Source organism: Gossypium raimondii, chromosome 11, assembly GCF_025698545.1.
Source record: "Gossypium raimondii isolate GPD5lz chromosome 11, ASM2569854v1, whole genome shotgun sequence".
NCBI classification, from domain to species: domain Eukaryota; kingdom Viridiplantae; phylum Streptophyta; class Magnoliopsida; order Malvales; family Malvaceae; genus Gossypium; species Gossypium raimondii.
Genome location: NC_068575.1, coordinates 21,516,875 through 21,661,053, shown reverse-complemented (window position 1 = coordinate 21,661,053; position 144,179 = coordinate 21,516,875). Strand labels below are relative to the sequence as shown.

The following is a 144,179-nucleotide window of genomic DNA, read 5'->3' as shown; positions in this document are numbered from 1 at the left end:
ATGTGATAAATGATGTGTACATGAAAATCTACTTATGATATGGTTGAACTCATATGTATCATGTATGAACTTACTAACTTGTGAGTTTGATGGTGATTATATAGGATTTTATTAAGGCTTTGGTCTTGGTAATGATGTTATGCTTATTCTAATAACTATGCTTAAGAATGGTAAGTTATGTTCAAGTTTATACGAGCTTACAAAGCACTAGTTGCTTATGTAGTTATTTTTCCTTTGTTTCGTAGATTATTGAAAACTCGATCGGTTGGAAGTCTGTCGAAGATCTATTAAACTATCCTAGTTTTTGAGTTATTTTGGCCAAGGTTATAAATGACATGTATAGGACTTTGTGTAAAGGTAGTTCATGAATTCGTTAATGATCATTTTGGTACAAATATGCTTATGGAGTTTAAGTCTTGTTTGATGAACTTTTAATGCTTGACAGGTTTAAGTCATTTGGAAACTTTTAGGTACTTGGAATATATGGTTCTTTTTGGTATGTTTGAGGTGAAATGTGAATGGTTAGATTGATGTTATTTGGAAGTTAAAGGAACTAGGTTTTGTGCTTGAAATGCGGTTATGTTGCTTTGCTTTGGTTAATGATGTTTTGGTATAAATGTGGTATCTTTGAATGTTAGATGAAATAAAGTGTTTGCAATGGTATGTTTATAAGTGTTTGAAAGGTGTTTAGGTATTTTTGAATGTATGTACAAATGGGATGGTTGATTATGTGTGTTTTAGCCTTGGAATGACTTATTTTTAGGGTCAAATTATGGTGCACATGGCCTATGACACAAGCTGTCACATGGTTGTGTGACAGATATGGCCTGGCTACATGACCATGCATCACTTGTTAATTTTTGTGTATCAAGTCAGTGTGTTACACGACCTAGCACAGGGCCTATGACACGGCCCTATGTCACAAGTCAGAGAGTTACACGGTCTGACACATGGCCAGGGACATGGTCGTGTGACCCAACTCAGTGAGTTACATGGTTTGTGACATAGGCTGAGACACGACTGTGTGTCGCTTTGTTCGATTGTTACACGGTCTGGGCTATGTCACATGGCCTGGCCACATGGCATTGTGACCCCTATTTTCAAAATTTTTTACTTTTTCCCAAATCTTCTGATTTGTTCAAAATTAGTCCCGAATTGCTTCTAAACTATTTTTTAAAGCCTTGAAGGCCCAATATATGGTCCAAATGTGTTTGTTTGGTTTGTTTATAATGAGTTTTAATTTAATTAACATTTAAATTATTATTGTTCGGATTTGCATGGTAATACTTTGTAACCTTAATCCGATGACGGTGACGAGTTAGGTGTGTTACAATATCTCAATACTTTTTACATTTATTTGAAATGTTCAACATGCCCTCAATAATCACATACTTTCAGTAAATGGAAATAGTGTTCCAACTTTCAAATTACCATTAAGATGATATCATTCAATATTACACAATTTTACATTTATGATTTTCCATTGTGCATGTATAGCAACCTTTCCAATATAACATGGCAAACTATCCATGAAATTATATCATTCATAAAATCATATCTCAACAAATCATGCTATATACATAATCAATCTCATACCAAATAACACAATCATGCATTACAATACCATTCACACACTCACACTATCAAACTAGCAACTTTGCTAAAATATCAATATATTAGGGCTCGAAACGTACCTGGTTCGACAACTTACAAAATTAATTATTTGGCTATTAAGTCAGTCCAACAAGCAAGCTAAATCATCAATTATATATAAAAAAAACTATCATTTTTAATTAAGTTTTTGAGTTTAGGACACACTTTATTTTATACTCTTTCGCAACACACTAGCGAATCTTCCAATTTTCCTTAAAAAATCTTAAATGAACCTAAGTCAAAAATAAGTATAAATTCCATCAATTCATCTCTTAACCATCCCTTAAACACCCACTTATGGGTTCCAATCAATCATCAAAATAACTACTATTTTACAAATCTAAACTAGCTAGATTTCTTACAATATTTTGTTGCGAATCGTGAGCGCGAAATCTTTTGGCTTTACGGTTGATTTGGGGTGTTCCAGTCACTACCTAGCACAATTACATACTGGAAAATCAGTATTTAATATTGATTGAAATCCATCATTTAATCAATCCATAACCTTTTCCCAACAATTTTGTCGAAACAACAAACTAGTTTGCAATTAATTGCACTTGCACTTTTCGAATTGTGAGATCTGGATGGCTAATTGATCAAGAACGTCTTTCCCCAATTAACATATAATTAAATGCTTATTAGGAGGGTTCAAGAACTCAAATTAATTCTAGGAAAATATGGGCAAGAACCAAGAAACAAAACAACCCCTTTCTTGTACATAGGCATACGCACCACCACCCGCGGTGGCCAAATTCGGGGCTAATTTAAAAATGATTTAAAGATCCATTAAAAATATGGAAAAAAACCTTTAAATCATTTAAAATTCCCATAAATTACAGATCAATAAAATTAGGTTTTTAATTGACAAGATTAATCAACAAATTGAAGAAAGAAGAGATCTTACACAAGCTAGTTGAGAGAAATAGCAATGGCACTTTCTTGGCAATGTTCGGGATCAATCTTGGAGTTAAAGATTTTGAATTTGGGGCTGATTTTAATGATTAAAAATACCAGCAAGATGGTGGAGAATATTTTAACAAATCTTGAGACAAAGAGAAAAAAGAAATAGATGGTAAAACTAGGTGTAGGCGATGGCAACAATGGAGGAAGAAAGAAAAAAATGGAGATCAAGGAGAAGAGGAGAGAGGAGGAATGACTAGGGTGAGTAAAAATAGAATAAAGGCTGATTATTTTGTGTAAAATTAACATTTATACCTAGGGTTACAAGGGTGTGGATGGCAGACACATTATAAACAAGGAATTTTGTAAAAAAAAACTAGTTATTTTGCATGGGAAAGGATTTGAACTTAGGACCTTAATTTAATTTTCATGCTTTTGTCTTTATCAATTAACCACCATGCTATTTTCTTATTTTTGAAATAATTTTTTAATATTTATTTTAAAAACAAGAAGTGTCACATACTAGGGTTTGAGGAAAAATTAGCAAAATAATAAAAATGGTGCAATAGAAGGGATTTGAACTTGGGTTTCAAGGAACGTTTTACTAACACTTATCCAGCAAACCAATATCTCATTTATTCCTAAAATTACATAGATAAATCTAAAAAAATTAGGGCATGACCACTCACTCTCGATTCACAAACCCGATTCTACTAACTCTCAATTTTTGGGATGTTACATTATCATTATTGTTAGAGTATGCCCAAAGATCAATCATGAGATGGTTGTAATAACATACTTGATTTATCATATTTATTAATATAAGGCGTTACCATTATTATTTCAGTTTCTTTTCTGTGTGCATAAATAAACTGTTTTATAGTAATGTCCTGAGAATAATATGATTATTCTTAAAAGATCCTTAGTCAAGTATTATTGTTGGGCAGGACAACAATAATGCATTAAGACTAACATGTAGTTGATTGATGATAAAGAGTTGTCATTGATATGGAATGTCAAGATCGATGCATGAATATGTGTGTTAGAGAACAACATATTGGACCGACTCGTTATGAGTATGTTTCTTGGATTATTATGTAATTGTCACAACATTACTCATAATGATTAATATGTATATGATCCTCAGACTTGAGATCATCATAATCCCAACATCGTGAGTTGTGTATTTTGATACAGTCAAACGTACACCGTAACTAGTTGTTATATAAAGGCTGATGTTGGATATACCATAATATGTGTAGAGGGATATGGTTGATCGATATAGGATAAGTCCCTCCTAAATAATGGGAGTAATATCTTAGGCCACTTGATTGAGTGAGATTAGAAATGCATGGCCATGCTCAAATAAGCTGATATGAGATGTCATACTTATTTGTATATCATAGTCTACTTAAGATACCAAAGAACATGGAATGAACTATGCAAGTGTGACTATTCTATGACTTGTGTCCAATCCAGAGATAAAGGACTTAAGGATTATTGCATGAAAGGTTAATCATAAAAGGTTATGTCGAATCATGATTTCTTGTGACTTAGGTAGCAATGATGCATTGCTAGGTGCCACTCATTGTTTGTAACATTGGAATCGTTATAGTATTACAGCTAACGTTACAAGAACCTACAGGGTCACACCCTATAGTTGAAATGAACGGAATAAAACATAGTTGGTATTGTGCTTGGTTATCACTTGAATTAAATTAATTATAGAATTAATTTAATTGGGTAATCAAATATCGAACACATTATATGTACAAGGTTGTTGTACCCATAATAAACATGAATTTGGTTAGTATATAAATTCAAATAAATATATAGTTTATCAAATCATTATTATAATTAATGTAATTATAATTTTCGGTTTAAAAAACGTTGATATATTTATTTAATTTTAAGAAACCCTAAAAAGGGATATAAAATCCCATTTTTCTTTGCTTGGTGGGTCTAGTAACCGTCAAAGAAAAATCTTCTCAAAAACAGTTTTTGGGATTCTTTCCGTTTATTGTCAACAGGGTAGATTACGTAGAGGTCGGGGTCATGATAGATTGCGGCTAGATTCGATAGCAGATCAGATTAATCGTTGTCGAGGCATCGCTGTCTACTCAGAATCACATTCGGTAATTTCAAAACCCTTTTTCACCCCGATTCGTTCTTCACACATGGATCCATGGTTAGGATCGCCGGATGTTTTATTTTTCCACTGCGCCGTAGGGGTGCCGGCGTTCCAACAACTCTGCCATTAAGCTTCGTTACCTCCCTAACGACAGTCCTACATGGCAATCTGAATGGGTTTTAAATGCCAAATTGGATGTCTAGCTGGGATGAAAATAGGTTTTTAATTAAATAAATTTAATTAATTAATATTGTTAAATTAATTACACCTTGAACTGGAAAAGAAAAACTATTCCTCTCATTTTTCTTTTAGAACTATTGTCATCTTTTTTGAATCTGAGCATTTAGAGGATATACAGTTTCATAGATGTTAATTACTGCTCATTTTCCATCAATTGCTTCCCCAGAAATCATAACTTGGCTGGAAACAAGCTCAATGTTAGTCCCACAAATTTTGTGATCTTTTTTTATCATCTGAGAAGGCTTCTTTCTGATTTGCTCCATTCGAACTATGTATCACATTCGAAGCCTCTTGCAATAACTCATTTGTCTATTGTAACTTGAGCTTTTTTTCAGTACTAGAAGAGGCTGGATGATCTCATGATCCATTTGCGTCTTGTGATAATCTATCACTAGTAAACTATGATGCAAAGCAAATCATGTACTGCCACCATCTAGAGACCATTTTAGAAGTTCCTCATACTCCTTCCTTACTATGGAGATAGATGGGCCTTTTGTTACAATCTGAAACTAAAGATGCAAACTTCTCAACCTGTTCCATTGAAGGTGCAGTTCCAACCTCCACTAGAAATCTTATAAGTTCAACTTTCCCAGATGAAATAGCATCATTCATGACTGCTTGATAAAATTTATCCTTAATAGTCTCAAATATTAGATCAATAATGGTTTTAAATCCTCTGTCACTTGGCCACCCATCCAAAAGGCTATCTAACAATCTTTAGACTCTCTTTCTTCTTTGGAGATGGACAAACAAACAGACTATCTAACAATCTTTAGACTCTCTTTCTTCTTTGGAGATGGACAAACAAACAAACTGTCAATTTCCAAACAATGTATCGCATGGATGGTCATCCTTGCGAGGAAAACCTAAATTGTAACAAGCATTTTTGAACCTTTGCAACCTTCTTCAGACATGCAGGCTTCGAGAATCGTTAGGTGTCGAACAATAGCTTTTTCAATCAAAATGGAAAAGAAAACTAAAAGAAAAATGAGATGAACAGTTTTTCTTTTCCAGTTCAAGATGTAATTAATTTAACAATTTCAATTAATTAAATTTATTTAATTAAATACTTATTCTCCTTCTAGCTGTACATCCAACTTGGCATTTAAAATACATTTGGACTGCCACGTAGGATTGTCGTAAGGGAGGTAACGGAGCTTAACGACAGAGTGACCAGTTCATAACAAAATGATAATGTAAGTGACTAAAACGTAACATTTCAAACATAAGTGACTAAAATGTAATCTAAGTCAAACAAAAGTGACTATTTTTGTAGGTTACCCATAACACATAAAAACTAAAAATAAGGCAATTTTACATTCCACTGGTAGTTAATTTTAATCTCAAATCACATGAACGAATGGCCACAAAAACTTATTCATGGAGGCGAATGTTTGTAAACAAAGATTCCAACACAAAAACTCAAAAAAAAATTAATAGGGTTAATTGAGGTCATTTCAATGGAATTGCTCTTGGGATATTATTATGATGAGATAAAATTATTAGGGTTAATTGTAGGAATTGAATGAGAAACAGTGTAGTTAAATGCTAAAAAAATAATATTAGATGCCACAAATTAGAAAAATATAATAATTAAGGTTGTTTGAATTGAATCGGATTGATTGATCGGATCGAAATCGGTCAGGATATCGGTTCGAAGAGGGATTTTGAATCAATTGACTCGGGTACCAATATGGATTGGTTGAATCGAATAAAAAAATTGGTTCAATAAGATTTTTAATGGTTTTTTATTTTTATAAATTTTATGATTTTTTAATCAAATAGAACAGATCGGTCGAATTGATTGGACCGAAAAACTAGTGACCTGACCGGTTTAACCATTGATTTGATTCTTAAAACCTTTATAATAGTTGATACCATGAAATAATTTAGTGATAAAAGTGAAAAAAGTAATAAGGAAAATAATGTTTTATAATATTATAATATGAATATTGTAAAACTAGTAGCATTGGTGCGGTAAATATGTTAAGTGATGTATTTGGAAATTGCTAAATGTTGGGTAAGAGAAAGTGCGCAATTAATATTTGCATATTGATAAAGGAAATTACAACATGATCACCTTGAAATCAATTGAAAATGTGAATAAGTATAAAAGCAATAATGTGTGTGTGTGTGTGTGTGTGTGTGTGTGTGTGTGTGTGTGTGTGTGTGTGTGTGTGTGTGAATGCGCGTGCATACGTGTGTTTATGAGATAACATTGCGATATTCAAAATGCTTAATTGTCTTCACAAGTTATCTTGAGAAAATTTCATAAAGTGATAGTGGAATAGCTCAGTGAGCATTTAAAAATGTATGAATGATTATAGTTGACATGCAATATGGATTAGTGTGCAAGCTTTTTTTTTAGAAAATGTTGTTTAGTGTGAAGACAACACAATATATGCCTTATGGCATAGCACATAAGTGCATAGTGAAGGTCTTGAGTGTTTTGGTTGTGTTGGTTGGATGCACTTTTAGTGCAAAAATCAATGTACGAGGTTCGATTAAAATCTTCTGTATCCAAGTTGTATTGCTAAGGGGTGTGAGGAACAAGATCACAAGTTTGTCCAAGTCACAGATTTGGCCTAGGGCTTTAGACGAACAATGAAACTTGGATTTTGACTCAAACTTGAAACACAAAAAATATAGTTAGATCTAATTGAATAAAGGAACAACAAGTAAAACAGATCGAATAACTAATAAAGAATAAGTAAACCAAATTCGAAAATTAGGGATCTCGAGAGTCCAAGTTTCCAATTAGGAGAAAACTTGTTCTTGATGAATTTGGGATAATTTCAAATTTCCAATTAAGAGAAAACAATTGATTAGAACATATATGAAAGATTAATGATTAAAACTTAATGAAATCAAAAGGAGATTCGGCTTGCCAAGAACAATGAAAACCCAGGTGTTTGGATTGATTTGGGTTGTTCTTGACGATGAAGAAGTTGTCGAAATGAGATCTAAACAAAAGAAACAAAACATACTAGTAATTGAGCAAATTGAATGAACAAGAAACCTAAATCAAAAGAAATAGAGGGGAGATTGGGAAAGAATCCAAGAATTATCAGAATTAGGGTTTCTTGAGTGAGAAGAAACAGTTCTTGAACTTTAAAGAAGCCCCCAACTAGACCTGAAAACAAGGAAACAAAACACTTTATTAGAATGAAGAATTAAAAAAAATAAAAAATTGTTTTGGAACAAAAATAATTAAAATAGCAAGAAAAGAAAAAGAACTCCTATTTTTTATTAATTCTTGATGTTTTAAAGTGGGAGAACGTCTTTTCTTGATGAACTATGACCTGAAATTAAATAAATCAAAGATTAAAAATAATTAAACAGGAACAGAACATAATAACAAAGAAAAGAAAGAAGATAGATGGAAAAAATGGAAAGTGGCATGTAGAAGTCTTAAGGAGCCTCGGAAACCAGATGAATCCATAAACCCCTTCAAACGGCTTTAGTTTCCACTTCAAAAAAAAAAACTTGACAAGAAAAAACTTGAAGGTGATCCCTACAATTTGAAAAATTGTTAACAAAAGAAATCAAATCAACAAAAAAGAAAAGAACTCCTATTTTTGGAAGATTCTTAATGAGAGAATATAGGAGAACACCCTTCCTAATTGAAACATGACTTGGAATTAAGTAAAATCAAATATTAGATTCAAACAACAAGAACAAAATAGAAAAATAAAGAAAAGAAACGAGATAGATGGAAAAGATTTTTTTTTTTAAAAAAAGTGGTGTGTAGAAGTACTAAGGAGACTTAAAAACTAGATTAACCCATAACCCCTTTCAAACGGATCTAATTTCCCCTCCAAGAAAGAAATTTTGGCAAGAAAAAAACTTAAAAATGATCCCACCATCAGAAAAGATTGTTAAAACTCTTCTAAAAGAAAACTCAAGAAAAATTCTTGAAGAGAAAAATTCAAAAAGAATTTTATTAACTCAAAAGAGAAAAGTTTTTGAATGAACTATGAAATATGTATCTAAAGAAAATGAAGAGGCATTTATATAGATTAGCTAAGTACATCCAAATAAAACTCTCAAGTAAACTAAAACTCTAATTAACCTAAAGAAGAAGTAGTTTTAAACTAAACTTTCTTGTTGACATAAAACTACTAAATGACTTAAAATACTTAAAATATATCTAAAATTCAAATAAATAACTAAAGAAATGATAAGTGATCTATCGTAATTTGACATGTCAAATTAGGCTTTCTATTACACTTAACGAGCTTGTTTCTGAGTAATTTATATGTGTTTGTCATATTTTTAAATTTCTATCCATATTTTTAATAAGTGAATTAGTGTATTTTACGCTACTTTTGAGACTCAAAAAGACCAAATGCGCCATCGAGAACTTAATGGTTGCTTAAGTGTTGTAGGGAGTCAACGGAGGCCCGAACGTGAACAAAAACATCACCTAGAAAGGGGTTATTGCGATATTAAAGACTGGAATTTGTGATACCTCGAACAATGCCATGAAGAGGATCGAGGCCCTTCATAGTGATATTGCGATTTCCAAGCATGGGTATTGCGATATCCAACTCCCGAAGGAACCCCCATTTCAAGACTGTCATGGGTATCATGATACCCAGTCATAGGTATCGCGATACCACTACCTGATGTGGAGAAAAAATGATTGCAGGGATAGTTTTTCTCCAACACCAGCCCCAATCAGAATACCTCTAAGGACATTTTGGTCACTAAAAATTGGGTTGTAATCCACTTAAAAGCCATTTTTGGCTAAAAAGAAAGAGGAGAGATATATTTTAGGTTAGAAAGCTTATTAGTTTTAAGGTGTTTCTTTCATCTTTTAGTTTAGGTTAGCCATAGGATTTAGCTTTCTGCAACTTCTTTATTTTTCTTGTATTTTCTTAGTAAGTTAGTTATTTTACTGTAGGTAAGTGTTGTTTACCTTTAAATCCTTAACTTTACATTGTATTTTCATTTCCATCCATAACTTTGAATATTGTTTAGTTTCATTTTCAGTTTCTTAGATAAAAATCGATCTTTTATATTTTCTTCCTCACCATTTCTACCATTTATGTTATCTTCAAGTTTTACAAGAAAATTCACATTTTATCATCTTCCATTTGAGTTTACTTTCATGCATATGTTGTTTGAATATTTGGTTTTTGTTGGTTCAGATATGAATATTAGTAGCTAAATCTTAGGGTGATTGGTTGATGGAAGTGTTGTTTAGTTAGTCTTTGATACAAGGACTAAATCATAAAAATTGGACCAAATCAAATAAACTTTAAAACTTAAGATTGATACCCCTAAGGGAATATCAAGATAAGTGAGACCGAGAGGTAATCTTATGGGGCACCAATTCATTTGTCTCGGGTTAGTAGAGTGAGGTCGAAAGATAAGCTGAATGAATTTATCTTATTTGGTAAATTTGAGGCCGAGAGGTAAAATGGAACCAATTTAGGAGTGTTAGTGTTTTAGATCCATAATTTAAAGGTTAATGAAAAAATGGGAATCAACCAATCGCTCCTTGTTATCATATTCAGTATTTTTATATTTTGAGTCATTTAAAATTTATTCTTTTACTATTTTAGGTAGTTAATTAGTTTTATTCAATATCATTTATGGCCTACCATAATATAGTGCTTAGCAAGTAGCTAGCTAGACTCCTTTCTTGCATTTATTTTTTAATAGAAATCAGTAAACAATTGTGTCATTTGGGTTTGATCCTTGGAATACTCCGGTGTTCCATTATAACACTAAAAATATTACAACTAACCTGTCACACTTGCATACATCGCACTTAGTATTTGATTGATTGTTGTTTTAGTGTTGATTTCTCTCCCCCGTTCGCGAGAGTAAGGGAGAGCCGGTCAAGTTGTTGGTGCCGTTGTCAGGGTGTCGATGTTAAATTTAGCGATTTTTAGTGATTGATGCATGTATTTAAGGAGATAATTAGCCAAATCTAGGTCTATAGATACAAAAAATTATTTTTCTTTGATTTTTTATTTTTTTTTGCCTTGTTGATAATTTATTGATAGTCATGTTTAATGATGACTATAGGTAGCCCGGAGGTCCGTTCGTGTCTGATGCGAATGGTATTTCATCACCTAGCTAGGAGCAAGAGGGCTACCATAGAAGGCAAGGAAATGATTCTTATAGTTATACATGTGGGGTGGATAGTGACAACCAAGGATGGGAAGGTATTCACCCAACATATGATCCATACAACCCGTATTCTTCATATTCTTACAAGGATGAAGGTGCGTATTGGGAAGAGCCTAATGAAGATCACTACCTAACCACTCGGGATAACACATTTGAGGATGACATGTCTAAATTCCAAGAAAGTTTGAAAGCCATATGGAATCAGTTGGACCTAGTGTTAGAATTCGTCAAATGTCGAGCTATAGAGAATGTTCTAGTGGATGAGTGTGTGAAGCCGATCAATGTTGAAGTTAAGGAGGAGGCCCCCTATACTATTTTTGAAACAAAAGGCTTGAAGTTTAATTTTCAACAATATATAGAGATCAGAGAATCAAATAAAGTATTGGGAAATATCGAGGAAATCTCCAACTCTAGTGAGGTAAGTGTAGAGGAGTCGCCACACTTTTTGGGCATCGTAAAAGAAATCTCACGCCACGAACCAATCGAGGATGTGCCCCGACAGAGGAATATTCAAATGGAGGTAGAGAATTCAGAAGTTGAGTTTGTGATCTCGATATTGATACGAACCGCCTCGGTGTTGAGTCGAGCCGTATTTGAGTTGCCCGATCATAAATTGAGTGGGATAGATTCGTTTCGGTTTAAAGTTAACAAAATAAAGATAATGGCTTCAAACAAAGGCAGTAGACAAAATAGATAAGAAACAATAACAAATTAATTGGCTAAGACCGAGAATGAACCAACAATAATGGATTGTTGACCAAAATCTCAAAATGGTTCTTAGGTGTTTATCGGTTTAAAGAAACAATAAGAAACCTTGACCCTCTATCAACTATGGTAGGAACCTTGGTATAAGATGAACCTCAACCCACTATCAAGGATGATAGGAACCTTGGTATGATGAACACCACACTATGAAAGTGATAAGTTCAGAAACAAGAAATGGATAGACGCCACAAGCTAAGCTTGATAAGTCAAATCAATTTCGTAAGAACAAAAAGAATTGGATAAATCACAATTTCAAAGATTTAATGTATATTCAGCAATAGTCTCTTCTCTAAGGCTGATTACATCTATTTATAATGCTAGAACAAGGTAACCGAATGGTCAAAAACATCCAACTTAATGTGCCATAAAAGCTCATGTCTTTTCTTATGCTTGAACCAAATAACTCCTTCCAAAAAATCAATTCAATTCAGCTGATTTGAATGTCTTTAATGGCTTAAAAATGACTATTGAGTTGTCTTTGGCCAGCTAAATAGACACCATCTTTTAACCAGCTCCTTAATGACATTTAAAAGGCTTGATTAAATTCTCTTGAAAGCTCCAAAAAATGGCTGGAAGAAGAAGGGTTGCTACCGAATTTTAAAAGGCACAAAATGCTATTTAAAAACTCCTTTAATGATTTTTAAGCTTCCTTTATAACAACCCCTTTAATTGTAACTGAAAATAACTTGAACAGCCACTTAATTCAATGTATAACAGCCTTAAATTGTAACAATTATGAGCTGAAAAGTCACTGAAATTAAAAACTTCATTTTGCACTTGGGCCCCTCGAGTTTGGGCCAATCTCGGTAGCATCGAGTTGTGTTGTAACATGATGCGGCCGGGATCACATCAATATAGATGATCCCTCAGAAGGTGCGATTGAGTGAATTTGATTTTGGCAAGAAATGACTCTAAATGTACATATTGAAATGGCCTAAGTCAAGGCGAGATCAATATCTTCATTTGTTGAAGGATGCCTTGATCAACCTAATGATGAACAAGCGAAAAGGGCAAAGTTTCTCAGACTTTGCAGAAGTTCCACTTTGGGGGCATGGCGTATCGCCTGAGAGAGATTTTGAATTCATATTTTTTTTTTGTAAATAATTAACTTATTGAGCTGAAACTCCATTTAATTTTCTTGTTTAGTTTAGTTTTTAATTTATTGCATGAGTAGATGTAGGATTTATAAGATTTAATTCTGTGTAGTTAGAATGAAAATTTTAGAAATTTTTGGGTACCATAAAATGGTATTGTGATACCCAAGATAGTTTCAAAATTGGGGAACCAAAAATTTTAGGGATATCACGATACCCAACCCTTGGTATTGCGATACCCCTGTCGAGTTTTGCAAAATACCCATTTTGGGTATCGTGACTCACGTGCTTCTAAGTTTAAAATCCCCAACCCCTCAAGAATTCCCAAATTTCCCTCATTTTCAAATCTTAATTGTTAGATTTGTTTTACGTTTCCTTTGTTATTTGTGTTTGCTCTTCTTGGTGTGTTTCCGAATTTTTTATGTAGGCCACCCACTCGAAGATTACATTTCCTTTTCAGACGCTAATGCGAATGTGGGAAACCCAACCATACCAAGATGAGTAATCACGCTGCTAAGAATGTCTGGTAACCTTCTTTCTTTGTCTTGGGCTACACATTGAGGACAATGTGTAATTTAAGTGTCGGGGGTTGCATATTATTTTATTTTTCTTTGTTTATATGTGTGTTTTGCAGGTTTTGGGCTTTTATTCCATTTATCAGAAAAAAAATTGAAAATATTTGTCTTTATTTTATTTGTTTTTCTTTTGCATGGTGCTTGAACGTGATTGGATTGATAATTAATAATTTGTGGTATTTTTTTGGTGCAATAAATTCCTTGAATGTATAAATTTTAATTGATGATTGATGAATTATATTCTTTGTGAGTAAATTATTTAGTTCAATTAGTTACATTGATTAATAAGGTAGAGGTAGTAAAAAAATGTATGAAAATGTTTTCCAAATGATTAATAATTATATGGATAAATATGTAGATGCATGCATTAGGATTTAACATTATTCATGAAAATAAGTATAAGCATGTTTTAGTTTTGTAATTGTTAAGATGTTAAGGGATGACCTAAGGCATTGTTTGTGTAGCCTAGAGCTTAAAAGACCAACCGTTATGCTACATGATCTGCCATAATTTGATATGGCAAGTTAGGCTTTCTTGGTATACTTAAGGAGCTTATTCTCGAGCAAAATAGTGTCTTTTGCATAGTTTTTTTTTTAATTTTTATATTTTAAGTTAATAAGTAAAAATGTCTCATTTTTTCTCATTTTGTGACCCAATTTGTCCAGTAGTGCCATTAGGAGGCCTAACGTGTGATTGAGTGGTGTAGGGATGTGTTAGAGGGTGAAAACAAGCAAGAATGGCACCAAAGGAAAGGGTATCACGATATCCACTTTGGGTATTGTGATATCCACCCTTAAAAGAAGACCCCTAAGCTCGACACTGTCCGAGGTATCGCAATATCCCTTTTTAGGTATTGCAACATCGACATCGTCAGGGGGACAAAATTGGACAAAAAGGGTAGTCTTTGTCCACTTGGTCCACCAATCACCCAAGGCCCGGTAGGGGCATTTTTGGCAATGAAAATCCACCAGCATTGAACCTAAAATAGTCTTAGTTTTAACCTTAGTTTTTTCTAGGTTTTTCTTAGGTTTTTCTGCAACTTTTCTAGGGTTTTCATTTACTCTTCTTATTTCTTAGTCTCAGAGCTTATTTTTCTACATTTACTTCTTGTTATTAATGTTCTTAGTGTTAGTTAAGTTAATTATCATTGTAGCTTAAGTTTATTTACACTTTCAATCCTTGTACCTTGGTTGTAAGACATTTTTAGCTTTAGTTTAATGTTTTTCAATTTCTTCTACTTTAAATCTGTTAAATTTAGTTCCTTTTATGTTTATTGCTTTAGATTTTCTTGTTGAATGCTTTTAGTTTCATGTTTTTTAAGTTTCCTTGCATAAAAATCTCAACTTTTGTACTTTCCTTAAGCTTTACTTTAATGGTTACTTTTCTTTTAATTTCCATGTTCATTCGTTTTATTTTCAGCATGAGTAGCTAAACCTAAAAGGGGTTGGTTGATGAAGATATGGGTAAGCTGATTTTTGGACAAAGGACTAAATCATAATAAATTGGACTAAATCGAATAGACCTAAAAAATTAGGAAGTGGCGCCCCTAAGGGAATATCTACGCAAATGAGAATGAAAGATAATCTTGTTGCACACTCATTCATTAGTCCCGGATTAACCGGTGAGATCGAGAGATAAATCAGACTAATTCGTCTAAGCCGGTAAAATTGTGATCGAAAGATAAAATGGAGTCACTTAGTAATTTAAGCGATTTAAGTCCCTTATTTAAGAATCGATGAAGCGCATTGAAATCAACCAACCACTGTTAATTATTATTTGGTTAATTTCTTAGTTTTGTACACTTTACAATTTAGTCCCTAGATTAACATATTTAATTTTATTGTGAAATTTGTTTGTTATGAGTTGTCATACTATAAAATCGTATCAGCTGTTTAGAATCTTTCATGTATGCTATTTACCACTCAATCGCTATCTCTTTTGGGTTCGATCCTTAGAATACTGTCATATTCTATTGTAACACTACAAATATTACAACTGACCTGTATGCTTGCAATAAAGTTGGGCTTATAAATTTTTTATAAAATCATTTGTTTTATGCACATGTGCGAACGCGGTGACTACATTATCCTTAGTTCCCATATTTTTAGCCTTTAATCATCTTTTTTTTATGAACTGACTTCTTTTAAGACCTTTAGCCTAAATTGATTTAAAAACTCAACCTTTCACAACCCCTAGTCTTGAAAAGCACTATAAATGGACATTAGGCCACAGACGTTGAAGGTTAGGTAAAAATATTGCGGAGGTGTTAAAAAGGACTTAACTAAATAGTGAAGAGATTTGTTCGATATGGTCAATATAGACTCTTACAAAATGGGCATAAGATGAAAAATATGAGTGAATAAAAGCATGGTGAGGGTTAAAAAGCATTATGAAAGTTAAAAACATTGTGAGTGAAAAGAGTAAAAAAATTTGAAAAATATGCTCAAAATGAGAAATCAATTAAAGAGAAAAAAAGAATTCACTATCATAGTGCACTGGTACTCGCTAAGCTGTGTATACTAGCCAATATTGAGTCGTTTCTTCCATATTATTGGAAAGGAAATGAAGTTGAGAGAGGAGAAATAATGTGGTGAGCTTGACGACCACATATCGGGGGGAATTGGGAGCAATGTCATGTGCTATATTGTTAATAGTGCTTGAACCGTTTTAAGCTGATCTTTTCCTTGAAAGCATACCAACCTAAGCCTTAGAATGTTCTAAGCCAAAAAGCCCTATGTAACCTTAACATCAACTATTATAAAAATGAAACTTGTGAAACTTAATAAGAAATAAATAAATTTAATTCTTTCATATACATATCCATTATATCCACATATCTTATTATGATGGAATAACAAAAAAAGATTATTGTTTTTATAGAATACTTTTATTCCTGTTTACCTTGTAACTTTATAATCTAAAAATAATTTGCTTGGAAAGTTGTCAGTTCACAATGCATCATTCTTAAGTTGTATATAGAAGAATTTCTTACACTGGACATATATGTTCATTGATTTTCAAATCCATTCATTGTTCAAGAGTCGTCTTCATGTGCATGTTTTGCCTGTTTGATCTATAATGATTTGACGTGTCAAATTAGGCTTCCCATTGCACTTAACGAGCTTGTTTCTAAGCAATTTATATGTTTTGTCATGTTTTTACTTAAATTATTTATCATAGTTTTAATAAGTGAATTAGTGTATTTTACGCTACTTTTGATACTCAAAATAGCCAAATGCATCATCGGGAACTTAACAGTTGATTGAGTGCTGTGAGTCAATGGAGGCTCGAACATGAATGAAAACATCACCAAGAAGGGGGGTAGCACGATATTGAAGCCTGGAAGTCATGATACCCTAAAAAGTGCTAAATTGAAGAGGATCGAGGCCTTTCACAGTGGTATCGCGATATCCAAGCATGGGTGTAACGATATCCATGTCCCAAAGGAAAAGATGGCTTTTCCCGGATGAAATGAAAATTGGATTCATGTAAGAGGAGAAAGGTTTCCCATTACTTAACCAGAAATATATGTGGTTATGAAATAGGGATTAAGTGGAACGGAATTGAATGGGTGGTAGAGTTGTGGAAACACATGTTTCTTCCATATTTTGGACCTTAGCTCCAAGAAACAATATGCTACTACTGAAACATGGAAGAATTGAAATCTTAGATCAAAACACTATGTATGGATGGTATGAACTGCCTAAACAAGAATTCTTGAACAGCAAACAACTAGAGCTATTACTCATTACATCAAAAAATTTCCATTAATGAATGATGTAAATCAATTAGAAAATAAAAAATACGCATGCCAGATGAAATGGTTGTTGTTATCTGCTCCAATAATGAATCATTGGTTTAACTGAATAACTAAATAAAATAGATAGACATTTTTGTTGATCTCAGGTTGATGGATCTTCTCAACTGAAGGATCCCCTATATGGATAATATACAGATAATACACATACCAGTTGACTGAGCCTAATTCTATTCTAATTGTTTTGTTCCGAAGTAAAGATATCCATGGGGAGTTTCGCCCTATTCATATATTCATGGCCAAGAAGTACTGGATTCTCTTTTGGATAGGTCCTAAAAGAAGAAGGAAAGCTGGAATGCCACCAGGCGTCTATTATTGAATTCACCTGACCCGATAGTACCCATTTTTAGAATGTCTAGTGCCAAAGTCACGGAATGGGTAAGTCGCCAATCCTTAAAATAGACTATGTAATGTACTTTATCCGCTGGATATCGCGATACCGCTGCTTGACATGGAAAAATGATAGTTACAGGGGTAGTGTAACATCCTTTGCCTAGTCCGGTTGCCAGACCTGAGCTACAAGAGGTTACCACGTGAAACTCACATAACATTCACATACTTTAAACATACATGGCGGAACATGCCATGAACTAATAGGTGGTAGATCAATACAGTATGTTGATTATCCAAGCATTTAATTTTAGATAGCTAAACCGTGAATTATTCCATGGTCATAATTATTGTGGAAAGTAAGGAAATCATCTAATTTGGAATATTTCATGTGGATACCAAAAATGGTGGACTATTCCGTGGATACCCCACACTGCGATATGTCCTGTGAAATTTAACATTTTTTTATTCTCATACATCATGAAATTCCAAAGTAATCACCTTCGAAATTTATCATTTTCGTTTACAAATAATAAAATGACTATATACATGCCACTTAGCTCGAACCTAACTAAAATTAGGAGTCTACAACAACTTGGCGGATAGTGTGAACTTCTTACAGATCTGATTGTCACGCTCTGAACGTTTAAAATCTACAAGATAAAAGTAATCTAGGCGTAAGTATTTAGAATACTTAGTAAACTCATACAAATTTTATAGTTCACTTACCTCACATAATAATTATTTGATAATTTAATACACAAACACAATTTACCTATCAGCCAACACAATTCGCCAACAAGATAAGTGAGTATACTTCTTCAAACATAGTACATCGAGTATGAAAAATGATATCAAATTCATTCTCATACCTTGCAATGGTGTGGACTCCAATTTTTAATAGGCAAATCGTCCTTTATCCCTCATTCCTTAATTCACCAATTTCACATCTCGCATGTTTTATTTTACCTGATGAACATCGTAAAAAAACTCAAAATATAGGTACGTTTTACATCAGAGGCTTGTCCTAGCTAATCACATACAATGGTGTCAGGTTACCCATATTGGCTAAACCTTTATCAACACAGTAAAAGTTTGGTCAATGCTATATATACATGTAAGGCTATCAATCCAGGCTAAACCTTTAAAATGGCATCAGATTACCATTCTAGGCTATATCTGTGCCACATGCATCTTCAAGTACGCAACAAATGTTGGATCTCGGAATCATCTGAAAATAACATGTAACCATTTGTAAGTGTATTTTACTAAGTTCATCGGGGTGCTTTTGTTTTGTAATTTTATTTACATTCCATTGTATTATAATACAATATTTCTGCTCTATATATTTAACAAACAAAATCTAACTTACTCAATTTTCAATTATACAAGTTAAGAACAAAAGAAAAGAAAGTTAATTAATGTTCATATTGTATGAACTTACCTGGCAGAATGATAACACGCCACGGTAGAGTCTACTCAACAACTTTTCCTTTCCCGCGATCTTCTCTTGGCGAATTCAAATCTTGATCTATAACATAATTTTAATTCATTTTTTTATTAATCGTTATCATTCATCAACTTATGAAACATATAATTTATTTCATTTATATCACTCTAGCTTCCCTTAAATCTAACACTTAAATAGTCCAGCCCTTTATATCAATATTTATAGAAATCTTAAGCCGGTTTTTAAATGTCTACACTTTAGTCTTGTTATTCGAAACTGAAAAATTCTAATTTTACCAATTAATCCTTTTTAATAACTTTTCATCTAATCTAAACGTTTAACACCCCAATTTCAAGCATTCAATAATGGTAATCTCATAAATTCTTTAACAGCTTTGTAAATGAACACCACTGTTAACTAGATTGAAGCACAACAATCTCAAGAACATCAAATTCAAGCAAAATGGACTTGAATTAGCTTAACATGGAAGAGCACAAAGTTTGGCTGAGTTTTCCTAGCTTAACAAAGAAGAAAGATGGTGATGAAGAGCATGGAAGAAAGAAAAAATGAATTTTGCCTTCCCTTTATCCACCATGCTACGATATATATATGTCTAATCTAATTATTATTTAAAATTAACATCATTACAGGTAAGGTAAAGCCAACACCTATCTGGTCATTAACTACAAAATGGTCGAATCATCATTTCAGTCCCTAATTGATTAACATATTATCATTAGCAAAAGAAATTCATAATGGTCAAATTTTACCACCTTTGTAATTTCATCCCTATACTAAAATAGATTATCGAATCAATTAGATTAATAAAGTAGGGTTTCATATAACACTACAATAGACTAATAGATATTAAAACTTACCTACTCAATCATCAATAAATGGGGTTTCAAAACCACCATTTTCAGTACACCTTAAAATGAGTTGTTACAGGTAGTTTTTATCCAACAACAATCAAAATACAATGTCCAAGGACATTTTGGTCACTAAAAATTGGGTTGTAATTAGCTTTAAATCCATTTTTGGCTGAGAAGAAAGATGAGAGATGTAGTTTTGGTTAGAAAGCTTATTAGTTTTAGGGTTTTTCTTTCATCTTTTAGTTTAGGTTACCTATAGGATTTAGCTTTCTGCAACTTATTTATTTTCATTGTATTTTCTTAGTTAGTTAAGTTAGTTCATACTATAGGTAAGTGTCGTTTATCTTTAAATCCTTTTAAATTTAAATTGTTTTTTCATTTCCATTCAAAGCTTTTAATATAGTTTAGTTTCTGTTTTAGTTTCTTAGATAAAAATCTAATCTTTTATGTCTTTCTTCGTTACCATTTCTGCCATTTGTGTTTTCTTCAAGTTTTTACAAGAAATTTCACGTTTTTAACATCTTTCCTTTGAGTTTACATTTGGTTTTTGTTGGTTCAGATATAAATATTAGTAGCTAAATCTTAGGGTGGTTGGTTAATGGAAGTGTTGTTTAGTTAGTCTTTGATACAGGGACTAAAGCGTAAAAAATAGACTAAATCGAATAAACTTCAAAACTTAAGATTGACGCCCCTAAGGGAATATCAAAATAAGTGAGACCGAGAGGTAATCTTATTAGGCACCAATTAATTAGCCCTGGGTTAGTCGAGGGAGCTCGAGAGATAAACTGGACTAATTTGCCTTATTTGGTAAAGTTGATACTGGGAGGTAAAATGAAACCAATTTAGGAGTGTTAGTGATTTAGATCCCCAATTCAAAGTTTAACTAACAACATGGAAATCAATCAACCACTTCATGTTATCATATTTGGTAGTTTTTATATTTTCCATTATTTACACTTTAGTCCTTTCCCATTTTAGGTACTTAATCAATTTTAATTAATCTCATTTATGACCTACCGTGATATAGTGCTTAGCGAGTAGCTAGCTAGACTTCTTTCTTATATGCATTCTTGAATAGAAATTAGTAAATCACTAACTCCTTTGGGTTCGATCCTTGGAATACTCCATTATTCCATTGTAACACTACAAATATTACAATTGACCTTTCACACTTGTAGACACCGCACTTAGTATTTGATTGCTTGTTGTTTTAATGTTGATTTCTCTCCCCCGTTCGCGAGAGTAGGGAAGAGGCGGTCAATAAGACCTAAGAGATACAATATTGAGCTTATATATAATTAAAATTAAGCTGAAAAATCAGGCCTAATATGATTTAAATTAGACTTAAAAGTCCAAAACTCGTAATTTTTGTAATAATCTCGTCCAAGAATTCTGCTCGCTTAGTCTTCACTAAAACGATTATAACTTGAGCTCCCAAACTCAAAATCGGGTGATTCGATGTGCGTTTAGAAGCGAAGAGAAAGATTTTCAAAGACTATTAAGACATCTCAACCCAAAACTGTTTAGATCCTATCTAAAAAATCATTGCAAGTTGATTGATTTTCTAAACTTGAAAATTGGCGGCTTTGATGAATGAAATTTGATAAATTTCTTACGTATTTAACTAATTTTTACTAGGGGAAAAGTGTGTAAAATTGAAACAATAAGATATGTTAATGAATTTAGTTTATCCTAAATGTGGTTTAAAATTATATACTGTAAATGATGATAAGTGTTAAAGTGATTTATTTACAAAGTGAAATAAATTATTAAATGGGTAATAAGTGAAGACATATTTGAATAAAAGATAATAATAAGTTAGTATTATAATTTTTTCTGGTGAAAAAACAAAATTAAACTAGCTCCTCCAAAAGAGAGTCTTCAAATAATCTTAATCATGTTCTTTTGTCTCGCACCATCCTGACAAGGCTATTCACAATTAAATTCTCGTCTCAAGGGATATGTTAAATCTTCCAATGTTTTATCATTTTCAAGAGTTGATGAATTCTTCTGACCAATGCAGAATTAGAATCTTCAAAGGAACCCTCCTAAATAGTGTTAACGACTTCGAGGCAATCTATTTGTATTAAAACTCTTTCAAAGCTTTGATCAATAATAAACTTTAGACCATCTAATATACCCAATAGTTCAGGCTCTCGAACTCTATTGTTTCCTAAATATCTACCAAAACCAATTATCCACCTTCCATTATGGTCCCTCGCTAATCCTTCAGCAGTAGCAAAACCTTCCTCGATTCTAACCAATCCATTTGTGTTCAAGCACACCCAGTTACTAGAAAGCTGAGGACTACTGCCAGAAATATGATTTTTGTAAGGAGGAATCCTTGAAGCTGATGCACACTTCTTGCCCAGCTAAAAGAAACTTTGAGTATTTCATCCAAGTTCCAAGAGATACCTTGAAACGTGAACATGTTGCGATTTTTCCAAATGCGCCAATAAATGGTTCCAAATAGACACAGCCAATCTGCCCCACCCAAACTGTGATACTAATTGCCTTGAAGATTTTCCATCATCCATTCGAATAATGAGTTGGAGTAGAATCTAGACAAACTTCCAGTTGGGATAAGCTTGTTCCAAATATCTCAAGCCACGGGGTAGTCTCTTAGAACATGTAGAAGCTCTTCAAAATCATGTTCACGTAGACCACATGCACTACCATTACTAACTCCTCTCCTTAACCTTTTCGTATTTGTATGTAACTGTTCTTTAAGGGTGAGCCAGATGAAGAATTGAACGCATTGCGAACCTTGTAATTTCCATGGAAGCTACCAAACTGACTCTTTTAAACTCAAAGTAGCTTCCTGTAGTTTACCATAGGCACTCTTGAGAAAAGGAACCAGATGTAGTACATTGCAAATGATATTTTCAGGACCAGAAGATGGATGAGGCGGTAGGACACCTACAATCCTATTAATGACCTCTTCAAAAACCCATAGACGAAACAACTCCAAATTCCACGAACCATCATCTATGATCATGTCACTAAGAGGGCAGTCCATGTTAAGATTAGAAATGGAAGATACATGTTTAACCAACAGACTATCATTAAAAATCCAAGGGTCTCGCCAGTAGTGAATTATTAAAGAGAGCCAAACTTGGGTTTTTGGAGCCTTAGCGAAAAAACAATAAATGAATGGTTCTAACCCCTTGTAAATGAGTGGCATAAAGTGTCTTGATTTAAAAATTTTAAAGAATGAATAATTGGCTGTAGATGGTTTTAAATGCGTTTAATCTGATTAATGGAACTAATGACTTGATGTTTAAGTGAATACTCAATAAGTGAAAAGAACTAACAAATGGTAATCACCTTAATTGTATAAAGTGATTAATTTTTTGAAATCATGTTTGAGAATATGTTATGGAAACATCGTTAATTATACACTTTGAACATAGATCACAATAAGATAAAATGAATGCATTTATTACAATTTGGTCCTCAAATTCTTAATGTCCTAACACTCATAACTCAAGATTTACCTAATTGAATCTAAACTCAAGTTAATACATATAATATAGGGACTTCCTACTTGTATTATTTATTAATAAACCCTATGTTTTCACCTTCTACAAATAAGTTCTTAATAAAACATCATTTATCAATAATCTAAGCTTGATTAAACTTATTCATTATCATTTACCACAATTCTATCATGTTCACACCTAATTTAACTAACTTCATTCATGCATGAACTTAATCTCTTAACTTCAAATTTTCTCAAGTTTTCCAACAATGGAAATTTAAACTAAAACTTTATTAATTCATAAATCTAACATATAGGTCTTCACTATCTACCACTTTCATCTAAAAATCCAACCAAAATTTATAAAGAAAAATACCACTCCGTTTAATAATGTACGACAATAAAGGAAGATGAAAATGAATTGTTCCTTTATTTTCAATAGTGAATCGATGGAGAAGAAGAAAGTGAGGCTTTACCACTTTCCCTCTTCCACTAAATTCAAGTATATATGGGTAATTAACATGATAATTAGCTTAAGTTATTAACTAATCTACTAGTTTATTATATTATAATTCTAGTTAATAGAAAGTGTTGGCATAATAAATGCTTAAGTAATAATCATGACTTAAAATGGCTTAATTGCTAACATACCCTTAGATTAATTACTATCTAAGGCACTTGTTAACCTAAAAGTAAAATTCCACTCAATTTGGTCACTAGTCAATTTCGTCTTTGTACTATAATTACTAATTAATTTAATTTAATTTCACTTTAACATTCAACCCTATAATCTTGTATTCGACACATAAATATTCGATCCAAATTTTTATCTAACTCAATTTGGTAAATTCGACTCTCAAACCAAATTTTTCGATGTCGTTGACAATCGATCGTTACACAGAATGAGAGTATCATGAGTCAACTCTAAATCAACTCAATTAGTGGAATTACTTAAAACATTTTTTAAAAAGTAATGAATATTAATTTAAATTTTTTTATCTTTTACTATTTAATAATATACGAAATGAAATAACTAAAAATAAAATTGTTTGAGCATTGAACCTGAAATTAATAAAAGTTTAATTATAAATAATTTACCTATAATTCAATTTTGAATTTTTTATATAAATATATTTTAGATATCAAATTTTTCTTTCACCGCATAATAAACATGTCATAATCTAGTAAAATATAAACTTATTTCTAGTCAAATATAAGCTTATTGTGATTAGTGTTAATTACCATACTCTCAACTATTTGGATGCCACAATTTTACTAAAGGGTCGAGGAGAGTCAAGCTACATCAAAAAAATTTCTAGTCTTTTGGTTGGAGGCTGTTTCATAATATATTCCTACTAGATGTAATTTGAACATATGTAATATTGATCTTCTTCTTTTTTGTTTTTGGTAATAAGGCAATAACAAATAAAGAATATACTAAAATAGTTAAGATAAACTAGTGTTACGAGGTTAGATATTTAGTTTGACAAACTGGTGGCCTTAGGCGATTTCTTTTGTTCAAATCATGCCTGCGTTAGCCTACTTTTGGAAAATGAGAATTCTTGTGAAAATTATCTAACGCATCGAAGCAAAGAAAAAGTAAATTAAAAGACAAAAGAAGCTACAAATGGAACAAAAAGCCAAAGAAAAATAGCGCACACCAAGTGTTTGCGTAAATGCTCTCGATAGTGCTCAATTACTATAAAGGGTTACAACTGAGTGAATACAAATGAGGGGCAAAACCTCTTTTTATAGTTGAGCTCCCTCAAAACCAACGATACAGATTGAGTTACATCATTAGCTGAGATTATTGTCTATCTACAATTGAGAGTCCTAAAGAATTTAAACTCTGTACAATGTGTCTCTATTCACCGGCACAACGCATTATAGTTGTGTAGCATCCAAGATACAAATGCAGTCAAAAAAAGGAATCAACAAAGAATCAATCTTTTCAAGAAAATTCAAGCCATGCATGAAGTTATAATAATCTAAGTGAATTACCTCAAAGTCTTCTTTAACTTTTCGTTAACCAATATACTGCTCAACTCCTTATGTTATTCCCACAATTAGGACCTCTTTGCAATTAACAATCTTGATCTTCTTGATTGATTTGCTAACTGAGAGACCAACTTTACCAATAGATTTCTTCGATATGAACAAATTTAATTCCCCTGTATCAACAAGAGCACTCTTTCTTTGACTTGTGATGTTGATGTCGACATACATCAACCCTTTTTGCTTGCGATCCCTCTTCAATTTAGTAGAACTGAGTATCATTGACACAAGCTTTAAAGCCTCACTCTCTGGCTCTACTTCAAGTTCTTTACTACTCGCGGACAACTTAGATTTCTCTAGACAACCCCGCATCCTCTGTAGACCACAACATACGAAGCACTTCACTAGCTACTTATCATTCTCTCTGACTCTCTTGGCTTCTACAGAACGCACAACCAAACAAAGTCTCATCGATACTCTGTCTGGCTCATCATCCCCATCAGTGGTAGAAAACATAGATTTCTTCAAATATTCTATAACACCCCTTACCCGAGACCGTTTCCAGAGTGAGCATGAGGCATTACTTGATCTACCTTAAAAGTTCGGGGAATAAAAATTTACTTTTAGAAGTTCTTTCACTGTTCATAATAAGGTTGTCCACCTGCGCAGCAGTCACTAAATCAATTATAACTCGAGATCAAAAACTCAAAATTTAGATCCATAAATTTTCCTTGAAACTAGACTCATATATATTTTTACCATAAATTTTTTAGAATTTTTTGTTCAGCCAATTACTACAGTTTATTAGTTAAATTCTCCCCTATTTCACTGGTCGACTATCCTGACCTATTGTCACTAAAATTCAATTATCTCATTTTATAGAATTCATATAGTGTTATCACTTATTTATAAAGAAAATAGACTCAATAAGAAATCTATAAATATAAATTACAACTCATAAATATTTTTTTACAATTTTTAATGATTTTCAAAAGTCAGAATAGGGGATTCCGAAAATCACTTCAACCTTGTCTAACTAAAATCCAAATAACTCAGAATACATAATTCCTTTGTCTACACCGTTATTTTTCTATACAAATAGATTGAATAAGATTTAATTCTATATCTCATCCGCCCTCTAATTCATTTTCTACTATCGTTGGTGGTTTTTCAAAATCACGTCACTACTGCTGTCTCAAAACTGATTCATTACCAATTTTTACTTTCTCATGATTTCTATGCATAATTTATCACCTAGACATTTATAACAACAAACACCTTCATACTTAGTCATTTTAATAACTATTCATCATCAAATATTTACATATCATCTTTTGGTCATATCTTAAGAATATACAATCGAAATGACCAAGTCCCTATACATGCCATAGCTCAAAACATTTATCGTCTTAAAATGCCGAGTTGTGGTGGTTGATAGTGTGAACGCTCTCCGACATCTTCAAGATCCCGACTATGCTTGATAATACTATATGAAAGAAAAAAGAAATAAAAGAAATAAGCATAAAGCATAGTAGGTTTACAAGTAAATAAATAACAACATTTATCATAAACAATTATATTCATAATTTTTTATTAAGCATTAAAATCTTTACTTTCTTCTTTACTTACTCTCTTACTCGTTTACTTACTTGCTTGCTTAACTTACTCCTTCGTTGCTGAAATTTCTTTTCTCAACTGATAACTGAGATACTCTTAATGTTATTAACTCACCTGAACTTGTCTATTAGGCTTTTACCTGAACTTTCATGTAACATCGTCTATTTATTACCCCGTTGAATCACTTGGAATACTAAGGATACTCGGTCTCCTGTCTGAATATAACATGCCAAAGCTATGTCCCAGACATAGTCTTACATGGGATGCTTCTTGTACTGCCAATGCCATATCCCAGATATGGTCTTACATGAAAGTTCTCATATAGCTGCCCATGCCATGCCCCAAACATGGTCTTACGGGGGACCTCTAATCTTGGTGCCAACACCATGTCCCAAACATGGTCTTACATGGGACCTCTCATCTCGGTGCCAACACCATGTCCCAGACATGTCTTACATGGGACCTCTTATCTCGGTACCAACGCCATTCCCAGACATGGTCTTACATGGGACCTCTCATCTCGGTGCCAACACCGTGTCCCAGACATGGTCTTACATGGGACCTCTCATAATCTCAATGATGCCAATGCCATGTCCCAGACATGGTCTTACATGGGATCTCTTTACCCAAATGTCATGAAATTTGTATCCAATACATTCCTCATGTTTCAACAGGGCCTTTTAACACTGATTCTCTATTATCTCATACTTGAGCTAACATTAGATATTTTAATGAAATAAATAAATAAATGCTGAAAAATAAAAGCATTAATAATAATTATCAAAATATTGCATTTATTTACCGTAAACTTACCTTGGTAAAAATATGATCAAATCTAGCACTTTAGTCCTCAACCTTTTTCTTTCCCCGGTCTAACTCAGAATTTTGTTGTTCTTGATCTATAATAGAAAATTTAGCTTATTTAATACTCACATTCATCAAAACAGTCCTTAACTCGAACTTTGACAAAATTATGTTTTTGCCCCTAAACTTTTGCATATTTACACTTTTGTCTCAAAGATTAGAAATTAAACTTCATCCCTTATTCTTATATTTTATGACATGCTGAACATTTTTTCCCTTCGATGGCAACATCAATTCCCACTCTAACACTTACTTATGAACATTAGGTATTTTTACCGATTATGTCGTTTTACTCGTTTTCACTTAAAATCACTTAGCAAAAGTTGTTTAACATAATTTCAAGCTTCATATTCTACCATAAAACATCAAAATAAACACATTTCACCTATGGGTATTTTTCCAAATATGAACCCTAGGTTAAATTATTGCTAGAATAAGCTAAATCAAGTTATCGGGACTCCAAAAGCGTAAAGAACATTAAAAACGGGGCTATAACAGACTTACAATCGAGTTGTGAAAACCCTAGTCATGGTTTCCCCTTGTGAAATTCGGCCATGGGGTTGAAGATGGACAAAAATTGGCTTTTAATTTTGTTTTTAATTCATTTTAATAACTAAATGACCAAAATGCCCTTAATGAAAAACTTTGGAAACATGCCTAACCATATCCATTTTTTCTACCAACTTAACCAATGGTCTAATTACCATATAAGGACCTCCAATTTAAAATTTAATAACAGTTGGACACCTCTAACATGTAGAACTCAACTTTTGCACTTTTTACAATTTAGTCCTTTTGACTAAATTGAGTGCCCAAACGTCGAAATTTTTGAACCAAATTTTGACGAAATCACTTTGTGAAATCATAGACCATGTAAATATAAGAAAAATAAAATTTTCCTCATCGGATTTGTGGTCCCAAAACCACTATTCCGACTAGGGACGTTACATTTTCTCCCCCTTGAGGGATTTTCGTCCCCGAAAATCTTACCTGTGAAGAGATTTGGGTACTATTTTCACATAGCCTCTTCGGGCTCCCATGTAGCCTCGTCTATCCCATGCCTATTCCATAATACTTTCACAAGTGCAATACTTTTGTTCCTTAGTTGCTTGGTCTCTCGAGCTAATATCTTTACCGGTTCTTCATCGTAAGTCATGTTTGGCTGAATCTCAACCTCTGTCTGAGAAATCACATGTGACGGATCTGAACGATAACGATGTAACATAGACACTTGGAACACATCATGAATCTTCTCTAACTCAGTCAGCAAAGCTAACCGATATGTTAAAGGCCCAACTCTTTCAAAAATACCCTATCACCAACTTGGAACTCAATCTCTTTTCTTTTCAAATCTGCATAGGATTTCTGTCTATCTAAAGCTGCTTTCAAGCAATCTCTAATGACTTTTACTCTCTCTTCTTTTTCTTTGACTAGACCAACCCCGTAAATCTGATTTTCCTTAAGCTCTGTCCAATACAAAGGCATACGACAATTAAGTCCATACAAAGCTTCGTAAGGTCCCATCTTCAAACTCGACTGATAACTATTATTATAGGCAAACTCTACCAACGACAAATATTTCCCCCAACTACCTTGAAATTTTAAAACACAACATCTGAGCATATCCTCAAGTACCTGAATAACTCTCTCTAACTGACCATCGGTCTGAGGATGGAAAGCTGTACTAAAACTCAATTTTGTCCCCAAAGCTTTCTTCAATTTCTTCCAAAATCGTGAAGTAAATCTCAGATCTCTATCTGAGATAATCAATAACGATACTCCATGCAGTTTGACTATCTCTAAAATATACAACCCTGTCAAATGAATATTCGGCACTTCTCACCGTACAAGTAATATCTCCAGATTTTCAACGCAAATACAATGGCAGCTAGTTCTAAATCATACGTCGGGTAGTTTTTCTCATGTGACTTTAACTGTCTTGAAGCATATGCTATTACTTTACCTTCCTACATAAGTACACAACCCAATTCTTTCAAGGATGCATCACTGTAAATCACAAATTCTTTACCCAGTTCTTGCTGTACCAAAACAGAAGCTTCTGTCAACAATGCCTTTAACTAGTCAAAATTCTGCTGACACTTCTCAGTCCATTCAAACTTGACATCTTTCTGCAACAATCTTGTCAACGGGGTAACTATCATGGAAAATCCCTTTACAAACTATCTGTAATAACCAGCTAATCCAAGAAAAATTCTAACCTCTGACACATTTCTGGGTGGTTTCCACTCAACAACTGCTGAAATTTTACACGGATCAACTTTAATACCATCACCTGAGACAATGTGCCCAAGGAATATGACTTCTCAAAGCCAGAACTCACTTTTGCTAAACTTGGCATACAACTGATTGTCCCTCAAAATCTGTAAAACTGTTCTCAAATGTTCGGCATGTTCAGTCTCATCAAGAGAATAAATCAGAATATCATTAATAAATACAACTACAGACTTGTCCAAGTATGATCAAAATATTTGGTTCATTAAATCCATGAATATGGTAGGAGCATTAGTCAAACCAAATGGCATAACAAGAAACTTATATTGACCATACCTAGTCCGAAAAGCAGTCTTCGAAACATTTGATTCTTTAACCCGCAACTAATAGTAACCGGATCTCAAATCTATCTTGGAGAACACTGTGGCTCCCTTCAATTGGTCAAACAAATCATCAATTCTGGGCAGTGGATATTTAATTTTTTATTGTTACTTTGTTTAGCTGCCGATAATCTATACACAACCACATCGAACCGTCTTTCTTTTTTCACAAAAAGCACTGGTGCACCCCACGAAGAACAACTAGGCCTTACAAAACCTTTATCAGTTAATTCCTACAACTGAGCTTTCAATCTTTCAATTCCATCGGAGCCATTCTATAACGAGCAATAGAAATAGGAGTGGTACCTAGAATCAACTCATTACCAAACTCAACTTCTCTAATAGGAGACCAACATGGAAATTCTTCCGGAAACACATCGAAAAACTCTCAAACTACTGGCACTGATTCAATTTTCAACTCTGGATCTTTAGTATTCAATACAAAAGAAAGATAAGCTTCATACCCTTTTCTCAAACATTTCTGAGCATACATCATAGAAATCATGGCAAGAGAACTATCTAACTCATCTGCCTTTTCTTCGAGTCTTGAACTTCAATTTCAGCTTTGCCCTTTTCTTTTTCTTTTAACAACTCCTCTGCCTTACAGCTCTCTCAACTAGAACAACAAAATCTTTTATCTTTAGAACACCAACTGATAGTCGGATATCATCATTGAGCCCATCCTCAAATCTTTTACACATAATTGCTTCTGCAGATACACACTCTTGAGCATACTTGTAGAGTCTGACAAATTCACGTTCATACTCAGTAACAGCTCATCTTACCCTGCTTTAACTCAAGGAACTCTTTTCTTTTCTGGTCAATAAACCTCTGACTGATATACTTTTTACGGAACTCCTCCTGAAAGAAATCCCAAATAACTCTCTCACTCAGTACAACTGACACAAGAGTCTTCCACCAATGATAGGCCGAATCTCTAAGGAGTGAGACAACACACTTCAGCATTTCTCAGGTGTACAGGATAACTCATCAAATACTCTGATAGTATTCGCAATCCAAAATTCTGCACTCTCTGCATCATCATCTTTAGTAGCTCGAAACTTTTCAGCTCCTTATTTTCTGATCTTATCAACTGATGGCCTTTCTCCTATAACTGTAACAGTAACTAGGAAAGCTACATGGGGAATCTGAAAATCATGAGGGGGTGGAGGTCTAACAGCCGGATTCATACGAACGAACTCGGTAAACGATTCATTCATAGCATGGAAGAAGGCTTCTCAAGCCCCTCCTCCCTAACTAACTGTAACGGGCCTTTCACTAACATTAACATCTGGTGGCACCGTCCCTTCTGCGGGAGTGGGCACATTACTCTCTACTTCATCTGTACCAGCTCGTTTGGGATCCATAACTATAAAAGAAAACATTTCAAAATTGTCAGGAGTCATCACACTATCAAAATATATAAGTATGGCATGTATAGCTAGACTCTTATTCATACTGAATATTCCGAGAACCGACTAAACCTGATCTGATACCAATAAAATGTAACACCCCTTACCCGAGACCGTTGTCGGAGTCGAGCATGAGGCATTGCTTGACTTAACTTAAAAGTTCAGGGCATAAAAATTTACTTTTAAAAGTTATTTCACTGTTCATAATAAGGTTGTCCACCTGCGCAGCAGTCACTAAATCAAATATAACTCGACCTAAAAAACTTAAAATTTAGATCCGTAAATTTTCCCTGAAACTAAACTCATATATCTTTTTACCATAAATTTTTTAGAATTTTTGATTCATTCAATTAGTACATTTTATTAGTTAAATCTCCCCTATTTCACTAATCGGTTGTCCTGACCTCTTGTCACTAAAATTCAATTATCTCATTGTATAGACTTCATATGGTGTTCTCACTTATTTATACAGAAAATAGACTCAATAAGGAATCTAGAAAATAAATTACAACTCATAAACATTTTTTACAATTTTTAATGATTTTAAAATTCGAGCAGTGGATTCCAAAAACCACTTCAACCTTGTCCAAATAAAATGCAAATATCTCAGAATACATAATTCCTTTGTCTACATCGTTATTTTTCTATGAAAATACACTCAATAAGATTTAATTCTATATCTCATCCGCCCTCTAATTCATTTTCTACTATCCTTGGTGATTTTCAAAATCACGTCACTCATCATTGCCTCAAAACCGATTCAACGCCAATTTTTACTTTTTCATGATTTCTATGCATAATTTATCACCTAGACATTTATAACAACAAACACCTTCATACTTAGTCATTTTAATAACTATTCATCATCAAATATTTACATATCATCTTTTGGCCATATCTTAAGAATATACGATCGAAATGACCAAGTCCCTATACATGCCATAGCTCAAAACATTTATCATCTTAAAATATCGAGTTGTGGTGGTTGATACTGAACGCTCTCCGACGTCTTCAAGATCCCGACTATATTTGATAATACTATATGAAAGAAAAAGAAATAAAAGAAATAAGCATAAAGCTTAGTAAGTTTACAAGTAAATAAATAACAACATTTATCATAAACAATTATATTCATAATTTTTTATTAAGAATTAAGATCTTTACTTTCTTCTTTACTTACCCTCTTACTCGTTTACTTACTTGCTTGTTTCACTTACTCCTTCGTTGCTGAAATTTATTTTCTCAACTGATAACTGAGATGCTCTTAAGGTTATTAACTCACTTGAACTTCTCTATTAGGCTTTTACCTGAACTTTCATGTAACATCGTCAATTTATTAGCCCGTTGAAGCACTTAGAATACTAAGGATGCTGGGTCTCCTGTCTCAATATAACATGGCAAAGCTATGTCCTAGACATAGTCTTACATGGGAAGTTTCTTGTACTGCCAATGCCATATCCCACATATGGTCTTACATAAGAGTTCTCATATAGGTGCCCATGCCATGTCCCAGACATGGTCTTACACGGGACCTCTCATCTTTGTGCCAACGCCATGTCCCAGACATGGTCTTACATGGGGCCTCTCATCTCGGTGCCAACGCCATGTCCCAAACATAGTCTTACATGGGACCTCTCATCTCGGTGCCATCGCCATGTCCCAGACATGGTCTTACATGGGACCTCTCATAATCTCAATGATGCCAATGCCATGTCCCAGACATGGTCGTACATGGGATCTCTTTACCCAAATGTCATGACATTTGTATCCAATACATTCCTCATGTTTCAACGGGGCCTTTTAACACTAATTATCTGTCATCTCACACTTGAGTTAACATTAGATATTTTCATGAAATAAATATATAATTGCTGAAAAATAACAGCATTAATAATAATTATCAAAATATTGCATTTATTTACCGTAAATTTACCTCGGTACAAAATATGATCAAATCTAGCACTTTAGTCCTCAACCTTTTTCTTTCCTCAGTCTAACTCCAAATTTTGTTCTTCTTGATCAATAATAGAAAATTTAGCTTATTTAATACTCACATTCATCAAAACAGTCCTTAACTCGAACTTTGACAAAATTACATTTTTACCCCTAAACTTTTGCATATTTACACTTTTGTCCCAAAGCTCAGAAATTAAACTTCATCCCTTATTCTTATGTCTTATGACATGTTGAAAAATTTTCCCTTCTATGGCAACATCAAATTCCTACTCTAACACTTACTTATGAACATTAGGTATTTTTACTGATTATGTCGTTTTACTCGTTTTCACTTAAAATCACTTAGCAAAAGTTGTTTAACATAATTTCAAAATTCATAAATTATTGCTAGAATAAGCTAAATCAAGTTACCGGGACTCCAAAAATGTAAAGAATATTAAAAACAGGGCTATATCAGACTTATAATCGAGCTTGGAAGCTTGAAAAACCCTAGCCATGGTTTTCCCTTGTGGAATTCGGCCATGGGGTTGAAGATGGACAAAAATTGGCTTTTACTTTTGTTTTTAATTCATTTTAATAACTAAATGACCAAAATACCCTTAATGAAAAACTTTGGAAACATGCCTAACCAAGTCCATTTTTGTCTACCAACTTAACCAATGGTCTAATTACCATATAAGGACCTCCAATTTAAAATTTCATAACAATTGGACACCTCTAACATGTAGAACTCAACTTTTGCACTTTTTACAATTTAGTCCTTCTGACTAAATTGAGTGCCCAAACGTCAAAATTTTCAAATGAAATTTTCACGAAATCATTTTGTGGAATTGTATACCATAAAAATATAAGAAAAATAAAATTTTCCTCATCGAATTTGTGGTCCCGAAACCACTATTCTCACTAGGCCGAAAATCGGGATGTTACATAGTCCCTCACCATATGCGGACCATCACAAAAGAAGCATTTCATTGGCCCCTTTAGTATGTTGTTAGGCTTCCACTTCCCATTATGTGGTCTTCCATTACCACCGTTCTTACCATTGCCACTGTTTTCATTTCTATCTTCCTCATGGTCTTCCCCCACCATTGTCCGTCTCATTAGGCTTGGAAGATTCGACCTTATCTTTCATCAAACCACGTCAAATATTTAAAGCATCAACTCACTAAACACTTGAACATTCTCTCGAATAGTGCCTTGATGCATAAACCAACACAACTTATCCAGAGCCTCCTTCTCGGTATACTACAGGTAAAACTTCTTTTTTAGCTCCTTTTGGACCTCCTCCCAAGCCCCATTCGCGGTCCCACCTTGTCTCTTATCTGTGGACTTATTGACACTACCATAAAATAGTGACATCAGTAAAATAGACAAAAACAATGTTTACCTTAGTGGCAGCATCCTTGATGCCTATCACATGAAAGTACTGTTCCATCCCCCAAAGAAAATTGTTGACATCTCTTGCGAACCTCGTCCCCTCAAACTCTTTCGGCTTAAGGACATCCATCTTACGCTGCTTAAGAACTGAAGCCAACATCCCTTTTCCCACAGCACCTTTGCACACAACAAGCACTCCCTCAAGCTCAACCTTTTCTATCATGGCCTTAGTTTCCTCCTTCAAATCCACGATCGAAGATTCGAGAACATCATTACTCTTAGTCAACTTTTCGGTCTGTTCACCCATGGTGGCACCGAGGGCCTCTTTGAATACATCCTGATTAGCACTAAGAGCCTTTACCACATAGTCCTTGAACTGAACTCTTATCAAGTTTAACTTATCAATGCGTCCCTCAACTACCTCGACTATTTCCTTCACACCATCCATGGATTCTGTAACACCAAAATTTTTAATAACCCAAAAATTTGGGGCAATTAGATGACTAAAATGAAAGAGACTGGAAGTTGGCAGCATCTATTGGAAGAAACAGAAAAGTTAGAAACTGAATTGGACATGGTTGAGAACCAAACCTGGTTTGGTTAAAATGGAACCAACTAGTTTCTCAGTGGGAGACATAATGAATAGCAATGGATGGTTCTCCTGAGGTTGGTAGTAGTGCGAGAAGGGCTATAAATAGCTAGGAAATGGATTCCCAAGGATGATTTTCTCCCCGAATCTGTTTCATTTTCTTTCATTCTTTATCTCCTTTAGTAGCTTAACGAAAGAATAGTCGTGGAAGGTTTTGCATGGAGTAGACTTCATGAGGATGGAGCTGGAAAAGTATGGAAAGCAGCAAGCTGGTAAGGTTCTTAACCCTTCCGTGCGTGTAAAAGTTAATGAAATAAAGTTATGGACTTCAAAACCATTTTAAGGGTTCTACATGTTTCAGAGAAAATGGATTTAAGCTGAGAATATAGAGTAAAACCCATGATTTTGGTTGGAATGCTTAGTAACCACGAGAATGGAAGCTCTATCATTCGTGAAGGCTAAGCTATGGAGGCGATAAAGTTTTAGGTGAGTTTCAGACTCCAAACCTATTATTACAATTTATGTTTTCAAAGTATGTCATGTTTGCATAACCATGAAATGGTCATAGTGTAGTGTACATCATGTAGCCATGAAAAATGAGGATATGTGCATGTATTGCATGATTGTAGGAAAAACCTCAATGAGATAGATGAAGATAGGATGGGAAATAGGGAGTGAACATACTAATGATCGCCATAGGCGAAGCTCTAGGCCTTACAGAGGGAACACTGCGATGTTCGAACATCAAGGTTAGATGGTGTAAATGAGGTAATGAGAGGACGATTTTAGAAATGAAAATCATGGAAAGGTATTTACCACAATGGCGGTATAAATATCCCTTCGGGGTGACACCGTGAAGATGGTATATGCTGTAAGACCATAGGTGAAATACACTATAGTAGTCTAGTATGAAGTACGTGATGTAAGACCATGGATGAAAGACTCCACGGCATCCATAGAGATAGTCCATTAAGATAATAAACACATAATAGAGATAATTCGTTGGGACAGTAAACATAGGATAGATAGTTCGTTCGGAAAAAAAATACCGGAGAGATAGTCCACTGGGACAATAAACAAAAAAAGAGTCTGCCGAGATAGTAAACACGAGGTAAGTTCGTCAAGACTAGGGAAATGAGGTAAGAAGGGTGTAAGATCATAGCTCAGCTACAGAAACCCATAGAGTCCATTAGGAAACAAATGCGGAAAGTCCGCTAGGACCTCAAGCGAGGGGAATACTGCCAGTGCGCCAATTTTGAGAAACCACACATGTGGAAGATGAGTTAAAAGAAAATGGTAATGATAGGTGTGAAAGCCAATAAGGCACAGGTGAAGACCCAACAAGAATTAGAGGAAGATAGACCGTGTAGAGCTGACCTAATTATGGCAATGTAATAGGGGAAACAAACTTGTGTCGTCACATGGGCGATGGCTCGCCAGGATGGTAGGTTAGTTTTTCTTCACATGCGATAGGTGAGGTATTGGGTTAGTCTTGTGCATAAGGTGTATTATTGGAAGTAGTCCCACCACTGTTACCAATAGTTTGGAATAAGAAGAGGTTTGCTAAAGTGGTGAAGTCCACTATAAGTCAGCACAATACAGAAACATCAATGAGTCCTTCGAGAATAAGGCATGGATAGAGAGAGTCCACCACAGACTAGTACGGCCAAATCTGCCAAGGAAGGTATGCTCTAAGAATCCTTGGGTGGATAGTCGAAAAAGCTAGCATAAGGGTTCATGATGGGAAGCTAGCGTACAACCAAGTCAGTTTAAGGTCAATGAACACCCCGTGTAAGGGGGAAAGTGTAATGAAGGAAAGATAAGAAGTAATGATAGGTTTCGTTGATATGGTGAAGTATCTGGGACATGGTCGAGTGGAAAGTCTAACCAGAGGAAGGCCTTATAATGAGCCAAGTAGCTCAAAGATTCGATTGGATTCTGTCACCTTGATAAAGAACACTCATCTTGAGCAAGTAGGGAGAAAATTTATTTTTATTTTATTTTACATTTGTTACACTCGCCTTAGGATCAGTTATGTAGTAGCTAGATAATATTCCATAGAATTTGGATTTTTGGATGGTTAACCTTAGCTAAATTTTATGAACTTCTTTGTACACGGTTAAATGACTTTGAAACAGAAATCTGGGAGTTTAATATTCAGTGGCTTAAGGCCCTTGTTGTAAGAATTATTGTGGGTTTTATTTTAGTATGTCTCAGAATAGTTTAGTCGATAAAAATTAAATATAGTTGGACCTTGTAATGCCCTTAACCCAATCTGGTTGGTCTGTGACACAAAACACTTTGGTACGTTCATGAGAACTTAGTGAGTGAAACTCCCTTTTTACCTATCTTATCTCAATACAATGCATCTAGGAATTTTATTATCATCTCATTATTCTTCGTTCTTCAACTTGACTTTGGCAAGTACCTTTCTTCTCAATGCCACAGACGCCATACCTTACCTTATGACTATGCATAACCCTTAACATCTCCAATGCCTTACTAACGTTCCTCAACCAGCCTGTTTGTGATTCCTTAATTGTTCCCATTTTGGAACCCCTACTTACAAAACACTATTGATCAAGTTATTCTTTTAGTCTACTTGGTTCATACTATGAATTCACCACATTCCCTGGTGCATTTCATTTTTATGTACATATCTTAAGACTTTGTAGGATATGCCACAAAATTTCCTACGGAACCATTCTTGTAGAGATCTCCATACGTACTAATCCTTCAGAGTTCACCACACATACCGTTCCTTTAGAGTTTGTCGTACATATTATTCCTTTAGAGTTCGTCACACATATCATTCTCTCAGAGTTTACCATATCTACCAGTCCTACAAAGTTAGCCGCACGTTTTGTTCTTTCAAGGTTTGCTGTATTTACCATTCTTCTTTTTCAATGTACTCCACAAGAGTGTTCCCTTCAGATTATAGCCACTAAGGCCTTCCTTTAGAATGCACCATAAAGGTGTTCCTTTCCATAGATCACTACAAAGGCTTCTATTTCTTGGGTTGACACAAAGGCTTCCATTTCTTAGATTACCACGAACGCTTCAATTTATGCGACATGTTCATGATAGGGATTCGCCTAGACTCACATTACGTAAGGTTTGCCCCTCATCATATTGGGTCATGCAGAGAGCTCCATTCGGTTATAACCTTCTTTTAATTCTTTCCATATGATGCAATAACCTACTAGTTATGGTTTTATACAATATGTTATTTCCATATGATGCCATAGCCCACCAACTACGATTTTACACGATATGGTGTCATGAACTTTTCCTTCTAAAAAATCATGTTTAAAGTCCCAACAGACTCCTTTAGATGACTCAACGGAGACGGAAACAGACTCACTTAACAGATCTTTCATACTTTGCAACCTTACAAAAATTAACATGCATTTTATTTCACATCATCCCATACATTCTAGAAGCATTCATAGTCTTATTTCATCATTAGAACATCCATCTCATGCTTAACCTATCAAACTCTTCACGAACTATACATGCAATACTCATTTAGCGTTCATACTCTGAACATTATCTATAGAAACATTGAAAATATTAACTTGCATATGAGAGTCGGCTTAAGAATTCACTTGACAAGATTGTGCAGGAGCTTGAGCTCTAGATCCAAGGTTCTTTTGGGAGTCACAGCAATCACTACCTCTTAAAATAAAACAACCCCATAAAAATTCATTCAGATAACCTTTCCATCATCTTAAACACAAATAACCCATAAATAAAGCTTTACTTCTTCAAGCATTCCTGTAAAACTACTTTTCAAAGTCATAAAACTCAACTCAACATGGAGAAATTTCTAGAAGAATCCAGAGTTTCAAATCCATCTTAAAGAAAAATGTTTCTTCTTTTCCCCCAGCCTTAGATTTCAATATTTTCTAGGAGAAAAGCAGAGAACTCTCTTTATTTCAACTTGAAGACCTATTAAAATAGTCTAAGTCTTTATTATAACTCAAAAAATGTCACATCACTTTTAACTTGTCTTATCAAGGGTCTACAACTTTCAAGGAATTTAATTGAGTATTTCTTATTGCTCTTTTAGCTATGTTGGTTCACGTTCAGTTAGTTCTTAATTAACTTACCTTATAACTTCACCTATATAGTATCATGGGGAAAAATGGTGTACTACTTCTGACATAGGCTTATTCCTTTAGTATCTATTTACCTAACTACATCCTTCTTCCAAAAAATCAAAATGATCTAGTGTAGAGTCTTCAATATCTTAACTTACAACTATGTCTACCCCCATATATGTCAGAAAAAGCACTTGGGCAATTACCAATTCAGCAATCGTACTTTTTAAAGATTACGCTAAATTCTGTGTCTCCCAGAACATTAGCGTTACCGGCTCGTTCAAAGAATTATTATACTTAATCAAATTCTTATACTTTATACTCACTCAAAACTTACTCTTTACGCCTTACTTCCTTAGACATCATTTGAACAACAGGATTTCACCGAGCGGGATGTTACAAGCCCGATCCATGTGACGTTTCATACCCAAATTTGACAAATGGATCAGATTAGGGGTGTTACAGATTCCTCGAGATTGGTCACTCGACCTTCTAAATTTTACAGCATATCCTTCGATTTTTTATTTTTCCTAGACCTCTCACGGGTCTCCATTGGGACATTTCATTCATTTCCTCCTTTCGGCATCTCAATCAGCGTCTTCAAACACTGGCTCTGATACCAACAATCATAGGGGTAGATTTTTAATCTGGCAAACTGCGCAATCTTAGGTGGTTTCTTGGGTTCAAATCCTGCCTAAGTTAGCCTACTCTCAAAAAATGAGAATTTTTGGAAAAATTTATTAAAGCACTGAAGCAAAACGGAAGCAAAATTGAAAGACAAAAGAAGCTACGAACAAACAAAATGCTACAGAAAAATAGCACACACCAAGTGTTTGAGTAATGTTCTTGATAGTATTCAATTATTATGAAGGATTACAATTGAGTGAATACAAATAACGGACAACACCTATTTTTATAGTTCCCCAAAACCAACGGTACAGATTGAATTACATCAACGATTGAGATTAGAGCCCATCTACAATTGAGAGTCCTAAAGAACTTAAACTCTATACAATCTTATCCTTTTAGGATTTACACTATTTAACCTGGTGACTCTAGTTTTACTAGAGTGTTTACTAGGCCACCAAGGCCTCGAGTAGATGGGTTTCTCCATGGGGTCTAAGAGTCAGGTCAGTTCAAGTAGATCAAATAAGCCTCATTTAATAAGTTGACCTCTATGGGGTGTTTGTGCGCAATGGTCACAAGCTTTGATCCGTGGCCTGTGACACTAATGCCAAGCCACTTGTAGGAAAGTACTCATGGCTCGTTGCGCTAAGCCTTGCATGTCTGGTGCTAATGGATGAGTTATGCGATCAAAAAAAATCTAGAGTTGAGATCATAACCTACCAATGTTTGAAAGTATAGGTTGTAGCTCCTAGTGTACTGAAAATAAGGCTTGCATAAGTTTCACCTACTGACCTTTCGTTGTGAGAAATTGAGTTTGTTGCATACGAAGAAATACCAGTTTCCATAAAAGTATTCTAAGAAGTAGTTTGCAATGTATCTTTGTAGTGTTAGTAATCCCACATTACTAACATACGTAAAGTACAAAGAATTTCAATAGAGAATTCATTATAACTTAAGTAATTAAGTTGGGTGCCTAGCTCATTAAACAAATAGACCTACTTGTTAGGTTGTATGTACACATGGATAAGGTTAAAAGATGGACACTTTGGCTTGAACTTGGTGGTGCAAATCATTTTTATATATTATTTTTATTTTTATTTTTTGAAATAATAATAATTTTTATTTTGTATCTAAAGAGATTTATTCAATATAAATATAACTTTGAGAAAAGACTTTAATGAATAAACTGTTGGAAATTTATATTTTATAGGAACTTTGAGGCATATTCTCAATAGGTAAAGGTGGAGAGTTGAATCATAAAATTATGGTGGTTTCATATTCTACTCCATGAGACCTTTACAACGATATATCATATGCTCAAAATGGTTAAGTGATGAATGAGAAATTGTTTCTCAAACTAAGCTACTAGGAAATATTTATTGAGGAAAAGTAAAAGCTTAGATCCCACATTGGTTAAATACCAAGTGTGAGATGTGTATATATATGGGAACCCACTTGAAAGGTGATTGAATGACTAAGTTTAGAACCCTACCTCATGTGCAAGAGGGTGTAGGTCCAAACCCGTCGGGGTTGTGGGGTGCACCCGCACGATGTAGGCGACGCAAAATGTAGAGCCCAATTGGGACCAAAATGGGCCTGCGGATATTTTAGCCCAACACGAAACAATTGTTTCCTCAGCAGACATACTGAATATGTTATAATTTGACAATTATCTTATTTTATTTTATTCTAATCAATTTGATTTAATTTTAATCAAATTGATTTATTGGCTCCTTTAATGGCAGATTTTGTGGAAATTTCTAAAATTCCACCATACTAAATGCCTATAAAAGGCTATGAATTCTGTAGAATTTTTCCTACACTAATACTCTCTCACACCGAATTTATTTTGCTCTCAAAATTATTCTTTTCCTCTCCATATTTTTCAACGTTCCGATGATAGAAAAAGGTAACTTTGTTCATTGATCATTGCAGAGGTGCTACTACTTTGATCATTGTGTTGTTGTATCCGGGGAAATATTCGACAAACGTTTCTCCAAGTACCATAAGAGCGGGCAAATCTATCTTAAGGAAACTGTGTTAAACAGTCCACAACGTTTTAGTAAATCTCTATTCTTCTTTTCATTGTTATGATTTTTATTAGTTCACGTATTTGACAATTTAAATATAAATTATTCTATTTATATTTTATTATATATATATAAATAATTTTTATTTATATTTATATATTTTTTTCGTTAACGTGTTTTGTCCAATATAAACATAGATTTTCTAGAAAGTTGTAATGTTGCAGAAAAATAGAACTTGTGGCATAAGTTATGTACCAAGTGGCATATTCTTTGATGAAAAACACAATGTGCCTATATATAAAACTCAATAATACTATTTTCACGATTTTTTTTTGTTGTTTTAAGACTTGTTGTATCTTAGAGGCAAAACCTTAAGGACAGTGAATCACACTTCAAGTCTTTTTTTCCCTCAATTTCGTTATCTTGCACCACAAATTTTCTTTCTTACACCAGAATTTTTCTAACATTATTGTCCTTGTAAAAAAGTACCCATTATTAAAGGACCTGTTCGAATTCGATTATAGCCAAAAAACAAAACTGAAACAAGCATATAAGATGCAATGGAAAATGAAAACATGCAATGCATTAAATTCCACTAAAGATCAATTTGAATGATTTTATCACGTCATCACATACAAAATATACTAAAAGAATTAATACCTTAAACAAGGGTGGTTGCAATCCTCATTCAATTATTTCTATGTTTTCATACGAACATCGGACTCAATTGTCAAAAACCTGCTACCATCCAAACGTCCGACCTCTAACGATAATCTACACTTGGAATTTAGAAGATATTCAGAAAGTCGAGATTCACTTTGCCAAGATAGTGCTAGCTATCTAATCATCCGGATCCACACTCTTTTCAGTCTCAATCTCAATACCATAAAGAAAACAATAAGCAAAAATTCAAAAAAAAAAAGAAATAATTTTGTTCTATTTTCTTTTTGTTTCTACATGAGATAGAAGGAGACCAAAAAGAAAAACAATAACACCATGAGATGTGTGGCTAAGTTAAAATATAAAAACTAGGTTTTTAATCAATTTTTGATTAATTGCACTTGAGCCCTTGAACTTTGTTGAACTATTTAATTTAGTGTTTTATTCATTTTAAATTTCCAATTCCATGAACGTGTGTGACCCATTAGGCTTCCAATTATATTGGAAACAAATACAGTTTAATTTAATTAAGAATCAATATATTCGTAGATCATAACCAGGATCGATCTAGCAACCCATCATGACCTCCAACTATTGGAAGAGTCAAAATATATTGTTGAACCCCTTTTTGAGTTATATTTGTGCTTTGACTTGTCCTATAATTTAAATATGGTGTGATGTGTATTTTAAGCTAAAAAAAAGGGTCTTAAATTCATTTTGTTATGTCTTGGAATCTATGGAAATTATATGGATGTGTTTATATATGATTTCAAGTATTTTTTTAACTAAACTTTAGTTTAGGGACTCAAGTATCGATACTTAGCTTTTGTAGTATCGCAATAAGTCAAACAAAGAGCAAAGTGTTATAACATCTCCCTACTTGTGACACAACCCAGTGTTTAGTTTAGGCCATCGCATTATTTTGACCTTAAACCTTAAACTTTAAATCTTTGATTTTTTTGAAATTTGTTTTGAATCCTGAATACCTCTAATTACCCCCTACACCACTCCAAAAATATTTTTATTTGTGTTTAAAGTCTTTTAAATGCACTAAACTTGTAAAAGTCCACTTTTATACATATATGATAACTTGTAAAAATCCACTTTTGCCCCTTGTAATATTTCATACATAATAAAATCCTTTGGTCATAAGGTAATTTTCCACCACCTATGGTATAATATCCATAAAGGTCCTGCAACATTTCATACCATTATAAATTACTTAACTCTATAGCATATAAAATTTATTCATCAAGTCCCTATCCTTCTTATCTCATTGCAATTTCATCTATACCCAAAATTTAAATTTATATATTTATCACATTTAAGACATTTTTCCAGTGTCTAGCTAATTCCACTACTATTATTGAATCATCTTAATTCATTCTCTTTAGAATTTTACTACTTACCCGGAATGGTATTATTAAAGACACCAAAATCAGGGTTTTTACCCAAATAATATAAAAAAAATACCAAAATGGTATGTTGCAACAATTATGTACCAAAATGGTACATTTAGATGGTTGGAGGGTGGTGCATAAGCGGCACCGCCTTGATATTCTGACACAATACACTTTAAAAAAATAATAATAAATAATGGTTGAGGCATGTAAATAGGCGACACACATGTAAAAATACGAGTACGATGGGACAGGACACTAGGTCACGCCTAAGGAAGAGGCGACACCTTGTGGTGGAGGAGACGGCACAAGCGGCATTAGTGACGCCTCTGGCAGAGGCAGGACCGAGGTGGAAGGCGATGGGACGACTACATGCTGCAAATCATTTGTTTTTTGTGTGTTTGGCGACCTTATAATGGTCTCCAAGGTTCATTTTTGCCCGATCAGTGAAGGAGAGGAGAGAGAAGGAGAAGAAAAGAAGAGAACAAGAAGGAGGAGAAGGAGAGGGAGGGAAGGGAAGGAAAAAAGAAAAAAATAGAATGAAAAAAATAGAAAAGAAAAGGTAATTTTTTTGTTATAAATTAATTGATTAATGTAACATTTAATTTATTTTTGTGGTTATTATTGTTCATTTAATTCGATTTAATTTTAAATGTATTTTTATAAGGTATTATTTGGTTAGAAAAAGCTATTAAGGTATATTTATATTTATTTTATATTATCATTCATTCATATTTTATTTTTAATGTTTATTGAATTAAAAAGCCTATTTATGATATGTACAAAGAATGTTTTATTATTTTATGTAATTTATTTGTTATGTGTGTTTTAGGTTGATTAAATATATTTTTATGAAATTTATTTGGCAAGTTATTTTGATTATTTTAATATTATTTTTTATTATTTTTATGTAGGTAAAAGATGTGACCATTAATATGGAATTTGGAATTTACTGAGATAAATTAGGAATTAGTTTATATGTTCTAATTTTTAAGATTTTATAACCGAGAATAAGAGTTTATGTTTTAAAATTTTATTTTATGTTTTATAAATATTTAAAATGAAATTTCTTTTGAACTTCTATGAAAAAAATATTTTTTATAATAATTAAGTTGGCATGTTATTATATATATTATATTTTAAACTAAAACATTTTACTTATTATTATTTTAAAATAATAATAATAATATTCGTATTTATTATGTATCGTTTATGGTATGTTTTTGTTATATTTTTATTGGCATGTTATTTTTAGTATTTTAATATAAAATTTTGTTTTTATGTAGGTAAAAGATTAAACCATTGAGATGGAATTTGTGAATGGGACCATTGAGTTGGAGTTTGAGTTGGAATTTATAAGATATATTTATTTTGTTAATGTAGTATAGCAAAAATATGATGTGGAAAAAATTTTGGTATTTTTTGTACTTAAAAGCAATATATAAAATTTAGGTATTTTAATAAATATTTAAAATTCATCAAACATTAAAATTAATAACCGAAATTTGTTTTGAAATTGCAGGTATCGCAATGGCTCCATTGATTAAGAACGATAGTCACATAACAAACACATTTAATAATATGGTAATATATTGTTATTTGTTAATCACGGGTTCCCTTAAAAATAGATCTACGTAATTTATGGAAATAAATTATGTTATTATAACTATTTTCTGTAATTTAACACTGTTAGGGCCCGTGCTGCGATTAAGGGGTTGGGTGAATGATTTAGGATATTCCCCGGATGAACGACTGATGCCATACTTGGAGTTAGCTGGATTCGGGTCAGCAGAATTGATCCGGACGTTTGATTTGTGGTACTATTTAATATCCGCATTGGTCGAGCATTGGCGCCCGAAGACCCACACTTTTCATTTGTCGTGTGGGGAGTGCACTGTTACTCTAAAGGATGTTGCATTGCAACTTGGGCTCCCAATCGACGAGAGTGCCGTAATGGGCGTAAGTGTGATAGCTGAGCTGGCTGCCCTTTGCTATAGCCTACTAGGAGTCTCACCCGCTGATGCTGAGTCTAATTTTACAGGTTTAAAATTTTCATGGCTGAAAGCCAATTTTGAACATTTATCAATTAATGCCACTAAACATGAGGTGATATGCGCAGCTCGAGCGTGCATTATGCATATTATAGGGTGTGTACTGATTCCCAATGTGAACAACAACAGGGTTCATTTGATGTAATTACCCTTATTAGCTGATTTGCAGAATGTTCGCTCGTATAGTTGGGGTTCTGCAGTTCTAGCTATGTTGTATCGTAAGCTTTGTCAAACGACAAAGCCTGATGCCATAGACATAGGTGGATGCCTTGTATTGCTTTAGTCATGGGCTCTTTATCGGATGTCATTCTTGGCATCGGTTAGGCACCAACTATACGTATTTCCACTAGTGAACAGGTGATAAATTTTAACTTGTTATTAATTGACATTTTTTTTTATAATGATACTATTCTAACGATACTATATTTACTTGTAATTTGTTTTCGTAGATGAAGTTTTTATCCGGGTATTGGGAGGTCATACACTATCCCGATATATTGTCTGATGATTGAACAACATGTCAGGGAAGGGGTAAGCTATTCCAATATTCGTAACATGTAATTACTTTGTATATCTTACTCGAACCTTAGTTAAATTTTAACAATGTTATTAATTGTGTAGTTTATCTAGATGTTGAATTGGAGACCAAAAATTGCGGCTGTTATACCTTCGCCTGCCCATATTCATTCTCACCTGTGGTGCATTAACACACCAAATATCAATCTCCAGACAGTCGAGTGGTATAACAGGGATCGAGTACTCTGGCAGCTTGGTTGCATCCAGTATATCCCAGATCCGCCAATGCAGTTGGGGAAGATTCACTTGATCAACAAGAGAGGAAAACATGGAAATAATTGGGGGTTGTGCACCGAGAATATATTGCAGTGTGGGATAATCGGATGGCGCGGAGACTTTCAGATAGATATTTCTTCCGATTTGCAACCATCGTTAGAGTGCATACAATGGTACTCTAGTACAAGAAAACCATATTTACTTGTGGGCAGTCGACTGTAGTCCCCCTGCACATGCATCGACCATGGGCATACGAGCCAGTACCCGATATAAAGGCTGAGCCAAAGCCAGATCCCGAGCCCGAGCCCGAGTTCAAGTGACAGCCAGAGCCTGAGCTCGAGCGATCGCATACACATTCGGTTGGCAGTTCTTATCATCCGAAGTTGCGGGTCAATTACTATTTCCCAGGCTCGTCAGGACACGGATATCATTTTGGGTTTGATATCTTTGGGTCGTATCCACTACAGTACTCCACTCCTTCTAGGTCGTATCCACTGTAGTATGGCACTCCTCCCTGCTCAAGTTCTTCGATGGTGTTCAGGGCATATGATTTTTCTTCCATGTTTCGCACAGCCTCACCTGCGACTAAAGAGGATGTTGATCACCGCAATCACCCACAACGTGAATGTCAAGCCTCTTAGAAATACACCCCTAGGACCACACCATCAAACCATCAATTTTAGAGGTTTCTTGCAATTTAAATATTACAAAGTTTGTACTTTTTATTCTAAAAAAAATATAAATCAAGAAAAAGAAAATCTTTGTAGTTATTTAATTAGATTAATTGCAACATTAAAACTTGGAACAAACTTTGTGGTCATAAATTAGATTAATTAAAACATTACAACATTAAAACACTAAAACTTGTAACAAACTTTGTAATATAAATTTTGTTATATAAATTAAATACATTACAACATTAAAAATTGGAACAAACTTTGTAATATAAATTAGCTACATTGGATTACATAAGCTCAATTCTTACTTGTTCATGACGATTGTCCAACATGGTAGTTTCGCTGCGGGCATTTACTCTGATTATGAGCAGCTAATCTGCATAATCCACAACGCTTACCATCAGATTTCTCCCTAATGTCCATTTCATTATGGATTCTGGATGATTGCGGACGACCTTCCGGATTCCTACACAACCCTTTGTCTGGGACAAGCTTGAAAGTTGTCGGAGGCACCTCCCACGTAGAGAGGTCAGGCAGGACGGGGAACTCATTCTCCCAAACATGCAACATGAGCTCGAGTGTGTACACATCATTGACAAATTGTTCAACATTGAGCGAGACTTTAACACACACTGCCACGACATGCACACATGGATAATGAAGTGTTTGGAACCTTCTACAACCGCACTGTTTGTTTCGGATATCAACTCTATAGGACCTAGGTGGTATACCGGGTCAACGACCGATGGTCTTTGTAACTCAAAACGTTTCAAGACGTCGTGAATATACTTCTACATTTATCGACCTCACTATCCGACGATTTGCAACCATTGCATCCCTGATATTTTCAACAAACACGTGTCCCACCTCCATCTAGTTGACTTGTTGCGGACCCATTCTTGGCATCAAGGTAGCCAACCTATAGAATGTAGCCGAGAAGACAGATGAAATCAAAATATATCGTGTTTTCAACAACACAGCGTTGATCCCTTCCACCAAGTTTGTGGTCATTTGACCATAACGAAATCCCTCGTCAAAACTTTAAGCCCATTGCCACGGCTCTATAGTACCCAACCACTGTCAGAAAGATGTGTTCATTTGACCCTCCATGTGTGGCTTTAGCTCGTGCGCTGTATATGTATTAAGAAAAGATAAGTTACATTATTGCCTTAAAACATTAAAACTTATATTGAAAAGATAAAGTTATCATTTACCCATTCTCACAACTTGTTTCCGCCAGTCTGCATTCTTATAATCTCGATGGAAGTTAGCAGCGATGTGCGGGATGCAGTAAACGGATCTCCATGGCACACCGGAACGCCTAATGACGGTAATTAATCATTTCCCTCTATCGGAGATGATGCAAATATTATCGTTGTTAATAACATACCTCCACAAGTTGGTAAGGAAGAATTCCTACGATTCCATGTTCTCATTATCTACGATAGCAAATGTTATTGGGAGCTTCTTGTTGCCATCTTGAGCAACCGCAAGAAGTAGGATCTGTGTTTTTGTATAACTAGGTCTCACCTACTTGTACAAATGACTTGCAATAGGGAAACGAGCTCACACATAGATCAAACGTCCAGAACATCTGATCAAAAATTCTTTTTCCCAGTTGTAGTTGGTCATCCGGGCCGTAATAATATCGTATCTATAACTCAATGACAGTCCCCGGTATGTACTCCCGCATAGCGGCTACCCATCCCTGTAGCTCATTATACGACACATCGAAATCCCCATACAATTGCTCTATTGTCATCTGTTTAGCTATCCACGCCTTTCGGTATGATGCTCGGTACTGGAATCGTGCCTGTATTTCAGAAATCAGGACCGAAACTTTAATGGTCGGCATGTCCTTCACCATTGGCATGATACACGTACAGATAGTTTTGGAATCAAGTTTTCGATAATCTTCTGTCATACGTGTTGATGTGCATGTGTGAGGCCCAAAAAATTTTTGTATCTCCCACATCTGCGAATTTTGAATAAATCCAACTCGTACCCGCCAATTGCAGCCTTCCGCCGACTTCCAACAGTCCCCAATATATAATGTCGATTTAGACACTGAGACTTTGTAGTCTACTGATATATATTCATGCTATACTGCTTAATAAAAATACACACTCTTCCTTACTTTAGAATCTCTACCCTATGAACAACTCTTCATGATTGGAATCTACGACCAGCCGGTGAGCAGGTAGTATTTTAGGGTACACCGGAAACTCAACTACGTGCGCGGCGTCGAGTTCTATGAGTGACATGTGTGGCCCAGGATTATTGTGTATCACCATACATCAAATCTAGTTCCCCACTGAAGACACATTAATGTTTTCATTTTCATTCACGCCTTCGTCGTCAATATCATCGAGGACCTCGTCCACATCGGGATCACTATCACTATCGACCTCTTGATCACAAGGATCACTACTATCGTATCCATCATCACCAACCACATCAATACCGAGTGCAAAATTAATATCGATATCGATCGTTCGTATAGTCGATTCATTATCAACATACGATACTGGAGCCACCATACACGGTTCTTCAGCTCCATGTTCTTCACCAGATGCAGTGAGATCTTCAGTTGGCTCCACACCAGCTAACTCAGCAAATAACTGAATCGGTGCATTTTGGTCACTCTGATTCCCACAATAAAGAGCATCATTGTCTCCACATCTTCATCGTCTACAAGTTCCATTTCAATGAATTTAATGGGATTTGTCGAAACTGGGAACTTGTAGAAATGTTTCGAGATCCTTCTCCCACAACGTCTAATAATTTTTGCACTAATCATTTCCTTCATAACATCGAACGAGACATTTCTATTAAATCTCATTACTATTTGTTTCCGACATTCAAATATACGTCCAATGGTTGTTGTCAAGATGATTCTATCAAAATAAACGCATACGAAAAACTGATTATCCATCTTCAATACTCAATCTGTTAAAAAATAAACAAAAATTCTCAAAAAAGTTTCGAACAGTAAAAAAATACTTACATAAAAAACTTAATGAATAAAAAGAGACCAAAATTATATCAATATGCAATTTTTTTTCATTCATAAGATCAGACTTTTTCAGTTCTCATTTTGTACATGAACAGCATTTATCTTTACATTTAACCACTTAAACTCAGTTCTATGTTTTTTTCCATCTCCGATCCTGTATCTTCCTCTGGGAAATTCTCTATATTAAATTTTGAATTTTCTTCAAATTCATCTTCTACAATCCAATTTAGAAATTCCTCCGGATCTTCTTCCTCTTCAATCTTTATAACAGGTATTGAATTTAGAAATTCTCTTGGTAATTTCCTAATAACTAATTTATCCACCCATGGTATGTCAAACACATTTTGCTTCCCAATCAACTTTCGTGAACCTAAACATTGTCTCGCTATTTTCCTTGCTCCATAAGAGATTATAAACTTCACGAAGTATAAAACTAGATTCCAATAGGTTTGTGGTACCAATGTCTTCCAAATTTGGTCTAAAATGATTTGATGCTCTCGTTCTATTAATGTCCCTCTAAGGGTTAAGTATTGCACTTTATTCCTTCTAATCAGTTCATGACCCTTCCATAACACTTCTTGCATCTTTTGATTTACGGTAATAAGGTGTTGAACAATGTCTTCTTCTAGTTTCATTCTGTAATCTTGTAATTCTCTCATCATCTTATCAACTTTCTCCCTTTGTGCTGAAGTTATTATCTCATCAAGAAATATCAAATTTATTGCCATTTCTAACAATATCTATAATGTAAATATTTTCAAGATGTATCTATTTTTTTTCATTGGTATCACTAACTAACAATTATTTTATAATAGTTACTAACATAAAAACTTTCAAATATATTAAAAAATTTAAAACATAACATTCACAATAAACACATAATTAATCTAAACACAAAATTTACTAACAAATCACAATAAACAAGATAACTTTAAAACAAAACATAAAAATAACACTAAACAAACTATATAATACTAATAAAATATTATTTTCTTATCATAATCTATTATATTTGAAAATAACAAAAAATAATAATACATTTTCTTTCTTTCTCTTTTCTTTCTTTTTTCTCTTCTCCCTCTCTTCTTCTGTTATTTTTTTTACTGATGCCTTAAATAGAGTCGGATGGGGATGGGGATGGGGATGGGGTGGGGAGTGGGTGCCACCTATGGGGATGGCTTGATTGGTGCCGCCTATGGGAAAGGCTTGACTGGTATCGGCTCTGCCATAGGCGTGACCAGTGTGCTGTCCCATCAGTTTTTGTTTTTGTTTAAACAATTTTGTTTTTTTTTTTTGGTCAAAACTAAGGTGGTGCCATCTATGCACCACCCTCTACCCATCTAAATGTACCATTTTGGTACAGAATTGTTGCAACATACCATTTCGGTATTTTTTATATTATTTGGGTAAAAAAAACCCCTCAAAATCATCCAGGCATTACAGTCGCAGTGAAGGCGACAAATATGGCAATCGGCAAGGAGGATATAGAGGCGAACCTCGTAATGGTGGATATGAAAACCATGGAGGAAAGATAGTGGATGTGGACACCGTGAGAAAAAATATGGTGATGGTTGTTCTCATTACTCAAGAGGTGACGGTGCAGCCAAAGACAAATGTTGGTCTTTAATTTAGGGTTTTAAGTGAGCTTGGGGTCTAATAGTTAGTAATTCTAATGCTTTGGTTTTTTTTACAGAAGATGCTTTATATCTATCACTAATATCTCTTACAACTTAAAAATAGAATGAGGCATCTTCTTTTCAGCATACAAATAAGTACAAGGGCATGTTAAAGCATAATATAGTAGTTTGAGGGTTTTTTATATATTAAACTAAAATATACTTTCTTTTTAAACAAATGCTAAGAACTATCTATAATTCCTTCCAACTTAATTCTTAAATAGAAGGATAAATATGTTTCAATGCACTCGAACTCATATCCTCCTACATGGACAATAATATCGATACTAATCGAGTTAGAACTCAATAGATCTCTATTTTTAAATAAAAATAAAAACAATAAAAATAGAAAAACTGCACAAAATTAAAAGTCATAATTAAAATATATATTTTAAAATTAAATAAAAGATAATGCAATAAATTAAACTCTAAAAACTCATTAATTACAAAATATTGAAATATATATTTTGGCCCTTATTGAGATGGATGAATTTGCTTTGAAGTGTTTGCTCAAAAAAAATAAAAAAAGAATTTGCTTTGAAGTGGAAAGGAACTCTCTGAGATGTTGAACTAACATTTTCCAGGTGGCGTGACGTGAAAACCCTGCAAGTCAACCATCTTCTTTTTCTAAAAAAACAAAATAGTGAGACTGAGGCGTAGAGGTACGGACAACTTCTGAAGACTTTGGATGACTTTTTTTTTTTTGGTAATTGAAGACTTTGGAAGACTTGAATAATGAATGGAAGTGTGCCAGAAATGTAATTACATTTTCCTTAACTTAGGCTGAAAAGGATAATATGCAAAATTAGTATTGCGAAATTATGTACATTTAAAAAATTTGGTACTAAAAAAATTATAATTCGGAACCTGAATTTTATTTCACCAAATAAGTTAATTTAATTGACTAATGCTATTATATAAAATGCTGATATAACTTAATTAATCAGCCACACGTCAGCATTTTAACCATCATTTGATTTAACATGTAATTTGTTGTAAGGAATAAATACAATTTTTTTTAAAAAAAATTTAAATAATAACAAAAAGATATATAATTTCGAAGGAATTTTCGTATTAATCCAAGCCAAAAGCAAAAAGTGGCTTGAAAGGAATAGAAATCCTCTACCCCATATTCGTGCCCCTTCTTGCCCTTTTCACGTTAATTCTTTTTTAATTTTCATTAATTGTTTTAACTTTTAAAATTTATGAGTATTATTTGTTATTTTACAGGGTACTTTTAATTTTATAATTTATTTATTTATTTAATATTAGAAATTAATTATTATAAAAGTAGTCTAAATTAAATTTTTATTATATAATAATTTACAATTAGGTAGAGATTTTAAATTGATTCAAAATTAATGTGTACTATTTAAATTTTATAGTAAAAATTAATTTATGATAATAATTTATAATTAAATAGAAATTTTAAATTCATTCAAAAGTTAATGTGTGTCATTAAAAAATGAAAAAAACTTTTTTTCAAAATAATAGGAAACAAATAATAAATTAATAAAATTAATTGTCTCAGTAAATTAAAAAGTTGAAACCTTTAATCGATTTATTTAGTAGTAAAATTAATTCTAAATTAAATTTTACTAAAAAATAATTTCTTAATTTAAGAAATTAAATAGAGATTTTAATTTATAGAAAATATTTTAATTAATCATAAATTTATTTGTTTTCAATTCCCATTCTTTTATAAATGGAGTAAAACCAGTTAAATTTTGAAGGATTTATATTTTTCATTTCATGAAGTGTTTTAATTAAGGCAGTCATACTGCATCGGTGGATATATAATTTTTACAAGTAGTTGTACATATCAAAATTAATTTATTTTAATGTATAGTTTCAAATTTATTATTATTATTTAAAAACGTTTGATATATGTATATAAAAATATTTACAAATAATAAAATTAAATAAATCTTAAATATAAAATATTCATCAATTATGAAATTAAATAAATCTTAAAATAAAATACTTGTAAATTATATCAAATATTTAAGAAGGTTCACAAATACAACCTATCATAAAAAAACTAAAAATAAATAAGTAAAAATATTTATTACATAAATTGAACCATAAGATCATCCTTAACATACCTATAACAATCAATAATTCAATAAATAAATAATAAATATTATAATTTATAATTTAGAAATTTGAATTTATTTTTAAAACTATTATTTTAGTAATTAATGTACCATAATTTAATTAAAACAAGTGAAATTAACTAATACATACCGATATAATCGATACCGATCGAAATTTATACTAAAATGAAACCTAGAGTGTGTTGTTTCGGTTTACTACCCAAACGAAACATTCTAATCAGCATAGGTGGTTCTGGAATGGAATTCACTACCTTGGTTTTAATTATTTTCTTAGGTTGCTTTTGTATCTATCTGAATTCATCTCTTATTTTATTTAAATTATTACAATAATTCAATTTTAGCAAAGGTGAGATACTGAAATATATGAAAAAAAAAATTAACTGTTAAAAATATTCAATTAGAGATAAGATTTATTTTTATTTTTATTTTAGCTAAATGATTTTATTTTTATTTTAAATAATAATTTTATTGTTTTTAATAATATAATTTATATAATTACTTGCAGATTGATTTAGCATTTGTATCCTATTATTTAAAAAAAGTTATTTTTCATTTTTTAATGAGACATAGTAACTTTTGAATCAATTAAATGTCTATTAATTATAAATTAATATATAATAAAATTTAATTTAAACTATTTTTATAATAATTAATTTCTACTATTAATTAAATAGATTAATTATAAAATTAAAAGCTCATCGTAAAACAACAAATAATACTAGTAAATTTTAAAAAGATATAACAATTAATGAAATTTAAAAAAAAAAAAAAGACTTGATTATGTGAAAGGGGCAGAGAATTGCACTTCGGCTTGAAATGGTCATCCCAAAGGGTTTTACAGTTTCGCTATAATTTACTACCATAATTAATTTTAATCTATAAAAAAAATAATTCTCACTGCTACGATATGTATATATATATATATATTTTTTTTTTTTTTAAGAAAGAGAGCCTGCAATCATTTTTCTCTCATTACCCGTCAAAGACTCTGTGTGTGAACCCCCGTATTGCAAGTTAGATTACACTTTAAGTAGAAAAATTACGGTGAAGTTGCTACTCTTTTCTGTTGATCACCAGCCCCAATTATAAATTCATCCTTCTTGTTTCATTCTCCAAACATTGTGTCCATAATCTCTACTTGTGAAAGCCTAAATAGCTAGCTAGAGTTACAGTAATAATGTCTTCATTGTTGGAACAGTTACCTTCCTCCACTACCCTCTTGTCCATGTATGCCTCCTTCTCCGCCATGGCCATGCTAATTCGTACCATCTTGAACGAAATGGTCCCCAAACGAATCCAAAACTACATTTCCACCAAGTTTTTGGACTTAGCTTCATCTTGCCTTTCCTCTGATTTCACTTTCATTATCGAGGAACGTTGGCAAGCTGTTCTTAACGAAACATTTCGTGCCGTAGAAGCCTATCTGCCAACCAGGATCGGCCCTTTCACAGATAGTCTCTTGATTGGATCCAATGAACCCCTAAACCCCAGTGCGCCGCCCAAACAACGCATTCCCGTTGACTGCAAGATCGTCGATGAATTCCATGGCATGCGTTTGGAATGGACTCTTCGTAATTCCGTCGACTCCAACAAGTACTTCCCTCGAGAGAAAAGATACTTCCGCTTGAACTGTAAGAAAGGAGATAGAGACAGAGTAATGCAATGCTACTTCCCTCACATTGCAACAACAGCACGGTGGATCTTGAACCAACGGGAGACCCTCAATATTTACACCTATGATCGAGAATCATCGGTATGGGAACCCACGGTTTTCAAGCACCCTGCAACGTTTGAGACTCTAGCTATGGAGCCAGAGGTGAAGCAGTTCATAAAGGATGACCTTGACTCTTTTGTTGAACGAAAGGATTTCTTTGAGGGCGTTGGCAGGGCTTGGAAACGAGGGTACCTTTTTTATGGTCCACCAGGGACAGGGAAATCTTCACTTGTGGCTGCAATTGCAAACTACTTGAGATACAATATATACGATCTTCAACTACAAACTGCTCGAAGTGATGCTGACTTAAGGCATATTCTAACCTCTACCACTAACCGCTCCATTCTCCTTATTGAGGACATAGATTGTGGCACAAAAGTCTCTCATGATCGAGCCAAGGACCAAGAAGATAATGATGAGCAACAAAATTCAAATCGCCTTTCTTCTACTGATCCTGGGGTTATTATTATATATACTATGATATCTTCTGCACCATTCCCTTTCTTGTATTTGAGCAAAAAGTCAAGTTGAGTTTGTGGTAATTGATTTTGTAGGTGACGTTGTCAGGCTTACTCAACTTCCTTGATGGGTTATGGTCGAGTTGTGGGCATGAGAGGATCATCATCTTCACCACAAATCATAAAGACAAGTTGGATCCAGCTCTGTTGCGCCCTGGACGAATGGATGTTCACATTCACATGGGTTATTGCACTCCTACTGCTTTTAGAAAGCTTTCAGCCACATATCTTGGAATCAAACACCATCCTTCCTTTCTTACTATTGATAATCTCTTACAAAATATCACCCTCACTCCAGCCGAAGTAGCACAGCAGCTGATGAAGACTGACGATCCTGAAGCTGTACTCCAGAGTTTCATTCACTTTCTTGAAATGAAAAGGAATTTAAGAGATGACATATAGTAACAGCTTTGAGTTGAAATTTCGGCATGTGCAGCATTTCATTATTTCCGGATCCTGAATTTTATTTATCAGATAAGCCGCAGCCTTGTAACTAAAAGCCAGAATGAAAAGAAGGCTGTAGATATACATAATTGTTGAGAAGAGGTTGGTCTCGGACCTTCAACAAATGGTATTGTCTCCTTCCAACGAGAGCCGAACTAGGTTTACAGAATGTAGGGAGCAACTCAGTTGAAGTAGACACAACCTGTAAGCTCATGAAAGAATTGTCAATATTGTTAGCAAACTCAGGGGAGAGGTGCCCGTATTGTTACTAATACTAGCACCTCTCGTGAGCTTGCAGGTCGAATCTACATCAATTGAGGCGTTCCCTATACTTCGTGAACCCTTTGGACTCTCCTCGGAATGCAGGAAACAACCCTTCGAGTGGGACAATAACTTTCGTTCAGGGTTTGACACTAACCTCCCCTCAATAATAATAATAAATCTTAAGTATGTTGTTGAATATTGTAAAATGATACCATCAATGTTGTGGAATATTTTTATTTTACTTATAGGGTTGTATTGTAATGGTCTGATTTTCAATGGTACCGAAAAATACAATTTCAGAATCCTATTTTTGTAAACCAAGTCCGTAAATATAAAATAGGAATATTTACTGAGTTAATATAAAAATATATTGAAGAATGGTAATGTAATTTAGCCAATAAAACACTTAATTAAAGTTTAGAAACTAAATTGTAAAAGTTCAATCACTATTGAATGTTAATTAAGAAAACACCTGAGAGCCTAGATAGCAATTAATCAAAGGGTCAAAATGGGTATTAAACTGTTTTTAATTAAGAGTTGATGGATGACGATGGTGGAAACCTTTAAGTGTGATTAATAGTTAATTAAAGAATAATTAAACTTAATTAAACTAATTAGTTAAAGTTAACTATCATACAATCGAAGTATAAAGCCAAGTAAGTGGATGAAACCACCACCATCATCATCATCCTTATTTCTCACAATCCTCCATTGTGGAAAAGAGATTCGAACTTTCATTGTGCATTTGGCTATTAATTAGGTATGAAAACCAAGCTTTATTCTTGCGATTTTTATAGATTTATTATCATGGGAGCTTGATTTAGCTAGCTCGTGTATCAATTTGTTCAATTACTGAATTCTTATCAAGTTTTCATTGTTGAAAAATTGATGAAATAAGCTTGAAATTGATAGAATTTGAGTTTAATCATGAAAAGAACTAAATTGTAAAGCTACTTAAGCTTGTTTGTTAACTTTGTAACATTAAAGACTAACAGCATGTTTGGTTGGGGGGAAAAAGAATGCATTCCCTCCCAATTTGGTGGGCCCACCACCAAACCAACGTTTGGTTGGATGGAATAATTATTACAGCCATATTCGTTACGGGATTATTCAACGTGAAAATCCATCAAACCATTCCGTCCTCCCCTTACTGAATGGTGATTCAAGGAATGGGTGGAATAGCAAATTAGAGAAAGGTTTCAATTTTACCCTCACCATTCTCCTCTCTTTCTCACAATCTAAAATCCCCAACTCATATCTTCTCTTTCACCAGATTTCTTCTTCATCGTTTTCACTTTCACCAGATTTCTTCCTCGACATTACCCTCATCAGGTTTCTTCTTAATTGACGACAAATCAAGCATCCATTCGCCATTTTATCTTCATCTTCCTTCTAGTTGAACCTCCTTATTTACAGTAAAAGGAAGATATACGGGAAAAAGCTTGGGCTAAGTATAGTGTGTACGCCATCGCTCTGTTCTAGTTATCTCCAAATCCACCTCCAACAACCCCTTTGATTTTGATTTCATCTTTTTCTTTTTCCTTCTCAACAGAAAGGTGAGAATCCTTTCTTTCTTCTTTTCTTTTTTTCACCTATATGTAAGTTTTCTCCCTTCAAATATTCTCTCCCTTTCCCTTATACCCTAATATATATGTTTTTTTAATTTATTATTTTCTGAATTCTTATCAATTTGGTTGTTTTATGGTGTATTCTTATTTACAATTTTGGTTGCTTTATCCATTTCTTTGAAACCCTTTTTTGTTTGTTTCTCGAGAATATTTGGTAAAGTTTTTCTTTTTCTGAAGGATTATGGATCCAAAAGGCGCATGGATACGAATGATAGCTTGAGAGTGGCTAGTCTATGGCATTCGATGCACGCTATCTCACTGACTATCGCCTAACACCTGGTTGTTCGAAATTGAGCTACTTGAAGCTGACACATTTGATCTCCATTGTTTTCAATCTATTAACGGTAATTTTTTGTTTAAAAATACCAATTGTACTTTTTTGAATACTAGGGAAATTTGAAGTGCGAAAGTAGAATTAGAGAAAACTGATTTGCAGATCTGATTTTCCCACTCGGTTGACTGAAAGTTGTAGACTAGGATTGGTCAGCCATCGTTTGGATGTTCGTTGATTCGATTAAGGAAATTAATCTTGCCCTTTTTCCTGCTTAAAATACGAACATTGGGAGTTTATATCATGTAAGATGATAAATAGAAAATGAAACTTTCTGGAAATTTATTTTTATATAAATATAGGAAGCTTGAATAATTTGTTATTGACGCAGTTGGCAATGCTTGCTTTTACACTTTCTTGAAGCCTAAAACTACGAGACGAGAACCGTTGGTAGTGAAATACTTTGTATTTAATGCTTGTCTAGCAATTTTTTATGCTTCAACTTGAAGATAGGATGATAGTATCAAAATATTTGTTAGTCTAATTGTGCCATTAATGATAAGTATAACACTTGAGACCATATTATCAAAAAATTGACAAACTTGAAGGATGGTTTACTTATTTCTCCTTGTTAGTCCTGACAACTTGTGCTGAATAAATCTCTTATTCTTTCATTTGACATGGAATGGCATTTTCTAGATATGGGTTGTTTAGGAGGTAGTCTGATGTGCATGTTTTCTAAAACTATGATTTTGTAAACAACTAGGCATTATGTTCTCTACATTGTTGATTTTGCAAATATGCATGTTATGATTTGTAGGGACAAAGTTCTTTGTAGTTTGCGAACCTGGGACACAGCACATGGAGGCTCTATTGAAAGTTGTTTATGAGCTCTACACAGATTATGTTTTGAATAACCCCTTCTATGAGACGAAGATGCCTATACGATGCGAACTCTTTGACATCAACCTGACACATGCAGTATAGAAGGATCGTGTTGCGCTTTTGGGGCGATAAGCTGTCCTGGAACCTTTATCTTACCAAAATGTCACCATCTCTTATCTTCATCTGTACACTTTTGATGGAAGATTGCTATCAAGTTTGTATCAACCTGTGTATTGGGATATCATCAAGCTCCTTTGTTTAGCTTATAAGTGCTGAATCATTTACAACATATAATGATTTTTGGAATTGTTTCTCTCAATTAACATTTATAAAATTAATGAAAAAAATCCTTTTAGAGGCATGCTCCCCAATTATTTGTTTGCTATTGTTTTTCAATCTTTATCTAGGAAGAAGTTACAGCAGGGGAGATCTTATGAATGAAACATTCATAATGAATCATTTGCATTCATTCAACGAGAAAGATACTGTATGTGAAATCTCTCCTGTATTCAAAAATTAAACAAAAGTTGCATTTAATTTGCTTGGTTGTTTATGATAATAGTTGGTTTTCAATGTTTTGGAAATTAGATGGACAAACAATTGAAGGGAAAATTTCGATAAAAGATTAAAAAGAAGAATATGGTCTTAATAAATAGATTTGAAAAGACAATAAGACATGCATCTCAAAATACCATGTGGATTATAACAAAACGAGGATTCTTACACAGTTTCAAATGAGCTTAGTTACATTGGCATGCAAAGACCATATGCTAAGCTCAATATCATTTTCATAAAAACATAAACATAAACATATATTTAAGAATTTTTTTCATTAAATTATATATTATTTTTATAGAATTGAATATTTTGATTTTTAATTCATATAATAATAATTATATTAAGAATTTTATTAAATTATATATTATTTTATTAAATTATATTTAATAATAATTGTTAAAATATGGTTAAATTATTTATTATTTTATTAAATTATTTATGTTAATAATCTTATTAAAATTTAATAACAATAACAATAATCATCTACCTAAAAAAATTTCTGCTAAGGGTATTCTAGTCATTTTAGTTTTTTCCTTATGCTATTACAACATCATTCCATTCAACCAAACACAAGAATACTATTACAGTTCTATTCCATTCCATTCAACCAAACAATTGAATTATTATTACAGTTCTATTCCATTACAGCTCTATTCCATTACAGCGAACCAAACGTGCCCTAAATTGAATAAATGTAAAATCTGTAATGAAAATTTGCTAGAAATAGAAAGTATAGGGTCCCTAATGAAAGAATGTGAAATTAAACTTTGATTCGAAGTTAGGAATCGGAAGATAAGCTTATCGCGAGTTTAGGGACTAAGTTGAATAAAATATAAAATATGTGTATAATAAAAAAGTGATTAAATTGAATCATGCATCTCATGGCATTGTTGTTTTGAGTCATTTAGTGGCTATTGTGTATTAGTATATCATATTGATTGGTATAAATATCTATGTATAGAATCAGAATCGGATAAAAGTGGAGCTTGTAGAGGAAAAACAAAAATTGTGAATTAAGTCTTGAGAAATATACTCGTTTTGTGTTTTGAAAGGTAAGTTCTTAATGGAACTTACTACTAACCACCTCCACCACTGGCGTGCAAATACCTGAGCAGAGAATCAACACTAAAACAATCAATCTATGTACGGTGTACTGCAAGTGTGATAGGTCAATTGTAATATTTTCAGTGTTACAATGGAACACATGAATATTCCAATGATCGAACCCAAGAGAGTTTTGTGCTCAAGTGATTCTAAACTATAACATGCAATATGGATATCTAGCTAACTACTCACTAGGCTTCATATTACGGTAAATCATAATTGAAGGTGAATTAAACAAATTAATTAAAACAGAAAAGGACTAAATTGTAAATCACGTAAACTATGAAACTAGCAAATTCGATAACAAACAGCGGTTGGTTTATTTCCATGTTGTTGGTTAACCTTTGAATTAGGGATCTAAATCGCTAATACTCCTAAATTGGTTCAATTTTACCTCTCTGTTTCAATTTTATCAAGTTAGATAAATTAGTCAAGTTTATCTCTTACCCTTACCAAACTAGCCCGGGATAATCAAATTGGTGTTTGATAAGATCTCCTCTCAGTTTCACTTATCTAAATTCCCCTTTAGGGGCGTCAGTCCTAAGTTTTGGATCCTATATGATTTAGTTCAAATTTTGTGATTTAGTCCTTAAACCCCGCATTTTATTTTTATGAATTATGTGGGATTCGTTCTCGCAATTGGCTTATTACTCTTGCTATTCATGATCTTTCTTCTTCTTCAAGTGAAGCTAACACTCACATAGATGGTGTAAGGCCCAATCCAAAATCTCATACTTCAATCATCCTAACACCGAATATAGATATCAGAGCTATCTTGGAGAAATCTCGTGTTAAAGAGAGTGCTTCAGCTGCTCTTTCTAAGAATCCAGTTACAAAGAAGTACTAAAAGAGTCCTAAAACAAGTGAAGATGCTCCATCTGCTAAGAAGAGTGAGCCCCCTTAGCCAATGTGGCGTAGACTTAAGAAGGGACTTCCAGACCTAAAGGTTCCTTCTCCTACTATTCCATTATTGTCTATTGTGCCATCAGTCCTAGTGGAGTCCGCCCATACTGCAGACTCACCTACTCAAAACACGAATCCTTCTCATGTTGACACCCTATCAAAAATTTTATCATTGGATCCACTTGCAATCCCCGTAAATCTTAAACCACAACCCTCTTCCTCTATTAAAAGTGATGAATTCATTCCTTAACGTAACATGTATGCTTCAAGGTTATCCTTTGTTTTTTTAAGTTCAATCTTCCAGAGCCAATACAACATGATCCCTCCATAATTAAAAAAGGGTTTTCAATCTTACATTGTGCCTAAATCAAACTCATCTCCTATCTCGAAGATGGCCAAATTTGCCTAGGCTCTATCTATGGAATATGGGCTGTTAAGTGGAACCCTTTAAGATTTCAAAATTACTATAAGGCCAAGATTGCAAGCTTGAATCCCTAAAACCTAAAGCCCTAACTATTAACCCCTAACATTTAACCCCTAAACCTTAAACCCCAGCCCTTAGACCATACTGATCCCTAAATTAACCTTAAAATAGTAACTCCTAAATCAGCCTTAAATCTTAAATTAATCATATACCCTAAACCAAAAACCCTAAACTATAGTGATAATTAATTTAATATTTTAAAATTAATACTATCTCTTTTATGATTATATAAGAAATTTTTTAATATATAAATTAAAACACAATCAGTAATTATCTACCCAAAAAAATTTAACAATATTTTAAATAATAGTATTTTCATTTTTCCATGTGTTTTATTTCAAATTATTTCTACGTGTCACTATTTTTTTTAAGATTTTAAATATTCAATTAGAAATTAATTGAATTTTATTTAATTAATATAAATAAACCAATTAAGATAAAATATTTTTGCGGCGTTTTTCAAAAAATGCAGCTAAAGCCCCGAGTATTAGCGGCGCTTTTCTAGAAGCGCCGCTAAAGCCCCAAGCATTAGCGGCGCTTTTCCAAAAACGCCGCTAAAGCCCCATGCGTTAGTGACGCTTTTTCAAAAACGACACTAAAGCCCCGAAAACTCAAAGAACGACGTCGTTGTGCTTCGGTTTTTTGCAGTGCTTTTTGGAAAATGCCGCTAATGCTCATTTTTAATGGCGCTTTCCAAAAAGCGCCGCTAATACTCGATCTTTAGCGGCGTTTTTTTAAAAGCGCCGGTAATGCTTGATTTTTAGCGGTGTTTTTTATCCAAACGCCACTAAAAACGCTGCTAAAAGCCTGTTTTGGTGTAGTGTCTACCAGGTTCTGCGTATTATGCATACAAGGCTTCTACATCTTCATATTTCGAGAACCGACTGAACCAAGCTCTGATGCCAAACTTGTAACGCCCTCAATCCATCTTTGATCACATGTACATAACAGGTACATTCCTTCTAACATATAGTTAGAAAAATCCTTATTCAAAATATGCTTCTTTTACATTTACCCATCGCTTTTATATCTCATCATTTCATTATTCACTGCCGAATCATGGTCTATTATAACACTTTATCGTAGCCCATAGAGGCACTGTGGCTTACTAATATTTCTAATCACACTTACAAGTCATGCTGAACTCACCAAAGCAATTTAATATAGAATTGTCAAGAATAATTCCTTTAGGTTACATTATTGCGAGGCTTACTAGGATACGCTACAAGGGAACTACTTTCAATTTTTTCCGTGTAAGTCATTCTTTCAGTTTTTTCCACAAAGCCTATCACATCAGAATTTACCACACAGGCTATTGATTCATTGTTCACCGTAAGAGCAGTTCTTAAGAGTACACCATGAATGCGTTCCTTACAAAGTTTGCCATAAAAGCTTTCCTTCATATTACGCCACAAAGGTTTTCTTTCTTGACATTTTTACGATATGGAATTTCTTAAACTCACATTAGGTGAGGTTTTCCCATCATTGTCCTAGGACACATAAAGAACCCCATTGGCGGAGTTCGGGATGAACTAGTTAAGTACCTACCTTCGGCGGAGTTCATATACAACAATAGCTATCACGTCAGTTTGGACATGTCACCTTTTGAGGTGTTGTACGGGGGGAAGTGTCAATCACCAATTTGTTGGTTGGAGCTTATTGAGAAGAAGCTGATTAGCCCAGACCTAGTCCTTAAAGCAGAAGAAAAAGTTATGGTCATTGAGAACCACTTAAAGATTTCCCAAGACCGTCAAAAAGCATACGCTGATAAAAGAAGGAAACATGTATCTTATGAAGTTGGTGACAAGGTGTTTCTTAAGGTTTCAACCTGGAAGAAGATAATTCACTTTGGGTTAAAAAGGAAGCTCAATCCAAGATTCATCAGACCTTATGAAATTCGGGAGCACAAAAGGCTAGTAATATATCGATTAGCTTTTTCACCAAAAATGTCTAAGATCCACAATGTGTTCCATGTGTCGATGTTGCAAAGATATCGCCCTGATCCAAACCATGTGGTTCAATTAGAGGCATTGGAGGTGGAGCCAAATTTGTCTTACGAAGAAGAGTTCGTCTGTATCCTAGATAGAAAAATCAAAATGCTTAGAAATAAAGAAATACCCTTGGTCAAGGTGTTGTGGAAGAACCATAAAGTTGAAAAGGCTACATGGGAAAGAGAAAACTCAATGAAAGAACAGTATCCTCATCTCTTCGAAGGTACGAAATTTTAAGGACGGAATTTTTAAAAGGGAGAAAGTTGTCATACACTAATTTGGCAAGCTGGTTCTATAATATCTCGAGATAGGGCCTGAAAATTTTGGCCTCACAAGTGAGGGTTCACGAATGTATCGGTAAACTAAGGGTTCACTAAAAGCATATCAGTAAGAAGTACGTTAGAGAGACGACGAAGCAGTGTATGCCAAAAGATACGGTAAGGCGGTTCGCCAGATTCATTGCAAGTTATGTCCGCCAGTTGGTTTGGTGATCTAGGGTTTGCCAGTTAGATTACGAGCTGGGGTTCGCCAATCAAATTTGAGTCAAACTTAAATTAGAAAATTAAGATATTGTGTGATATGAGCTCGTTTATGGATGTCTCGAGTCGTATTGCTTACCAGATCGTTAAAATTGAGTAAGTCTGATTGGTTTGCAAAAATAGGCTCAAAGTTACAAAATATAGGTTCAAATGGGCGGTTTTCAAGTTGGTTATGGAAGCAATGGAATGGTTTCGGCTAAGGCTTAAGAATGAACCAACACAATATGCCATGTTGACCCGAAACTTATACTAGCACTTAGAATGATAATGTGATGGAATTAAGAAGGATAGTTTGAATAAACACCTCGACCCACTATCTATGGAAGATAGGAACCTTGGTATGGGTGAACGCCACACTTAACAAAATGATAAGCTCAAAAAAAGACGGTATTGACGCCACAAGTGGTTGTTTGATAAGTCAATTCAGTCGATGGGGAACAATGAGAGTTTGAACACTCACAAAGTAACATAAAATTTATCAAATGATCAAAAAGTCCCTACAAAGTGAATGGAAATACATATTTATAGTCTAATCTTGGAGTAGTCGAATGGACAAATAAAGATGTTGAATGGTTAGCAAAATTAAAGCTAAAAGAGCTAGAAATTTCTATTAAGCTTTTTAGAACATCCTTAGGAAGTTTCTTAGCTTGGAAGACACAAATGGACAGCTTCTAGATGGTGTTAACTCAGCTGGACATTAATTGAAAGGATGGTGAGCTGAATTGCAATGTCTATATTCGGCCAAAGGAATTGAATGCTTCTTTAATGGGGCTGCTTAGTTGAGCTAAAAAGTCTTGGATTTTAATGATCAGCTTAGGCACTCCAATGGTCCTCCAAGTGTGAAAGTCAAATATGAGTAGTCCCTAGGTGTGAATGCACAAAATCGATCAGTTATTCCATGTGAAAAGGACCTCCAGCAATGTGAATGCTTTAACATGCTGCTTTGAAGAGCTGAACGGTCAGCCTAGAGGAAAGAAAGCATAAGCTATCTTTTGGACCTTGATGTCATCGAAGAGGTGCTGGTAAATAGCATTCAAGGCTGCTAATATCCATGCCGTCCCATACATGTATCTGTACACATTTAATTGAACAAATTAATTAGTATTAGGACAACATAAATTCGGCTGGAACAAAGACAAATTAAATATGCAGCAGCTAAAGACAACTTAAATGGATACATTCGGCTGGACAAATTAATTAACAACAAGAATTAAATTTGTCCTAAACTTGACACAATAAAAATATGTATTAACCAAAACATATTTAAAGAAATGTCCAGAATTTAGACACATTAAAACAACATTAAATTATTTGAGCTGAACTTTAACTAATTAACTAAATTTATTCCAGCAACTTAAATGCATGAAATTAAATAAATTGAAATCAAACTCAATGAGCTAGCAACAAGCCGAATTGAACTCCATTGATCTAAGACAATCTAAATCAGCTTGCAAAACATTGCAAACTAAGCTTGGTGAGCTAGTCCAGCAATGATCGGTCACTTCTTCTTTCCAAGCTCGGTCAATATAACTTGATATAGCTTCTTGGATCTTCTTAGCTCGGGATCGGGTGATTGGCCCCAATGGCAGCTCCAAGGGATCGGCCACTAGCTCCTTGGTTAGGTTCGCTTCATTGTGTATCTATGATACTTTTCGTGCACGTAACCTTCTTCTAAATCGACTAGGGTTTTCTATGTAACAACCCGGTTTTGACTCTAATCGGACATAGTGGTTTCGGGACCACAAGTCCGAGTCAAAAAAATATTTTAATATTATTTTCTGTGTTTATTATGTGTGAATTTACTAGTGTAAAAATTTAGTGCTTTAATTTCGCCGTTTGAGTGTCCGATTAAATAAAAAGGATTAAATCGCGTAAAATAAAAATTTAATGGTTATTTTTAAAAAGGGGCTGAATAGTGGTTGTTCGTTTAATATGGAGGTTTAGTTTTGCAATTTAACCGTTAATAAGAATAGTGGGCGGCATTATGTGTATAATATATATATATATAGTTTTTATATTAATTATAAATGTTATAATATATAGTATATTATAATATTATAATTAAACAAATAAAGACCACCATCATCTTTTATTTCCTTATCATCTATTCGAAACTAAGAAAAGAAAATAAAAGAAGAACAACCAAGCTATTCGGCCATCTTTGATGCTTGATTTAAGGTATGTTTGGTTTCGGTTTTTGATGATTTTTACGTTTTTGTGATCGTTGCTTTGTGTTATATCTAGCCCATGCTTTAATTTTAGAATTTGATAGTGATTTTGAGACATGCCATTTATGAATACTTGAGCTTGGTAATAGTCGATGATGAAATATGAAAGATATGTGATAGATTATAATGTGTGTTCTTGAATTTTTGATGAATTTAATTATTTTGGATTAATTTGTAAAAAAATATTTAATTGAGGGACTAAAATGTGAAATAAATGACATGCAAGGATCTATATGGGTCTATGAAATATTCGGCCCTAACATAATGTGGGCAAAATTTATGTATTTTGTGTTTTGTGCAAAAATGGACTAAATTGTAAAAAGTGTAAAATGTCAGGGGCAAAATAGTAATTTGCCCATTTATGTATTTTTGGAGTTAATTGAATATTTTGATGAATAAAAAGGTTAAATTTAAATGTGTTTAGATCAAGAAACGAGGAAAACAGAATTGGATCGGGGGAAAACGAAAGTAGTGGAGTAGTCGATCGTGTCCGCTGATATCCGAGGTAAGTCTAATAGCTATTTAATGTTGTTAAATCGATATATAGGTATGTAAATGTATTGTATTTTTTTGAACTTAAATTTAAAGGCATATTGATTGAAATAAAATAAAGTATGAATGATATACATGTATTATTAATGTTTGAATATATATATAGGTTTATACTTATATAAACCTTTAAATTTAGTCAAGTATAAACGATGTATAAGTATATACATGTATAAATTATTAGATTAATCAAAGATATGTATAAGGCATATGTATATATATATGTATAAGGTTTGAATGATTATATAAGTACATTTACATATAAACTCTTGGATTTGATTTGTGGTATATGTATGTTATAATTGTATATATATATATTCGAATGAGTATGAGATATATGTGTTGTGTATTGAATTTAGATATGTCATATATATATGTATAAGTTTATGTTTTGAAATTGAGTATGAAGTTATATATTTATATGGTAGATTCGAATATGTATAAATGTACATGTATAATTTCTTGAATTGAAATTAGGTTTGGAATTATATATGTATACATGAAGTCAAACGTGAACGTATATGCAAATGTACAAGTTTTGTATTGAATAAATGGTATGAAATTATTAGCTTAGATTATTTTAATATGTTTGAATGTTAAAGACACATGGTATATTATAAGTTAAATCTTATGATATTAGTAGTAGAATCAAAAGTATGAGGTTATATATACAAATATGTTTTGGTTGAATTATTGAATTATCAAGTTAGATTTGGTGATGGAGATTTATATATCCATGTGTTTTAAAAATATAAGTAATGAATTTTGAGCTGAATCTCTATACATGGATTTTATATACTATATATATAGTTTGAAAATAAGATGTTTCAAACTTTACGTCTAGCAGGCTTGATGCCGGTGAATTATTTCAGACTTTACGTCTAGCGTGCTTTGATCTTGGTGAATTATTTCGCACTTTCGTCTAGCGTGATTGATGCTTGGTGAATTACTTGAGACTTTATGTCTAGCGTGCTTAGTGCCGGTGAAATGTATCGACCTTATGTCTAGCGTGCTTTGTGCTTGGGTGGAATGTATCGAGCTTTGTGCCTAGCAGGTGCTTTATCTTGGGTGTTTTATACAAGTCTCTATGTTATAAAAATCTTATGTGAGTAATAGTAAAAGCTAAATTATTCGGTATGTGTTAGCCATTTGCTTAATTAGTGTTAAGGTAAGTTGATTGTTATAATTTGATAATAGTTTCAAATGAAATATATAGTATGAGTTTACCATTTGAATATAAGCATGTTTTGACATAATGATTTATTGAATATTTGGCTTTGCTAAATATTTATGTGTATTTGGCCATATGGTTTGTTTATATGAAAATACAATGTGATTTTTTATTATTATTATTATTTAAAGTGTTAGATGGTATGAAATATTAGGATATTTGGTTTATTTTATCTTAATGATGGAATAAGTATTATTATGCATTTATATATAAATGAAATTTTTTTGTATAACTTACTAAGCTTTAATAGCTTAATGTGTGTTTGTATTTGTTTACTCTGTTTTATAGATTTTGGAGTCGCGTTACGAGCTCGGGATCATCGGCATAGTCTATCACACTATCATTGTCTTTGGTATTTTATAAATTTTGAATTGAACCTATGGCATGTATAGTCTAGTTTATATGTTTAATTTTGGGATGTGTGAATTTGAGCCATGCGAAAATGGCTTATTCATTTTGGTTAAGTTTGGTTTTATGGTTGTGATCTATTTGATATATATATATGATGTTTAAGCTTATGCAAAAATTTGGTTATTTATATGTTAGTGTGATGTGTTTAGCATATTTGTAAATAGTTTTATAAATTAGTATAGTTAAGCCTAATTTGAAAATAATATTTGTATTATATGTAGTATAGTTAGTAAATTGAAATGACATAAATGTTTGGATAATTGCTTGATTTATGATATTAAATTTTGATCGGTAATGCCTCGTAACTCTAATCCGTCGATGGACACGGGTCGGGGTGTTACATTCTAAGTAAAGTAGGGTAACCTAAAAATACTAAGATACTTAATACCTATAAATAAGTCATTTTCCATGAAAATTCTCTCACCGATATTTTGTTGTCAAGTCTCTGTTCAGAATCAAGTTCGTAACAACCAAGGTAAGTTTATGTCCTGCTGGGTTTGATTGTCCAAAAAGCTAGGTTTGCTTATGTGTTAGTGTATGTTCTATTTGTTTAGTAATTTGTGTGCATGTTTATACATGTTGCGAACCAGTCGGACCATTTACCAACAAGGATAAAGGAAAAGCAAAACTCGTTTAAAATTCTCAGCTTTTCGATGAGTGTTCTGGAGCCATTATTCGCATGTGTAAACCACTAAACCTTCCAAAAATCATGGCTTTTAAAGAGTTCTTTACTTGTGTGTGAACTGTTATGTTTTCTAAAGAACTTAAGTTTTTAAACTAAGCTCCAAGAGTAAGCTTTTCTTTAAAACTCTATTTTCAAGTTTTGAAACTATGTTTTCAAGTTATGTTTTAAAAGAATGTTTTATACGAGCTCCTAAGCAAGCCTATGATTTAAGATACGATTTTAAAGTATGATTTTATAAACTGAGTTTTTATGGGCTTTTGTACGAGCTCTATGAGAACAAGTGTTTTCAAGCAAGCTCTCTATGTGAGCTCTATGTGATAAGTATTTTGTGCAAGCTCCTTTGTGAACTTTATGTTGGATATATTGGTATACCAAAAGATTGTAAGTACTCACCTACAAGTTCTGTGATAAGGGAATGTCGAGCTAGGCTTCATTCAATGGACATATTGGCGTATAGGAGAGTGTTTAGCTTATGTTACACTTATGGGACATGTAAGGACTTTTTGAGTCATTCTGAGGCATTTTAAGGATATCTATATATCCAACATATAAGATAAGACAAGTTATAACAAGTGTTGAAAACATGTTCTATGTTCTTTAACTATTCTAATAAGACAAGTTTAAGAGCATGTTTCATGCTATACAAGAACGATTTATGAACAAGAATAAGCCAAAGTTTTTAAGTATGATTTTTAACAAGCACATTTGAAACTACTTTACAAACTTATATGTTTCCCGACAAGTAGGATCGGCGAATTGGGTATCACGTCTTCACGACGAAGCTAGCACACAATGATTTGTAGACTAAGTTTCTCTCCATTTTAATATTTGTATTTTAAGCATAATCTAATGTTTTCTGAATAATCACTGAGTTTTCAATAAACTCACCCACTCCTCTCATACTTTGCGGGTAAGTAGGTCGCAGATAGAAATAGTGAGGTAGATGACTTGGGTGAAGTTAATTCCTGAACAGATACCAGCGAACCCGAGAGAAAAACGACGGGATTAATTGTGTGGGCTTAATCTTATTATTGTAGTTGCTACTATTGTTAGAACAATTTTTCTTAAGTTCAATTTATTTTATTTTGTGAAATCTTGAATTAAACCCATGTTGTTAATTTCTTCTCTTCTGTATAAACAAAGTTTAATGTTTCCTTATTTCTCCTTACATGCGGACTATATTGTATTCTTTTAATTTTGCCAAAGTATGCCTTTTACCCTCATACGAGCCAGTTCTATTGTGACTTCATTATGCATGCGAACCTTTTTCTCTATTTGATCGATAAGCTCGCATGTTTTACATTCTATGTATAATTTTATTCTGCCGTTGTGTTATAACTTCGCACATTATATGTTGTATATATGTGGTGTATTGGAGGTTAGGTTAGGAGTAAATAGAACAGATACTGTGGAGTTCCACTATGCGGAGTGGCAAGTTATTGGTTGTGGTGAAAACCTTATTAGGCAAACTTTCTCGCTAATAAATCCACCACCTATGTTTTTGTTTCGTTGCTAATATAAGAGTGGTAGTTAGTGGGACATGTTTAAGTCATTTAACACCCAAGCGGAGGTAACGGTCAGTAGTTAGAACACCTAGAAAGCCTCGTAGAGTGTGATTAATTAGTGGAAGCGTGTAAAAATGATTACTGATTAGAGTTAACCTTATGTGGCATTTGGATGTGAGTTATCTATAAATAGGATAACCTGGTAGTGGAGGGAAGACTTTTGTTTTATCTTCTCTACTAGTCTTTGTTATCATCGAAGAAAACAAGAGAGTTCTTCATCGTTAATAAAGGTGTTATCTGTTAAGCTTAAGAGAACTTCTGTCCTAAGTTGTCTGCTGGTAAACTCTCAAATCTTCCTTTAAGCTTTACCAAATAGAAATTAGTTACTACAAAAGAAGCTCAGTATGATTTTCATTTAAATATTGGATAGGAAGGAAACTTATATCCAGAAACAGTTTGAATGTTTACAAATTCATGTTATTTTATAAATTTTTGGTTGTTTTTTATGTTTAAAGAAGACATTTTATTGTTTTAGCCAAAGAAATGGAAGAAGTCCCAGTGCCAAAGGGAAGGAACCCGTAAAGTAGATAACACTCTAAGTAAAGAATCCTAGTGAGTTCTTTTGTACATTGAGTCTGATATCTACGTTATTCGTTTAAACTTTATCACTGTAAAGCCAGGTAAGTAGTTTTGTCCTTTGGTTCTGATGCTCGTGCCTAAGGAAACGAGTTTAAGAAGTCAGTGCATGCAAGGGTATAAATTGTTAACAGACCCAAAAATCTAGTATATGTATGGTGTGAATACTCCTTTCTAGGTGCACAAGCTCCATATTCAGACTGGTATAAGGAGGTAACAGAGGGATGTTGCGTATGATGATGAAAAGAAGACATGGGATAATATGTTTAGCCTCTAGTATGACACTCTGATGCAAACCGTATCTAGTGAAAACCCAACCTTGTGAAAGAACACATGTGTGTTCAAAAACAAGGAAGCACGTTAGGGGGCACAAAGGTGATGGCTGGTAAATAGCTATGATGAGGGGTATGAAGATACAGGAAAAATGGTTTTTCGAAACTAGGATCAGAAGCTAGCATAAGGAATGAAGTATGTGAGAAAAAGGGGATGCATGTGTGTAAAGTAAGGAGTGCGCGTTGCATGAAATGTTTAAACAATAAGTTTGATAGTTATGACAGGATGGTCTGCAAAAGTGACGTACATGCAAAGCAATTGTGTCATGTTCATCATATACAAGTTTCCAAAAATAGTTAGTGTCCACCAGTAGGCTGACTCTAATTGCGGTAGTATCCGCCAGTGGACATTTCGAATTAGAGAGAGTTGTATCCTCCAAATATGGCGTGCTAGTCTATCAGTTTGAGTCTAACCTCTTAATGTTTAATGATATTTATTGTGGGATTTGTGTCTCAAGAATTCATTAAGTACTCACGAACTTACCTAGTTGCATGAAATGTTTAAACAATAAGTCTGATAGCTATGACAGGATGGTCCGCAAAAGTGATGTACATGCAAAGCAATTGTGTCGTGTTCATCATATACAAGTTTCCAAAAATAGTTAGTGTCCACCGGAGAGGTGACTCGATTACGATGAGTACCGCCGGTGGATATTTCGAATCAGAGAGAGTTGTATCCTCCAAATATGGCGTGCTAGTCTGTAAGTTTGAGTCTAATCTCTTAATGTTTAATGATATTTATTGTGGGATTTGTGTCTCAAGAACTCATTAAGTTCTCACGAACTTACCTAGTTATTATTTTCAGGTTGTTAGATTGAACATCGTGATAGCAATGAGTTCTCACGAACTTACCTAGTTATTATTTTCAGGTTGTTAGATTGAACATCGTGATAGCAGGGGATCAGCCAAATTAGCAGCCCATTTGTGAGCCTTCCTTGTTTTTCTTTGTGTGGCATATATTTGTTAGGGGTATTAAAATGATTTGTTAGCCTTGTTGGCTTATTATTAAACATGGTTTATGGTGTTATTAGATTAATTTGAGTTGAGTTTTAAATTATAGCTCGAGTAGTAACTCGAAAGGAAAATTTCATTCGAACTTTTGGATATTTTCTAAGCTTCCGTCAAAGGCTATTTACTTGTAATTTAATCTTTTAAAGTAGCATGGTACCATTTTAATTTCGCTTTCAATTATATGCATATTTTCAAATTAACAAAACAACACTCTAGTAAGTGGGTACCCGTCAAATCAAAAAGTTGAGTTTTAAAAAAAGTTTAGTGCTTTTAACAGTTTTGACTTGTGACGCTCCATACACGAATCTGACGACCGGGTTGAGCGTGAGGTATTACAAACCCACTCCCGTCTAAATGGACACAGAAAATACTCAACACTCAATTTTTCATTCAATTCAATCCAACGCTCTAGCATTTTCTTTACTATAAACATTTCTATCTCCTTCAGGCCCTAGATGGAAACATTTAATATTTAACATCTACCACTAACCAATATGGCCGAGGGGAAACATAAATGTTCAACAGTTAAGGCTTATTCTATATACTTTTACCTATTTTGAGCAGCACAGCAATGTTTATGTACGTGGCTGAAGGCATCTCCACTAGACCATCACCTGAAAAACCAAGAAAGTCAAAGACATTTAACACCTAAGAAGGTATTCATTGATTCAGTCAGTATATGGTTTCTATATTACGTATAAACACCAGGATGACTAATCCATTAGATATTTCATAATGTATCTAAAGTACCTACTATAGTTTTCTATCCACATGCAGCCACGTGTCTAGAGTTCTATTTACCAAAACCCACAAATTTAGACAGCCAATAAAGAGAATAACCAGGCTTACAATATAGAATCTCAAATCAACTAATTCTTATCTAGAATTACATTTCTCAGTTAGTAGTAACAAGTCCCACATCATTTACAACATTGCCAACTTAGTAGATGCCGAAGTCAACTCTCGCCTTTAGTCAATCAAAACACTAATTTTCATCAAGCTTTATACCTTTCCGACCTCGTCTCATCACAGTCACCCTACTCAAATAAAATCCTAAACGACCAACCCTTTTTCTTTTCTTTTCTATCCCAGTATAACCACCTCTTCCAAACGTTTGATGTTCATTGTCCAACTTTCGGGAAGGTTGGTTTATTCCACAAATGCGACCAAAGTAATAAAAAGGATCAACATTACAAGATGATGAAGATACGATGCCTTTCATGCTAGTTGGCTGCACATGTTTTATAAACTCTTCTATCTCCAGATAGCTTGAGTGATCAGAATATTGGACTGAATATACGTACTTGTGAAATCTTTTTACAGATTCTAAATTACCATTGCGTTTATCATTCTGCTTCCCACCTTTTGAACTCACTTTGCTTCTGTTGTAACCAGAAGTTAAAAGAGAATCAAAAAGCTTGCCATTTCCTTCAAAGGGCTTAACCACCCACGGAAGACCAGATGGTATGATTCCTATAGTTGGGTGCATCCTATTTAATCCTTCTAAAGTGTTGATGCTAAAACTGTAACGAGGGATAGCTCGCACCCTTGTAAGAGATGTGTCGGTTGTGAAAATGTCATGGAACCCAAGGAGATGCATGGTTTGGAGGCGCTCAGGCCAGACCCAAATCTACAGGATTGCAAACAAGAAATGAATAGCTGATAGGAAATGCTAAAATGTTACAAATAAATCATCATTAATCTTCAAATATAACACTCTATAAAGTGACAATGAAGAAAACCTGAAAAAGTACTTTAACCCATCATCTTTTGCTAGTAAGATCTTTTCATCAAACAGTGATACATTTGAGAGAAAAGCCAATGCAAACACACTTAATACATGAGGTAAAATAGTGAGACTGATTTGTCATAAAGCATTGCAAAAATACTTGTAGATTTGAAGCAGTTAATTAAGATACTTCCCCTGTTGTAAAGTGTAAAACTGATATGTTACGGATCAAAGAAAATAAATTAAAAAAAGAATAACCTCTCAAGTACCTGACCCAGTGATTTCTCAAGACAGAATAAATCTCATTCAACCTAACACTTCCAACTTCTGGAGTAGGTTATGTTTTTTTTGCTCATTTACTGGAGTAGGTTATACTATGAAGAGAAACCAATTATAAAACCAACGCCCACAAGTAGAAAGGCGAAACCTTTTACCTTTACATTAAGTGCATTTGAGATGTGAAGCAAAAGATCTTCCTTGCCCAAGGTGTCAATCCCAATGACAATATCATGGTCTGGATAGGATGAAATGATGTCAGCAACCTGCTATCAGCAAAACTAAAGCAGTAAGAAAATCAAATCTGATCTTCAGCTCCGAAGTTACTCCTATAAATAAATAACCCATCTATGCAAACCCATACTTCGATTGTCTTCAACAGGAAGACTCAAAATTGACTTTTTTCTGCAAATATTGAAGAAGACATTGTAACCAGTGTTGTGCACTAAGAAGAAACAATTAAGCAATATTTCAGACTACTGTTGGTAATTGTAGTTTAATTTTCCCTCCTTGTCATCCACATAAATGCTTTATGTATGCTTAATGATGATAAATTTCCTAGCACGAAAAAGCAATAGCATCTTAATGTCTGAAATTAAGTTTTCACATAACTCAAAATAGAGACTAACAATCAATTATTAATATACAATTGATCTCCGTTACAAGATTACAAACAAGCCAAGTTGATAAACCAAACGCAACCCCTGGTTGAGCTTGTTTGCCGAGATTCTACATAGTCGAGCTTGATTAAACATTCATTTTCAAACCCAAACTTGATCTCAAGTAAGAATCATCATGATTAAATCCCAACTTTCTACGAGTAAACTTTGAAAATAATTTCTCTCCTATATAATAAATTAATAATCGTCCAAAAACCAAAAGTGTAAGCGCAATCTAACAATTGCCAGAGCATTTCACTGAGAAACTGTATATTAAACGAAAAATCCCGATTGGGAATTTTGAAAAGCACCTGCTTGACAGCAACTTCCCTGGGAGGAAATTGAAAAGTAGGATTACAATACGTGTTGTCCAAGTAAAGAACATCAACCGCATCGTCCTTAAGAGCATTCAGCAGCATTTCCTTTGCTAACTTCGCTCTCTCACAGTTTTTCTCCCATCGGAAATCTCCAGTGTTGAGCATGCATCCAAACTCTCCACGAAACAAGAACATAACCGCACCTACCACCACATAATTAAACAATTAGAAAAAAGAAAAGATTGGAAATTGATTTTTTTTTTTTTGTGAAATGCTAAACCCTTTGCGAACCGGGGCAATGGTAAGCGTCAATGGCCATGACTTGGACTGTAACTTTTGAACCAGTGGAAGGCGAAATGAGGGAGAGAGAGTGCCAGGATCCAAGATCAAGGACGCGAAGAAGAGTGAGATTGAAATTAGGGAATTTGAAAGGGAAGAGCTTGGCGGTGACGCGGGAGCAGAAGATGGGAGCCATGGCCCAGGTGGAAGATAGACCTTGAGTGTGATCGGTGTGCAGGTTTGTTAAGAAGTAAGCTTGACTGCCCTCTGCCCATCGATCTACCGAGATTAACCCTTTCTCCATATCAATTCTTTCTTCTAAAAACACTTTCGCAGCTAAATCACGCACGCCGCTATGACTCAGAAATTAATTTATACTTGATATATTCAAGGTTTTGCGTAGTCGTTTGGCGGGAAACTGAAATTTCTCTTCCAAAATTTTGAAGAGATTTGGTGACACAATAATCACTTGGAAAAGGAATTAGGGGAGAGGCGAAAAGAAAAATAATAATGGAGGGCTTTTAGATAAATGGTAAATTTATGAATCATTTAACCAAATAGTAGGAAATAAACCAGGTCAGTTCAGTCTGAAGGGTAAACCTCCCCATTTTTTAACCTTACAACTTTTTCGCCGATCACTGCAAGAGTCTCGTTAGTGGCGGACTCTTCGTCTACGCTATAACAAGGTGTAAATTTATTAATAAATGGATGTTTATGTAATTCTTATAATTCTCAAAAATTTATTTTTATAATTATTGTAACATTTAAAATTTATAAGGTGTCTTAATTATCTTTACTACATTGTTGTAATTTATGGCAATAGAATCTCTATAAATAAAATATTTGTAAAATTTTTAACATTTAAGTGAGAGTTGAATCATTCTTTCATTTATCTATTATTCATTCTATAATTCTTTTAATTTATAATACAACACAAATTTGTTTAAAGCTCTTAATTAGACTTTTAATCCAATATAGTCTTAGATTATATATCACAAATTGTTTTATTCTATTTTCTATGTTCATTCTCAAAGATATAATTATAATTAGAACATGCATTGGTAAATTTCCAATCTTATTTTTCCTTCCTTTATTTTCAGTCTTGTTATAATCTTTTACGTTTTAATAATTGATTAAAAGGCGTCATTTTGATTAAATTGAATTTAGTTAAGGTGTAATATATTTTATTTTAAAGTTATCAATGTTGCGTTATATATGTTCTTGAATGGGTATATTGATTTCTTAATTTTGTATTTACGTATTAAATGAAATTAAAATAACAATTCACACATATTGATTCTTTTATAATAAGTATGATACATATATTTTTAATCTTTGTACATAATATCTCTTAGAGGATATTTGGTTCACGAATATTAGATTACGTTCTCAATTTCTCAATCAACTCGAAAAATCTCTCAAATAGTCTCTTAAATTTTTTCCCTAAATTCTATGTTTATCTAAATTATACTTTTTATTATTTTATTAGTATTTTCAAGAAATAGTTTTTTTATTAAAAATTTGTTCATGTTCAATTATATATTTAGCAATGGTCAAGTCTCTAGTTCGTTTTGATAACAAGTACATCTTCGTCAACCAATTGCAAATGGTAAGAATAAATTTTAATCTTTTTATTTCATAGTTATAATTGAACTTGATTTTTTTTATAATTTTTAAGTAAATAGCCGGAAGATCGAATTTTGCAATGCTATATTTGTAATCTACCCAGTCCTCCATCACCGTTGATTGAAACATACTTAAAGGAAGCCGATTTTTTGCACGTAGCCTTTATAAGCCGGGGGTGTATGTTGGACCTAAAACTCATAAGCGTGTTGGTGGAGAGGTGGAGACCTGAGACGCACACATTCCATCTTTCATGCAATGAGTGTATTATCACTCTAGAGGACGTGCATTTACAATTGGGGTTACCCGCGGACGGGTCGATAGTTTTCGAGTCTATTCAGTCTACTGATTAGGGAACTGTATGTTACGATCTTTTGGGTGTGGTTCCAGAGACGATTTATGGTGTTCGTATCAAAATGGCCTGGTTATGAAATAATTTCGTGGAGCTAGTGGAGGATTCAACTGAAGAGGAAAGAGAACAATACGCTCGGGCATATATCCTTCAGATTATCGGGGGTATGCTGATGCCGAATAAATCACGAAACCTCATACATCTAAGGTGGCTACTGAAACTCGTTGATTTTAGAGGAGCTGGAGAAATTAGTTGGGGATCCGTCGTGTTGGTGACATTATACCGAGAGATGTGTCAGGCAACACAACTAGAAAATATCAAAATTGGTGGTTGCCTTTTACTACTACAATCATGAGTTCGGTACCACTTTCCATTTTTACATGCTCGAGTGAACTACCTGTATACATTCCCACTCGTAATAAGGTAAAATTCAGTAGATATTACCATTATTAAATTGATTTAAAATAAAAGTATTATGCTAATATGTTATTTAAATAAGTAGAATCATGTTCTGAGTCAAGTGGGATTACCTACCGAGATTAAAGATATATAACTTCTATTAGACCAACGATCGAAAGCGAATGTATGTATTTATTTAATTTTGAACTATATATAAATAACGTAGTTGATTTCGTATTTAGTATTTAGTAATATATATAACTAATGTTTTCTTTTATCACGTTCATATATTTTGAATGGACATCATACAAGGACCCGACAATTCAGTAGCACCTCAAGAGCTTGATGATCTGCACCATATCGACTTACAGTGACTGGATACGAATTGGTTGGTATTCCACTTGCAATTTATTAACATGTGGAATAACAGGTATGATTTTTTACCTACTCGTGAAAATATTATCATTTCAGAGTTAGCATGCGACCCGAAGTACATGCCATGGTTTAGGATCCATGGTAAGCCATATTTATACGAGGAAGAGGTGAGGCGTCGACATCCCCATATGAGTAGGCCACGATGAGACCCTTTAAATCGAAGGGGTAGCGAGGTAGGCCCATTATCAATGCCCACGCAAGAATTGACCCCGACGACCTCAACACCGATGCCCACACCACCCCCTATTCAGTATGTACCGTCTCATTCTGGTTAGTATCCTAACTCTTTTATTTTTACACAAGCACAAAATGTTGCACCACATTTTTTTACTTCTAGTTCTATGTCAGGTTGGATTGTTGGTCATCCATCCCCGATGTGGTACACGTCCGGGCCATCTTATTTCCCAATGACGGTGATGCCTACGATGATGTATACGGCATCTATGCATGAGGCACTGACGGGGAGTCTACTCATTATCCCATCGGCTTATGGGACTCAATATAGTTACGTTCATTCGTCGTGGGTGACTCAAACACCTTCGGTATCTTTGTTCTATCAAGGTGGGTCATCTTCCCAACCACCTATTTATAGACCGAAGGATGCACGATGCCAACCGCGAATACAAGGATCTACATCGACTGAAGGCGAACCTCGACAAACACAACCTAGCCCAAAAGTTGAACCTAGAAGGAATCTAGCGCGTAACCGCCGACCACCCCGATGTGGCACAGATTCTGATCGACATATGTATTGATGAATTCTATATTGTATCATTTAAGAAAATATAAGTTCTTTTGAATCTTTTTTGTACACAGTTTGGTTTTTGTACAATTAAACCCTAATCAAAATAGAAATTTACTTTGATTCTTTTCACATAGCATAGCAATAAGATTTGATTTGAAAAGAAATATCAAATGTTCTTTTTGAAAATTTCCATGAAGAAAAATCAAATTTACTTTGGATTAACAATGGCTAACAATTCCTATGAAGACATATATTATAATGTTTACTTTCGATGTAGACATTATGGTATTGTATAGCCCAGGTTCCTACACCACCCGCATAACCTTTATTGGTTTGAGTTGTCCCGAATATCCATGTTGTCGCATATTCGAGTAGAGAATGGTCGACCTTTTGGTTTTCGACACAATTCTCTATCAAGTATTAAATTAAATGGAGCAAGCGATACAGACAGCCACTTACGTTTATCTAGGACTGGTGTGAATACATGTCTCCACACGTTGTACAAGTTTTCTAATTTATACATTTCATTGACAAAGCTCATGGGGCCCAAACAGAGATTCATACAACCTACAATTGCATAAGCGCATGAAAAATGAAGTGCATCAAATATCCCACAGTCGCAAGTCCTATTTCTTAGGTGTACCCGGTACACTCCCCCCGCAATACCTTGGTCCAGTCTGTTGAAATCTATCACCCGAAACCATAGGTCATCGCGCGAGTGACAAACTACCATAATGCAGTTGGCTCGTGCCTTACCATTATTAATTTGTTCCAGTACCGCCGGACACCATACATGGCCTCCCTACAATTTCCCGACATAACTCGCCGCTCGCTTTGGGAACAATTTCGCCAAACGAAAGTATGTCTCTTTTACAACAGAGGTTATCAAAAATGATGGTTCCTTTTAAAAAGAAATTGATGCATTCTACTAGGTTTGAGGTCATGTGGCCATATCGTAGCCCGCTGTCGTATGATTGTGTCCACTGATCGAAGGGTATGTTAGTGAGGTATGCTGCCGTTGCCGAGTGAGTTGATCGCAATATTCCAACATCTCATGAAAATAATCCTTCATGATCTCGTACCTTATCAATATAAGTGGATAGCAACAATTACATACAAAAAATTATATAAAAACAAACGAAATATTACAAACCAAATATTATTGGTGGTGATTAAATACCCATGTTGGTCACTTGTCGTCACTCAGTGGTAGACCAATATTGCTGGTAGTAGTTGGACGTAACGTGCCTTAGACACTATCGATGGTGTGTACGATCCTAGAGGCTTCCATGTCGTTCAATTACAGATAGTATTATAGTTTCCCGATCCGAGATGACGCATATATCAGGTTGGGGGCAGATATGCCTCTTTAACCTAGACAGAAAGAAATCTCAGTCGTCTACTTTATCCCATGGTGTTATTGCCTACACAATTGGAAGGATCCTCCGATTACCATCTTATGCCACATCTAACAATAGCCAATGGGTATATCTACCATAGATAAATGTACCGTCTATTTGTACCAATGGCTTGCAGTACTGGAATGCATCCCGACATTATTTGAAGGTCCAAAACAGACGCTTGAACACTCAGCACCTACAAAGCAAGCGATCGGTTTAGTACGCGTAACCCATTTCAAAATCTATTATGCAACCTGGTACGTACCTCTCTAGCACCTGACACCACTTCCATACCTCATTGTATGATGCATCCTACCCACTATGCATCTTCTCTAAGGCCTTCTGCTTAGCTATCCACAGCTTGCGGTACGAAGATGTGTAGTTTAATTGCTATGAATATTGACAATTAAAATCGACACAGCAGTCCTTGAATTCACTTTCACCATCGGTAGTATTAAGCCTGCAATCATATCTTAATCCAGCTTCGGATGATCTCATGAAACACCTACAACCCCATGAGTACGTTAAATTAATTGGAACTAACCCTAAACCTTAAATAAAACCCTAAGAACTCAGTGATACTATACCAGAGGCAACACATGTATATGAACCAGTAAACTTTTTTATAACCCATAACCTCTCCACCTTCTTAATAGAAGCCATGATTTTCTATGCGTAGCAACTGTCTCGCATTACACACTTGGCATCGAACTTCTCAGATTTAGATTTAACCACGTGGAGGCTAACCTCATTCTTAATGCTGTATCAATTCAATGCAACGAGAAAACCATCTTCGTTGGAGGTCTGACCCACCAATATTTGCCATGTTGGAAGCCCCCTCGCCGGTGGACGTCATAGGGAGTACATCATCCTTTCTTGTGTACGTTTCGGAACGTCCAAAATCACATGTCAATTAACAAACATAGAAGTTGATGCCATTCTCCAGTAAGTATTCCCAACATTGAACATTGACCCACCGAGGTGCATCGTGCAGTGGTCGCGTATTTCGATCTACCACCAAAACCCGATGGTTCCGTGTTCTGCCTCCCACAATTGAAATCTAAGGCTGAACCGGATAAGTGTCTTCCCATTGATGATTCTGGGATATCATAATGGGAACTTTCTAACAAAGTGGTTGGACTATCAACATTTTTAACTGTTCTCGCCTCTCGAACAAGAAGAGATGTTGAAATCACAAGTCCTTCATTTAGCCTTGAAAATTTCACGTATAACTCTAGAAACGGCGATCCACTGTTGAGGTGCGTCTACACCACCGCCTCCAATCCCCGAACACCTTTGATATTAAATGAGTCATATCTCATAGGATCGACCGAAGTACAAAATTGATACTTAATTGATGAAACTCTCATTGTCATAGATCCAAAGATTTTTCGCCTAATTCTTTTACGAGGTTCTGTCAACTCTATGTTATGGTCAAAAGTCAGTTGCGTTGTGTTCTCCAATAAAGAAAACCACACCATTCTTGGTGTCATGGACCTCACCATCATAATAAATAATTGTACTAATTTTTCCACTCATTTTCAACCAAATTATCTGTCGAGAGAAATTCGAAACAAAAACATTATGAAAAAATGTAATGCTTCATATGAATATTAACAAGAAAAATCAAGTTATACCTTCCCTCTGAACTTCTTCAATTTCTATTGCTCCAACTTATGCCACAGAGGCTGAAATATGGGTTATTTATAGCCTAAAGGATAACATCCCACTCTTTTCTATAAAATGTCCCAGATAGTGGGGGTTGAAATTTGTAAAGTAAAAACGCTCTAAGCAGGATGCATTATCGATGCAAGATCTTGAAAAGGCGCCCAGTTGCCAAGCGCCAAGATTTCTGCGCACAGTGCATCCTACTTGGAGCATTTTTCCTTTACAAACCTCAACCCCTACTATTCGGGGTATTTTTCACAAACCTTTCAGATATACTAGGAATCTCGGGATATTTTTTTAGAACCATCTCCTCAAATTTATTTTTTAGAAGCAGTAGTACTGAAAAGGGCGCCCAGCTAGAAGCATTTTTAGTACTTTTGCTGACTGTGCATCCTGCTTGGAGTGTTTTTTCTTTAAAATTATTTCTTCAGGACCTATTTCGTCAAAATTATTTTTTCAGATTTCATCTTGTCAAAATTATTTTTTCAAAACCCTTAAATCTTAAAAATTAAATAAAACACTACAACCCATAATTAATAAACACTTAAAAATAAAAAAAAACCCTAAACCTAAACACTTACAAATTAAAAAACCCTAAACTCTAATTTAAAATTCCCACAACCTTAATTTCATAAACCCTAATCCCTAATTAACAAATAAACCCCTGGGAAAACACTGGCAAAAGCGTGCTTATGTAGAAGCGCTTTAGTAAAGCATGTTCACATGGATGCTATTTATAGGTCAGATGGGAAAAAAACATTGAACTAGATGCGCTTTTTTGGTTTTCCCCTGAAAACGACTCCAGCTCAGTGCGTTTTACAAAAAAATGGGCCATTCCTATAAATATCAGTCAAAATGGCCCATTTTCGTAAGTTTTTTTAGAAAATGGCCTTTTCTGGTAAATTAGTCTAATATCATATTTCTTGATATTTTGAGTAGATTATAATAAACAAATAAGTGTGATATCTCATATCAACTTATTTAAGCATGCCCATGCATTTCTAGTCTCATTTCATCAAGTGCCCCAAGATATTACTCCGATTATGTAGGAGGGACAAATTCTATCTTGATTAATCATATCCACTACATGGATTGTGGTATATCCAATATCAGTCTTTAGGGTACAACCTGTTACAGTAGACATTTGACTACATCAAAATATATGACTCACAATGTTAGGACAATGGTGATCTGAAGCTTGAGGATCAAATACATAGTTATCACCATGAGTAATGTTGTGACTATTACATAATAATGAAAGAAACATACTCACAACGGGTCAGTCCAATATGTTGTTCTCTAACACATACTGATGTATTGATTTTAACATCCCTATTTCAATGGCAACACTTTGTCATTAGTCAACTACACATTAGCCATAATGCATTATTGCTGTCCAAACCCACAATAATACATAACTAAGGACTTTTTAAGAATAATTATATTATTCTCAAGACTTTATTATTAATCAGTTTATTTATACACATAGAAAAAGAGAATGAAATAAAATAGCAATGCCTTGTATTAACAACAAGGTGAAACGAGTATGTAATTGTAATCATCTCATGATTGGTCTTTAAGCATACTCTAACAATCTCTCACTAGCACTAAGACCAATCAATCATATATGTAATGCCAAGTGACTTAATGTGACGATCATGCTTCTATTGTGTTAGAGGTTTCATCAGTGGATCAATATTGTTGACATATATTGGTACTATGCATATTTTCACATATTATTTATCAATGATTTCTCGAATGAGATAAAAGTGTCTAAGTATGTGTTTGGATCATTGATGAGATTTGGGTTCATTTGCCTATGCAATGGCTCCATTGTTGTCACAAAGAAGTTCTATAGCATCTAATATGCTAGGCACAACCCCTAGTTCAGATATGAACTTCTTGATCCAAATAGCCTTTTTTGCAGCCTCACTGGCTGCAATGTACTCGGCCTCAGTGTAGAATCAACTACTGTATATTGCTTTAAACTTTTCCAACTTACAGCGCCACCATTAAGGAAAAACACAAAATCCAATTGCGATCATGAATCATCCTTGTCAGTTTGGAAGGTAGCATTAGTGTAACCTTTCACACTCAACTCTTTCTCACCTCCATATATAATGAATGCATCCTTAGTCCTTCTCAAGTACTTAAGGATATTTTTAATTGCAACCCAATGACCTTTATCAGAATCTACTTGGTACTGACTCATCATGCTTAAAGTAGATAATACATCTAGACAAGTACATAGCATGGCATACATAATAGACCTAATGGTCGAAGCATATGGAATATTACTCATATGTTCTCTCTCTTATAGAGTTGAAAGACACATCTCCTTCAAGATGTCTCATAGGTAAGAATCATCTCATAGATTTTTTCATACTAAACTTTTTCAGTACTTTATCTATGTATGTACTTTGGCTTAGACCTAAGAGTCGTCTTGATCTATCTCTATATATTTTGACTCCTAATATGTATGTAGTCTCGCCCAAGTCCTTCATAGAGAAACAACTTCCTAACCAAAACTTAATACACTGTAAGGTAGGTATGTCATTTCCTATAGTAAGTATGCCATCTACGTATAGTACTTAGAATACAATAGTGCTCCCACTAACTTTCTTGTAAACACAATGCTCATCTTCATTTTTGATAAAACCAAAATCTTTGATCGCATTATTAAAACAAAGATTCCAACTTTGAGAAACTTGCTTCAATCCATAAATGGATCTTTGTAGTTTGCAAATCTTTCTAGCATCTTTCAGATCGAAAAAACCTTTAGGTTGTGTCATTACACATGCTCTTCTAGTTTCCCATTAAGGAAAGTTGTTTTGACATCCATAAGCCAAATTTCATAATCTTGAAATGCATCTATTGCAAGTAAAACCTGGATGGATTTAAACATAGCAACAGGAGAAAAGGTTTTGTCTTAGTCGACACCATGAATTTGTTGAAAACCTTTAATGACTAAATATCCTTTGTATGTTTGTACATTACCATCCATGTCGATTTTATTTTTGAAAACCCACTTGCACCTTATGGGTTTAACCTTTTCAGGTGGGTCAACCAATATCCATACCTAGTTTCTGACATGGAATCCATCTCAGACTTCATGGCCTTAAGCCATTTTTCAAAATCTAGGCTCGCCACCACTTCTTGATAAGTCCGAGGCTCATCTTGATCCATAAGTAGAATATTGTAATGCCTTCAACCTGACCCGATTCACTGGATCCGAATCTTGGGTGTTACATTACTATTATAGGCTTCTACAAGCTTAAGACATACAAATTTTCAAAGGAATGCATCTTATTTAGTAATATTACATGTCAAAGTTACATTTGGGCGTACATTATGTACAGAATTTACAAGGGTAATTGTTCATCACATTTGCTTATACTGTCCCCCTTATTTAACCACTAAGTAATATTACTAACTTAGAGTATTTGGCTAACACAACTAAGTCATCCTAAGGCTTATAAACAAAATTTTGAGACTTGCTTGTAATGTTTCTGCTAAACTCGAACACGCCACCGCTCTATATGCATAAGTGCCCACCTCACCACCCCTTTGGTGTAGCCCTGGCATTGTTCCTCCTAGCATCTCCTTTACCAGAGACATAAAAAATAGAGGGATAAGTTCAATAGAACTTAGTGAGAAAATCCTCTTTTACCTGAGTCCTTATTCAATGATTTCAACATTTGTTTCTCGTCCATAACTTTCATCCTATCGATCGCATAGACTTCGCCATAACCTTCTATACTCACTTTTCTTTCAGAGTTAGTCCGTACTGGCCAAATTCTCAGAATATTGTGTTCATCATTCGTTCAAAGTCCATCTAAATGCATTGTCTTCGGATGGTCACCACGAGGACTGTTCTTTAGATTACGCCACAAAAGGCGTTCCCTTACAAAGATAGCTATAGAGACTTTCCTTTCAGAGTATTGCCACGAAGACATCCTTTAACATAGATTGCCACAAAAGCTTTCTTTTAACAGAGATAGCCACAAAGGTGTCCTTTTTATAGATATAGTCACAAAGGCGTCCTTTTTATAGAGATAGCTATAAACTCTAAATTATATAGATTTTTTTATAGTTGTTTATATAACCTTTTTACATAGAATTTATGTTAATCTCGAGTATTTGGATATTTAATTGGGTGATTTTTGTTCATATTGAGACAATGGGCATAATTTTAGTAAAGTATGGAATTTTATGAATTTATGTATTAAATTTTGCATAATTTAACTATCTTATGTTACATAGTAATTTTTGTGCTTTAATTGTTGAGCACCATTGAATTAATAAGTGTGGGAGCTTATCTAAATCATACATGATCATGAGTTATACTCCACCTCAATTGGATGGCAAATACAACAAATTGAGTCAAAAGAATTCAATTTGATCCAGTTGAAGTTGTCTTTTTTAGAATAGCAAGTCAGATAATTATTTAGGTCACAAAATTGTCAAATTAGGGGGAAAGTAGTCCAACTCGGCTAAGGCATCAAGAGCAGCCTAAATTAGCTATGGGATAATTAATTTAGATGTCCCTACACTTGTGAAAAAAATCAAAAATCATTTTCCAACTTATACCCAAGAAACTATCCAACCCCTTGCATGATTCATTCACGAAATCAAGCATGAATCAAGCAACCACCAACCTCTTCCTCCACATTTCATGGCTGACCAACCAAGGGAGCATTTCAAGGGATCTCTATGCTATTTTTAGCTAACTCCTAGCCATTCCTCTACATTAAATACCATCCCTCATTTCAAATCATCCTTCATTCATCTCTCAATTCACATTTCTCTCATCTTTTCTTCCCTCTCTTCCACGCATAAGCTGTCCATTTCTCCACCTCCCTTAGCTAGCATTTCCCTTGAGGAAAACCACTCTTGGCCAATTTTTTTGAAGAGCATTTTACGAAAGAGCAATCACGAGAATCGGAGGAAGCCATCATGATCAGTCTTCGGAGAATCACCGAAATCATCAAGGGTTTCTTCTTTCTTATTCTTTAATTTTGTTCTTAGTTATTCAACATGTTTGCAATTTGTTGTGATGTTTTTCCATTGAAAATGATGATTGAATTTTGTTTAGCTAGAATAACTGCAATGGTTGGATAAAATTCATTTATTTCATGTTTATATTGTTTTAAGCCTTAGTTGTTCATGCTTCCAATTAAAATTGTAACACCCCTAACTTGTCTTCATCGTTGTATTAAAGTTACGAAGCATTACCACTAGAGGTGCTCATGGGCGTGGACGGCACTTTGAAATATGGGAGGTTTGGGTAAAAATATAGGCCGAAATATAGGCTTGGGCAAAAAACGAGGCCGATTAAAAAAGCAAAGGCCTCGGCACCACTTTTTGGCCCTTTGCACATTTTACCTACCTAGAATATAATAATTTTTTTATTTTTTTATTTTTAATTTTAAAATACTTTTTTAAATTTTTAAATTTTAAAATTTTTTAAATACTTTTTAATTTTTTAATTTTAAAATATTTTTAAAATACTTTTTTAATTTTGTTTTAATTTTTAAAATAAATTTTGGTATTTATTTAAAAAAGCAGGGTGGCGGGCAGGCAGGCCAGCTTATGATTTTTTTTTGGCGGGCACAGGCAAAATTCTAGGCCCATATTTGGTAGGGCGGCCGAATTTTTTTTTCTAGGTTCTACCAAATTTTACCATGAGCACCTCTAATTACCACGCATATCATAACAAATAATAACATTTAACCATTCAAATATCAAATTAAATAACATATTATCAATTTCAAATGTCATTCATAGTATAAATATAATTATTGACCTTAAATCAAGCTTACAAGGCCTTAAAGATAATTCAGGAACAATCAGGGACTAGTTTGAAACAAAAAGAAAGTTCTAGAAAAAATATAAAAATTAAAAATAGGGGTCACACGACCTTGTGAAAAAACCCAGGCCATGTGGCTCAGGGACACGGTTGTGTGGCCAAATCGTGTAACTCATTATACTCGTGCAATCAGGGTCACACGGCTGTGTAACTCACTGATGCTGTGTGAAAAATCTTACATACGAAATCAAGGTGACACACGGCTGTGTGATGTGCCCACGTGCCAGACTACGTGGACCTAAAAAACCTTCAAAATCAAGCTATTTCAAACCATATTCTTGGACACCAAGACACACCTTTTTGAACCTATTTCCACATGCATATAAACACTTGTAAAGACACCTAAAACATGCCAAATTCAATCATCCTTAGCCTAACCAATATGCCTTCATTTGGCACAACAACTCATATACCAAAACAATCAAAACCAATCCTATACTTTCATGTCATGAGCCTATACCAAATGGTTTACACTTAAGCTCAAAAACCATACATTAACTCATGCCAAAACTTACCATTATTCTTTTCATTCAACCATATTCATTTGTACCAAATTTCAAACACCTTTGTAAAGTTTATATCAAGTGATCAATGAGCACAACATGACCATAAACACACCAATGTGTAAAACATGATCACATACAAGCTATTACAAATTTCACCTATTACATGATAAGTGCACACCATATTTAAATTTTCATACCAAACCATGAACTAGCACATTATTAACTAAAAAATATATTCATCACACAAGTAGAGAACATGATAAAGAATGAGAGTGGTAGGACGAAAGGGGATCGTAAAGTTTATTCACGTCGCGGATTTGACTTAGGGATCTAGACGTTGGGAAAGAAACTTGGATTTTGACACAACTTGAAATGCAATCAAATCCAAGTTAGATAAAACAATTAAAAAATAACTAAGAGAATTAAAATAGAAGAACAAATCTACTATTAGAATGATAAGGAATAAAATAAAAAAGATAGATGGAAAGATAGGACGTGGTATGTAGAAGTCCTAAGAAGCCTTGAAAACAAGAAGAATCCACAACCCCCTTCAAGTGGCTCTAATTTTCCCTCCAAGAAAGAAAACTTGGCAAGAAAAAGTTTGAAAATGATCCTCACAATCTGAAAAGACTGTTAAAACTCTTCTAAAAGAAACTCAAGAGAAATTCTTGAAAAGAAAACTAAAAGAGAATTTATTAACTCAAAAGGGAAGTTGAATAATAATAAATTGTGTGATTTGTGTACAATGCAAAGGCCTATATATAAGCTAGCTAAATAAATCTAAATAAAACTATTAAGTATACTAGAACTCTAATTAATCTAAACAAGAAGTAGTTTTAAACTAAACTTTCTTGTTGACATAAAAATCCTAACTAACTTAAACTACTTAATAATTGTCAAAATTTTAGAATAATAAAATAATAAGATTTGATAAAATTAATCCCAAAACCCGAACCCAATATGATTTAAACTCGAATTAAAATCCTGAAACTCATAATTCCCGTCATAAGCATGTCCAAAAATCCTACTCGCGCAGTCTTTATTAAAACGATCATAACTTGAGCTCCCGAAATTGAAATTGAGTGATTCAAAGTGTGTTTTGAAGCTAAGAAATAGATCATCGACTGCCATGAGACATCTAAACCTAGAAATGCTTGGATCCCATCCAAAAAGTCATCACAAGTCTGTGGATTTCTTAAACTTGAAAATTGACAGCTTCGGTGAATGGAATTTAATAAATTTCACCCCATTCGTGCATGTATCATTCCCCCTTTCTTAAAAAATATTCATTCTCAAATCTTGTCTTTGATCAAATCTTGGTTTGATTTGCTTTGCCTTTGACATTGTTGTTGGGCCTTGATGTAGTGTGAATCCATTATATCTATGGGTCTGAAATTAGGCCTTGAGACTCGCATCATTCCCCTTTCCTCAAGAAGATTTGTCCCCGAATCTTTAACTCTACAATAAGAAAAAGGATTAGAATAAATAACAATAAAATGAAAAAAAGTACTTACCTAAGCTTTTTTGTGCGCTAAAACTATCTCTAGGATCAAAGATATGATTTTGATCTCTCAAATCAGCATGGATCAAGTATCTCTCCTTCAAAAATAAACCACCAACATTAAATAAAGAAATATTAGACACATGAGTGTTCAAGTAAAAAATGATCTGTAACTTTCTTTGAATATACATGGTCATCCATAAGAATTTCCAATGATGAGTCAAGAAGTTCACATAATTATAAAAACAAAAAGTTTAATATTATTATGTAAAAATCATCGTTAAATGTCAAGATAGAAAATTTTGTTACAAGAGAAAATATATAAAATGCTTTAATAAACTTATATAATACAACAAAATTACTTTTTTAACCTTTAAAATATAGATAAATCCAAAAAGTAATTGAAACTGATAAAGTTTTATTTACATTTGACCAATGAGAAAACATGTCATAAGGAAATTTAAAATTAGTAGCATACTTATCAAACACATGCAATGTATGTCTACTTAATTTAATTTCTAATTTTTCCTTACTTTTCTTACCTTGTAGCACTTGTGGAGAATTATCATTGTTCAACTTACCTCTTTCCTACAAGTAAAATCATCTATCGATGGTAGAGTAATATAATTGGAAGTCTGCCAATGGATTCTTGAAGTCTTGTAATGAAGAAACACCATTAAATAAATTTGAGTTAGGGTTAGTTAAAACATATTAATTCCTCACTTTTGTATGGGTGTTTTCTTGCTTTTCATTTTCTTTTTCCACTTGAGAACTCTCCAATTTTACCTCATATGGATTTTCACTTACCAAATTTGGACCATCAAGTAAACTTCTATCACTCAAGGTCTCTTTCCTCTCTATTTTTCACTTTTTCTTCCTCACTTCCCATATCCCCCTCACAAGTATTATGAATATTCAATTCAGTACAATTTATCTTAGTAAGAGAACATGACGTTTCTATCTCATCTAACTCCATAGATTTGAGGAGAAAATTCTCACCATCATCTTTTTTTATCAACAAAAATCTTATGCCAATCAATGTCATGAGCTCGTTGTTGTTTTGCTGAAATTAGTAGAAGTGGGCTGCGATGTAGAAGAATGTTTTATATGACCCCCATTTTTCCACTTAAAAGGTTTAGTCTCATCACATTTTGGCAGCAACTTATTAGAAGCATAAGGAGGTTTCGAATTCTTAAAAGTATAATTAGAACTCGTACCTCTATAATATTACGATGCACTAGATGAACAAGATTGACGTTGTTGAAATTGCTGCTCAATCTCAACTGCCTTGTGTACTACCTCCTCAAGATCAATGTAGGTTCGAAGATCAAGAGCATTGGTTATCGAAATGTTCAAGCCATCTACAAACTGCACAATGGTAGTCTCTTTATCTTCTCGCACATTTGCTCTTTCTATAAGCATATCAATCTCCTTAAAGTACTGATTAACAGATCGATTACCTTGAACAAGGCGTCGAAGTTTCATTTTGACCTCTTTGTAGTAATGAGAAAGAACATAACGCTTTCGCATCAATTGCTTCAACTAGTCCCATGTTTCAATTACCCTTTCCCTGTTTCTTTGACAATTAATTCCAATTTGAATCCTCCAACTCAATGCATAATCTGAAAATCTAAGGCTCGGCAATGAGGCTTTTTCCTCTTCCTAGAATTTATAGTAATGAAACATAAGTTTAATTTTTTATTCCCACTCACAATATGCATAAGATCATTCTTTCCATGAAATTATGGAAGTGAAAATTTTGGTTTAGTAAAAGAAGGTTGTCCACGATCTTTTTTGATGAAAGTCTCATCATTCGTGTGAGAAACACGTCTAACATTATTTGCATGAAGATGAGGCTGGTTAACCTTATCTCCTCAATTACGATTTTGACGCTCAATTTGGGTACTTAGATCTGGAAATTTTAGGTACAAAATTCAACCCACGGAATATTTTTTTATTTTTCTATACCTTTTCGATCACTTTTTTTGTAAGAAATATTTTTTTTATATTCTAAAACAGTACCAAGAAATAGTATGTAAAATTTCAGATCATTTGAAAAACTTTACCCATTGAAAAATATTTTTTTGAAAACTTTCTGGACTAAAAAAATTGCTTTGAGGTTGTTTATTGGAAATCAGTTTATATGAACAAAAAGAACATCTGAAATGCCCAAATCTAATACCAAATAATAAAGAATGAGAGTGGTAGGACGGAAGTGGATTGTAAAGTATGTTGAAGTTGCAGATTTGACTTAGGGCTAGTAAACTCTAAATTATATAGGGTTTTTCTAGTCATTTTTACTACCTTTTTAATAATAATACTCTGAGTATTTGTTAATTAATTAAGTGGATTTTGTTTATATTTCGATGATGGGCATGAATTATAAAAAATGCAAATATAAGCTTTATTGTATTGATTTTGTGCATAATTTAAATTATTTCATGTTAATTATTAATGTGTTATATTTTATTATGTAGGGAACCAGGGAGATGATATAATATGGAGCATATAATAAAGTTGCATGAACATGAGCTATTTATTTCCTATATTGGATGACAAAACCATGATAAATGGGTCATCAAGGTGTTACTTTGACCCAGTAAAAAAAGATGATATATGATTGACAAGTCTGACAAACTTAGTGGGTCATGAAACTGTCTAACAAGGGGGAGTCAAGCCCAAATTTGGCACAAGCATGTTGGTTTCTCAAAAATCTCTTTCGGGAAAATCATTTGGAAGTCCCCAGATTTGGAGAATCATTGGAATTAGCACACAAATATTGCGCTTCAAACCGCCCAACCTATGCCTAAATTGTCAGATCACCGGCACCTCTATGGCGCAGCGAAAAATAAAATCCGGTGATCCTAACCAGGGATCCATGTGTGAGGAACGAATCGGGGTGAAAGAGGTTGCGAAATTACCTAATGTTTATTCAGAGTAGACAGCAACACCTCAACAACGAGTAGTCGATCTCATTGTCGAACCAAACCGCAATCTATCGTGATTCCGCCTCTATGTAATCCACCCAGTTGACTACTGAACGGAAGGAATCCTAAAAGCAGTTTTGAGAGTTATTTTTCTTTGAAGGTCGCTAGACTCAAACAAAGAAAACGGATTATATATATCCTTTTGTTTTAGGGTTTTTTAAGAATTAAATAAATATAATAATATTTTAATCCGAAAATTATAATTACATTAATTATAATATAAGTTCGGTAAACCATATATTTATTTGAATTCTTATGCTAACCAAATTCATGTCCTCACTATGCGTACAACAACCTTGTACATAATGTGTTGGAAATTTGATTACCGAATTAAATTAATTCTATAATTAATTTAATTCAAGTGACCCCAAAAACAATACCAACTATGGTTTATTCCGTTCATTTCAACTATAACCCTGTAGGTTCTTGTAACGTTAGCAGTAACACTAGAACGATTCTAATGCTACGAACAATGAGTGGCATCTAGCAATGCATCATTGCTACCTAAGTCACAAGAGATCATGATTCGACATAACCTTTTTATGATTAACCTTTTATGCAATAATCCTTAAGTCCTTTATCTCTGGATTGGACACAAGTCATGGAATAGTCACACTTGCATTGTCCATTCCATATTCCTTGATATCTTAAGCAGACTACGATATACAAATAAGTATGACATCTAATATCAACTTATTTGAGCATGGCCATGCATTTCTAGTCTCACTTAATCAAGTGGCCTAAGATATTACTCCCATTATGTAGGAGGGACTTATCCTATATCGACCAACCATATCCCTCTACATAGATTGTGGTATATCCAACATCAGTCTTTATAGAACAACCGATTCTGATTATACGTTTGATCGTATCAAAATATACAACTCACGATGTTGGGATTATGATGATCTCAAGTCGAGGATCATATAAATATTAATCATTATGAGTAATGTCGTGACAATTACATAATAATCCAATAAACATACTCATAACGGGTCAGTCCAATATGTTGTTCTCTAACACACATATTCATGTAATGATTCTGACATCCATATCAATGACAACTCTTTATCATCAATCAACTACACGTTAGTCTTAATGCATTATCGTTGTCCTATCCAACAATAATACTTGACTAAGGAACTTTTAAGAATAATCATATTATTCTCAGGATATTATTATAAAACAGTTTATTTATATACACAGAAAAGAAACTGAAATAATAATGGTAACGCCTTATATTAATCAACATGATAAATCAAGTATATTATTACAACCATCTCATGATTGATCTTTGGGCATACTCTAACATAAATTTAGTATGATTCTATGCTCAAATCAAACAACCACCATCCACCTACTTCCACTATATGTGGTTGGCTAAGCAATGGAGAAAATAGAGGGATTCCAATCCCTATTTTTAGTAAACTCTTCCATCTACTTCAAGTATAAATATCCCTCATCCCATATCCCTTCATTCTTATTCAGCTATTCTCTCATTTCCTCTCTTCATTCCCACGCACAGCATCTCATTTCCCTTAACCAGCAAAACGTTGAGAAGATCATCTCTTGGCCGACCGACTTGAGTAGCCATTAGCAAAAGTGCAACACAGGGATTGGAGGAGAACATCTTCAATCAAAGTTCAAGAGGTTGCTAATTTGACAGAGTTTATTCTTCATTTACTTTGTTATTTTGATTTTAATCATGTTTGCAATATGCTTTGTTATCTTGTCATCAGTAATGGTAGCTTAAATCTATTTAGCTAGGATGATTGCATTGATTCAATGAAGTTTGTTTAAATCATGTTTATAGTGTTTATGCCTTAGTCGATCATGTTTTCAATTAAAATCAAGTATGTATTTCTTTCATACATGATTGGATGCATTAGAATTAGCTAAGTGATCCTGACAGGACGATGACTAGTGGACGCAATAATTGAAATGTGCATGCTTAATTTAGATCCAAACCTGACTAAATTAAAGGTTCATAATAACTTTAACGAGCTCTATTATCTTGCATAGTTTTTTGTTTTATGTGATTAAACTATTTCAAACTTGACGTCCCTATTACTTCACATGAATTTTAAGAAACCCTTAGTTTAATATGATCAGTAAAATGCATGTTTTACTAAGTAAAAGATTTCGAGATGACTTAATTTGGTTTCAAAACTCATGAAAGATCGAGTTGCCATGTAATATTTTCCGAACACTATTAAACATGAGGAAAATGAACTGAGTTGAATGATGTAATTATCCTAGCCTATTCATGTTATTGATTGTTGAATTTTGTGTCTTTGCTGCTAAATTCATTTCATACATCTTATTTCATATTTGGCATTTAGATTAAATTGCATTAGGGATTATCTTGAATTTAGATAATTTAACTTAGCTTAATTATCATCACTCAAATTATTGTGTTTTTATCACCAGATTGTTAACTCTAATTTTACAATTAATTGATGAATATACATAGTCCCCGTAGAGACGGTAACTCTTTTACTTACTTATTACTTGAGAACGACTATGTACACTCACACAAACCAAGTGTTACAAGTTTTTGGCACTGTTGCCAGGGACTGTTACCTTAATCATTTTTGTAAAATTATTCTTTTCAATTTGGTTTTTATTTCATTTTTATTTAACTCCTAAATTTACTAATTTATTATTTATTCTTTATGTTTTTGTGATTTACTTTTTAGGTGTTTATGAGCATAGATTGAATTATCGATTTATTACCTATAGACCCTGAGATCGAGTGGGCATTTAGACTTAGAAAATGTGAAAGATTAGCTCAAAGACAAGTCGAGATGGACCATGGAAATCAAAATGATGGACAAGAAAATGGAGTCGATCATATACGCAATCCCATCCTTATTACTGATGATAGGGATCGTGCCATAAGAAGGTACATTGTGCCTCTATTCAATGAATTAAATACGAGAATTAGGAGACTAGAGATTGAGGCACCGCAATTTGAATTGAAACCAGTGATGTTTCAAATACTACAAACAGTGGGCCAGTTTAGTGAAATGCCCATGGAAGATCCACACCTTCACCTTTGATTATTTCTGGAGGTGGGTGATTCATTTAAAATAGCCAGTGTTGTTGAAGATGCATTGAGGTTGAATATTTTTTCATACTTGTTGTGAGATTGAGCATGTGCATGGCTTAATTTGTTGCCACCAAGTTCAATATCTACATGGAAAGAATTAGCAGAAATGTTTTTAGTAAAGTATTTCCCACCTAACAAAAATGCTAAGTTGCGAAATGAGATAACCACTTTTCAACAATTGGATGACAAATCTTTGTATGAGGCATGGGAGAGATTCAAAGAATTACTTCTTAAGTGTTCTTATCATGGGATTCCACATTGCATCTAGTTGAAGAAGTTTTATAATGGTCTTAATGCACACACAAGGTTGAGGGTAGATGTTTGGTGCTCTCTTATCGAAGTCTTATAATGAGGCTTACAATATCATTGAGAGGATCACTATTAACAACTATTAATGGGCAACATATCAAACAACTTTAGGAAGACAAGTAACCGGTGTGCACAAAGTGGACGCACTTGCATCACTTTCAGTTTAGGTATCTTCTATTTCTTCAATGTTGAAACAGTTTACAACTAACAGTTTGACTAATTTTATAGCTCAGTCACCAAGTCAGTTCGATATTGTTTCCTGCGTATACTGTGGGTATGGTCATTCTTTTAAGAATTATCCATCAAATCCCGAGTCAGTTTATTACATAGGGAATCAACATCAAAATAGAAGTGGGGATGGACCACAATCGAACTTCTACAATCCTTCATGGCATAATCGTCCAAAAATTTCTTAGAGTAACCAAGGAAATGGACTGAACAACACTTACATGTAGCATAAACCCAACCAATCCCAAGGGTTCAATGAACAAGCTCCAAAACCATAACAAGCTGAGTCATCCAATAGTTTGGAGAACTTGTTGAAGGTGTATATGGAGAAGAATGTCGCTTTAATCCAAAGTCAAAAAGCAACACTAAAAAATTTGGAAAACCAAATGGGTCAGTTAGCTACAGAGCTTCGCAACTGACAGCAAGGAACCTTGCCGAGCGATATAGAAAATCCAAGAAAATTGGGTAAGGAACATTGCAAGGTAGTGGCTATGAAGTGGTAGGAATTTGGAGCCTAAGACGGTTGTGATTGAATACGAACCTACTGAAAAGGAGAAAAGTCAACTATCAGTTAAAATTCCTACACCAGCAAAGCTAGAACCTACAAAGTCTGATGAGGTAAAATCTAACCCAGTAAATTCTAATAAGCTAACATCTTCTCTAGATGCAGATTTATCTCTTCAGAAAAGTTATCTGATTCAACCCAAAGTTCCACCACCTCCATACCCTCAAAATTTCCAACCAAATAAGTAGAAATACGAGGTGCAATTTAAGAAGTTTTTTGATGTTCTAAAGCAACTTAACATCAACATCCCGTTAGTGGAGGCTTTAGAGCAAATGCCCAATTTTGTGAAGTTCATGAAAGACATCCTGTCTAAGAAGAAAATACTTAGCGAATACGAGACTGTCGCTTTAACAAAGGAGTACAGTACGTTTTTACAGAACAAGCTTCCTCCGAAACTGTAGGACCCCAAAAGTTTTACCATACCTTATAATATTGGAGAATCTTACTGTGGTAAAGCTTTGCGCAAATTAGGAGTGAGCATCAACTTGATGCCCAAGTTTATTTTTAAATTGTTGGGAATAGACGAAGTAAGACCCACTACTATGACACATCAACTGGTTGTAACAATTTTGAAACGTAGTTTTCGGTACATTAATTTCTTTAACTCGCAACTTATAATAACCATATTTGAGGTCTATTTTTGAAAACACTATGTCACCTTTCAACTGATCAAACAAGTCATCGAGACGGGGCAATAGGTATTTATTCTATCTTGACTTTTACAATTCCCTGCAATCAATGCACAATCTCATCAATCTATCTTTCTCTTTCACCAACAACACAAGTGTAATCTAGGGAGATACTCTCAGTCAAATAAACCTCTATCAAACAACTCTTGCTATTGTACTTTAAGTTTTGTTAGCTCAGCTGGTGTCATTCAGTACGATGCGATTGATATAGGAGCAATCTCAGGCATCTAGTCAATCGCAAACTCAACTTCACGTTCTGGCGATAATCCCGGTAACTCTTCAAGAAATACGTTTGTAAACTCATTTACAATCAGTACTTGATCAAGCTTCAACTTTGAATCCCTAGTATCAAGAATATAAGCTATAAATGTCTCATAACCCTTGCGAATCAATTTTTATGCCAAGATAGTTGAAATAACTCTGGTAATATTTCTTGATCTATCTAACTCAACTATAATTATTTCACTCGTTTGACATCTCAAATCAATCCATTTCAGTCTACAATTTTCCCCAGCATCATGTAGTGTCAACTAGTCTATTCCCAGAATGATATCAAATTCACGAAAGGATAACAATATTAAATCAGTAGGAAAGACACGGCCTTGTATTCTCAGCGAACACTTTCAATGTATCAAGTTAACTATCACATTTTGATCTAGCGGCTTTGTAACTCGAACATCAATCTTAGTTGACTCATCAAGTAAATTCTCATCCGTTACTAATGCAGTGCAATTATATGAGTGAGTTGACTCAAAGTCAAACCGTGCATACACAATAACACCAAAGAGATAGAATGTTCTAGGAATAACATTAGATGAAATAGCTTTAAATCTAATATTTGTATCTTTAATCCATTTACGATAAGTTCTAATATTACTGCTCTGACCAGGGTGCCTACCTTTATGAGATGTAGACAACTGTTTAACACTCCGCTCATCAATGTCTCCAAATTTTCTCGGGTAATTTCTCATTAAGTATTGATTTACATCTGAAACATGTACCTAACTTATCCTACATTCACCAACATGCAATTTTCCACAATGCACACATACAGATCTAGGGCATTACGAACACTGTCAACTCTATCCACATACACTTTCTAGGGAATTTTACTGAAGTATACAAATTCTCGATTCTACCCAGCTAAAGATTTATTTCCTTGATTCAATTCAATAAAATCTTTCTTTTTCCTATCTAGATATCATTTATTGACACATTTATTTTTGAACTCAAATATGAAGAAATCCTAACTAATCCTGTCTTTCGGTACTTCGTTGTTAATGTCGACCACCAATTATAAACCTTATCTTTTGGTAAAGACACGACATATCTAAGATAATCATCAAGGAAACATGCCATTTCTTCAAAAATTCTCTGTATATTTCAAGCCAATATTTAGCCCTAATTGGATCATTATCTATTTTATCTTTGAATTCTTCAGCATCATACATTCTAGTTTATCAATCGAGGGTCGTCAAACTATTTTAGTTGGTTGAATTCCTGGGGGTTCCACATGAAACAAAACAGGGGGTGGAGGTTGCTAAGTCGCTGGATTGGCTCGCATAAATTTCGTGAACCACTGTAACAACCCATTTTTCAATGGTGACAGAACAACGATTTCAGGACCACAAATTTCTATCGTGTCGACTCGTAAATATAATTTATAGAATATTTATTGAGTTATTAGAGTCATATTAAAATTTGGTTAGGCATTTTTATTGTTTAGATAGCTAATTAAAGATAAAAAAGGACTAAATTATAAAAGGTGCAAAACTTGTTAATTCGTGCATTTGGATGCTTTAACGGCCTAATTAATAAATGTGGGAGGACCAATAGGGAAATTAGTCATTAGTTTAGATAGTGGACGGTAATTGAGTTTAAGTTAAAAAAATTGAATGAAATTTAGGTGCAATGGCAATTTTTTGATTAAAACCAAATTAAGTAAAGAATAAACATTTTCTTCTTCACTTTTTCTTCAACCTAAAATCACCATTGAAGAGAGCTCCAAGCTTCGGTTCCATCTTCTTTGTGTATGTGACCACAATTCTCACTTATTTATTATAATTTTTATGTTTTTGAGATCGTTACAACTAAGTTCATCTAACTCATACCTTCATTTTTGAATTTGATAAAAATTTTAGAAGATGCCATTGATGAATCTTGATTTTTTTTTTATGATAGCTATGTGTTTGAAGCTTTGATTGTGATATTTTGTTGTTTTGTGAAGTGATTTTTATTAGATTTTGACTTAACGATTAAATTGTTAAAATGTTAAAAGTACATGGGTTGTAGGTGAATAAGAGGTTTTTTGTGGACTATTTTAGGGCCTAGAATATTCTCTTATAATCTGATCTTTAGGAAAATGGTTAATTTGAAGATTTTTGGGTTAACGAACTAAATTACCAAAGTTATAAAAGTTAGGCGTAATTGTGTAATTTAAAAAAATAAAAGGGTATAAAATTTAAAAATGTAAGCTAATAATTGGGAATTTTATATTTTAGATCCAGAACCTGTTGATTTCCGTGGAAAAGGAAAAATTACAGAGTATCCTTGAACTTCTACAACTATTACAACTTAGTCCAGGTAAGTTCGTACGGTTTATAATTTAATATCTATATGAAATGATTGATGATATAATATGATATAATAGATATAATTGTTTTATTTTTAATGTAAAGTTGTTTGAGAAATATTATTGAAATTCAATACTTGGATCGGATTAACGCAAGATAGAGTACAATTGAATAGGGTCGTGTTATATGGGGATTGGAGTGGAGATTGGTGTGGTGTGATAAATATATTTTTCTTGAGTAGGTCGAGGTTCAACATTTTTTGCGAACTCTCGTGTTATACTCCCTGTTTTGACATGTTATCGAGTGGTTTAGCTCTTATGAGCATTTGGCATGTTTTGGTTAGACTAACTCTTCGGAGCAATTGGCGTGTTATCGGGTAGTTGAGCTCTTATGACCATTTGGCGTGTTTAGGTTGGACTAGCTCTTCAAAGCAATTGGCATGTTATCGAGTGAATGAGCTCTTATGAGCATTTGGTCTATTTTCAGATGGATTATTGTGCTCATATCTGTAAGTAGTTCATCAGATCATAAATTATTGTATTACATTTATAATGACTTTGAATGATTTGACATATAAATGATATCTATAATTGAGTCTATTGTGGATATATATATTCCCGGAGAGTATTTGACTCTTGATTTGAATTATGAAATTTTATCAGTTAACAATGTGGATGACAGGAAACATATGTAGTTGAGTTATTATTGAATGATTTGTTGTATTTACTTTAGTAAGATTTATCGTTTTTGTACGTCAAACTTACTAAGCTTCAATGAGCTTACTTGTGTTATTTTTTGTTCTTATAGATACTTTTGAAGGTTAGACAGTCGGATCAATACTCAAGTCACACTATCCATCCATTTTCGGTAGTTTTTGGAATTTTATTTTGGATTATATAGCATGTAATAGGCTTGTTTGTCATTGCTATTATTTTGATATGTAAAACTTTAAAGTATGATCTTAAATGCAAGTAGTTAATTTACTATGATATATGTGAACTAAGGAAGATGTTTTTAGTGCAAGTTTATGGTATGTGTTATATTGGAATGTTATGATTTGAGGTGCCTATGATAGGCATATTGGTTGGATGTTAAGTTGTGTGAATTGACATGCTTTGGTTGATAATTCATATTGTTGTATGATTGTGTATACTTGTGGTACCAATGAGGGTACATTGATTAGGCACTTAGTATGGTTGATTTAGCATGTTTTAAGCTCGTTTAATGTCATTTTGAATAGGTCTAATGGCTAGTAAATGGATTACTTAGGGTCCAAGAAAGCTTAATATGGTAAATTGTCATATAACAGCCAGTTTTCAATGAAATCAGAATAGTGGTTTTAAAAACACAAATATGAGGTCAAAAAATTTACTTCATTATTATTTTATTTTTTACAACATGATAGAAATACCGTATAAAAATTTTGTTAAGAAATTTTACCGTTTACATGCTCAATTTGATAAAAAAGACTAAATCACGTAAAGTGAAAATGTTGAGTTCTAATAGCTAAAGGTATTAAGTACCTATAGAACTTTAAAGTAGAGGTCCTCATATGGTAAGTAGCCCATTAATATGTTAGTGGATGATAATTTCTTGGCATTTTGCGTAATTATTAAAGATTATAAAGGTTATATTAGTAAAAAGGGTAATTAAAGATATATAAAAAAATTTATCATCTTCCATTAGTATTTTCTGTTCAAGTTGAAGCTTCATTCGGCCAATCTTATTCCTTCAAACTAGGTATGCATTTCTGTCTCGTTTTTGATGATTTCTACGTTTTTAGGATCGTAGTAGCTTAATCTAGCTAGCCCAGGGACTAATTTGCAAAATTGTTAAAGTCTTAGGGTTTTGGCATTGATGAGCATGCTTGAGTTTTGATGTTTGATGATAGAAAATGAATGGTTGTTGTTGGATAAACAACTTTTGTTAAGGAATTTTTAGTGAAATTGTCAAATAGGGATTAAATTGAAAAATGTGATAAATTCATGGTTAAATTTGTAAATTTTTGAAATATTTGGGCTTCTATAAGCATGTATATAGTTCGGCTAGGCTTGGGTAAGGGTAAAATTGAATGAATTTCATTTTCCAAGCCTAGAGACTAAATTGCAAAGAAATTAAAAGTATAGGGGCAAAATGGTAATTTTATAAAAACTATGTTTTGGATTAAAATTGAATGAATTATATTAAATTGGATTAAATTTATCCATATAGATCCAGTCAGACCTTGTATGGAGTTGGATTGAGGCAAAGAGAAAATCTCGAATTAATCGCCTCTGTATCTACGTATACTCGTCGGGGTAAGTTCGTGTAATTAAATTGTGTAATTATATGCTTTAATTGAATTATATGTATGTTATTTGTATTATTTTCATATATGAATACCGATTACATATTCAAAGACGTACGACGACTACCGAGCCCCGTTTGAACCTTAGAAATTCATAGGATACAAATGACATGTCATTAAGGTTACCGGTTTCAGCTCGTATGAGCTTACCGATATTCAACTCGCATGAGCTTACCATTACTCAGCTCGAAAGAGCTTACCATTTACAGCTTGTAAGAGCATACCGATTTTGAGCTCATATGAGCATACATGTATAGGAATTGACGGATAATAGTTCAATACGCCTCGTGTGTGCTATCCGTGTATCCAACGATATTCTAAATGGTTCAATGGGCATTGTTCTGTTACGTGATTATATGAGTTCAATATGAACTACTACAGGTATTTACATGAAATACATAGAAATGATTTGTACATGATATATAGATACATGATGTGGAAGTTATATGTACATAGAAGTTTGATTAATTGTTGAGCTCACACATGATTCTTGATCCTTATATGAATTACATGACTAACATGGTTGATGAGTATGTACTTACGCTTTTGGCCAAATTGAGTTTGGATATGCTTTGGTTTGCTTACCTTATATGTGATTAAAATGGTAAGTTAAATTCTATGTTATACGAACTTACTAAGTTTAAATGCTTACTTTGTGTTATTTTTTGTGTTTTATAGCGTTTCAGAAGCTCGTTTGGGTTAGAAGATTATCGGAGCTGTGTCACACTATCCATCGGCTCTTTTGGTACTTCGGTTGTTTCATTTCGGTTATAATGGCATGTATAGGTTATTTTGGCTAATTTTGGCCTATATGTGTTCTTGTGATTGTGGCCATATGCTTTGGCTTGTGTTTTGGTATATTTTGATGTGTATATATATGTGGCATTATCATGTTTGATGTGTGGTTTGATATAATAGAATGATGTAAGGTAAAATGGTAGCTAAATGTGTATTTTGTACATGTGTTTTGTGATGCAATGAGTGGTACTTTTATATGTAAGGTATATATGTCTAAATATGTTAGTATTTGGAATGCATTTTGGTACCAAAAAGGTGTGTTTTGGATGGTAGGTTAATTGGCATGAAATGATGCAAAATAGTTTGGAAAATTGTTGGCTTGGCCGTATGACCAAGTCAGAGATTACACGGGCATGGACACAGGCTGGGATACAGCCGTGTGTTCCTATTTCGAATGCCCACATAACCTAAGACACGGGCATGTCTTTTGGTCGTGTGAGTCACATGGCCTGGCTACACGACCGTGTGACCCCTGCAGCTTTAAAAATTTTAAATGTTACCTAAAAATTCTCCGAGTTTTCGATTTGGTCCCAATTTTTTCTAATGCATATTTTGGGCCTCGAGGGCTCGTATAAAGGACAGTATGTACGAAATTGATTGATTTTTTACATGATTATTAAATTATATGAAATGTTTGAATTTTTCATTTATTTGATTTGTAAACTCCAGTAATGCTCCGTAACCCTGTTCTGGCAAAGAATTTGGGTTAGGGGTATTACATATCATTTAATGTTCATTTAGGTATACACGACCTGGGAGACGCCCGTGTCACTTGGCCATGTGCCACACATAGTTTGAGGCATGATCGTGTGTTTTATCTCAGTGTGTTACACGACCTACGACACGATCATGTGGCTCATCTTAGTAAGTTACACGGGCTGAGACACGACAATGTGGCCCATCTCAGTAAGTTACATAGGTTGAGACACGACCGCATGTCCCTATTTCAAAAGTTACATAGCCTAGGGGCATTTCACACGGTTGTGTGTCCCCTGTTTTGGAAATTTTTCAACTTATTCTTAAAACTTTTGATTTGTTTCAATTTAGTCTCGAATTGCTTATAAGTTATTTTTAGGGCCTCGAAGGCTTGATATAGGGACAAAATGCATATGATTGGTTTGTTTTTATTAAGGTTAATCATTTTAATGTTATGGTGTGAAATGATTTTTGATTGATCGGTAATGCTCTGTAACCCTAATCCGGTGACAGAGATGGGTTAGGGGTGTTACATTTAGTGGTATCAAAGCTACGATTTAGTTAGTTCTCAGGTTGAACGTAGTGTGTCAAATGTCTAGAATTACTTGCCATATAAACCTGTGATAGTGGGATGTGTTTTATCTGATCTAACCTTTATTTTTCTCATAAATTGTAAAAATGTCGCATGATTTGATCGTTTTGGCACTGATGAGGTTAATAGTAATGTACCGACCTCAGAACAAGGGACGAGTAGTAATATTCCAATTCCACAAGTACCTAAACATGAACTTAAAAACATGTTCTTCGGGTTTATGAATCAGTGGCTTAATCAATTTATATAAATGAATGTTACGGATCAACGACCTCCACCCCCTGTTATACCTTCTGTTGCACCTCCAGCTCCTCCTGTAACTGAATCTAGTCAATGTATTCCGATAGAAAATTTTAGAAAGTGTGGTGCTGATGAATTCCGAGGTAGACCAAAAGATGATCCGGTTAAAGCCAAGTATTTGCTGCAGAATATCTTGCATGTTTTTGAAGAAATAGCTTGTCCACTCGATGATTTTCTTAGATGTGTCATTTCATTGTTAAAAGAATAAGTGCATAGTTGGTGGACTACGTTGCCAGTTGTGGTACTGAGAGAGAAAATTTCCTGAGATTTCTTTCAGATCGAGCTCAAAAAGAAGTATGTCAGAAAATGATATTTGGATAAGAAAAAAAGAGAATTTCTTGAACTAAGGCAAGGAAAAAAGTCAGTGGCAAAGTAAGAGAGAGAGTTTGAGTATCCCAGTAAATATGCTCGAGAAATTGTGCCTACTGAAGAAGAAACGTGTATTCGGTTTGAAGACAGCTTGAATGATGAAATTAGAATGATGATCGGAGGTAATGAAATCCAAAATTTTTTTTTATCTGATCGTGCACAGAAAATGGAAGAAGTGTACAACCGCAAGCTACAAAGAGATAAGCAGATTCGAGAATTTAACAAGAGAAGCTCCTTTAAAACATTTTCTTTACCACCAGCGAAGAAGAATAGAAAAGACTATAGTCGAACTACTTCAGTGTCTGAGCACCCGAACAATAATAAATCAATTCAACATGATTTTAAATCTCCTACAAAACCAGTTGATAGTGTGGGGCATGTACGGAACGCTCCGAAGCCCAGTTGTAAACATTGTGGAAAATTTTATTCTAGCGAATGTAGAGCTAAATTGGAGGCATCTTATGATGTGGATCGACTGATCATTTTCTTTGAAATTATCTAAAGCAATTAAAGGAAAATGAAAAATAGAGTGAAAAGCAAATGTCTACATCTTAGAAAGGTAGACGTCTAGGCCAGAACAGTACTACTAGGACTCCTCGTATGGGAGCAAAGATACGATTGTACGTTCCATCTGACCTAGAGAGGAAGCAGCTGCACTTAATGTGATTGCTGGTACATTCTATCTCTTTGATGTTATTGTATATGCACTGATTGACCCTGGGTCAACTCATTCCTATATTTTCACTGCAGTATTAATGGAAAAGAAACAACTTGTTGAATCAACCGAATATGATATTCAAGTTACTAATCCACTAAGTCAGAGTGTGATAGTTAACTTAGTTTGTTGTGAATGTCTACTAAAAATTAGAGGCTGTGAATTCTCTACAAGGAAACAAGAAATGACACGAGTAAGATTTAATAAGCTTAGTAAGTTCATAGGTTAAAACGATAAAACTTATTGAATAAACATAATAAATCATTTAATAACAATGTTAATAGACATTAGTTCTGCCAACAACAATCAATCAATGGTGAGTTATACAAATATACAAGTTGCATAATCCATTCAATCATACGAATTCAATAAATATCAAGTTACGATATACTATCGAAAATCAAATAAATATTTATACAATTCAATATGCAAGTCATTTAACCATTTTAAATATGCCTGATGAATGATAAAGCAAATACGGATACACTGTTATCAATCGAAACACACCAAAATGCTCCAACGAGCCAAACCAACCGAGAACACGCCTTGGTATGAAGTGCCTAGCCTGTAGGCTAACATCCCTCCAAAACACACCTCGACACCAAGTGCCAAGCCTGAAGGCTTTACATCTGCCCTTGATAATAGGCCAAAAACACTGTAAATATAACACGATAGTCCGCAACAAATGTTGGACTCTAGTATATTCAATGGATAGAAATAAATCAGGAATCATCATCTCATCTCAAGTCAGATCCGTATAGCGCGATATAACCTATTGGCATTTTACAATTTAGTTCATTTTCTCACCTTGTACCAATTTATTATAATTCAATTACATGTATATATTTATTAACATACCACAAATCAGAAATCAATATAATAATATAAATCATATCTAATTAAACCGTATGAACTTACCAAGGCTAAATTGCAAAGATAGCAAAATTTAGGGACTAATTATCAATTTTCTCTTTTCTACGATTTTCTATCGGTTCTCGATCTATACAATAATTTTATTTCAACTAATTAGTCCCAAATACATTATAAAAGTCCACTTAATACATATGATTTCTTAATTGACATTTTTTACGCTTTCTAAAGTTTTGCACTTTGTTTAATTTAGTCCCTAATCCCAAACTTTAACATTTATCACAATGAAATCAAATTCAAGATATTCGAATTCTCTCATACGTAAACAGCCCATAATTATTGAAATTTCTCAAGAATTTCATGCTAAATGTTCTATTTTATCAAATTAGTCCTTAAACTTTAAAATCAACTAAAATCACTTTACAAAATAGTTCTAATCAACAACCCATACTTCAAGTTCATCATTTAACATCAAGAATAACAAAGATTCATCAATGAAAAAATCCAAAATCTTTAACAATTTCAAAATTAAAGATACAAATTAGTTGGACCTAGTTGCAACGATATTAAAAATATAAAAATTATTAAAAACGAGCTTAGAAAACATTATCAAGCAAGAAAAATGGATTGGTCGAAAGTGAGAAGCTCTCAACCATGGTTGTTCGGTATTCAAGATTAAAAGAAGAAGAAAATGCCATCTTTCTTTATGTTTTCTCTCTTTTAATTTACTTATTTTATTTTCTTTATTATTTTAACTTATAAATTAACATATATAATCAATAAAGATATACCTTAACTGTCCACTACTATTGAAAACATGGTATAATTACTTCATGAGTCCTCATACATCTACTAATTAAACTATTTACACAATAAAAATCAATAGTGATTAGATTTTGACTTTTGCGATTTAGTCATTTTTAATTAATTAACTATCTAAACGCTAAAATTTTCAGACCAAACTTTCACATACTAAACTAATAACTCCACAAATATTTAATTTTATGAGCAAAATTTTAGAAACAAGGTCCCGATACCTCATTTTTCGAAACCACTTGACTTTCAGGACAACCACATATACTTAACCATTTATTCAATTAGTTAAAATTTAACTAATAAAAATTCAATATGAAACTATAATCGACTCGTATGAATAAAATATTATTAATACGGATTTACTCATTAGATTTGTGGTCTCGGAACTACTATTTTCGACAGCACTAGAAAACGGGCTGTTACAAAAATCATTATGTATTTCATGCATTAAAATATGTTTGAATGCATTAGAATTAGTTAGTCAATCCTAATCAGATGATAACTAATGAACACGATAATTGGAAGGTGCATCCTTAATTTATATCCTAATCAGAATAAATTAGAGGTTCGTAATAGACTAAGGCTCCATTTGTTTTACTAAAAATGACTTCCGGAAAATGATTTCTGGAAAATGATTTAGTTTTCTAGAAAAGTTAATAATTTTTGGTGTTTGGATAAATCTGTGTAAAATATTTTTCATTGTTTGGTAGATTTCTTAAAATATTTCATAAAAGTTGTTTTCAATGAAACAAACATACATTTGAGATTTTCTTATTTTTCATTGTTTAATTGAAATTTTTTATCTATAATTTTATATTTTACATTGTTTTTGTATATATTAAAAATATTATGTTAAATCCCAGTTCATTACAATGTCAATTTTAATTACATGACTACCAAGTGAGTATTTTTATTTAAAATATAACATCAACAAAATTGACAAAAAAATTTAATGATGTCAACAATTAGACTTGATTTTCAAACTTGAAAAGTGAAGGGACTAAATTCTTGAAAATAAAAGTACAAAGACTAAAGCGCAAATTTATGAAGTGTACATAAACTTATGACATATTTTAACCTTTATACTACAAAACATTTATTATTAATATATTTATAATTGTAATAAATACTTATTATTAAAATATTAATATTGAATATTTTCAATAATATGTGAATAATATTATTTAAAATTATTATTTTAAAATTTTTATTAAAATAAAATTTAAATATTAAATAATTTATTAAAATGATAAATTATATTTATTATATTAATAATTTATTATATGATTAAATATAAATAATTAAATATGTATGTTTAATAATATTGAAAAATATAATATTTTAATATTTTTAAAAATAAAAATAAAATTTATTACCAATATAATAATATTAAGCTTGATTTAAGTTAATTATTATATAAAAATAAAATTATCTATAGAGGAGCTCTTTTCTGGAAGATGACTTGCGCTTTTCAAAAGGGCAAGTCATTTTACAAGAAAAAGGGCTTATTTTACGTTGACCTATAAGTCATTTTCCGTTAATCAAGTTGTTTTCTGTGAAACAAACACAGGAAAATGCAGAAAACATTTTCCGTAAAACCTTTTACATGTAAACAAACGGACCCTAAGATAACTTATTACCTTGCATAACTCTAGGTTTATGTGATTAAATTGTTTCAAACCTAACCTGTCCCTGTTACTTCACATAAGTTCCAAGGAATACTAATTAAATTATGACATTGGTTTATGCATATATTTTTAAGTATAAGATTTGGTTGAACTTATATGAGATTCCCAGTTAATGAACGATGGAGTTGCTAAGTAATATTTTTCGAACATTGTTAAACATGATGAAAATGAATTGAGTCAAGTTTTTTAATTGTTCTAGCTTATTCATGTTATTGTTGTTGTACTTGTGAATTTGCTGCTAAACCATCACCCTACATTTTATTACATCTCATTTGTATTTAGGTTAGTTTGCATCTAGTTAATTAATTTAATTTTAACATCTATTACTTCAAAATTTATTGTGTTTTCTTTACCAACTTGTAAATCCATAACTTTGCAATTATTTGATTAATAGATACAGTCCCTGTGGAGACGATAACCTTTTTACTTACTTATTACTTGATAACGACTGTGTACATTTGCACAAACCTACGCATTACAATAGCCACAAAGACTTCCTTTAACAGAGATAGCCACAAAGGCTTCCTTTTAACAAAAATCGCCATAGAGGCTTCTTTATAATAGAGATCGCCACAAAGGCTTCTTTATAACAGAGATTGCCACAAAGACTTTCTTTAATCAAAGATAGCCACAAAAACACTTCTTTAGGTTGCGCTACAAAGGCGTTTCCTTACAGATTACCACAAATGTATTCCTTATCAGAGATTTTCCATAAAGGCATTCTTTTAACAGAAACAACCATAAATGCTCACTTATATGAAAATTGATGTTTTTGACCATAGGATTTGCCTGAACTCACCGTCGTGAGGTTTGCCCCTCATTACTGGTACTCACCCAACAGTTTTTTAAATATTTTCCATATGACGTTGTAGCCCAGCCATGGTCTTATACTATATGGTCTTCAGAGTGCCATGGACTTTTTCTTTTAGAGATTTGTGTTTTTAGTCCCGACAAACCCCTTTAGACGACTCCGAAGACAGACACAGACATTTCATGCAAACTCAAACTTGACATACTTATTCCTTTTAAACTTCTTCATAACAGACGTATTCATACTTACAGATTCATCGATGAAGCTCAAGATTTCTACTTTAGTATAAAGAATACTTTTTTTTTGTTATTCTAACCTTAAGATAGTAGGATCTTGAAGGGAAAGAAAGAGGGTTGTTCTGGTTCTATTGAAATACTTATCGGAGAAAGAAGAAAAACTCCCTTTCAATTCTGATCACCCAGATTTATACAACCCTTGCCCATATGATAACTTGACATGTGTTACAATCCTAATCAAGCTGCCATATGAGTGGTTCACAACTGTAAGGAAACGTGTATAAAAATTCAAAATCTTTTCATATTTTTGATTTGACCGATCATTCATTTCTAAAAATATCGTTAGTGTATAACCTACACATTAACTAAACTCACTGGCACACCTTAACCTTAGCAACATCCCTTACCACTCACGAACCCTTTGACATCTTTTTCCAATTTCTCCTTTTACATGTACACATACTTTATGAAGGACATCCCTTACTTTAAATTTCCATTATTGCCTCTGCACTCTACTAGCGCACCGGAACATCAATTGGGTGAGTAAGATCACAGCAACCAAATTTCCTTTGACCTACAAGCCAAGACTTAGGACTTCGCCAAGTCTGGGTGTTACAAATATCACCATGTGTTGTAATGTGAAATTCATATCTCTCAGGAACATGGTGTTCTCTTGAAGATCTTCGCGGTAGTTGTGTTTCTAGAACAGTTGATTGTTCCGCAACAACATGTGGAACCTGTTGTTGTTCAATCTTTGGTTCAATGATCAGTTGTTGTTCTCAAATTTCTCCGAGTTCAATTTTTTTACCACTTCCTTTTCTAAAGACAAATTCTTTTTGAAGGATGACTTCTGTCCAAACAACAAACACTTTGTTCTTAATAGGATAGAAGAAATAATATTCTTTAATTTCTTAAGGATATCCCACAAAGATGCACTTTTAAGATTTGGGTTCGAACTTTGTAGACGTCTGACGTTTAACATAAGGTTTACAACCCTAAATCTTCATAAAAGACATACTAAGACGCTTCCTAGTCCACATCTCATATGATGTCTTTTAAACCGATTTAGATGGAACATGATTTAGTGTGAAGGCAACTGTCTCAAGTGCATGTCCCCAAAAGGAAGTTAAAAATCAACATGACTCATCATCGATCGAATCATGTCTAATATTTGTTTGATTTCTTCTCTTAGAAACCCCATTCCATTCTGGAGTACCATGAGGTGTAAGTTGTGAGACAATCTCACATTCCTTTTAAAGCTCAACAAACTTTAAGCTTAAGTATTCTCCTCTTCGATCTCATCGAAATGCCTTAATATTTTTGCCTAATAGGTTTTGTATTTCATTTTTAAATTCCTTGAACTTTTCAAGGGCTTTAGATTTATGGTGCATAAGATAAATATACTTATATTTACTGAAGTCATAAGCGAAAGTAATGAAGTATTGAAAACCTCTCACGGCTTGTGTATTCATTAGTCCACATATATCATTATGTATTAAGCCCAACAAATCATTAGCTCACTCACTTTTATTATTAAAATGAGCTTTAGTCATTTTAACCAACAAGCAAGAATCTATCTTTATGAAGTTTAGATATGCGCTTCTCAGTTATATAACCAAAATGATAATGCTAAAGATAAGTTGATTAGAGTAATTTATTCTTGATTTTTTAGTATTTATGGTATAAATGGACATACCATCTCACGGATCCACATTTATTTTTGTAGAGAGGTGTCCACAGGTATAAATATAACAAGCAAAACACGTATCTAATAAAAAAAGAAAAAAAAGAAAAAAAGAAGGAGACAAAAGCTAATAAGTAACTTCATTCCAAAGCCAAACCCGGGGGAAATCTTAAATATTGCCTCTCTCTCTCTCTCTCTCTCTCTCAAGTCTGAAGCAGTAAAATCGAAAGGATGGGTCAAGGGACACCAGGCGGTTTGAACCGGCAAGGTCTTCCCGGGGACCGTAAAGGCGACGGATCGAACAAGAAGGAAAAGAAGTTCGAGCCAGCCGCACCCCCTGCGAGGGTGGGTCGGAAGCAACGAAAACAAAAGGGTCCGGAAGCGGCTGCTCGACTTCCCACAGTAACCCCACTCAGCAAGTGCAAGCTACGGCTGTTAAAGCTGGAGCGGATCAAGGATTATTTACTAATGGAAGAAGAGTTCGTAGCCAATCAGGAAAGGCTTAAGCCCCAGGAAGAGAAAGCCGAGGAAGACCGATCTAAGGTCGATGATTTGAGAGGCTCCCCGATGAGTGTGGGCAATTTAGAGGAACTCATCGATGAGAATCACGCCATTGTTTCCTCTTCGGTTGGCCCTGAATACTATGTGGGCATTTTATCATTTGTTGATAAAGACCAACTTGAGCCTGGTTGTGCTATCTTGATGCACAATAAGGTAACTCAAATACAACTATGACCTGAATTTTTGAAAATGGAATTTAGAGTCCATGGTAGGTAAAATTTTCCAACATTCATGACATGGCATTTAAATTGTTTTCTTGTTGGTTGAAAACTGATCTGTGTGTGTTCAATTTTTTAATATACAATTTCTGAGTCAAATGCTTTGGCAATTGTTAGACAATGATTAGATGTAGTGGTTTTTTTTTTCTTTTTTGACGATTATTGATTTATTGAATAGGAAAGAATTCATTTTCAAATTGTACCGGTAGAAAGTTGGGTTTTAATCATGATGATTCTTATATGGGATCAAATTTAGGTTTAAAAAATGATTAGAATCTTAGGAAAGAGCTCAATCCGGTGGTGTATTTGGCTTATCAACTTGGCTTGTTTGCATTCTTAGTTGGATGATATTATAGACTTTGAGAATACATTTCAGTCCTGTGGTTGCAAGTTCTAGTTCACATCACCTTGTTTTTGAATGAGTTCATTCTGTTCTTGCTTTTGAGGCTTTTGCATCTATTCTTTCGTTAAATATTTTAGCATTTTCAAAGATATTATGGTTTGCCTCTAGCTGGTTCCCTGTTCTCGGAAAGAAAGTTTTATGCTCTCCTATTTTATGTGGCTTCTCAGGTTCTTTCTGTAGTTGGACTCCTGCAAGATGAAGTGGATCCAATGGTATCGGTAATGAAGGTTGAAAAGGCTCCATTGGAGTCTTATGCTGATATAGGAGGATTGGATGCTCAGATACAGGAGATTAAAGAGGCAGTTGAGCTGCCTCTTACGCATCCTGAATTATATGAGGATATTGGTATTAAGCCTCCAAAAGGAGTTATTTTGTATGGAGAGCCTGGGACTGGCAAGACCTTGCTGGCAAAGGTTTATATTCTTATCTTCACCTTCCAGTCTATCTTCTTTATATGGATATCGGTTGTAATTGTTGATGATTTTTATCTTTGTGCTTTCCTTGTCCCCTGTAAAAGAAAAAGAAAAAGAAAAAGGGCATGTGAAAACTTCCAAAAATCAACATATGGAGCCATACATTTTGTTGTATGAGGACAACTGAACTTCGTAAAATGTCATTATGTACAATTTTACTGGCAAGCATACACAGCGTCCTTGTAAATAATCCATATTGGGAGCTTCCTTCTTACTTCGTGAGAATTAACAACCGTTTCTTGGACTTCATCCTTCAGTGTGTCCTATTATTATTATTTTTCTGGTTTCATGGTTAATTCATTATTTACGCATCAGTTAAATGAAAGATCTTTGTGTGGCTAGGTTCTTGAGTCTCTGGCTACGTTTATGGGTTTTTATTTCGCTTGCTACTTCTATGTGCATGATGGGATATACTTTATTTCATTTTTCATCATTTTAAGATAACATTAATGTTAGAATTCCTTCTGTGGCTTCGTAGTAGGTAACGCTTTTTGAATTGAGTTACTATGAAAAAATGAAATTACATGTGCAAAAAATCTCTCTTAGTATTTATACAATAGTTTATATATTCTGCTTGTTTATCCCCTTTATTTATTTGGTAATGGCCACTTTTATGACATGCTTAGCTTTTACTGGTTGGTTCTGCTATCTCATATAGTTCTGAGTATGTCATGTCATTTGTGCAGGCGGTGGCAAATTCTACATCAGCAACTTTCTTACGTGTTGTTGGCAGTGAATTAATTCAGAAGTACTTGGGAGATGGTCCCAAGTTAGTAAGGGAACTCTTTAGAGTGGCTGATGATCTCTCCCCTTCAATTGTCTTTATTGATGAAATAGATGCAGTTGGCACCAAGAGGTATTTTCATGAAATTTACGCCTTGATTTAAGTTCACTTCGAATGTTTCTCATTAATATGCCCCTCAGGTATGATGCCCATTCTGGTGGTGAACGTGAAATTCAGAGGACCATGTTGGAGTTGCTGAACCAACTAGATGGATTTGATTCAAGAGGAGATGTCAAAGTGATTCTTGCAACAAATCGAATTGAAAGTCTTGATCCAGCTTTACTTCGCCCTGGTCGAATTGATAGGAAGATTGAATTTCCTCTCCCTGACATCAAAACCAGGAGGCGCATTTTCCAGGTAAATAGTTGCATATCATTGCAACCGTACGTGTGAATACATCTCTCTCATTATGTGGGTCAAGTCTGTAGAGCTTGATATATTTAAAACTGTGGATTGCAGATACATACCTCAAGGATGACATTGGCTGATGATGTCAACTTGGAAGAATTTGTTATGACCAAAGATGAGTTCTCCGGAGCTGATATAAAGGCAATATGTACTGAAGCTGGTCTACTTGCTTTAAGGGAGCGCCGCATGAAGGTCAGACATTTTACCTCTTAATAAAGGAACTCTCTACTTCTCATCTTTACATAGAAGGTGAAGGTGTTTAAATTGCTGACTTTCAGTTTTATAGCTAGCAGAATTGGAGATGCTGTAGAAACAGATAAATATGCACCAGATTCTCTCTCTTTCAGCTTTTTGTAGGATGCCTTAGAACTTGCTAATTTCTCATTGTTATTGTGAGAAAGGAAATAGGAAAAGAAGGGTTAAGTGGCATGTCATTCCATGTTATCTGGAATTACATAGCAGAATGATGTACCTGCCCGTAGTAGAAAATAGAGCATTTTAGCATATTATTCACAGTTCAACAATAAACGTAAATGAATAATTTGCAAACTGTAGCACCTTGCAGACAGTATTTTAACTCCTATGTTTCTGCGCTCTGTGATCCCCATTTGATGGTATTTCATCAATAACTAGGTTATTAAATGTACTTGTATAATGCTATGCCCTTCTTAGCTGCATGGACTGTTAATGAGATTGTAATTCTTCTTAAGTTGTTGAAAGTCTTGAGCTGTCCTTTATCATTTGAAATTAGTCTTGTCAGTCGTACCTAAGATTCATGATGCTCCTAGAGGTTTTACTTAAATTTGCTAATGGCTTAAAGTGCTGATTCTGTAAATCCCCCATGTTTCAGGTGACACATGCAGATTTTAAAAAGGCCAAGGAGAAGGTGATGTTCAAGAAGAAAGAAGGGGTTCCGGAGGGTCTTTATATGTAGAAAAACTTGTTATATTTATATATATTCCAGTGATATTCATGTTCTTATGTATTTCTGAATCCAGTTTGCTCTAAGCATTTTTTTTGGCTTACGAACAATGTGGTATGGCATATACGTTTCTTGTATTTCCTAGCAAGCGCCTACACTTTTGGAGCAATATTATGAAGCAGTTTGGGAAAAGTTTATAGACGTTCCTGTGCACTTTATATAGGCCCATAATTAGATTGCACACGTGATTTTTTCAGATGATACCAACAACCTAAAAGCTACGAATAGCATATTGACTGGGAACACTAGTAGTAAATGACTGGAGCAATAAAAATAGTATAAATGTCATTTGGACATGCCGCAGTGTTGAAGCAAATATTCAACACTCGCGTTCTAGGAATTGCAAAATTCTAATTTTCTACCGTAGAAGTTCCAAATTGCTGACTGGAATCCGCCAACTGATATTCGGATTCACAATAAACTAGCTTTGCTTTCTCCATTTTTCTATGCTTCTCTCTGGATAAAAACTTAATGCTAAAATGTTTATATGAAACTTCCTAAAAATAGTTACAAACGTAAGATGTAACTCGAGTTAACTTAGCTCACATCTAATAGGTCAATGTAATGATTTGGCATCTTTTGACCAAAATTGTTGGATTCTTTAAAGACATTCTTTGAGGATTTTTAGCAGCACACTCTAATGAAATCAGAACAAAGACAGCATCAAATCATGTAAAGATATTTTGAAGACTATCAATGTGATCGAGTTTTCTTATTTGAAGAGATTTGATTTACAAAAAATATTACACTGATAAGACCTCTGCTGATTCATTCCATATTGAAGATTTTGTCGAGTTAAATTTAAAGAGTTAAATATTCATACTGTTTGTACTTTTCCAAGCCATTACATGATAATTTAAGAGAAGGCTTGTTATAGTTTTATGTATGAAATTAAAAGAGGGCTTATCTTGTTCATGTAACGAACTTATTTTAGTGCAAAATTGTTGTAAGTAAGATTTTGTTGTTGTTCAGTTTGCAATTAAGCTTTCAAGGGGAAAGTCTTAATGGGAGATTGATCTAGATTCTATATATGAGTGAGGTTGTAACTTGGTGAGTTATTTGAACTTAAATAATGTCTTGTACTAGGAGATTTATAGTGAATTACTCACTAAACAAGACTCGCAAACATAGGACATTTCCGAATTGCGTAACCAAATTTTTGTATCCATCTCTTATTTTTATACTGTTAGTTAGTAAGTCCAGTTGCAAATTGAACATGAATTTGGAAGGCAAAATTAACGAATTCTCAATTGGTGCTAGAGTTAGACACTTGAAGCACTAAGTGAACACTCTATTGTTGATTTACTATAAAGATGAAAGGTAAATCAATCTCAAAACCCTCGATGTTGGATGACATGAATTATGCCTACTAGATGGTAAGGATGAAGACATCTATCAAGTCAATGGATGAGAAAGTCCAACATTTGATTTTGATTCGTTGAGAACCTCCAACAATATATGTTGGTGGTGTGAAGAAATCAAAACCAAAAGTTATATGGATAGACTGGCAAGTGCGAATTTCAAAACTTGAATGCAATTTTTAATAGGGTTTATTCTCAAGAGTTTAGACATATTTCAAAGTGCATTACTTCTAAAATAGTTTGTTCTATCCTTGAGACTACATATGACTAGTCATGGGTATGGGTGAACTCCCGTTTGACCAATGGGCCTACTAGAATTCAAAACATAACATTTTAAAAGCTAGAGATATTGCGTAATTAATATGATTCTCCTGTTCACTTCCAGTCTCCATCCATGCTTGATGGCTGGGAATGCCATTGAAGTTAATAGTGAAATTTTATTATCTGCCCTCAGCTCCACTTGACGGGGAACCCCAATGTGGCATAGAGATGCAATGCTAAGCACAAATTTAGATTCCAATGTGGACCCAGTTTTCAAGCTTGTATTGCCATTTGCCACACAACTGTTGTACCAAAGATAAAATACCATGAACAGCAAAGTTTGCCAATAGGAGTGAGGCAATCTCAACCTTATCCACATTCCAACCACAAGCTTTTATCCAATTCATCATCTCCTCTTGCCACATGAGCACTCCTTATCAGATCTCCTCCATCACAAACAAATCTATTATACTACAAGGCTACTTTGAGAAAGCTAATTGAGCTCCATTTCCCTAGTAAACAGAGTTCTTTTTTTCACAGCAATGGCAGCCATGAACTCCAGTGTTTTGGCATGCAACTATGCTATCTCAGGCACTGGATCATCTGAGCTTAATGCCAAGCTTGCTTCAGCGCCATCAGTTGCTTCCCCAGTTATGTGCGGTGGTCACAAGTTGCCTGTGATCAGAGCCCAGCAGGCTAAATTTTCTGATTCCAAAGGATCAGGTGCCAGTGAAGGAAGAAGAGCTGCTATGCTCTACTTGGCAGCTGGCCTTTTCACCACAGCTGTTGCTTCTTCTGCAAATGCTGGGGTCATTGACGAGTACCTTGAAAAGAGCAAAGCTAACAAGGTGTGTTTCGCTATGAAATCTGAAAAAATATCAACCATCATGCTGCAAAGAAATTTTTGTATTTGCAGAACAACGTAAAAGATTAACCTGCTTTTGCTGCAGGAATTGAATGACAAGAAGAGGTTGGCAACAAGTGGAGCAAACTTTTCCAGAGCATACACTGTTCAATTTGGCACTTGCAAGTTCCCTGAGAACTTCACTGGCTGCCAGGATCTTGCAAAGCAAAAGGTTCAAAACCTAACATCTGCCTTTTTTTTGTCTTAGTTTCAAAGGTTCTGAAGACGATTTCATAGTGATATTCTTTTTCGGTTTGTTGAATGCAGAAAGTACCATTCATCTCTGATGATTTGGCCTTGGAATGTGAAGGGAAGGACAAATACAAGTGTGGTTCCAACGTTTTCTGGAAATGGTGATGCGATCCAAATGTATTTTTTCACTTAAACTATCCACTCTACCTCAACATGTATCTAATTTTCCCATTTTAGGAGACTTTCCTATCCATTTGTTTTGTTAGCTTTCCCTATGGTTCTGTTATATTTCTCTTATAAATGGTTGATGGGATTGTTAAACTCCACGGCAATGTTAAAAAGTTAAATCACATATTATATGCTCCATTGGAGTGTTTGACTATCATTGAACCTCAGAAACCATTCAACCGATCTAAACAGCAGCACTGCTGACTCAGCAAAATACACAGAACGTTCTTACTATATTATGTTAAACAGAGTAATGACGTAAAAATTAGTTAAAAGTTTGATGAATCTATGTTTTTCAGTTTAAAATGCAAGATGATATGCTTATTTCATATATTTTGCTTTGATGCCTGTGGTAATGGCATGACCTCAACTTAGAGATGATCTTACCATTGCTCCCTCAGCTGGATATACAAGCACTGTTAATTATCTGATCTGGCTGCATCTTCAAAGGATCAACCCAAACAATATGTAGGACAAGTAATGAGATGAGTGACAACAGCAATAATATTAATAATAATATTCCTTTATAAAAATAAAATGAATTCTGTGTTCTTTTTACATGTGATATTTGGTTGTCATTGGTTGAATGAACCCAGAGCATGCCATCAATCCAGTTAACACCAGACTATCCTGTCCACTGCCCAAGCAAGTCTAACTGCTCTACGAATCATATATTTTGACAATATTGCAGGAGGCTAACTCAGCCAGTAGCCCTTCTAGTCTGCAGGCTTTTCAAAACCCAACTTCATATCTCCCTCACATGGAGAATAGAGGAAGAATCGCATGACCAACTGAAGTTCGGACTTATTAAGTTAGTGAAATGATTCACTTGAAACTTCAATATATTTCAAACTTAAAGCCTATATGCAACATGCTGAGGAGCCATTGTTCTGCAACTGGGGACATGGCAATGGAAACACAGCATTGGTACAACCTGAAACAAACTCACAATGCCATGCTGCAGTTGGGGCAAGTCCAAGTAGTGTAACATTCTTGAAGCATAGCCCTTCAAATGACCCACCCTTGATACCAGCGAGTATGGGGGCTTTTGTTGAATTCAAACTCATAATATTACTAATGAAAATCCCCTTTATTTTAGGAATAGCTTTAGGATCCCATCCATAGTCAGGGTGATCATTGGCGCCTCTACTGAACATAATGGGTATTTTGACTCGTTCCATTGTTATGTTTTTTATGGTGATATTTGCAATGTATCCTCCTCTACCCTTGTCAGTTTTTATACGAACCCCAGCTGCTGAATTCCAAATATTCATATCTTCAATAATTACATTAGAAATCCCTCCAGACATCTCACTACCAATGCCAACACCAGAACAAGTTGGTGTAGTGCCTGAGATTCTCCTTACTATTATGTTTGAGCTTGGTCGTGCCACTCTGATGCCATACTGGTCCCATCCACTTTTCACTGCTACAAGATCATCTCCACTCTCAATATAGCAGTCTTCAATACATACATTGGTACTTGAGTCTGCAGAAATTTAAATGAGAATTTCAGAAAATGTCTCAACTATTAGGCTTAGGTTGTTATATTCTAGAAGCAATATAGAATAAAATACATAAGATGGAGAATGACACCAACATACCGGGGTCTATTCCGTCTGTATTTGGGGCATTAAGGGGAGCCAATATTGTCATGCCCTTAATAACGACATTGCTGAAGGAAAAAAAGTAGAAAACTAATGTTAATCTTCCAGAGAAATGTTAAATTTTTAAGATAAAGAAAACAGCAATGTGACACAAAACAAAACCTCAAGTTAATTTTAGTATCTTCCATAGGTAATGTTCAGGCGAAAAAAATATTAGAGGATTCATTAGTTGAGCTATCAAGATCTTAGTCCTTTATAAAAGTACCAAGACATGCATCTTATCTTCAAAAGGTGCAAAAGAAGTTCACAGTTCTTTTGACCTTAATAAATAGTCATGCTCCGAAAAAAACACACACCAGCAAAACAAAATAAATGGATAAACAAATGAAAGAAAACAAGCTACTGCATGCTAGAGAGGTCAAACCTGCAGTAAATAGGATGAATGGTCCAAAATGGTGAATTCCGGAAGGTTAGGTTAGAGATAAGAATGTTATGAGAGTTCATTAGCTCTACGAGGTGGCCTCTTGTGTGTGTTAGCCTTCTGTTCTGCCATAAATCCCACCACATCCCACCTTGACCATCAATTGTCCCGTTCTGTCCTACAACATTAAAACTCTTCGTCACACATACTTGATCAATCTTTAGAGAAGGTAGAAATGCTTCACAGACAAGTTAGTAATGGATGACAATGGCAGCTAGCTGCTCTGTGGAACTAAAGACATCTAGCTGTTTCACTGCTTTTAAATAAACCCAACTACTAGTTAAAATCAGGTAGAAATAGCTTATCAAAGTGTCAATTTAGATGCTTTTTAAAATTCTACCCAGCAAGCATGGGAAAGCATTCATTTTGTTATAATCCATGAGCCCTAGTCAAGTCAATTAAATCTAATTTGAGAAAAGCAAAATGTAACACATGGCTGGCTGCCATTATAACTTTTGATTTATGCATACATGTGTGCGTGCATGTGTGTGCAAGTTAAAGCAACTCTTCTTCCCAATTTCATTATTAATCATCAAAGTACCATAACTATGTCTCCAAATATGTTATTTAAAAAATTGATAAAATTACCTGTAATGACTACATTGGTAAGGCCATCTCCATGAATAAGGCTTATGTGTCTTCCTCCCAGTCTCTCTCTCCCTCTACCATAAGAAGGCAATGGTTCTACAACAGGCCATTCCTTTGGATCCTATTACTCATAAACAAAATATTAAAAGATCAGCAGACTTCAGCAACTAATTTAAATAAATAAAGAAATGCATTAACAGTTTCCAGGTGACCAAAATAATTAGACAGCAATTGTTTGCCTATTTTAGTAAACAACTTGAAAGGTTCTGGTTGTTACGTTGTTGCACTAGAATGTTGCGATACTATGTGAAACAGTCTACTTCTAACAGAAATACTAGAATACCAAAGATGTTTACGCAATTCAATAATAACTTACATTTGCAAAGATTTGCCCGGAGATAAATTCACTAAATGAGTCACAGTACAAGCGCTAATTTAAGCTCAACCAATCTAAGGATTTTTGGCAGCCTTAATCTCATACACTCGATGAATTCCGTCAGAAAACCAAGTCTTCTAAGTGAGAACAAATTAATGTTCCAAAACAAATTTGTTTTGCCCTCAAAGAACAATTTTGTGTTCCTTCAATACACCAAACATAAGGGATGAACGCTCTTTTTATAGTTTCCTGGTACAGCTAATGTGATAATGCCATTCTACGTGATTCAAAAGGATAAAGTCAGCTGACAATAGTTCCCAAAATTCACAGTACTAATACCTTTTATCACCACGGTCAATCTCCTCAATTTTACAAGGAATATCGATCCCCTATTTACACCAGATTCCCTATATCTAGTTTCAATTTTTACAAACAAATCACCTAAATTTGTTGCTTTAAATTTGAACTGAAATGAGAACAAAATATGCTTTTTTTTTGGGGGGGGGGGTCCTTTAGTTAAAGTTGCACATCGACACCACCCAACTCTGTTTCTCTTCTAAAGAAAAAAGGCTATGAGAAACAATAAATTCAAAGCATGACATACACAAAGTGAGAAAACCTAGCTATGTTTCTAAATTCTATTTGAACTTTGCACCCACTTTCTATTCATAAAGTTGCTCTTTCTTTCACCTATCACAAGGTTCTTTTAATCCCTATTTTTCGCCTGAAAAGGGAAAGAATTCTTTGAGAAAAGCTAAGTACTGAGAGTAACCACCAAGGTTCGAGGGTTGTGTGGTAAGAAGCTCAATGTTCCTTAAGCAAAATCTTGAATTTGGGTAAGAAAAATGAAGAAACATCTTGAATTTGGGTAAAAAAAATGAAGAAACAATTCATGCAGGATAAACGAAGTAACCCACTCTATTTTCCCTTCTACAACATAAACTACGAAATAAAATTATATTTGACACACATTAATCGTCCAACTTAATTCTTCAAATTCAAATGCAAAACCAAAAAAATTAAACGACTTGAAACGGACAAACAAACAGAGATGATAAAGCATGAAGCAATGCATTTAAAACTTAAGTTTTCAAATTGATTTAAAAAAAAAAAAAGAAATTTAAGCTTTCAACTAGGAGGTATCATGTTCAAATCAAAAATCTACAATCATCCAACTTCAATTCTGGAGAATCCAAAATGAACCCATCAAATCAAATCAAATCAAATATATATGTTATAGTGAAAACGGAGCATTGCTGACCTGAGAACCTAAAATAACTGCACCGTCTTCAAGAAACAAAGTGAAATTACTGGTGAGATTAAAGCTTCCTGTTAACCACTTTCCTTTGGGCACATTAAGCTGACCCCCGCCTTTGTTACTTAAACGTTGCATGTGAACTATCGCCTTCCAAAATGCAGCCGTATTTGAGGTTTTCCCATCGCCAACTCCCCCGAATTCCTTTATCGACATAACATGTTTTCTCTCAGGAAACTCTCCCAACAACCCGGCGCAACTTCCGGGGTCGGGGACGGGGTCGGAGCCGGATGTGACGCTGGTTTTACGTGATCCAGTAACGCCAAAGAATTGGAAAGGAAGGATATCTTTTGTGGAGATTTGAAAAGTGAGAACAGCTACGAATGTAAAGAGAAGAATAAGGAAAACCCAATACGGTTTTTTCAAGTGAACCATTATCGCACCATAATTTGGTCTCTCAGGTTCCATTTTTTGTTGAAAAAGAAGAAAGAAAAAAATTGAATTTTTATTGCTCTAATTGACAAAATTAAAGATATTGATTGAAAAACACAGATGATATAAATAATCTTTAAGTAAAGAAATCTTTACCTTTCATGCATCAACAAAATTTATAAAAAAAAGTTAAATATTAAAAAAATGTTAATGGAATTAGATTTTGATAGGATTTACATGCATGAAGAAAAAATAGTTATAAAAAGAAAGAATAAAACAGTGGGCTGGTTTCCTGCATACGTGAGAAAAAGAAGAATGGCGAAGGATGACAAAGCTAAATGCCGGCCTCGGCGTATATAGCCATTAGCCGCGTTTTAGCAAAGGCTCCTTAAAATATAAATAAAAATATATATATATTGGAATCAGGTTTCGTGGGAAAAGGAGTTCCAATCACGAACTAACATGAAGAGGGAATGTGTGTGATATATGTGGGCAATAGGATAGATAGCAGCCACATACACTTTTGTCTTGAGTGTTATTCTTAGAGTCTCGTGTCCGTTAAAGAAGGTATGTGACCCAACCGATACCGCTCCTCGGGGGAATTCGTCCAAAGGTTGCTTTCCTTTTTTGAATGATATAAACAATTAAAATTAAATGTGTGTTTTCGGTGCATATAAGGTTTTGTGTGAGCTTTCATCATTAAATCATGATCGTACACGTAGGGTAGGAATTTTAGGATTGATTCGTCGCCTCCACCAATGTATGATTAATCCAGGTAAATTACACGGTTGATGATTGAATCATTAAGCTGTTGTTATTTTATTTTATTTTATTTAGATCCAATTTTTTTATTACAATGATTTTTTTATCACATCCATTAAATCATTAATGGAATGTCTCGGAATGTCTCTAGACATAATATCAATTTATTTTTGGATAAAAATTGCAATTTTATTACTTAAAAGCTGCTAAAAAACAACAAAACAACCAAAATCAAATGCTATACAAATTCAACCTAATCACTATAATTCAAAATACCCAATTAGAACAAAGACTAAATATTTACAGTATCACTTACCCATCAGTCTAATCTTAATTGTTTCTTTAATCTTTAAAGGCAGTGTATCTGCCATGAGCTCTCCCAAAAAACATTCCATTCTTTTCACACCAAATAGCATGGATATAATGGATGTAGGCATTCCATGCCAGCTTCAAAAGGCAAACAATAACGACTTCCCTTAGAGACGAGTAACAAAAAAAAGTCATCTCTCTTTTTTAAATAGAAATATTTTCTAAAATATTAAATTTTTTCATGGTATTGGCGTAATAATTTACGTAATAGTTTATTTATACTTCGTGCTAATATAACAATATTTGTTTTATATGATATGCTAACAAATAATTTAAAAATTATAAACATATTATAAAAAGTAAAAAATAGGGAGTACATGTAGATTGTCATGTGGGTTGTTATGCTTAAAAATTTAACATTTTGGTCAACATTTCCATTTAAAAAGCAACAATTCGACTCTTTTAAAAAGTTGAGGGTCAAATTTAACTTTAAAAAAATGACCAAATTAACAAAAGATGTAAAATTGAAGGCTAAATTTGACATTATATCTTTTTATCAACATTATTTTTATATCACGTGTTGCATGTAAATATTCACGTTTATATTTTTATTATTTAATAAAATATTTTGATTTCATATAACTAATAAAAGAATTTCAAATCATAAATCAAGTAATTGTACAATATTTAAAAAAAGTATTTTATACAATATTTAAAATATGGACATAGTACATACCATACTTTTTATTCTTCAATCTCTACAAAATCAGTGTAAATAAATGAACGAGATCATCAATATATTAAATAACAATGTTATTTTTAGTTATACAATAAATTATTCATGTTGGCCTTTCTTATAATAACACCTCTTTGTATACTACATTTTCATGTATTCCTATTTTTGTGTTTTTCCTGATAATAGAATTAATCTAATTTTAATCAAGAAATAATTTAAAATAACATAATAAGATATTGCTTATTGATCAAATTGTATAGTTTAAATTATAATTAAAGTGTAATTAAATACATATTACTTCAACACTTATTATTATGAGTTTAAATAAAAGTAAAAAAATCTAGAAATTTTATATAAAATATTAAATTCTAAAAATAAAAAGTATTTTGATAATTGAGATTAAAGTTCAATTGAATATGTATGTGTACACTTATAATAGATACAATTAATTATAATTTTAATGTATTAAATTTGTTAAATTAACTATTAATTTTTAAATATAATGTGCTATAATCAATGTACATTAAGATGGGATGAATTAGTTTTGAAAATTTTAAAATAAAGAGCTTAATAAAAATTGACACAAATAATTTAGAGTGGTTTGACATCAAATGTCTACCTTTACTATTTAACTTACCACAACTATTAATGCACCCAATTGATATATTATTTTTTATTTTAATTAATTTTAGACATGAGTTTTACCTAATTTGACACTTAATCGATCTTTTTTTTATATAGATATAATAATTGTCCAATGTGTTAAGAAACTAGTGGATATACAGATTGCATGAAAAATTTGACATGAGAGCTTGCATTGGTGCCCAATACAAAAATTTTAAAACACTTACAGTATGTTTGGTTGGGTGTATTGGCAGCCAATACACCCCTAATCGGTGGGCCCCACCTAATCCCTCATTATTCCGTCATTTGGTTTAATGTATTGCTAATACGCGTGTAATACATTACTTTTCTGTTGTTTACATATATATTTTATCTAGAAGTTCGACACATCATTGGTTAAGGTTTATGCAATTGAATACATACCTTTGCGTAAAGTTAAAGATAGTCGAGAATTGTTAACCACAGAGACATTATACCTACAATCCCTCGCTTGATGGGTTATTGTCATGTGGCTCATTTGCTTATCTTGTCATTGGGAGCTAAAAGATGCTTTGGTGAGTTTTACTTTTTATAATTTGAACCCCTTAGTGCAGTCATTATATGCAAATGTTGGTTATGGTTATAAATTATATGGACGGGATAAATGACATGAGAGTGAAGTTGTGATTAGACTTTTAATTTTGATTTGCTTGATTTGCCTTGCCATCTCTCTTGCTTTGTCGTTGTTGTTCGATTTATTTTGAAAATAACAATCGACCAAGCGAGAAAACTGCTTTTCCAATAATATTTGAATATGGTTTGAAGTAGACATCCATATCGTGTCACTGCTTAAAATTCTTAAATTATTGAATCGAACTACTTAATATGTTGGTTGAGAAAATGTAATCTTTGTTGGTCGTTATATTTCATCTTCATAGTTTGATTCCTTTTGTTTTTATAAGTAGCTTGACCAAACCAAATTCGTTTACTAGTTTTTCATTTTCTATTCCTTGACTTGCACTATAATCATTTTCATTTATTATTCCTTGTTTTTTTTTTTCATCTTCACAAATTCTTTTATATGGAATGCTTTGTTTATTACCCTTTAACGTAATAATTGATCATTGCTCATGATAGTTTATGCATGCATCTGGTTATAATTTTAACATACTTTTTTCGTGAAAATATGGAGCTTTGGAAAGATGGTTATCGTGGTGATGTTATCGTGAGTACACACGGATGTTCTTGTCTTGAATTTGTATGTTTTTTGTTGTCTAATCTTTTCTTTTTTTCTTACTTTTTTCCAACTTGGAAAGCGTTGTCAAGTCCTAAAATCATTACTTTTGGGAGGGTTTTACCTAAATACTATCCTTGGCCCCTAGGACTAGTCTCAGACCGTAAAATGAATGAGTATACATGTGGTTATACCAAGAAAAGAAAACCTCGATATTTCCACGTATCATCAGACGCTAATTATGTCAGTTATCGTAGTGTAATCTCATTTGCATATGTTTTAAGGCCTAGGCTAGGGACTAGGGAGTATTCATTTTCTTGGTAATTTGATACTAGCCTGCTAGATGTAAGCATCAAAACCATGTGTTGTCCTAAAAAAAATCAAAATCATGTAATCCAACCAGAAATCGATTTCATTATAGCAGTTAATTGGATTGTTTTTGGTTTAAAAACTTGATAGTGGACATAGATTGCTGAAAATGAAACTATTGAAGGACCTTTCGTTTTACCGATCTTACCTCACTGTGATGCTAAAAAAGGTAATTGCATAACATGATTCATAGTAACACAAACCCAAAGACAAAAGGCTTTATTTGTTTGTTTGTTTGTCAAAGTGACTACTTTGTATAGATCAATCCTGGAAATCAAGACTTTTAATGCATGTAACTCACTGTTTCAAGCTTGCATCATTATTTTGTTTAATATTCCCATCTCTGAGTTATATTTTACATAAATTATCAATTTGTGGTATTGGTCTGATTAATTCTGCTTCTACATCACTTGTTCTTAACGTAATGCATTGCATGCATCATCTATTTACAATTGTAACATCCATGTTTTGTTATTTAAAGATACTCGTGTGGGAATGTGGGGCTACTTGTTGTTCAGAATAGGTACTAATTTGATCAAGTTACTTAGATGCCATGGTTGATAGATCGACAGTTTCTCCCTTGACGATAACAACTTTGAAGCGGTGAAGCGTACTTTGTTAAAAGATTGCCAAGAATTTGATGTTTGATCTAAAAGTTTTAAATGCATGTTTATATATTTTAGAATTACGTTGTTTCTAGAATCTTGTTTTTCTCCTATTGCCTATTGGGAACCGAGGCTTGTAATAGGGGTTGACTTGTTTGTTTATGAGGATGATGGATCAAATGCAGCTTGCACGAAAACTAATTGTTAACCTTGATTTCAAAGTAATGTTGTATTTTATCACACTAAATTTATCTTTATTCCTTCTAAATATATGAATTATTTATATGTTAATTTATCTTATATATCATTTACTATTATTTTATTTATAATATTTTAATTGTATACTATAAATTATTAGCATTTTAATCGTATACTATAAATTCTTCATTACTATATTTATCTCTATGCTATTAATTAGTCACATAAATATTAATTATACATCATATATTATTAGGTTATAGTTACATGAGAGTTCGTTGATTTTGTTAGGTAAATACACATTCAAACTTTAGATTAAATTATATATTTTTATTAAATTATATTTAATAATAATTATTTTAAATTATATGTAATAATAATTATTTTAAATTATACAAATTCATATAAGATAATTTATTAGTTTGAATGTGTATTTACCTAACAAAAATCAACTAACTCTCATGTAACTATAACCTAATAATATATGATGTATAATTAATATTTCGTGACTAATTAATAGCATAGAGATAAATATAGTAATGAAGAATTTATAGTATACGATTAAAATGCTAATAATTTATAGTATACAATTAAAATATTATAAATAAAATAATAGTAAATGATATATAAGATAAATTAACATATAAATAATTCATATATTTAGAAGGAATAAAGATAAATTTAGTGTGATAAAATACAACATTACTTTGAAATCAAGGTTGCTAATTAGTTTTCGTGCAAGCTTTTCCAAATGCTATATTAATGATATTGAACAAGTAGTAATGTAAAGCTCTTTTCTTTTATCCTTCAAATACTTCAACCGATTTTTCCATTTATCAAGAAAATAAAAGCCATCCCGATCAAGAAACAACTTCCAAATATAGCATTTGATCCACCATCCTCATAAACAAACAAGTCAACCCCTATTACAAGCCTCGGCCCTAATAGGCAATAGGAGAAAACAAGATTCCAGAGGCAACGTAATTCTAAAATATATAAACATGCATTTAAAAACTTTTAGATCAAACATCAAATTTATCGGTAATGTCGCAACAAAGTCGCTTCACCGCTTCAAAGTTGTTATCGCAAGGAGAAACCGCTCACTATCAACCATGGCATCCTCAAGAATTTGATCAAATTGGTACCTATTCCCTAACAACAAGTAGCCTCCACATTCCAACACGTAGTATCTTTAAATAACAAAACATGGATGTTACAATTGTAAATAGATGATGCATGCAATGCATTACGTTAAGAGCAACTGATGTAGAAGCAGAATTAATCAGACCAATACCACAAATTGATAATTTATGTAAAATATAACTCAGAGATGGGAATATTAAACAAAATAATGATGCAAGCTTGAAACAGTGAGTTACATGCATTAAAAGTCTTGATTTCCAGGATTGATCTATACAAAGTAGTCACTTTGACAAACAAACAAACAAATAAAGCCTTTTGTGCTGGGTTTTGTGTTACTATGAATCATGTTATGCAATTCTGCTTTATTTAGCATCACACTAGGTAAGATCAGAAACGAAAGGTCCTTCAATAGTTTCATTTTTCAGAATCTATGTCCACTATCAAGTTTTTAAACCAAAACAATCCAATTAATCGCTATAATGAAATCGATTTCGTTGATTACATGATTTTGATTTTTTTAGGACAACACATGGTTTTGATGCTTACATCTAGCAAAAGCTAGTATCAAATTACCAAGAAAATGAATACTCCCTAGTCCCTAGCCTAGGCCTTAAAACATATGCAAATGAGATTACACTACGATAATCCATATAATTAGCGCCCCGATGATACGTGGAAATATCGAGGTTTTCTTTTCTTGGTATAATCACATGTATACTCATTCATTTTACTATTCGAGACTAGTCCTAGGGCCAAGGATAGTATTTAGGTAAAACCTCCCAAAAGTAATGATTTTAGGACTTGACAACGCTTTCCAAGTTGGAAAAAGTAAGAAAAAAGAAAAGATTAGACAACAAGAAACATACAAATTCAAAGGACAAGAACATCCTGTGTACTCCCGATAACATCACCCCGATAACCATCTTTCCAAAGCTCCATATTTTCCTGAAAAAAAGTATGTTAAAATTATAACCAGATGCATGCATAAACTATCATGAGCAATGATCAATTATTCAAGTAAAAGGGTAATAAACAAAGCATTCCATATAAAGAATTTGTGAAGATGAAAAATAATACAAGGAATAATAAATGAAAATGATTATAGTGCAAGTCAAGGAATAGAAAATGAAAACTAGTAAACCGAATTTGGTTTGGTCAAGCTACTTATAAAACAAAAGGAATCAAACTATGAAGATGAAATATAACAGCCAACAAAGATTACATTTTCTCAACCAACATATTAAGTAGTTCGATTCAAATAATTTAAGAATTTTAAACAGTGACACGATATGGATGTCTACTTCAAACCATATTCAAATATTATTGAAAACAGATTTTCGCTTGGTCGATTGTTATTTTCAAAATAAATCAAGAACAACAAAGAAAGCAAGAGAGATGGCAAGGCAAATCAAGCAACCAAAATTAAAAGTCTAATCACAACTTCACTCTCATGTCATTTATCCCGTCCATATAATTTATAACCAAGAATCAACATTTGCATATAATGACTGCACTACAAGGGGTTCAAATTATAAAAAGTAAAACTCACCAAAGCATCTTTTAGCTCCTCAAAGAAGAAGATAAACAGTCGAGCCACATGACAATAACCCATCAAACGAGGGACCTGTGAGGTATAATGTCTCTATGGTTAACAATTCTCCGCCTATCTTTAACTTTCTCGCAAAGGTATGTATTCAATTGCATAAACCTTAACCAATGATGTGTCGAACTTCTAGATAAAATATATATGTAAACAACATGATCAATTGAGCAGATCGATATTAGAAATTTCAATATGTGCATTTTCCCATGCATCGAAGCAAGAATTTCAATTCAAGCACCAAACGGACAGAGTGCCAAAATTTTCAAGAGGCTATCATTTGGAAAGAAATGATTAAAACAACTCTTTGGGAAAATGTTTAATAAATGAAAAAAAGGATAAGATAATATGGCTTGATGTAATAACTTTTCCAACTTCAATAAATGTCGAGGAGAAATGGTCATAAGTAAAAGGAAACGGAGAAAATATTCTATTACCTCATTATATACTTCGCAAATCTTTCGTTACCAACTCTAGGAGAACCAAAGTTATACATAGTCACCAAATTGCCCCACATCCGATAAACACAAATGAGGCTCAAGTTCAATACACTATTCTTTTCCCAATATAAAGAAAGCATTAGTTCTTTAGACTACAAAGAGGAGATAATTTCCAAAAGCTTGCAATTATGAAAAGAAAGTGAAATTCAGCTTTCTACAGTCTTTGATCGACACATTCATGAAAACTGAAAAGCCTGAATAATAGCAACAGAGACTAATTAGCGAGTTTTGGCATTTACTGCATGCGAGTCCTCTGGTTTACCAATTTTTCAAGTACTGAAGTAGATGAGGCTTGAAAAGGAAACTAACCTCCCATTTACACATACATTTAGTTTGCACCCAAAAGAACCTTCCCATGAAGGGAAACGTTGTTGAATCGCTTCATCCAAGAAACTACATCGTTCCCGACATAGAGCAACTGCCGGCAGATCATCTAACTTCGAACTAGAACATCCCATCACTGACGAAAACCAAAAAAACCACCCAACAAAGTATAGCAACTACTTTACATGAAGGAAACGAAAAACATGATAAGAGTGATTGTTTCTGGAGAAAAGTTCAGGGTAGGAGAAACAAAGGCTTACCAACAAAGGCTTTCTCTTGTGCGCTTGTGTATATTATTGTCAGAGTATTATGGGCAAGAGGGATGAGAGGAGCAAATTGGCGTAAATAGAGGAGCAAATCGGCAGAAAAGAAAAGAAAATAAACTGAGAGCAAATTGACAGAAAAGAAAAGAAAAGAAACAAGAGAGCAAATCGGCTGAAGCTAGAAGGAACAGAAGAGAAACAAAGGGGATCGGGGAGGGTAAAACAGGGAGGGTAAACTGAAGCGGCAGCTAATCTGGGTAAAAGAAAGGGATGAGAAATCGGCGGTTTTCACCGATTAGAAAAGTGATGTATTACACGTGTATTAGCAATACATTAAACTAAACGACGGAATAAAGAGGGATTAGGTGGGGCCCACCGATTAGGGGTGTATTGGCTTTGCCAATACACCCAACCAAACATACTGTAATAAAATATTAATATAAAATATTATAATTTTTAATATTATTAAGCATACATATTTAATTATCTATATCTAATCATATAATACAATATTAATATAATTTATTGTTTTAATAAATTATTTAATATTTTAATTTATTTTAATAATAAATTTTAGAAATGATAATTTTAAATAATATTCTTCATATAACATTGGAAAATATTCAATATTAATATTTTAATAATAAATATTTATTATATTAATAATAAATGTTTTGTAGTATAAATGTTAAAATATGCCATAAGTCTATGTACTCTTAACTATTTTAGAATTTAGTCCATGTACTTTTATTTTCAAGAATTTAGTCCATCTACTTTTTAGATTTGAAACTCAAGTCCAATTGTTAACATTGTTCTTTTTTTTGTCAATTTTGTTGATGTCATATTCTTAAATAAAAATATTCGTATTCATATAACTAAAAATGACGTTATAATGAATATGAATTTAAAAAATATTTTTAATAATGCTAACAATTAAACTTGAATTTTGATATCCAAAAAGTAGGACTAACCCAAAAATAAAAATACATGGACAAAATTTCAAATTTATGAAGAGTATAAGGACTTATGACATATTTTAACCTAGTATAAATAAATGAATATTTTAATTATATAAATATGGATATTTGTTTAAATAACGCTTAGCTTCATTTATTCCTTACAACTCTAGTGTGTCAATATGTACTCTCATATATGCAATATATGTAATTTAAATTAAGTTTTAATTAAGCTTTATTTATTATTAAGTTTATTTATGACATTGATTATTACAAAATATTTTCTTATTATAAAATAAATTTCGATTATTAAAAGGAAATTGCACTATAATATTTTGTAACAAATATATTTATGTCGTGTTTGTTTTACAAAGAACAATGTAAAATATAAATTTATAGATATAAAATAAACTCAATTAAACAATGAAAAGATAAGAAAATCTCACATGTATGTTTGTTTCATTGAAAACAACTTTTATGAAATATTTTCAAGAAATCGCCAAACAATAGAAAATATTTTACATAAATTCATCCAAATACTATAAAATATTAGCTTTTCTAGAAAAGTAAGTCATTTTCCAGAAATTATTTTCCGGAAGCCATTTTTAGTGAAACAAACGGAGCATTAGGTTTAGTTAATTTTTATTTAGGTTTTATTTTATAATAATTATTATAGATTGATGGTTGTCGATTCCACCAATATAATCCCACACCTAATTTGTAAATTTAAGCAGTATAGGGAGTAGGGTCGATCCCTCAGAGACTGGGTTTACTGAAAATTGTCTCTCTCGACCAGATTTATGTTTGGGCAATTGTCGTGCCCAAGAAGTTCGGGGGGATAAAATATGAAACCTAAAATAACATAGTAAAAAGTAAAAACTGGAGACAATTAAAAAAAATAGTTAAGTAAATTTGAAGAAAAATCAATTAAATTTAACTCAGCTTTAGGCACGGGTTTTTTCATCTTTGAACCGATCCTCGAAATTAGATGAACTCATCTTTTCCAATAAGCTAGTTATAGCTACCAAGGATGCCTCGGACACCAAGCTAGTTATAGCTACCAAGGATGCCTCGGACACCAACTCTTCATTGTATAAATTAGTTATAGAACGTCCTATAACTAACCCTTACCGATCGAACAGTCTACAAAATGTTTGTGATTTAAAACTCCAGTGGCTTTGCGTTCTAGAAGAGCCTAGCTCGAACCAATGCCCTCAACTGCGTGGGACATTTAAATCCAGTTACTATTTCCCTTGACGAAACCAAACAGCAATCCCCACTTGGTACTCCAACGTGTTCACAAGAAACCGATTAGACAATCGATCTTTTTGGAATTCCAACTGTACATCTAATCACACTAACTCAAATGACGTCCTTTTTGACTTAGTGTTGATTTGACTTTGTGAGTTGATGAAGTCATACTCTTAATCCAAAGAAATAGTAAATACTAAAAATTAGGAGTTAAATTGCTCGGGTTCGTAACTCGCGGGTCTTTAACAGGGTTAACGCAGACCTAAAGCTGAAAGGGGTTTAGTTGACTAAAGTTTGGGGTATGTTGGAGTTGGGCATATCTGGAGAGGGTTGGATAAACGAAATTGGGTTGAAATGGGTAAAAAAGTGGGTGGTTTAAGTATGTGGCTAGAATTTTTAATTGGATATGGAATGGTTTTAGCCTACTGGGAATGAGAAAAAGATTTGAAAAAAAAATGTAAGTGGTGTAGGTTGGTGACAAGCTGGAAATTAATAAAATAAAAGTATAAGGAACCAATGACAGCAAATAAATTTGTGAGAAGAAAGGAAAGATTATATTCAAAAGATGAAAGCTTGATTATGAAATGAATATAATACCACCTATTTATACTAGTGGCTTTGAGCCAACTTTCCTAATTTAAAGCCACTGTACATAGAAAATGCATAAAATCAGGGAAAAGTATTCCCATGATCAAAATAAATCCCTACATAATCTCTTACTAAGTCAATCAGAAAATTTTAACTAATTACATCTTTTCGAAATTCCATTTCGACCCCCTTCTTTTGCTTCTTCCTTCAATCTAGTCCAATTGTTTCCTTTTTCTTCTATTTAGCCCCAAATTGCACCCCTGTATAAGATTCAATATAAACATGGAAAAATCAATGGTGCATTCTCATAAATTGACCAATGTAATTACATAAAATAGGTAAGTTCAGCATTTAATCAAATCCCCCCTACTTAGCTCTTGCTAGTCCTCGAGCATTATATATGTATTTGTCAAAGAAAGAATTTCCTCCATAATAGGACTTGACCCCCATGGTTTGCACAATTCAACAATTTAGTCCTTACATATTATCATCTCAAATAACCTAGCCTAAGAAATAAGGACCTACCCCTCATTTTATTATTTTTATTTATTTTTGTACTTAGGACATTTTTAAATTTTTTTACGCGAGACATGATGACAACCCAAGCACCATGTTCCGGTTACTTGATTCAAATGTCTCTAAGTGGGTTATTTCACCCTACTCGTGATAGCTTGTTAGCGGAGTGAGTGCAAACAAATTAGACAGCCACACGAACCTTTTTACGCGAGTGATGACAACCCAAGCACCACATTCCGGTTACTCGGTCCGGTGTACAACCCCAATTTTCACTCTTAATATTCGTATCAGAGGAGTATTTTTATTATTTTTTCTCTTTGTTTTTGCATTAAGTCAAGGCTATTGAAAAGTTTATATGTAAAGAACTAAATAGTTAGATAGGTTAAACCATAAGTGTATCATCCCAATTTATCAAGGGAATTATTTACCTTTCACGAGAAACATGCAAAAACAACGACAACAGATAAGCAAAAATAGAAACAATATATGTTCACCTCACCTTTACTTATTTTACATTGTCCCAATGTAATTGAATTGACTTAAAGGATAAAAAGTAAAGATAAGTAGAAAAAAATGAGAGAAAAAGAAACTCCCCATGTATTTCAACATCGTGGAGGGTGGCTTCGTAGGTGTGTGAGAACGTCTATTACTAAGGTGCATAAAGAGTCGAGTCCTTCCTTGATTCGGGTTAATCGAGTTTCAACAGACGTGGGGGGCTCAATTTTGTCTTGGAAGGTCTACCTGCAAAATAAAATAAAATAGAAGAAAAAAATAAAAATAAAATAAAATGTGTAATTTTTATTTCTCGAATTTATAGCTTAGCTAATGCTATGCTTAAATATGCAAGAAATAAATTATTAAAAACCAAGATTATGGGATTTAGTAAAATAGTCATGATAAATGCACCAGGTAAGTTCCCAGGAAAGAGAGGTGAGTTACAATGGACATTCTTAAGTACTAAGTCTTTCCTTAGACAGAATCGATCCTTGACATGCATTTTCACTTTCCGTTTTACATTCAAACAATTTTATTTGTATAAAGAAAAAATTTGGGTTGCCTCCCAACAGCGCTTTGTTTAACGTCGTTAGCTTGACGACCTGTTATTCAAATTCTGGGCTCCTCGAGAACAATCTCCTCAACTGTGTGTGTTTGAAAATTCTCGTAAAAGGGTTTCAGTCGTTGACCATTCACCTTAAAGCACTTTCGGGTTTTTTCGCTTTGAATTTCCACTGTACCATTCGAGAATAAATTAGTAATAGTAAATGGACCTATCCATTTGGATCGAAGCTTACTAGCGAAAATTTTTAAGATGGAGTCGTATAGGAGAAATTTTTGTCCTATTGAAAACTGCTTCCTAGTGATTAACTTATCATGAAACGCCTTCGTCTTTTCTTTATAAACTCGAGCATTTTCATATGCATCGTTTCTAATTTCCTCGAGTTCCTAGATATCCAACTTTCGAGACCTTCTTGCAGACTCCATCTCCATATTACACTGCTTAACTGCCCAAAATGCCTTGTGCTCTAATTCGATCGGGAGATGGCACGGTTTACCGAAAATGAGCTGGTAAGGTGACATGCCTATTGGTCCATTGTAAGCTATCCTATAAGCCCAAAGTGCATCCTTTAGTCTTAAATTCCAATCCTTTCTGTTAGGTTTAACTGTCTTTTCCAAAATAAACTTGATTTCTTAATTCGACACTTCAGCTTGCCCGTTTGTTTGTGGATGGTAAGCAGTGACAATTCGTTGAGTCACTCCATATTTCTCCATAAGTGCACTTACGAGCTTATTGCAAAAATGAGTTCCTCTGTCATTGACTAATGCTCGTGGAGTGCCATACCTGGAAAAGATAGAACTTTTAAGAAAGTCAACTACGGTTTTAGCATTATCATTGCAAGTGGTCTTCGCCTCTATCCACTTAGAGACATAATCAACAGCTAAGAGTATATAAAAATTACCGAAGGAAGAAACGAAAGGACCCATAAAATTGATGCCCCATACATCGAAAATTTCACAAATATGAATAGGAGTAAGGGGCATCTCATTTCGACGACTTAGATTGCCAACTTTTTGGCACCTTTCATAGGTTTTGCAGAATAAAAAGGCATCACGAAATATGTTTGGCCAAAATAGTTCACATTCGAGAATTTTATGTGCAGTGCGTTTAGGTCCAAAGTGTCCTCCACATGCATAAGAATGACAAAAAGTTAAGATAGACTGTACCTCTATTTCTGCTACACACCATCAAATTACCTGATCGGAGTAATGCTTCCAAAGGTAAGGATCGTCCCAAATGTAATACCGGAAATCTTTCTTTATCTTATCTTTTTTAGACCTTGGTAATTTCGAAGGAATAGTACCTGTAACGAGATAATTTACTATGCTGCATACCAAGGATGAACTGCATTTAATGAAAACAAGTTTTCATCTACGAAGTTATCTTTCAATGGTGTGTCATCTACTAGTCGGTAATCTACTCAAATGGTCAGCTACTAAATTTTTGCATCCCTTTTTATCCCGAATTTCAAAATCGAACTCTTGTAAGAGAAAAATCCACCTAATCAGTCAAGGTTTTGCCTCATTCTTCCCTATTAAATATTTCAAAGCTGCATAATCAGAAAAGATAATCACTTTAGTTCCTAATAGGTAAGATCTACATTTGTCTAAAGCAAATACAATAGCTAACAATTCTTTCTCAGTGGTTGTGTAATTTCTCAGTGGCAATACGCGACTGTTTATCTTAATACATAGACCGATTTTTTTACAACAGATCTACGAGGCTCAGAAATGTGATGACATGTTGCTAGGTAAACGAAAACTGAGTGAGTCAACTTTTTATTCATAATTTCAGATTGGATCCGGTGATTGTTTACTTTTTTAAAGGCAGAATTTGTGTATCGAAGAATTTAGAGCTCATTCGAAAGATTTTTCATGAAGCTCATAGTGGTAGCTTGTTTGTTCATCATCGAAGCAATAAGGTGTACAGTGATTTGAAACAAATGTACTGGTGGTTGGGTATGAAACGAGAGATTTCTGACTATGTATTAAGATGTTTAGTATGTCAGCAAGTTAAAGCTGAACATCAGGTACCTTCTGGTTTGTTATAGCCAATAATGCTACCGGAATGGAAATGGGAGCGAGTTACAATGGATTCGTATTGGGGTTACCCCTGTCTCCAAAAAAGAAAGATTCAGTTTGGGTGGTTATGGATCGCCTAAAGAAGTCTGCACATTTTCTTCTAGTACGTACAAACTATTCCCTTGAGAGATTATCTGAGTTATATGTTGTTGAGATTGTCAGATTGCACGTGGTACCAGTTTCTATTATTTCAAATAGAGATCCATGGTTTACATCATGATTCTGAAGCAAATTACAAGAGGCTTTAGGTACGTGTTTACATTTTAGCACTACATTTCATCCACAAACCGATGGTCAGTCTGAGCAAGTAATTTAGATACTAAAGGATATGCTTCATTGTTGTGTGTTAGAAAGATTCACGGGGTTGATTTGATTTGAGAGACTAAAGAAAATGTAAAAGTAATCCGTGATAGTTTGAATGCAGCTTCGGATCAACATAAATCATATGCTGATTTAAAACGTAAAGATATTGAATTTCAAGTTGGTGATAAAGTGTTCTTGAAAGTATCGCCTTGGAAGAAAGTCCTTCGTTTTGGTCATAAAGGAAAGCTAAGTCTACGATTTATCGGGCAGTATGAGATTATTGAAAAAATTGGGCCAATAGCTTATTGCTTAGCTTCTCTGTCAGAATTAGAAAAGATTTATAATGTGTTTCATGTTTCAATGTTACAATGGTATCGATCAGAGCCTTCACATGTTATCTCACCAGCAGATGTCTAGATTCAACCTGATATGTCGTACATCGAAGAGCCGATCAGAATTTTAGCTCGAGAGGTTAAAGAATTGAGAAATAAGAACATAGCTTCAGTAAAGGTTCTTTGGCAACGTCATGGTATAGAGGATGCTACCTTTGAACTTGAAGAAGCTATGTGAAAATAATATCCGAACCTCTTTTTTGGTAAGATTTTTGGGGACGAAAATTCCTTTAGGGGGAGAGTTGTAACAACTTGTTTTTAGTGACATCGAAACAGTGGTTTCGGAACCACAAATCAGATGTAAAAATAATTATTTTATTATTTTAATGTCTATAGCATGTTAGTATTATTGTAACAACCCATTTTTAGTAAAATCAGAATAGTGGTTTTAGGACCACAAATCTGAAGTGGAAATATTTATTTTATTATTATTTTAATGTCTACAGCATGTTAGTAGTGTCGTATAAAATTTCGTTAAGAAATTTTATCGTTTGCCTACTTAATTTGATAAAAATGACTAAATGGTAATTAGACCATTAATATAATTAGTGGACAAAGATGGGCATCACTAAGTGATTTTTAAAGGTTTAATTAAATGTTATTTAAGTACTTTAATAAATAAAGTTGTAAAATGATAAGAACAAAGGCTATCATCTTTGTTTTCTTCCTTAGCCGATTTTCAACCTAAGAAAAACACCATTTTTGTGCATTCAAACATTCAACCATCTCTCTCTTCTGCATTTAAGTATATTTTCATCTCATTTTTAATGATTTCTATGTTTTTGGAGTTGTTGTAGCTTAATCTAGCTAGCTTGGGGACTAATTTGCAAAACTGTTAAAAGTCTAGGGTTTTACCATGAATGTATATGGGTTGTTTTTTTATGTTTGATGGATGAAAATGAATGTTTGTTGTTAGTTGAACAATTTTTGTAAAGGGAATTTTGATGAAATTGTCATTTTGGAATTAAATTGAAAAATGTGAAATATTCATGGTGTAATTTGTGAAATAATGAAATGTGTGGGCTAGTATGAGTTTGCATGAAATTTGGCTTGGCTTGGGTAGGGGTGAAATTGTGTGAATTTCATTTTATGAGCTTAAGGACTAAATTGTAAAGAAATTAAAATATTAGGGGCAAAAGGGTAACTTAGAAAAAATTGAATTTGGATTGAATTGAATAGAATGCTTATTAAGTTGATTGAATTTATTTATTTAGATCAAGATAGACCTCGTACGACTTTAGATCAAGGCAAAGAGAAAGCTTCAGATTAACCAACTCCATTTCTATGGTTTATCGTCGAGGTAAGTTCGTTTGTTTAAATAGCGTTTTAAATTATGTTATAGATGCTATTATTTTAGAATATAAAATTGTGTCTCAATGGAAAAAATACAACGGCGTATTGACCAATGAAAAGGGATGGTTTCGACTATCAAAATATGGAAAGGGATAGCTTCGACTATTGAATTATTAAAAGGGATGGTGACGACCATCAAGCAATGAAAAGGGATGGTGACGACCATCGAATTATGAAAAGGGATGGCTTCGACTATCAAATTATGAAAAGGGATGGCTTCAACTATCGAATTATGAAAAAGGATGACTCCGGCTATCAAATTATGAAAGGGGATGACTTCAGCTATCAAATTATGAAAAGGGATGATGATGAGCATCAACAATGAAAAGGGATGGCGTCGACCATCAAATTATGAAAAGGTATAGCTTCGGTTATCAAAATATGGAAAGGGATAGCTTCGGCTATCGAACTATGAAAAGGGGCGGTAACAACCATCGTGATTTTACTTCGTGTGTGCTTCGATAA

At 33.5% G+C, this 144,179-nt stretch overlaps 6 protein-coding genes and 1 non-coding gene across 8 annotated transcripts; 4 read left to right on the top strand and 3 right to left on the bottom strand.

Moving 5' to 3' along the window:
* The first annotated feature begins 56,128 nt into the window (after positions 1-56,128).
* On the top strand, positions 56,129-58,159 carry LOC105788082 (AAA-ATPase At1g43910). Its single transcript, XM_012614789.2, has 2 exons — positions 56,129-57,196; positions 57,292-58,159. Exons 1-2 carry the CDS (start codon positions 56,201-56,203, stop codon positions 57,655-57,657), a joined length of 1,362 nt encoding a protein of 453 aa, XP_012470243.1. The 5' UTR covers positions 56,129-56,200; the 3' UTR covers positions 57,658-58,159.
* A 7,232-nt stretch (positions 58,160-65,391) lies between these two features.
* Positions 65,392-66,024, top strand: LOC105789538 (uncharacterized). The gene has a single exon (XM_012616911.1). The coding sequence runs from the start codon at positions 65,392-65,394 to the stop codon at positions 66,022-66,024; it is 633 nt and encodes a 210-aa protein (XP_012472365.1).
* A 9,557-nt stretch (positions 66,025-75,581) lies between these two features.
* Positions 75,582-78,832, bottom strand: LOC105788081 (uncharacterized). Of its 2 annotated transcripts, none has more exons than XM_052623299.1 (4): positions 78,187-78,832; positions 77,890-78,098; positions 77,078-77,188; positions 75,582-76,544 (listed from the first exon to the last, which is right to left on the bottom strand). In XM_052623299.1, exons 1-4 carry the CDS (start codon positions 78,476-78,478, stop codon positions 75,900-75,902), a joined length of 1,257 nt encoding a protein of 418 aa, XP_052479259.1. In that variant the 5' UTR covers positions 78,479-78,832; the 3' UTR covers positions 75,582-75,899. The 2 variants fall into 2 exon arrangements, with proteins under 2 accessions (XP_052479259.1, XP_012470241.1); XM_012614787.2 differs by having other exon boundaries at positions 77,078-77,185.
* Positions 78,833-98,916: 20,084 nt separating this feature from the next.
* Positions 98,917-99,023, bottom strand: LOC128035085 (small nucleolar RNA R71). The gene has a single exon (XR_008191489.1). It is a non-coding gene; the product is annotated as a small nucleolar RNA R71 (small nucleolar RNA).
* Positions 99,024-115,175: 16,152 nt separating this feature from the next.
* On the top strand, positions 115,176-119,027 carry LOC105788080 (26S proteasome regulatory subunit 4 homolog B). The gene is made up of 6 exons (XM_012614786.2): positions 115,176-115,771; positions 116,407-116,652; positions 117,399-117,568; positions 117,637-117,853; positions 117,956-118,096; positions 118,755-119,027. The coding sequence occupies exons 1-6, from the start codon at positions 115,289-115,291 to the stop codon at positions 118,836-118,838; spliced, it is 1,341 nt and encodes a 446-aa protein (XP_012470240.1). The 5' UTR covers positions 115,176-115,288; the 3' UTR covers positions 118,839-119,027.
* A 1,904-nt stretch (positions 119,028-120,931) lies between these two features.
* On the top strand, positions 120,932-121,986 carry LOC105788079 (photosystem I reaction center subunit N, chloroplastic). The gene is made up of 3 exons (XM_012614785.2): positions 120,932-121,356; positions 121,459-121,584; positions 121,680-121,986. Exons 1-3 carry the CDS (start codon positions 121,051-121,053, stop codon positions 121,767-121,769), a joined length of 522 nt encoding a protein of 173 aa, XP_012470239.1. The 5' UTR covers positions 120,932-121,050; the 3' UTR covers positions 121,770-121,986.
* A 327-nt stretch (positions 121,987-122,313) lies between these two features.
* Positions 122,314-127,007, bottom strand: LOC105788076 (probable polygalacturonase). Its single transcript, XM_012614782.2, has 5 exons — positions 126,146-127,007; positions 124,509-124,629; positions 123,864-124,038; positions 123,437-123,507; positions 122,314-123,321 (listed from the first exon to the last, which is right to left on the bottom strand). The coding sequence occupies exons 1-5, from the start codon at positions 126,605-126,607 to the stop codon at positions 122,693-122,695; spliced, it is 1,458 nt and encodes a 485-aa protein (XP_012470236.1). The 5' UTR covers positions 126,608-127,007; the 3' UTR covers positions 122,314-122,692.
* Positions 127,008-144,179: the final 17,172 nt, after the last annotated feature.

What these genes read in the sequence shown, in the direction of transcription:
- LOC105788080 (XM_012614786.2), top strand. Translation starts at nt 115,289, where the DNA reads ATGGGTCAAGGGACACCAGGCGGTTTGAACCGGCAAGGTCTTCCCGGG. An exon ending in GATGCAGTTGGCACCAAGAG is followed by an intron (nt 117,569 to 117,636) that starts GTATTTTCATGA and finishes TATGCCCCTCAG; the next exon opens with GTATGATGCCCATTCTGGTG. An exon ending in CCAGGAGGCGCATTTTCCAG is followed by an intron (nt 117,854 to 117,955) that starts GTAAATAGTTGC and finishes TGTGGATTGCAG; the next exon opens with ATACATACCTCAAGGATGAC.
- LOC105788082 (XM_012614789.2), top strand. Translation starts at nt 56,201, where the DNA reads ATGTCTTCATTGTTGGAACAGTTACCTTCCTCCACTACCCTCTTGTCC. An exon ending in TTTCTTCTACTGATCCTGGG is followed by an intron (nt 57,197 to 57,291) that starts GTTATTATTATA and finishes TTGATTTTGTAG; the next exon opens with GTGACGTTGTCAGGCTTACT.
- LOC105788081 (XM_052623299.1), bottom strand. Translation starts at nt 78,478, where the DNA reads ATGGAGAAAGGGTTAATCTCGGTAGATCGATGGGCAGAGGGCAGTCAA. An exon ending in TGACGCTTACCATTGCCCCG is followed by an intron (nt 78,099 to 78,186) that starts GTTCGCAAAGGG and finishes ATGTGGTGGTAG; the next exon opens with GTGCGGTTATGTTCTTGTTT. An exon ending in GGGAAGTTGCTGTCAAGCAG is followed by an intron (nt 77,189 to 77,889) that starts GTGCTTTTCAAA and finishes TTTTGCTGATAG; the next exon opens with CAGGTTGCTGACATCATTTC.
- LOC105789538 (XM_012616911.1), top strand. Translation starts at nt 65,392, where the DNA reads ATGTCACCTTTTGAGGTGTTGTACGGGGGGAAGTGTCAATCACCAATT.
- LOC105788079 (XM_012614785.2), top strand. Translation starts at nt 121,051, where the DNA reads ATGGCAGCCATGAACTCCAGTGTTTTGGCATGCAACTATGCTATCTCA. An exon ending in AAAAGAGCAAAGCTAACAAG is followed by an intron (nt 121,357 to 121,458) that starts GTGTGTTTCGCT and finishes CTTTTGCTGCAG; the next exon opens with GAATTGAATGACAAGAAGAG. An exon ending in AGGATCTTGCAAAGCAAAAG is followed by an intron (nt 121,585 to 121,679) that starts GTTCAAAACCTA and finishes TGTTGAATGCAG; the next exon opens with AAAGTACCATTCATCTCTGA.
- LOC105788076 (XM_012614782.2), bottom strand. Translation starts at nt 126,607, where the DNA reads ATGGAACCTGAGAGACCAAATTATGGTGCGATAATGGTTCACTTGAAA. An exon ending in CAGTTATTTTAGGTTCTCAG is followed by an intron (nt 124,630 to 126,145) that starts GTCAGCAATGCT and finishes TATGAGTAATAG; the next exon opens with GATCCAAAGGAATGGCCTGT. An exon ending in TACCAATGTAGTCATTACAG is followed by an intron (nt 124,039 to 124,508) that starts GTAATTTTATCA and finishes TTAATGTTGTAG; the next exon opens with GACAGAACGGGACAATTGAT.